The 144,179-nt window shown below is 39.6% G+C and overlaps 3 protein-coding genes across 5 annotated transcripts; all 3 read right to left on the bottom strand.

Moving 5' to 3' along the window:
- Nucleotides 1-48,304: 48,304 nt before the first annotated feature.
- Nucleotides 48,305-119,503, bottom strand: Best2 (bestrophin family protein). Of its 2 annotated transcripts, XM_076766483.1 has the most exons (10): nucleotides 119,085-119,503; nucleotides 89,668-89,778; nucleotides 86,182-86,353; nucleotides 78,528-78,657; nucleotides 63,147-63,385; nucleotides 58,632-58,763; nucleotides 58,449-58,556; nucleotides 57,220-57,480; nucleotides 56,012-56,270; nucleotides 48,305-53,737 (listed from the first exon to the last, which is right to left on the bottom strand). In XM_076766483.1, the coding sequence occupies exons 1-10, from the start codon at nucleotides 119,153-119,155 to the stop codon at nucleotides 52,659-52,661; spliced, it is 2,562 nt and encodes an 853-aa protein (XP_076622598.1). In that variant the 5' UTR covers nucleotides 119,156-119,503; the 3' UTR covers nucleotides 48,305-52,658. The 2 variants fall into 2 exon arrangements, with proteins under 2 accessions (XP_076622598.1, XP_076622599.1); XM_076766484.1 differs by lacking the exons at nucleotides 89,668-89,778; nucleotides 119,085-119,503 and adding an exon at nucleotides 86,432-86,571.
- A 2,310-nt stretch (nucleotides 119,504-121,813) lies between these two features.
- LOC143342831 (L-lactate dehydrogenase C chain) lies at nucleotides 121,814-125,114 on the bottom strand. The gene is made up of 7 exons (XM_076767096.1): nucleotides 124,947-125,114; nucleotides 124,493-124,610; nucleotides 123,473-123,646; nucleotides 123,183-123,356; nucleotides 122,694-122,811; nucleotides 122,416-122,539; nucleotides 121,814-122,111 (listed from the first exon to the last, which is right to left on the bottom strand). Exons 1-7 carry the CDS (start codon nucleotides 125,112-125,114, stop codon nucleotides 121,947-121,949), a joined length of 1,041 nt encoding a protein of 346 aa, XP_076623211.1. The 3' UTR covers nucleotides 121,814-121,946.
- A 1,769-nt stretch (nucleotides 125,115-126,883) lies between these two features.
- Nucleotides 126,884-132,961, bottom strand: LOC143343090 (L-lactate dehydrogenase). 2 transcript variants are annotated; one of them, XM_076767638.1, is made up of 5 exons: nucleotides 132,724-132,961; nucleotides 129,599-129,728; nucleotides 128,587-129,052; nucleotides 127,891-128,132; nucleotides 126,884-127,764 (listed from the first exon to the last, which is right to left on the bottom strand). In XM_076767638.1, exons 1-5 carry the CDS (start codon nucleotides 132,813-132,815, stop codon nucleotides 127,600-127,602), a joined length of 1,095 nt encoding a protein of 364 aa, XP_076623753.1. In that variant the 5' UTR covers nucleotides 132,816-132,961; the 3' UTR covers nucleotides 126,884-127,599. The 2 variants fall into 2 exon arrangements, with proteins under 2 accessions (XP_076623753.1, XP_076623754.1); XM_076767639.1 differs by lacking the exon at nucleotides 132,724-132,961 and adding an exon at nucleotides 130,527-130,657.
- Between the last annotated feature and the right edge of the window lie 11,218 nt (nucleotides 132,962-144,179).

Here is a 144,179-nt window from a genome sequence, read left to right as displayed (position 1 = left end):
CTTAAACCAGACAAAGCCAGATTTGTCTTTGTCTACTTTGTTTAAATGTTCATCCACATATAATCTATGTAAATTTCTACTCTTTTCCATTGTCACACAACGTTATACCTTGTAAACTCACAGTAGAGATCTGTAATTCTGTCCACGCGTTCCTAAAAAGCTGTAAATTATCTGTCTAAAACATTGCAACTTTTTGATGTCTTGTACATACGGTGTAATGCAAAATAATTTCAAGAGAGATTAAAATGGTTTAAAAGAAACGAAGAAAAAAGTAGTCGGAGTTAGTTTCTATTAGAGTTCTAGACTCATAAGTGGTATATTTTATCTCTGGTCTCGTTTTAATCATTCTCCCTTATGTGTCTATGTTTATATATAACCAACAGGTTATTACTTTCGTTCGTTCGATGGTTCTCACGACGGTGTTTTATCAAAGGAAAGTTCCATTAAACGGTTCGATGGGTCAGTTATTACAGGCATTGCGGGTCACCGTTTGACTCACGAACCATAAGCTGCCCCCTCATCTACGCCCATGGGGTATCGTAAGAATTTGAAGGAAATGAAGTTATCTCATCGCTGGTGCCCTTAGGCCCCGAGTACCGTAAACCTCCGTGCCCAGGACGTCAATACCCCGCATCTTCGATACTTCGACACACTTTACCACCATTCGTAACACGCTAATTGCGATAAACGCTTGCGGAATAAATTCCGCGAACTTGCTGTCGAACACTCGCATGCGAAAACGTAATAACGAATCACGACTTTTGCGTTCGCGCGAGGCTAAAACGAGGAAATGGAATTCGATGATTGAACACCGGCTGATCATTCGACGCGTAATACATCGTGTAAACAGCACGCGATCATCGGCGAACGTTCGTTCTCGAAAACGATATACGGCCAACGAAAAAGGGAGGAGCGCGGAACGATAGGGCGAGGGCGATCCACGATCGCGAGGCAGCGATTCGTTTAGGTAGAATTACGCGGCGACCTCGAGGCAGAGGTCGAACCGGAAACGCGCTGGTATAGTTTCCGTGCTCGCCCTCGACGCCATTGCACGCCGCGGCGAAGACTAATAACGCTTCTTCGTGCCAAGCCCAGCGAATAACTATATAAACAGCACCCACAACGTGCCCATTTACCAGGAATACGAAGACCCCAACCGTGCCAACGTAGGTACTTATTTTTATTTTACTTAACGACTTTATTCAACACGTTTGAAACGGAAACGAAACGTAATTTATTTAGCAGTTGTTTATTTTGTATTTTAAATAAAAATTTTGCCGATCCTCGACTTCGTACAACCTCTAGGGTAAAAAATGACCAAACTTCAAGGCCTCGAGATGGATCTGAAACGTAACACTGATGTTTTCGAAGACGGGGCGCGTCATTCGGTACCGGGCATGCTAAAACACCTGCGATCGTTCGGGTAAAAGCGATTTATTAGTGAACGAAACTCACCTAAGGTACGCCCATCGACGCAGGCCGGCCGAACGATCGATAATCGGCGCCCGAACGAGCTCGTAGAACTCGTCGAATCGCTTAATTACGACAAGAAACGCCGGTACACGCGGTTATACCGGCGATTTCTCCGTAATCCCTCGTAAATTGCTGTAACGGCGGTAAAACGACGCTGTATCACGTTCACCGGGGTCCGCTCGTCGAATAATTGCGGCCAGGTTATTTTTAATTGAATTACACGGACGTTAACCGGCGCTTCCCGTTGGATAACAGTGCCACAAAAGGCGTTCCGTGATGCAAGCCGCATCGCGTTGCTTAAGTTCAGCACCGGCATCGACCTCGCTGGAATATAATCGAGCGGCGTGCTCCATTTCCCGCGAGATCGCGCCGATGGGACCGCGCCGGCGACCGAAGAAGGAACAGCGAATGGAGGTGGCGAACTAGCTGGCACGGTTGGAGGTGGGATCCTTTTACACGAGTCGGCTTGCACGAGTTCACGGTGTAGGTATGGGTGGAGCAGGGTTCACGAGGTCGGGTCAAACAAACGTCTCTAATGCAGCGATTATCAGACGCGGTTCTGGAAGATCGGAGCAAGAAGAATGGCAAGGAATCGTTACAAGAAGGACCTTTCCTCGTGGCATCCGACACATTTTGGAACAACGTTTCGAATTTTGCTTAAATTGAGATGTATTGTAACCTTGGTGATGATCCAACGTATTCGGAAGAATTAAAAAGAATTTTTAATATTTTGTTTCTAGCCACAGACTCTATGCAATTGTATTTTAGGCCATTCTGTTAAATTGTATTATATAATTGGGTTTGATCTCTGAAGCGAATGTTTCTGGATGGAGTCCATATTTTCTTCTTTGTGCAATAAATCTTTGGCATTCATGCAGTAGATGGTGTGTTGATATTAGTTGGTTACAAAGGTTGCAGATCGGTGGGTCTGACTTTTGTAGCGAATATTCGTGGGTAATCCTTGAGTGTACGGTTCTCAGTCTTGGTTGAATTATTCTACCTTCCCTGGCGAACTAAACTATTCGAGCATTAACAGCTAATATTCTAAGATTTATTGTATCCCCTACATTTTGCCATAAGTTTGTTCAAAACGCGATTGTTTCTCGATCATACGGTTCCTTGTTAAAATATAAAAGTACTTCTCCCCTGTTCTTGAATACACACCGTTTACAAGCGTGTCACGCCCAAGAACACAAATATACCAATCATGTACAAGTATATGTACTAGCACCGTGCAAAGATCACCAGTCAAAAAATCTGAATGTTATCGGGCGAACATAGTAAGACACTCAACAGAATACATAGTCAGTCAAGCAAGAACATACACAGCAATCAGATACGAGCAACGCTGATACGCGCAAACATACTGTAGTCGTTGCATACCGTGTTGTTGTGAAAAAATACATAGTTTGTCAGCGTCTCACGCCTACAACAACAATGTCCCCTGCTTGTCGGTATCCGACAATCAAATCTAACTACGTCGATCGTTGAAATTTGTAATTTATAAAAATCCCAGCAAAGATGGGCAAAATTCTCATCTATGTAGATAAAAATTTCGAATAACGAATAAAAAATAAACAACTTTTGGCGCGTTTCTTATTGAATAAAATTAATAACTTATAAAATGCAATTATACGTTATGGAAGCCTTTGTCGAATGTCCGTGATGCGAATACGACAGAAAGTGATCGTAATCGTGTAGCACACGCACCACCAACCGTACACACGAAACGCACAAAAGCTTCGAGACTCGTCCGTCAAAGCAGTAACGCAAGAAAAATCCTATTAACCATTGTAATGGAGTTCCCGTTAAGCCGATTGAAGCACTGATTAGACGCCGGTGTAAAATGACATGCTGAAGTAATTAGGACTGGTGTAAAGTGACGTATCTCGAATCACGAATCTCCCCTTCAAACGTCTCAAGTTCTTGGTTATTCAATTATAGATACAGTTTCATCTATAAAAACGACGTAATGCGGGACGTATAATATGACAGTTATAATGTCATATTCGCAGCACTGTAATGTGTGAAATACGCTTCTGGTCATAAAATTTACTCGACATACTATCGACGCACACTACCGTAATATAATTGCACGTATTAAATGAAAACGAAAACTAACTTTAATTAAACTCTCTTTTAATAGTGTCCAAACAAAATTCCACCACAATAACATTCGATTCTTAATCAGCAGATAGTTACTGGTGTTGCTCCTAATATCTCACATACATTTCAATGTTATATTTTCTAGCTTACATAATATACTGATAAGAAAATTGTTTCGTTCAATTCTTGGTAAAACCTATTTCTATCTGCATTCGTTCGTTTCCTGAATAATTAATTCTACGAATTGTGAAGTAGTGTCAACAGACCCGCTTCTAGGCTGCTACCGGAATCAACGCGAAGCATCTCATGCGCAGGAAGAATGATGGCTTAAATATGGTATTTACGTGGGCGGGCGTTAGAAAGTTTGCGATCGTGTCCGCAATTTGTTTCTCGCGTAATAACTCGTACGAACGCGTTCCGACTTATCCACGTTCGACAATTCGCCGATTGCCTTTTACGTAAGCAATCCAACCACATCTGCCATAGAAATTAATAAGTCTTCGCGCCTTTTCGTTTATGTTTTGCACGGTAATATCAGTTACGTCACAATTAGAAATGCACGCGATTTCATCCGCGCGGGAAGAAACAATTTTTATCGAGAAAATTATAACACACATATCGGCGTACGATTTAATTACCAATAATTTTTCAAATGCATACTACTTAATTTTGTGACGAGTCTCGACGGCTTGATTAATAAGGAACAAGCTTTTTTCATTAGTGAATCGCCATTAGAATGTACGAAGTGGGAGTAACTGTATTTTAATAACCATAATGGCTACCATCTGTGCATAAATAAATTAACAAGCATCAGGAGTGTTCGAGACATCCTTAGCGCGTGTAAACAATTCACCCGCCATTATCTTGGGGAAACGAGAGGAAGGATCGGACGATCGCGAAACTCGAGGGTAATTTGAAGTTAGTCGACCGTCGGTTGTGAAATTAATAGAACGGTAAACAAGCTAGATAACCTCGGAGCTAGTCCCTTCTGAAATTGGCGCTGCATCGGCAACGAGAGCTCGGCCTGGTCGGGCGATTTATAACTTCCACTTAGCTTTTCCAAGAGCGGGAGATCAAGACGAATCGCGGCCCCGACTGTTCCTCGATGAACCTCCTCGAACCGTGGCGCCATGCTGGACCCCGCGCTTAATAGTTTCCACTTCGAGGGAGCCTTTGACCCGAGGCTAGGCAATAAATCGCATCACGGGACTTATCAGAGTGGAATATTCGTTCGGAGTTGCGAGTCCCCGTTGGCGAGGGGAAAAGGCAGCCCGCGCGCGCGCGCGTTCACTGGCGGAAAGGAAGAAAAAGGAAGAGGGAAAGGGAGGAAGAGGCAAACGATCGAGAATTCAGAGCCGGGTTTGCCGACCGGAGCGCTCACTGACCCCTGACGGCTCCAACCAAAGCGGACGTCACGAGAAACCTTTACCTTCGTTACCTTGCTAGTATTTAAGGATCTTCCTTGGCGTGCCGTACATACGGCTATGCAGGCATTTAGATCTTTATCCGATCCTCCCCGTCAGGAGTGAGTACTCCAGTGAACCTGAAACCTCCACGAGAACCATTATCGGTTCCCGAGATACCCGCTGCCCGCTGAATTGCCTGTGAAATTGTGCCTCTTGTCCGGTAAGTGTGCCGTAATAGCAAAGAAACGGGGCTGAACGCTGTGCTAGGGTATTCGTCGAGGACCAAATTTCTCTTGAGAAGTTCAAATCCAAAGCAAACGTGCCGACATCTCTTGCATAACATATATTGTTCGAGGAGTCATCCCAATCAACTTGTGGAATTGCAACGAGACAAACATTGCAAGCTTAGTCATTAAATGTCTATACATAGGACTAAAACGAAACTTTCTCGAAAACGAAATGCTCCTTAATTTCCTTTTCGCTCCTTGATGCAACATCAATAATTTATTCGTACGTATCTGTACGTTTCTAGAGAGATATTAATTTGTATTTCGATAAGTATCTCGTTATAATGCTAGAAACATTGACTGTATATGCAAGAAGTGAACGACCTTAGGAGGAATCTGTGAAGCGTTATGCGACCTTCCAATGCCAAAAGGTTCTCCATCTCTGCTCTAGCTAAATCTCCTCGACGCTATTGGCTCCCTGTTACCTCATCTTTACCACACTATTCGTTTCTACTCGCGTAATGATCGGAAAGGAATTGCTAATATATTTTTCATCTCCACTATAGCCATTCGATCATATATTCGGAATTATTGAATAAAATATTACTATCGTCTAGATTTCCAAATATGCGAGTACTAGTAAGTTCTTTTTAATATTTTTTAAATTGATTTTAGCGTACATTTGAAACACAGGATATATTTACTATAATCCGTTTTTCAGACGTTGCTGTTAATACAATATAATATCGTTGAAGTAACAGAAACAGTGAGTCATTCTTAGTAGAAAAGACTCTTTCAATATTTTCGAAGCGTCGAGTTATTTTTACAAATGGATCATTTATCATCCGACGTGCACGAAAATACAGAAGAAAATTTGGTTGTGTGACTTTGTAATAATTTAGGAATTAAAGGGTAACGATTTCCTCGTTCGTGCATCCGGTACGAGAAGTACACTGTAATTATTCGAATTCGCGTGTAATTTTGCCTCGACGACTGCCGGTACGCGGCGAACATGCTCCTGGGTCGTTGAGTTTGCGCCTTTAATCGAGGCCTCGGTGGTTCCGAGCCAGTTTGTCCGTTATCTCGACTCATCACTTTCCTTTGAAGACCACCGAAACGACGCACGTGGAGGGAGAAGGGACGCTTCCCGATGTTATTTATCAAGGCCCGCTCTTCCCCGACGTTTCTCGCGATCGGATCGCAGTTGATAACGGTACATCACCGTAGCCTCGCGTACAAGCACACACGCACGTTGTTCAACGCGTATCCCTGGTTCGGTTTCATCGCGACGAATGGTGGGGCAATTCCGCGAATGCGGGCGTATGATAATTGCGCCGGTACACGGTGGACCATAAACATGGAAACGTGATCAGATTTATAACGCGAACAAAGGAAACGTAGTTCCAGGTTTTAAGAAAAAATTAAAAAATACATTTTTCCAACCATGTAGGGTAATAAAGGAGAAGTCACGGCCTAGTCCCGAGATTTGATACGGCTATGCATTAAGGAGCAAAGGAAACATACTAGTTCTAGAAAAAAATCTCAAGTGTCCGACACTGGGTGCTTTTACTTCGTAGTTCTGGTACTAACGTTGCATATCGCAAGGAATAATGACGGAAAATTGCCGCAACGATAGTATAATGTTTCAGCTAAATGTCAAGGATACTATGAATTTGTTCCTGTATCGTTTCGTGCCACGATATCGGATGAATGAGTCCCTTCAAGACTCTCGCGAAAGTAACGATTGCGACAGGATCTTTCATCACTGAACGATTATAAAATTGGAACCTTTGGTTGGTCGTTTCTGCATCGTTCAGGGAATGATGTTAGGCGATTGCAACGTTCGATAAAGTAAATAAAATTGCTCTGATTACTCGTGATGCTGGATAGTTGTTAACCCAGTTGTTGTCAGACGATTTTTCAATAACGATTGCTTTAGCTTTCTCGGTTCTGAATTTTTTCTTTTCTGAAAAATTCAGTATCGTTATAAAAAATTTGTAACCCTTTCCTCCATTTCGTCGCCATCAAAATGGTGTTACCCCTTAAACTTTGCTTTAGATCGAGAATGATTCCTTCATTGATTCTCGCGGTAACTTCAGAGTAATAGATGTTAGAACACGCATAGAACGTTGAGAATAGCCATATAACGTTATGCATCATTTATTCAGGGTAGAAGAGCCTGATGACGTACATGCTTCCCTCGAGGCTCAGCCGGCAGAATGACATCGGCTGTGGGACGTTCTCTCATGGGACCACGATAGAGTCGTGTCAAGGGCAGAAACCCGAGAATTGCGTGCCATTTATCACGGCTAGTACCGACGTATTCTTAAGTGGAGACCATTGTTGAGATACTTCGCCGTAGATACCAGTCGCAACGCATCGATTTCCACGATGTAAAAACGCACTACCGCCGACACAACGAACTATCGTTCCGAACTTCTTGAGAAAGGAAACGGAAAACCTGATACGAATCGTACACACGATGCAGTCGAAACTTCGAGGCAAGGCGCGGACCAGACGCGGTCGTAAATTCCTCTGTTATTGACACGTTAAACGCAGAGCTAATTTAGGCAGCGCGTGAAATAGCTAAAATGTGTATAGAGAAGTTGTAACTTCTTGTATTATTTATAAAGGAAAATCTTATTTTTGTTTGCATTATAACACATTGCATGTGTTTCATACTCCCCCACAAAGTCTGGACATTAATCTCATTGAACATTTACGATATACATAGTTTCAAGGCCTTTTCAAATAACTTTTATATTGAGTATTTGTCCATATTTCCATGTTCTGATTGTTTAAAGCTTTAGTAGGAAACGTTGGTTTCGCGCACCACTGTACGTAGACGCGAACGATAGAAATCGACGTCCGCGCGACACTTCCGGCCGGACGGCGAGCGCTCGATCAACGTCAGAATCGGATTCGTGCAGATCTGTAACTCGATTGCATAAACTAATGATAGACAGGGCTAGTAACATTTATGGATTATTTTGAACTGGCCTCGTCGGAAGATCCGCGAGCCGGATAGCGAGGTGCCAAGTTTCATAAGCACGTCCTTGCTTATCGGTTATCCGTATCGGCCTGTAACCGCGCGCGTCCGTGGTACGGGGCCGGTCTGCACACAATGAACCAAGGAACGGCACGCTGGAAACCGTCTAAACGGCTTATCAGGCTTCATCGGATAATATCGGTGCCTGAACCTGAACGTAATGGTTATGAGTAATAGCTCAGAGATCGTGGCGTTGGGGTCGGGATCGGTGAACCATACATGGAATACGAGATTCAGATATACAGGTACCGAACTTGCCAGCAACCCGTTACGCATTATCCGACCCAGCTCCGTTTCCCTGCCACCGATTTGTCTATTGCGTACCCGATCGCGACATGGACGCGTGCTCCTTTCGAATTTGTTCCGGACGAAACGCGAAATCGCGGAACAATACCTTGCCAGTAACTGGTTACCGGTTATGTAAGAATCGCTGGACCACTTGGCAGGCGATACAGGTTTGGCTCGAGGCACGTCGTCGTTGGAAGAGGGAGAGAGTTTCGAGTACACTGTGATCAGCGATGGGCGCTGGACGCGTCGAATCGCTTCAAACGTATGATGTAATCGCTCGAAACCAGAAGTCCTCGGAAGCCTCGAAGGATCTTGGACTTCTTGGTCTCCCAGAGTCTCGAAACTCTTCAAAATTATTCTTCGGAAGCATTCGTACGATTGTGGTGCTTGTCGTGGACGCGTTCATTAATTAAAATTAAGAGCCGAATCTACGCTAGTTTTAAAATTCATTGATATTAGCATGTAAAACAGAACGTCTATAAGTACAGACGTCGCCTAAGAACAGAATCGATCGCACTATTTTCGCCCATCGATACGGAAATTGTGTAGTAACCACGACGATTTCGATTACTTTCTTTACGCACCTTCGATCGAACGTAGAACCTTAACTGCACGTGTTACGATCGCCAATTTGAAGATCAACGTAAACGGAAGTTTCGCGAAACGAATCTAACGGTCAGTCGGTCTTACTTTTCTCTAATCGTGGGACATCACAGTCGATCTCGACCGGCGGCCTCACCTCCGCGTTCGATTTCTCACGTTCCCGGCGATAAGGCCGCGATAAAGTATGTGCGCAGAGTGGTTTGCTCCTGGAACAAGTGTATTCGCCGGTTCGATGATTCAACGTGACCCCGAGTCCAATAAATAAAATCCCCGCACAGTGCGTGAGAAGCCATGCGAAAGAAAGGGACGGGAGAAAATTGATCGACGTGGATACGAAGACTGACGAGCGTAAAAACGCGTTTATCGCGAGTACGCGCGCGGCCAGTCTCAAACGCCCCTGAGCGCCTAAACGCGGTTTAAATCTTGCAACTTAACCTTTGGACCGTCAGCATTTTTTCATTTAAAACACGATATCTTTTAGGAATAATTTAAAGAACATATAGGAAATTGTCCCTTATATAAGATTTCAATTAAAAATACGTGATTTACAATGAGATAAGTCAGGAAAGATGAAACACGTTTGTAAGGAAAGGGATAATTAACGCCCGGAGCAAGAATTTTTTAATTCTCTGCTTACTCTTCTCCAACTTCGATAACTGGATATGTTTTATATGCTTATCATATAAAAATGTAAATACCTATTTTAGTGTGTGCTCCTGGAGAGGGTCATAAATTGACAGAAACGTTAATGTAATTCTTTACAACTCCAACAAAATATTCCTACCTTCTGCGATTCTCTAACGTTCTTATTAATCGTTATGCGATACGCAAATTCAGTAGCGATAAAAATCTACAAATCTCTGGCGAACGACGAGAAGGAGCTCGTCCACGGCAGCGAACGGTCGGAATAAATGCCGCAGTGGAGGCTCGGGTGCATTCGAAGACAGCATTGTCGAAAACCGCTCGGAGGATGCAGATAAGGTCAGACTTTATCGCAGGCATCGATACGGCCAATAAATATGCGCGTATGAGCTTGATTGGAGAAGCGCGGCGATCGGCCGACGCGATGGCCAGACGATCGAGCAGAGGAGAAAAGAGGCCGCAAGGAGGGTGGAAGGGCTTCGAGGGAGAAGGCGATTCATTAGTCGTACAACACGGAAGTGTTCGAACCGCACGGTTTCTCGACGTGTGTCGGGTCTCGTGCGATTGTGTGTGCGGCCGCGCGCGGGTGTTCTGTGCGTCGTGTCACGCGCGCGTGTGTGTGTACGTGTACGTGCACCGGGGGAATCTGCAGGGCCAAAGTCGGCTGTTCCTGGCCCTCCACGAGGGCCTTATTATGCGCGACGGGGGCCCCAGAACGAGCGAACTCGACGTTTTGGTCGATCCAGGCTCAACATTAAAACGCAGAATATATTGCGGTAATTCTTTCTGTTCGATCTCCGGCGGTCGAGTTCCCCTCCATATGCTCGCGTTCTTCCTCTTTCCTTAAGCGGAGCGTGTACGCACAGAGGGGACTCGCACGATGTCCTTTGCAGGTGAGACGAATACGAGTTCTCTAGCGTGAACCGAGGACTCTCGAATAGGGCTGGGACTTTGTGTCGAATTATTTGTTTCTTGATTATCCGAACATTTCAACTATTCGTCGAATAAAGAATATTCCTTAGATATTTAACTATTCGAATATTATTATTACTCATATGTTTTTTGTAAATTGACAATTATGTATTACACCATTTAAAACTGTGCTCTATTTATACGAGCGTACGTTCAAATTGATAATACCATTTTTCATTATTTAATTTAGAGAATTCTGAAAATATTAACGACTGATCAACGAAACACAATACTCAATGTTTATAAATAAGTTGAAAATGTGGAATATAACTTTTCAACTGTTAGTTCACTTTCGAGACTGAATTTGAAAATTTGTCGAATACGCGTACGATTTGCCTAGCATGTCTGCTCATTACTCCTTATTTCTACTTGTGTTCAGGTTCGTAACCATCGACCGTGGTATAGTATTATCTCCTTTCCGTTGGACTTGTCGTTTTGTAACTTGTTAGAACTTATTGAAACAAATAATAATAGCGTGCCAACGCGTACGGCTATAAACATTCAATAGAAGTAGAAGTAGCAAGTAATAAACGGACATATTAGGCAAGTCACACTCCATCGTGCGCGTACTCGATGAACTTTCAACGTCAATTATCTCAAAAACGAGGACTTGTGTGAAAAAACTTTACTCGATATTTTTTATTACGACAATAATAACTTTTTCAATCTTAAATTTATTGCGAGATATAATATTTGAGACAGTATAATAAATGCGTTGGCAGACGCGACCTAAATGAAAAATCGCGTAAAAAAGGTGTGACACGGTACGTGTTAAAATTGTCCCAAGCCTCGTTGCCCCCCGCGGTCAACGATAGAATTTATGTCATCTATAATTTACGAAGACGCGTTTTATTACGGCTCAGAATTTCGTTCGACGGCACTATCTCGCGACTACGCGCCGGCCGGATCGGTGGCCGGGATTAATAAGAACATTAGAGAATCCTCACCCAGCTCCAGAGCTGAATTTATTCCGAACACGGCTGTTATTAATTCCCCTCGTTCCTTGGAAGAAACGTTCGTTGTTCTTCGACGCAGCTTGTTACCGCGTTGTACCGATCCATGGTGTCCCATCGTCTGTGTTCGCCGTGGTGAATCGTTCCTCGGAGGTCCCGGATGGTGGAATAGTTCGTGTCGTGGTAAATCACGAGCCTACGCGCGCTGAATTTTTAATTCGACCAGCACACGTATAAAAAGAGTCCGCTCTAAATCATTTTGTGGCCTTATACTACGCATAAGTAGCGTATGATAATGGGCAAGCAACGTCCCGACGGAATCGAGATTCGAAAACGATAAAGGAAATCTACGTGTGCGGGTTATTACCATTTTGTTCGCCAAATTATAACTTATTGTTATGTTTGAAGTTTTATTTATTTGAAAAATAAAACAGAAAAATTAAACAGTCTCAGACTGAAAAGATGGTTAAATAATTGTCTAACGGTTGTGGTACAAACCCTATCAATTATTTGACTCGTTTACCACAGATTTCAATCGAATTATTAAATCAGATCAGACATATATCTTTTTGTTTAAGTCACCTTTCTAACGAAATCAATATCATATTTGTAATAGATTTATAGTAATTTAAACATCAATATTTTTTATACATTGTCTTAGAACTTAATATTTTAAGAATGTCGCCCTAAAATATTAAGGTGAAATTCGAAATATTAATGACGATACACGTTTACCACGAAGCATATCTCAACGCTTCGGCCAGTCCCCTTTCAACGTTAAACGCGTTTTTCTTGAAACCGGATTTTTCAAACTGGTGGGTAACTTTTCTCAGAAACTACTTATCCGATTTACTTGAAATTTGAACCGTATAATCACACTAACATTACCTATCGTTGCACGTGCAAGTTTTTTTCTCCGCTACTCGTTGAGAAAACTTAAAGCACAATCAATTTTTTCTGCAAATTTTACATAGTTATGTATAGAATTGTGTTGGAATCCGGTGAGTTTTATATCCGAGGAGTGGTTTATCAGAAAGTCATAAAATTTGGTATGTTGAGTTTCATGCATGGAAAAATAATCTCAAGTTCTGCGAAAGCATTGTGAGCTTTCAATAGCGGATTTAAAGCAGTTCAAAGGAAAGGAGAATTTAAATAAACATCGAACAAAATTTAAAATTTCGAGGATTTGAGAATCCCACCCCAAGAAATTATAAACAGAAATATAAAAATTAAAGTTTCAATGAAAGAAATCGTTAGAGGCAATTAAAAGTGTTTGGTTCCTAAGATGGATGCTGTGAGTTTAACTACTTTTAGACATTATAAATAGAAATATAATGATATTTGCGAATGAACGAGTAAACCGTTGGAAGCAATTAAAATTCAGATAATGGATTGTTTTGTTCCGTACGGCTGTTAAGCCTCCGTAGTCACCCTCGTATTCCATGATTTTTTAATAATTTGAAATGGTTAAGTCGCTACGTTTCTAACGGCCGGAAGACCTTGATGGTTTTTGCAGGAACATCAGGGATTCTGCGCCGCCTACGCAAGCACAATCGAGAGAAGATGCGGCGGTCGTTGCCGCTAATATCGCGCAACCGTTTCTCAAATTACAAATGATAATTACTTTTCCGCCGCGAAGAGATCGTCGCTACTGTGCTCGGTACCGCGAAGCTCGCCTCGTTCGTACGTAAGACAACCGACTGTCTCGGATTCCACGGTCGACTATTAGTAATCCCGGACCTTCTCACGCACCGCAAGGACCGCGAATTCTGCAGATTGTTTCTGCTTCCTGGTTCGTTGCGGCTCATTCTCTAGCTGCCGATCAACCGGTATCCCGTTGCTATAATCCGAAGAATACCCTGACCCGTCGGACACGCGGCTAACAGATTAGGCGATGACGTCGGCTAATGGTCACTCAGGATTCCCAGCGACGACAAAGGGCATCCCGATCGGCGACGTTCCTTGATATACAGTCGGGAGCAGTGAAACGGTTCGCGAGACTCAATCGATCGCAAACCTAGACATTGACCCGGCACCGTTGCTTTTGAGCCTCTCGTTCGCTCGTTCCTGATTGGAGTTTCAGTTTGTGGATTGAGATAGTGTCGTTTAATCGTCCGCCTAATGCAGGCAGGTACAAATTAACATATTGACTGCTACATTAAAACTGTACAATTTTCTGCAAGACTAAAACTTTGATTTAAAATTTGACATTATGTTTGTAACCCCAGGAAAATTTACGAACCTTACTCAGATTTATATCTTTTAACAACTCGACTAGAGAACTAATTTTTTAAATTTTCATAGTGAATAGTCCTAACACCCATATATGAGCAACGTGGAAGTCAAAATGTTGTTTTCGACATCCTTTTTACCAGTATTAAATAAATCAAATTTATGTATTTTAATAAGAAAGACTTATTAAAATATTAATCGTAAAAACAGAGGCTTTATTACTACCTTCGTTTATTAACTATAAATAAATGTGGCCCAGCATTCACTTCCTGACATGGCCACTGGCCCCTCTCCGAAACAAGGTTATCGACCCTTGCTTTACGCCATTACTTTACCTCCCAAAATTTATATTCTAAAATAAATTTTCAATTTATTCAACTACTTCGTTATACACAGTGCTCAGCACATACGAATTAAACGGATCTATTTTCTATAATCTATTATATAACAAAGACCGCCGCTAAGTTAGAGATTGTAAATATCGCATAGAACGTGATACACAAAATCTAATTTGTGAAAATGATAGATCAATCCAATATATTTTGTCGACCTCGGGAGAAGCAGTGCAGGTAAACGTGCTTTGTTTCTCTTGTACTACATGATGTATACTATGTTAATCAGTATATCGTTTGATAGTTTAGTAGAGCAGAAAAAGAAAAACAAAATTATCTTTGTTATTTAGGAACAGTTATCGGGTATCTGTGTAGGAGCATCGAACCCAGGAACAAACACTTGCGAAATGATGATATAGCGTGAAACATCTTTGTTCTACATTTTAAGTGGACGCCGTACATTTCTCGCAAACGCTTCACTTCCATACCTGTTGCACTGCCTCTTGAGTTCCTGCCGGATACTGCTGCGCGTGCGGATGAACCTCAATGCTCCGCTGCCCAAAGAATTCGCTCTCTTTTCCCCTTTCTCGAACACTGGGAGCCACTGCTCAGGCTGTAGGCCGTTCTGTACGTTGTCATCCATATCTGTCTGACCGTGGTTCGTCAATCTGGAAATCGTCCTTATTTCACGTTCCTGCGGGATTCGTCTCACCGTGCCCTCGTCGCGCGCGATCGAGCACAGAAAGGAACCACGATGTCCATGGATCGCGGTCTCATGGCAGTGTGTAGCAACCTTTAACCTCTAACGGATCGGTCAAGCTTCTCACGACGATCTTCTGCGACGATCAAGCGCGCATCGAGCTGAAGAAAGCGATACTCCGATCGTCGCTGATCGATAGTATTATCTTCGTAGCGACTTCTCTGCGTGTACTGTCGGCCACGTGGTTGCAACGGAGCACGCAATAATTCCATGTACCGTTCCTCCGCCAGGAATTAATTCCACTCTTCGGCGTAAAATATTATTCAGCCGTTCCACTTGATACGGGAGCTTCCGGTGTCATCGCGACGAAATTACAGCGCGCGTGGAACAAAAATACCCCGCGCGGCCGTCAAACCGCTCTCGATCGCGATTTTCAGATTACTTATGCGCGTGGCGTAGGCCGAAGCGGGATTACATAACGGCCGTCCCCGTGCGCACGCACTCGCACGCGTATGCACGCACGAGCCGGTTCGGTGTGGCCGCCGCGACCGGTCTTCTTGTCCTACCGGTCGACTTTGTCCAAACGATCGGCCGATGCCACCCTGCTGCACCTTACCTCCAGCAGTGCAGCTTCTTCGCTCTTCGTGTCTCTCCCTGTTTCCTTGGGCTCTCCTGAACGATGCTCCCCGACGAAATTAAGCGTCCGCGGTTAACGGTCTCGACGCTCTCCTTCCCGGGCACGCAACTCGTAAACTTTAATCACCGCGTTTCCACGCCGATGGGTTTTCGATTTTCGAACGACCACGTCCCCGCCGGTCGCTCCACCCGTTCGACGAAACTGTTACTGCGACCTCCGCGAATACGCCGAGAAACACGATCCACCGAGATATCCAAGCTCGTAGCCCACGGTAACTCGCGATCTCGTATTTCGTAGGCCGACCCGGAAGTTTTTGCGCGGACAGTCACGAACGGACGCCATCACGATGCCCGAACGACTCTGGATTTTTGTGGCAACGTGCCGCGGACACGTTGATCGCGATCCCACGGTTCGTCGGGACGCTCGACGACGCCGCGCACTCCACCGAACAACTGCCAGTTTACGCGACCACCGACCAGCTGTCTTCCGACGCTTATCCTTCAAGAGGAACTGAGTCCTTTTTCGCGCGACTGGCCGCGCACCCGCGAGGCTACTGTCCGATTGTCCGTTGCCTTACTGGCAGGATCCTCCGGAGCAACGCTGAACGCACGACCGAAGTGGAATACCGGCGTCGGTGGATCGGTTCACCGTTCGCGTTCACGGTACCAGCAGCAAATGTGGCCCCGAGTGGTAGCGCTCTGAAGCGACACCTGTGAGGAGACGCTACCCTCTTCCTCTTCTTCTCGGGCCTTCTTCCACGCCGCTGTTGCGGCCTCCCGTCTCCCTTCTATTCCTCCTCCTTATTCCTCTTGTTTATCTCGATAACTACGGGACCGTGAACACCCTCGCCGCGGCTTCTACATCGTTAAAGGGCATCGTCTATCGTCATTGAAACCAGTCTCTTACGATTCAGATTGTAACTCTTTGTTAAATAAGACTACAGTTTTAAACGAAGCTAGCTTTTAAACGATTTATTATATTATTTCAAAATTGTTATCTCCTACATTGACTTCATATATTATTTACTGCATTGGAAAGGGTAAGCATGGTAAAAGTGCCTCCAAACCAAATTCCATTTTGGACGATAAACAAAATTTTTTCTGACGACTATTAAGCCACCACCCCTACTATTAACTCTTTGTTAAATAAGAAAAATATGTTGTACGAAGTAGGCATATAAACGATTTATTATATCACTTCCAAATTATTATCTCCTACAGTGATTTTATATATTATTTACTGTATCGTAAAGGATATAGCGGAATAAGCACAAAGAATGATAAAGAAATGATTGCGTTATTAATCCCCCTTTAAACCCTCTTTCTTTGGATCGTTTATTATCCAACCCAAATTTTACTTTTCTAATGAAAATGCCAATGCCCTCTATAAATATTACACTTAAAAAACTTGAAGCTTTATTAATGTTTATTGACCACCTAGATAGATCCAGTTCCTTGAACAAAGAATACAACTTCCAATAACAACGAGATTCAGTTTGCTAGTTCCTGGAATTGCAGTCCCACGTATTAGAAACAAGAATTACAACGTTACGTTGCTAGGATCCGCGACCTCTTTTTCTCGATTGTATGTGAATAACATACAAGTAAAATAGAATAAGTTCTGCCTCATTGCAGAAACACTTCTCGCGTCAGGACATTACATAAGTAACTACATTTGTCAATCACCTGGCTAGGTCTAGTTTCTTTAACAAGGAATGCAGCTTCCATTAACAAAATCACCCGGTTTGGTAGGCCCTGGAACTAGCATCCAACGTATAGGAAACAAGAATTAGAATGTACGGCTGTCAAGGTCTGTTCCTTCTTCTATTGCGTCCGCGTAAAAACGTTCAAACGATGCAGATTACCAGTCTTTTTCGTTGCAAAGACACTGGCCACGGCGGAACATTAAAGAAGTAACATTTGTCACTTATCTGAGTAAACCTTGCAACTTCTAAAAACAAAGAGATTCAATTTACCACTTCCTGGAAGTGACGTTCTAGGTATTAAAGAAATGAAAATTATAATCCTACTTTATTAGCATCTACACCCTCTGCCGGTAAATTTTACTGATGCAACGAAATGCAAACCAACTAGAATCTTTGTCATTATTATAGGCAGTTATTACAACAGCACACTAAAGGAGTAGTAACGTTTATTGATCGTGAGCACGGTCCTCTTTTAATGCACCCATTATACCTCCCGATAAAATCACTTTACGCTTTTTCGAGACACTTGTCAATTAACGTCGCAAGAATTTCCGTTCGCGAGTCGTTTCGTCTCTATTAGACACGAGAGGATCTTAACGATTATTACAGAGAATAAAACTACATGGCGTCAATCGGACCGATCGAGCCACATCCTTTCAATAAAAGCACGTAGCTGCAATGCGGTGCACCAACAGCAACTGTCCAGTATTCCCTTTTCTCTCCTAACCCTTCGCGATCGAGTTCGAGTTCCTTCGCGTTGGCTTTCTTGCGCTCCTTGATCCTCCTGCCCGTCGTCGAGCTCGTCGGATACCCGGTGTGCGCGGCTGTGTACGTGTACACCGTGTGGCCACACTGCCCCGACAACAACAAGAACGACGGTAACGAGCTGAGATCGCCGGCGATGCTCGCCAATGAGCGTCGAACTTAATTGCTCTTCGATCGACTCGCAGCTTTACTCGCGATTCGTTCAAGTTTTCACGATTTTCACGAGAGATGTTAGTCAACGAGAAATTGAAATTTAGAGCATGTTATACGAAAGTGTAAAGAGATTCTTCATTGAAATAAAAAATTTAGATTTATGTGTAGACTAATTTCCGTCATCGTTAGTAAATTAGAATTTGTTAACAGATCATTTGAAACCAACTTACGAGTAAATAAAGTCGCGAATGGAAACTGGTTTAGGGACAAGTTGAAGAGTTTTGTTCGTCGTTTGGAAATAAAGTTTGCCCAACTCCGCAGAAAATTGAGACGCTAGGGCGACCACGTAGTCTACGGTAGACAAAATTTATCGTGAGAACGCGCGGTAAACGATCGGTGGCCATTTTTGGCGAGACTACGTGAATTTATGGGTAACTGGTGGCTGCTAGTGTGGCAACGTGGAACCAACGTGCCATTATTATGTCGCCGCTGTAAGCAGACATTACTTGATACTACGCTTAAGGAACGAAGAAACGGAGGAGGCACGGCTGCATTATAACCGAGTTGCGTCACGATAATATCAACTGAGAAAGCGGAAACAATAATTCGTCGGGCGGATAAGCTGCTACAGTTCATTCCACTCCCGCAAGCGTTTTCTTTCCGCGATGATCTGCTAGCGATGCACCTGCGGAATAGATGGGTACGTAATTGCGAATTATATCATAATAATCTTGGTATTGCGGAGGCTTGCACAGCCAGGTGCGAAATGTCAAGGCGAATGCGGGTTATTTTATTTAAAAAAAAAAAGAAAAAGGGACAAAACGCATTAGTTTCTAATTTACAACTTTCCTAGTCCCACGCGTCGTTCGTGTCAGCGTATTCCGAAAGTTGGCATACCACTAATTTTTAGACACATTGGTTCTCACGTTTCTTGTTAATGTTTCTATGTTTTTAGTTTAACAGGATTCCTAGTGTAGTATTTCATTTTGTCCTATTTTAACAATATAAGTAGTTATGCCAGAGCAACCAACCTAACCGGTCCCACAACGTGTCCGAAGATCAACCACATTTAACAACATTAATTCAGTGTAAAGCTTGATAAATCTATACAAAATTTTACGTATTATATAATTAATTTTATAATTACTTCGTTCGTGCTGCTAACATTGCTGGATCATCCCGCCTGTTGCGAGAGTAATAGAGTAACGTTTCAAGAAATTGAAATTGAATTGAATTTTATTTACTTTTCTTTCGGATGTATTGATATTGTTGTTTTCGTTTCACTACTTATTTAAAGGATAATATTTATTCAACGGAATGATAATATAGTTTGAAAAATATAGGTAATGGTATATATAAAGAGAGATACAGTACCGAAATTCCGTAGATTTCTTTCGTTCAGGTTAATGCAGAAAGTGGAACGCTATTCATTCTTTTCACGCCATCCACTTCCACGCACAGAGTAATTAATCGCATAACAAATTCATAGTTCCGTTTAAAGAGGAATGCAACTGTAAATTCCACTTGCATCACTGAATATAAGAACGGAATTCGTGTTACAGAAGGATAGTTCATTAAACTATTCGAGTTAGAAGAAAAACTATGGTTAATGTTAGTTTTTAGAGTCTAACTGCACAGAACATGTTTCATACCCAAGTTTTCCAATAAAATCATACGATATACGATCTGACTGTACCTGGCTCGTTATGCTCTTTCCATTTGCGTTAATTTCATTTCAAGAAATATCGGTGACTTCGACAATTTCAAGGAAAAAGATACTCGCGCGTAGCAACCATGTATTCTTCGCAGCATCGACCAAAGGAAAGTATTAAAATAGCCAGTTCCTGCTAGCCCACCCTGCGCAATAACAACAATAATAACACCTCTTTATTGCGCCGAAGAAAGTACACGACCGTGCAAAAATAAACCAAAGAAACAGAATAAAGGAATAAACGCAGCGAGCGCGATGCAAAGGCGAGATGCAGGCCACGAACAGCCATAAACTTACTCTAGCATTCAAAAGTTAGGAATCACTACGTAAATTAATCGATACAGGATCATCTTAATAACAAATGAACGTCTTTAAAGTAATCGTGGAAGTTTTATTCGCTAAAAACTAATAAGAAACACACTTTACATTCTCAACTAGTTTTAGTAACAAGACAGACATTTGTTTACCCTGGCAATGAGTTTTTCAAATATTTCTAATTTTATATTCTATATGGTAGTTGCAATTGCGTCCTTCGATGGTGGACAGCGCAACCGAATATGCCGATCGAGTTTTTCGCACAAAAGTTCAATTGGGTTCAAGTTCTGGTGACTGTGCTGGCCATGACATATTCCCTAGAACCCTATCCGTTTCTTTTTTCAACAAAAACCCCTTACATAATTTAGACGAGCGCTTCAAGTTGTTATCTTGATGCATAATAAAATGTCTGCCTATTAACCGGTGGTCTGATGGCATGTTCCTTGATTATCTGTTCAAAGTCTTTCCTTTTTAATGTATTCTCTATTTTTATTGAATCTCCTACTTCGACTATTGAGAAATGTCCCCATGACATAACATAATTGATATTGGATGGTTGTAAAGGTTGCAAATCGGTGGGTCTGATTTTTGTAGCAATGTAGTGTCCCATTCCCAAACTTGGTAAATTATTCAACAGCCCCGTATTATATTAAATTTATTCATAAACGAAAATAATCGAGCGTCGATGTCTAAAATTCTTACGTTTCAATGGAATCGCGGACGAATCGTTAAAAATTTAGCGAGGACGTAGTATCGTTAAGCCGCAGGGTTAGCCTTTTTTGACCCACTGTGTATCGATATCGCGTAATTGTCCGCTGCGCGAGAGAAGCTGGCTTTCGAAAGCGGATGCTGGGTATTTTTTCCAACCGGGGGACGGTTACGAGCAGTCCACGAGCGCGCGTCGCGCTAAGCTATTGAGCGGCGCGGGAAAAGCGAGGAGCAAGAAGCAACCGAAGGCAGAGCAAGCGCGTTCGACGGTGAAAACAGGTGAATAACGGCCGACAGCCCCCGGAGACCGCGAGCACGTTGGAAGTCGATCTCATGGCCGTCGAGTGTGGCGAACCACGGAGCGCGCAGGATGGTTCTGTTCGTACGAGGAGAGGGTCACGGTCACGAGCAAGGTCGCAGCAACGATTGTGCCGCGCGGTGCTTAATGCATAGCGCCCGTGAAAGAGGATAATGGGCCCCACGAATTTCGCGATGCGGCTGTGGCACGCCGCGGCCGCGATGCGCGCACACGAACAGGCCTGGCAATTACGGCGCGCCGCGAGTTCGTGCCTATCGACGCGGATAAATTGAAAGAAAACATCGTTATCCGGCGTTATTTTCAGCTCCCCGTTCCCGACGCCCGCTGGATACCGCGATGGAAAAATCCCGATCCTCACCGCGCTCGTGTAAACGCTGCTGAAAGACGGTGGAAGAATCGCTGTTCCGTGAAACGGATCGCTGATAATGAATTACCCTCGTTTCTACTACGTTGCTAAAAGTTAACTTGAGATTTTGTGGAGTCTGATGAAAAAATGGGAGGAAGGTATGTCAGATCCACCAACTAGACATTTAGGTTTTATATTTGAGATCTACTAACAAGTACTAGCGCGAGTCTTAATGAAGCAAACTCTACTAAAACAATCATTGTATTATTTATACTCTGTTTCCTAACGTACTACCATTTGAAACTTATTTTTCAATCAAGAATATGAAAAGAGAGGGAGGTATGTACTAGGTTTCTTCTCTTCACTTCTTAGGTTTTTTGTTATTATTAGGTAAATTAATCACGAACCAAGCTAAAAACCTAAACAGTGAAGGGGATTAGATAGAGTGTACCGATGATTCTCTTTGCCCCTCGCGTCGTTTAGCTTGTGGGTAGTGTGTCAACATCCCGTCTCCCAATAGTGCACAGCAGAGTACAACAAAGGGTTAACCCCTTAATAGCGAGGCGTGAAGTGGCTGGGACATTAGCGGGCTCGTACCCTTCGGCGATCGAAAGCACCGTGACACGGTCAAGACGGGAATCTACCCCTTGCTACACGCGAACGAAGATCATAATTACCGCGTGATTCGCTGTCGACGTTCATACGGTCTTACAATACTCTGGCCACCTCCATTTTCTTTATTCTCGTTGGCAGCGGACGACAAGTGTGCCGGGAGAGACCGCGGGCCGCTTTCTCAGGAACGCGCGGGTTAAAAAGGGTCGGCCGACGCTTTTATCCGCGCGGAGTGAATCGTCCGTCCGTGCGTGTAGGAACTAGCTACGGCTCCATTGAATCGCAGGGTGTAATTATACGGAGTCGAAGGGAACGAGCGTCGATCTATTCGAGAGGCATCGCTGACAATGGACCCGGTTGGCGGTTCGTTAACCGTTCGATTAAAATAGAATGGACGTTGTCCACGTATCCGTCAGACGGACGAGAGCAGTCGTCATCGAGTGCTCGAGCTTCTTGCCAGAGGACCGAGGCACTTGCGTCCCATTAACAAAGAACCATTATCTCGCTGTTGTTGGTTTTACGCTTGTGCTATCGAACGCACGAAAAAAGTTGTTCGAATGAAATCGAGAGGATGGTCCTCGTTATGGATGCCAGTATGGCGAGATACGACTGTCACAGATCTGTTAGGAAAGTCTCTATGTATCTGTTTGTCATCGTTTCACTCTGGAATAGTAACCAGGTCCACCTTAGAAATTTATAAAATTGTGCACATAATTTGAACGGATATAATTTGATTGTAGTATTATATTCTGTTATTTATTAAAAATAATATTTGAATTGCTTCTTGAAATATGACGGACGAGCGCAGAGTCTCGTTAAACGCAGGGCTTGGCTACACCAACTGCAGCTACCTCAGACCGACCCTGTTTGTAGTACTTGAAACAATTTTGCCTTGTCCTCTTCATCGGTCGAGGTGATTCAGAGCGTCAGTTAAATTAAAGTAGCAACAGACGTCGAGAAAATAATTTAAATTCAGATCTTGTTCCTTCGCGCGTATACGTAAGTATGAAAGATAAAATGTGAAGTGTGATGTTGAACTAAACGAGCAACAATAAGTATACAGAGTGAATCACCTAACTTTTCCACCTTAAATAATTTTTAATTCACTACTGTATATCACGAGATCAAAGCTTTGACTCTAGACAATTGTAAACTAAGTAACATAAAAGTTGTCTTAGTATTTATTTTCTTCGTCCAAAGGATTAAGCGGGGTTCTAGCAAACTTAATACAGGGTCTTCAATGGATAACGTCTTTGGAACAGTGAAAGTGACCCTGGAGCTAAATACTTGACTGCAAGTGTGGGAAGCGTCGATCATTAGGTCATGGTCGATTACTGGTTCATTTATCTTACTGATATTAAAACGCGGGGATCCTCGTATTTAATTCGCAACGCAACGGTAGCCTTTCATCGAGCCGATCGCCGTTCGTGGGAGCAGAAACGCGAAAGTGTTCACGAAGAGAAAAGAAGCATGGAAGGTGAACGAGGATGACGCCGAAGGAGCTACCGTGTTTACGCTACGCTTCGACGCACACCGGTCGGTAGCTTCCTCGGGGAGTTTTCTCGATGTCCGGTTTTGTCCGTTTAGGATACGCGCTCGATATCCGCATCTGGGTTAGGAGGTCTCCGTCGGACGACACTCCACGAACGGGCAATTTGTATCCATTAAAATTTGCGACGTGGGTGTAACGTAATTTTCTACGTATCCCGGTAATTTGTACGCGGTTGTTGTTCGGTTGGAAAAATCGTATCGGGTACCGGTCCAACATATGCAGCAATAAATTAACGATAATAGAGCCAGTGACGTTGAATTAAGCGTTCCTGTGACACACTAAGCGGCCTCGGCCTCCTCTACCGGCTGAGAGATTATATTTGCAAACCCGTTCAGTTACTCTATTTGCATCCGCGGGGACAGGGCGTACGAACCGCGCGGGATACGCGAAAGAACCGGGAACCTGATATCAAGAACGATAGAAGCTGTGTTCCTTATTGTAGTGAGGCTTCAGAAGTTTTCACGAGCGCTTTCCGAGCATTACAAGCGTCGCAGGACGTCGTGTCGCTGTAACTGCCGCAATTACACGCGATTTTAACAGTAATCCTCGCGCCGTGAAGATCCATCGTGGATTTGACCCTCCGATAAATCACGGGAACGCAGTGCGCTTATAAATAGAGCAAGAAACTTGAAGGATATGGAATTCTTCCTTGTTTATTTGTAAACGCACATTTATGTGTCTATAAAATTTTTGTTATTTCGTACTTGTTGAGAAAAGAATTGACAAAATTTATGTACCAAAGGATGAGGAGTTCAATTCAAAAAATACTAGAAGTACTAAACAAATAAGTTACATTATTTTGTATCTTCGTTCGGAAAAGAGTTAGAACTTGTATTTTACACCATGAATTTACGATTTGCTGAAAGCCGCTTTCAAACAAAATAACCACACGGCGAAATTAGACCAGAAATAATGGCTAAAATCTAGGTCCGAAAGGATTAACGACTCGCAGAAGAAAGTAGCATTCGCGCGGACTAGGCTGAGAGGAAAAGCCAGTTCGCCAATAAAATTTTCCCTACTTTGACAACCATGAAAAATAATTAACGGCTGCTGCGAGGAACAGTCTCTCTCCCGTATGCTAATCTACGTGAAAGTCATTACGGCGAGGTCTTAATTAGTTCCCATCACAATGACGCGGGACACCAGGGCACTTTCACCGTGGGGACCGATCGGGCGTAAGTGGGCGGCCGACTTCCTATCCGAGTCCTCGTCGGATCCTTATCGAAGATCGATCGACGATCGATTTTCCGTCGCCGGTTTCGCAGACCACGCGATGTACCGTCCGGCGGGACGTGGGACGAGAATGTTGTCCACCTCCACGTACGAGCTTCTTCTCCCCATGGACGTCGTTCGTAAAGAGAGGAGACAGCTTACAGCAGACGACTCAATGTACTCCGTGCTGCTTTATTTTTAATTACGTGTGCCGCCCTCGTTCCTCCTCCCTGTCGCCCGGACAGATTTATCGTCGCGACTGAATTATGGCTAGCCCGTATTTTTAGAAAGTTCCTGGAGCTTCTTTTTCGTGTGACGATAGATCATTGTACGGGGCGCGGCGGCGACGGTGGTGCCGGCGGATAAAGACCGACTCCTTGCGCAAACGTCTGACGAAATTGTTGAATATATTGTCCTTCCGCGTGAATATATTGCCCTGTCTTGTTCTTCCATTTTTTTACACAGGGTGAGACACGTCAACTGTGACAGCCGAATATTTTCAATACTAACACTGACACGAAGAACGGTATTTGGTAATGTTGAAGAGAATTTTTGCCCTTTATAACAGTGACTAAATATTTTGATGATGTAAAGATTTAGAACATGCCAAAAAGTCTCCCCTCTCAAACAAGACCTCCATGTGTACATCGAGAATCACATCGATTGCATCCTTGATAAACCGAGATCTTGCCACGATATCGAAGGTATCCCGAGCCATCATATTACTAAGCACATAATTTGATCTGCTACAGTTACCCGTGACGGTCAGATAACCGTAAAATTCTTTTCGACCCTCGGCTCGACAGAATCCAAACACGAGACTTCCTTCTGCGGCAAACGTCGGTCGGTGATTTATCTCGCATCCGAATAATCTTGAGAATCGGAGCAAACGTGACTGAACGATTCGAATAGCTTCTATCTCGGCAGCGTGTAGGAAGGAGGTCTCTGTACGTGGACTGGAAGCCATTCGGAATCGTGGAATCGCGGAGTAGATTCCGAAGGCGTTCCGATACGCGGACAGAAACGTCTTGCCTCTTCAAACGGAGAGCGCTAACGCGATACACAGAGTTCCGATCGTCGAAGCTAGGTAAAAGAGATATTACAGTCGTTTCAGCGTTTCAGTTTCCGAGGCGAGGTGTCGGAAGACCTGTGCACGCGAGCATAAGCTACGAGCCTAGATAGTCATTAAGTCCTAAGACTAAGGGCCAGCTCGCACGACGTCCTCGAGAGATCCTTGTCTACCAAGTCGACTCCCTCAATGGACCCTCGTAGTCCTTCGAATAATGTTTCATCCCTTTCGTAATAACTTATCGACGAGTTTACTCCGTCGGAATTTACAAGGGATCAACATAATATGTTAGGCACCGATTTTAATGAGGCCTCGTAGGTAGATAGAGAAATTAAAGATGTTTGACCCTAACCCAGCCGTTTGCTCAGATACTCAATACCTTACGAGATATTAAAGATAATAAATCACCTGCTCGAACTAGTATTTAAAACTATTCTAACGACTAAGAGAGTGAATTAATGACTTTAGCTGAAGTCCCATTGTGGCAAACTTTTGTTTTTGAAATAATTTCTGTGAATAATTCTCAGACAGTCGATCTTGGTCACTTACGATCTATGCTACTATGTATTTCAGAAATAGTTTCTCTATCAAAGTTATAAGTTAGTAATCACTACCAAACTTTTAACAAAAGTAACACTAAAAAAGATTACGTGTTATTATCCCATATCGAGTATCTGAAATGATCAAGTAGATGTCAAATGCTGTTCGATACGCTATCTATCTACGCGATCTCATTAAAATCGGTGGATAACATATCGTGCTGTAGTCGCCTTGTTGGGAGAACAACAAATTTAACAAAGAAAATTAATCGCATTGAACGCCAAATCGACCACGAGTGGTTTCTGTTAAATTAATCTAACGCGTCAGTGCCAGAAGTTGAGTGCCTTGTCCGCTACAGGCCCGACGATATAATTACGTTCGAAAGGGATCTCGTTGTCAGTTCCCGTGACGTTGGCGGGCTGTGATGCACGGTCTCGAGGATGACAGGAAAGTGACAATTGACGGGGCTTAGTTTCGAAAGCGACGTTAACAAAGACCTGTCATTGACGGAATAGTAACCAGACGATGTCTTCGGGCCGTTCCTGGTTCTACTTTCCGACGTCCTCTCTCTCCATTTCTTGGAATATATCAGGCGTTTCATAACATGTGGTAAATACTTCAGTCATGCATAGGGAATATCATAACAATCAGTTTATATAAGCATGTATCAACATTGTTTTCCGAGAACTTGAAACGTTTTGCACAAAAAGTTTTAGAGTATAATGTTTAAAAAATCCATACATCATGAGCTACTTTCTGCTATACTGTGCGAGAAGGTGGCTAACGAAAGGCTATAATTCAGGAACAGAGTCATACTGGACCTGAAACTTCCTTGATTATTTTTGTATTGTTTATCGATTAAATAAGTACCATATGTTATGGATCATCCTGTACATGCATTTTGTCTTTCATCTCGCTCTCCAGGGCTCGCTTCTTCTCTACGGCGCACGATCCTCTCGCGAGCAACGTGATGGATGATACGATGGCACGCACAACCACCGACATTATGCTAATTAAACGTCTAATCAATCCCTCGTTTATTCGTGCTTCTAACCAGCGGGCCACGCGGCACGAACGTAATTGTTTCGTACGCCGGTAGCAAAATTGAAATGGAATCGTAACCGCGGTTTGTGGAAAAGGGGGAAAGAACAGAGAGACAGGGGGGATAATTTCTTAACAAGATCGGTACGATAGCCGATGCAGTTGCTAGCAAACTGCCGGCAGTTCGCGAGCTTCGCTTCACTGGTCACCGCCTGTAATAATATTCGTGATCCGTTTTACGCTCGTTTAGTCGTTTGTACGCTTTTAAATTATTCGCGAGCAAATCTAATCATGGACGCTGTCACGGATCGTTCCCCCGGACAACGTGAATCATCGCGAATCGAATTGGAGCACGTAACAAACCACGGAGATACTGTGTCGTTAGGGACACTAGAACGTGTAGGTTCTCCGGCGCTCATTTTCTCTCAACTACCAGGCAATCGAAGGAGCAGTCGGTATTTCTTTGGTTATCTATGTTTTCAACGAACGACGTGTGACCGCTAAAGCCTTTTGCTCGGAACACGTTCCTGATAAAATTCTCACGTGGGTAAAAATTACTAATAACGAATAAAATATAAACAACTGCTTATCCATTACTAGTTGGAACTTCGATTTTAAAGTGAAATACTTCGCAACGAAGAAATACAAATTTAACTCATCGAATAAGTCCTTACACGTTGGTTGTATTGTTTATCTACTATTGAAATAAAATTTTAAAATAAACAATTTGAGAATTATTTGGTCAAGCGAGTACGTAAAATATGAAGATAATCCGGTAAAACTACAACTCAATAAAAACTCTTGAAATCCGAATTTATATCCGATCAAGCTCTATGTTTTTGAGAAAATCAGCATTATTCCCCGAAAAGTGTAAACTATTCAAATTTATCATCTCGTTTCTTTACTTAGTAGGTATGTATAATACCATGTATTGCAGATGCAATGATCTACCTCGAATGCATCTCTTAACACGTCTACGTCTGCTTGCGTTTATCTCGTGTTTCTTTACGGTTTAGGTGGTGTATCGTATATTCAACAAACGCAATTACGTATATATTTCCTTGTAATAATATTCCCAGAGTATCCGTATGCCTTACTTTCATCTGCGAAAGTCAGTTTCAGAACCAGTTTTTAGTTTACTGATAAGTTTCATACAAGTTCAACACTACTTTCAATTCATACGAATTCGCAATTCTAAAATATTCTATTGCGGAAATGACTAGGGATAACGAGGAGATACATGCTGATTCCCTATCCAGTATTAACAGCGATGCGGAGCTATTAGATACAAGATACGAAGTAACTGTTAAGGACGATATAGTAAGACATCTCAAAATAAAGTTAAATAAATATCGCTGGTAAAATGTGTACCGATAATATTTCAATATTTACAAAATATTTAGAAGTTGGTATTCCGAAATTATTCTTGAAATGATTATTTAAAATTTGCTTAAAAAACAGCAACTTCATAATACAGTGCTTCAGTACCAACCAGTTAATGAAAAATAAATATTTCATATCTCGTCATTTTCAAATATATTAGCCCATAACGTTTTTAACGATTCACTCTGTACATAATTCATAACAATAATATTTGCCTTTCATGAAAGGTTTCAGAATCTGAATAGGCAACTCGAAATAATTAACTAAGGACCTCGATGAGTCTCAGCTTCACCACTGAGTAACAGCATAAACAAGAATCAAGCGAATGTATCCGTGGCATTAACCTTAATCCTGTCGAGATGTGATTAGGCCACATACCGAGTTTGAGTAATTGTTGGATTTGTAAGTAAATTTATACAGTAATGATATTTTATGATAGTTGCACATGAGTAAAAAAAAATTGTAATACGACCCTTACTAATCTTATAGCCAGATTTCTCACTATAAGCAATCAAACTCTTTTGTGGTAATCGAGATATAAACCTGTTTCATCAGCATCGTACACGTTTCATAATAAATAGCTTTCCTCGATCAAAAATATATTAAAGCTAAATTATTTGCTTGATCTGATGCTAGAATACCATAACATAATTTAAATATTATTTACCAGCCACTACTTTCTTTAAAATTTAGATCTCTGTTTAATTCCTGATTAAATTCCAAAGCTGTTTCGCATAGAATAGGCGCAGATATTAGCATTCTAATTTGTAGAAATCATTAATATACAGAAGACTCCAGATCTCTACTTTCCGACTCTTTTTAAATTTCCCGATACTTGTAGAAGCACTTGAATAATTTTCGATTGCATGTTTCTGTTTGTTAATACCATTAATACCAACGTTATTACATTCTTGAAATTTTTGTCCCACTTTCACCATTTTCTAGTTTCTAGAGTATCTCCTGCATTTATAGTTACTCAAACTTGATACGCGTTCCAAAATCGTATCCTGGTAGGATTAGGGTTAAATTCAGAATCGGATCTTTTCTCTGGGCAATGGGATTTTGCAAAAGTTTCGTCGCAGGACTCGTCGTTCGCAAAATGGCGTTCATTAAAATGGTGAACGAAGGTCCTCTGGCGCAACAGGTCTCCGCTTTGTTCGCGTACGCAAAAGCTGTCGTTTACGACGCAAGGTATAGGTACGTGTAATCGCAAAAGGTTCCATGCAGGTTCGCCCTCGCGTGTGCACGGGACGTTCGTGTATGTGCAGCGCCGGTAAGGTTAGGTTAATACACGTAACGCGACGCCAACAGAGTGCAACGTTGCCGATGCAGCCACCCCCAACGTTGCTCTGAGCTGCAACGGCGGGGGTGGAAGGGCAGGAGAGAAATATACACGGTGTACCGAGAACATTTTCATCGAAAGGCTTCAAGGTCGTGGTTCGATGCCATATTCAAATTTTTGTTTCGTCAACGCGGGTCATTAGACACTTAGAGAACAATTTCTTTTGCTTTTTTCCAACGTGCAGAAGTCAACTATCTGGAAAAATTTTATTATTATTTTAATGGCTTCTGAAATACCTTAATTCGAACTTGAAGTAACATTTCTCGACGCAAGTTAATTACTTCAAATTTGTTTGTATTGTTTGAAAATAAATATTCTGTTGGTAGAATTGCAAGTAACTATTTACTCAAAATTAGTTTCAGTATGTGGAAATAGTTGGCAAAAATGTTTCAAGATGATTGGAATAAAACTTTGATTGATTAGAATAAAACTCGTTTATGAAAATAAGCAACTTGTTACCAAGACACACTGTGCATGTTTAAGGTCTCTCATTCCTGAACGCTTATGTGTTCTTCGTGCTCATGTAGTTTTGTGAAAGCGAATTCGTAAGGCTACATGATAAGAACAGAAACGAAGAGAGCTGTGAAAATAGGACATAGGCTACTGGAATGCTCGATGCGAATTCTTTCCACAGGAAAGAGTATTATAGTTTATGAATATTATTTTAACGGAACGATAAATATACTGCTTTTAAATACTTCACAATCAACGTGAACTAATGTAACACGTGTTTGTTATCAGGATCAGTCTGTTTTTTATTATCATGACCTGTCCACAAAGGAAGAATCCTTTTGAAACGTAGGTTCTATTACAAGGTGTCGTTGACTGATCCTGTAACGAATAAAAATTAGACTACGTTACACAATGATGATAAATTTAATGCAGTGACGCTGATAGTTTCTTTCTCTGAATTTATAAGCCAACCATACGCAATGCACACAGTCCATAAATCTCAAATTACTACCTGAACTTTTATTTCAACGTAAATTTCTAAGGATTCAAAGCAAGGTACTTCTATAATCTCCCTTCAGGGTATAATTTGTAGGCGACTTCACAGAGATTTTGTAGACGCACAAGAACAAGCGAACGTATTAAGGACTATAGCATGGGCAACGCAATAGCGGCATCTTAATCCTATTAGTTCCCGTGGGATGAACTTGAGAGAAAACTTAGAGGCTTCAGCCCGAAGATCAAGGAAGAGTAGAGGCAGTTTGCGCAAACATGGTAACAACTGTCACTCGCGAAACGGTGTAATCTTCTTGGAGAATTCATGAAGGGATGAAACGGAAAAGATTCCTTCGATGCAAAGCCCAACTTCGTCGATAGGAATAATTCTTCGCGTATTATTTTCTAGGAGCTATTTTCATGAAATTACGAAAAGAGGAATGACCTAACAACTACTTTGGAAATACCGGAAATTCACGCACAAAAGCGCAACGTGAACTGTGCGAGGGGACTTTAAAGGCTCTTTTTGCTCGCGGCATAGTACTCGAAGATGTAGGAGGACTTTAATCGGTGCATCGCGCTAGCACAATTAATTCCAGCTGCGGTGGAAGAAGGCGAGAAGACCGTAACGTAGATCGTCGATCTCGCTCGGTCGCGGTGGCTGCACCCGGATAATAATATTCGCGGTGTGGCCCTTTCGTAGCCGCAGGTGGCAGAAGGTACGAAAGGGCTGACCCTGTCGGTGCGGCTGCTCGCCTTCCTGCCTGGCCGCCTTTTCTGAACACCTTGAAAAGAAAAGCTTGCCGCGCCTCGATTGCATAATGCAAAGCGGGTCCGTGGCTCCGTCAACCAGTTTATCGGTCTGTCAAGTATATGTACACGGTTGACAGATGTTGCCACGGGGACCAAGGAGGTTCTGGTACGCCCGACGTACGTTCCTGGTCTCTTCCTGTTCCTTCTTCTTTCTCTCTGTACCCACCCATATGCCACAATTTGAAAAGAATCTCTCGCGGATGTAGATTTTGCTTACGCATTGTTGGGTAATTAATACGTCGAGCAATTGTATTCGCGACTTTTTTCTTTTTGCTTTCTTCTTTCGTTTATAATTCAAACTTTTAACCCTTTGCACTCGTATTCATGTTTGAGAAGGCTACCAGTCAACTCAAAATTTAGAAAATTATAAAAATACACATATTGAATTTGCATCTCATCCCCTCTTGAATGCAAAAGATTAATTTTTAGACATGATTATCCATAAAGCAGAAAATGCATCGCAATTTATTCCTATCCCAATGCTAGCAGAACTCCTATCTCTTTTCTTTCTCCGGCCTTCGCGTTCGGTGTGTCGTCGCGACGAAAGGAAATGCGAGGATTCCCGTGCGCGCAAAGTGTATGATTATTGTAGTTCCGTGAATGGAGGCAAGATAAGACGCGTAGTTCGTTGCCAGATAGCCGGGGCTCGCGCCGATATCGGCTGTTGTTCAGCGCCGACGAAACGATTTCCGGAGTACAGTTTGCGTTGCATGTAACCCGCGCTCGACTCGGCAATCGGACGATTCCGTCGATGAATATCTGGTCCTCGAAGGGAGCTATAAATTGGAACTATTATCTGCCTGGTAATACAGATTGCGCGATTAACCGCCAGAGAAATGTATTTTAAATACAAAGTGACGTGGTACATACGTCATTTCGCTATTGTTCCTGGGAAAAGCAGTTACCACCGCAGACCGTTTACGATCGGAGCTTTTGCATAAGAGGAGTAGTATTATAAGAGGCGTAGATGCGAGAGTACTGATACAGCTCGTCGGTTGTCGTCGGCAAGAAGCTGGGTGTGCATACGCAAGCGTAGACCGCCGAGAGGTGTAAATGCGCCAATCTTCGCCCGGTTTGCCCATAACAATTTCAAATTATCACATTATACACTTTTCTATCGCGCGCGGGAATTGCGTGAAAATTACAGCCTACGCGAGGCACCGTAATTTTTTCGTGACCTGCCATTTGACACAGTTTGCACGCACGACCCTAGGCGATTAGAAGCTTTTAGAATGCGTGAAAAGTTTTACCAGGAACCAAATATGGTCGATCGTTTTCACCCGTATGGTGAACGTTGACGCGGAGGTTCGCGACGGTATCCGACGAGGGATTCTTAAAACGCCGAACAATTCCGGAACGCTGGCGGAAAACCGGCGCGGGGAAGCCTTTAATGCTCGAACAGTCGCTTTGTTGTCAGTGATTTATGGGGTCTTATAGGAGGCACGGAGATGCCGACTGTCTGGTGTCATGGCATTTCGTATCGTAGTCACTTTGCTTCCGGGGTGTCGTGAATCAAGCGAACACGTCGCGACTAGCGCGATTATACGACCTCGCACGCAGGACACGTAGGGCCGTAGGTACTATCCCGAGCTTTATAGTAGGTATACATCTGTAAAAGATCGGTACGTTCGTCCAGTCCATTTATTGCCGGTGCCCAGCAGTTTCTTCGCTCGCGCTGAGAACGGCCGAAGATTTACGGAGCGTACCAACAGATCAAATATCTACCAGAAGGTTATTCTCTTTTCGCGGTGGCTCCTCTGTTCGCGCGGCACGATAGAAACACTGCTTCGGTAAGGGATTTCTTTGTTGGCGGAAAGTTGTTGTTTGAATCGCTTTTAGGCGGCGTGCCGCGCGCTCGATTGTTCGCCGGGGTCACCGTTTTAATGCTACCGCGTTCCTTCTTCGCGGAACCCACCGTTTTGTTGAAAAATCGTCGACAGAAAAGGGCGGAAAGAAAGTGAAAGGCTTCCGATAATACGAGAACCATTAAACGGAAGGCGAAGCGAACTTACTTTTCTATTCGTGGTAACAATTCTGGTAATTATTCGGAACGGGACAATTTCAATCACCTCTAAAGATTTGGGATAAGTTTAAGTTAAGTTTAGTATATGTTTATGTATTAAGCAGTAGCTATGCTTGTATTTTTTGCTAAATAAGAATCAGAAGAAATTGCAAAATTTCATATTAATAATATCGATCAATTTTGCAAAAGTTGTGCTAACGATCGATGATTGGAGTAAAAAGAATGCGTGCCTACGAAGTTCACGTATAGGACAGTGCGAAGGTGTGGCCGAGTAAGGAGATATCATGGGAAAGATTATGATTGCTAAATTCCTAATAGGAAACGCAAGCTATATTATCGTTTAATCAAATGAAAGGAAGAAGGCTTAGTTCATTGTCGTGCAATGAATCTAAAATACAGACAATATTTTAAACGTATACGATTAACGTTCACGGCCGCGAAGTAAACAAAAAGCGCAGACTACGGTGCCGCTCTGGTCATAACTATGGCAATAAGTTTTCGAGGAAATGTCTTTCGTTGGCAGACTGAGTTCGTGACTTCGCGAAGATATATGTCTCTCAGAAGAATCGGAGAGACGAAGCATACGAAACGTCTCAGTCTGGGCATCCGGATATTTTATGGGCCGGCATAATGCGCGTTAAACGCCCAAACGCGTTTATTGTTCATGGCTGCGGAATGAATTTACTCCGGTTGCACACCTGCCAGACGCACGTTGATTTTCAGCGAATTCATGTTCCATAAAATGGGATAAAATATTCACGAAGTCGTTATTAAATTATTCCTGGTTGAACGAAACATTAAATTAAAAATTAGAAGAAATTCAAGAACTTTGAGAGTACAGATAGTCCAATACGTAGAACGATTCAAAAATTGAATACTTATACGAGTTGATTGATTATTTAATTCAGGAATTAAACGCTTCTACAAATGTACTAGTTAATTCGTATGGTTTAGCGTCAACGATGAACGATCGGTCGGGAGGCAAGAACTGCGAATATACTCTGACTGGTCTAGTGTCTGAACGGTGTAGGCGTCAATCGTAGGCCAACCGATCCCTTGGATTAAACTACAGAACGATGGAGAGGGGAACAAAAATTCAACACGTGAAACAATCGATGCAATCCCCTAGAAGAATCTTATTCTTCGGTTCTTGCATTTCTGAGATAGACTTTTATGGTTGGCGGTATTCGTACACGCGGCTCCAATTCCACGAGACGCAGCAAGTACCGTAAGAATAGGCGCGCATCGAACTAAATTTTGTAAATGAAATAAACGTAATTTCAGTGCCGGATCGAATCATAAGAGAAAATAGTTTCGCCGTCCACTTATTTTTTTAAATTCGTAAGGTAGAAGTAAATTGGAATACCTCTATTCCAAATTACCTGCACCGTAACAAAATCGTTACTTCTGCCGAGAGTTTATTCGTTCCCATTCTCTACCATAAGTTTTTATTACATGCTGCATTTCCTCCGATGTAAGCTAGTTACTCGAAGAAAATTTTGCTCGTCTCTGATGTAAAGGAGCGCGGAAAAACGGATGATCAGTGTTCGCCAATATCAGTGCATAACGATTGCCGCGACGTGGGCGTCGATCGTGCCGGGAGCGATCGACCCGCCGTCCCCTGGATCACGGTTTGATCGTATATACGACGAATCGTCTCTCGTCAAATGGAATCGAACGTAGAATACGTCGAAGCGTGCACTCGCTGTTTCTACGATTCCCACGCCCACCGTAAGCGGCCACGAGACCGCAGAAGAGCAACTCCGGGGCTCTAACCACTGACATTACGTCTGAAAAAGCCGACCATGAGCCTATTCCATCGTCATCGTGGTCGAGGGGATCGTTCTGCTAGGAATGGACCCCTTGATTTTGCAGACTATGCTCTTAAACGATCTTGAAAGATGGTACTCCGATCGTACACAGTTCCTCCGCTCACTTGCGTGCAAACAGCCAGATTCCATGCACATAATGTCTGTTACGCAACAACCTAGCGGGATCTGCAGAGAAATGGCAATTGGTTGCGGAGTGGGTGGAGGTGATACATCGAAGAACATTTTGAACATGCAGTATCACCGCATAATTGGTAGAAGATCCAATCACCTGATCAGGAAATGACAAGCCGTTGTGGGTGGACGCCAAGACCAGCGTTGGCAGTGTCGAGCACAAGCTTCGCGATCTATGGAACACGGTACATATTGCACCAACTATGGTAGACAGAATTTAACGTATTATAATACTCTCCCTTATCGTCGACCGTATCGCTTTTAATAATTAGATGGAAGGACCCTGAAAACGTACAGAAACGTAACGACAGATTTCTGTTGAAATACGAGTTTAGGAAGAATTTGGGGAAGAAAGATTGACCGTAAAGGTCCATAGATGTTCCAAGAAACTCGATTATAAAAACAGGAGCGTCTATTGACTGAAAATCTCACATTTACGATGAAGATCGCATTATAAGCACGCCTCTTGGTTTAAAGTTGCCTCAAAGATTTTTATCAGCCATGCACAGGACGTATACGTCCCTCAAACAAGTATACAGGGTGTCCGGCCACCCCTGGGAAAAATTTTAATGGGAGATTCTAGAGGCCAAAATAAGACGAAAATCAAGAATATAATTTTTCAATTTCGATTTACCAGCGAAATTCCATAAAATTGTATTTTATTTGACTTCATTCACTTTTCGCGTCATCGCCGTACTTCGGAAGAAATTATGTAAAATGTATTGCACGTGCGTCGGGATTTAACCGGCAGTGCGTAAACGTCACCCGTAGAAGCGACGATTTTATCTTTATCGTCTAGTAGCCTCGTCGATCGGGCCGTTTCGTCGTTCGCAAAATTCGCCTGGTTTACGAGACGGTTCCGAGGGTGGTTAAACTCGCGTTAGTCCGCTTTCTACGTTCCACCCACTCGCGGCTGCATCGCGACATCCGTGAAATCCTCGCGGCATCGTGCTCGTTCTCCTCGAGTTCGTACCTCGTCGCTGGAAATCGTTAAGTCGCGAGACCAACGGCTGCAATCGTCGACCCACGCACGCAGAATGTGGCGACACACGACTGTGCCACAATGTTTTGAAGTTGGACAACAGGCCTGATTGCAATCTTATACTGACGCGTTTGGCTTTTAAAATATCAACGATATACGAGGCGATGTCGAATTGACAACATAATCAGAAAAGTGGCGAATCTGCATGGTGAAATAAATAAAAAATTCTTTAAACAGGACGTTTTCTATTTTTTCTCCAATCAGAAGAATGCAATTTATACTCGAAACCCGAAGAACGTCACTATATTGCATCCCCCATAAAATCAAACAACTTTAACCTGAAATATTTCTTTCCTTATTTAAAAATAATCGAGCTATCGAAGTGACCTGTCTTAAATGCCCCACCCTGTATAATTAAAAATAATAACAAATGGAGGTCCTTAGGCGGGTAAAGTTACAATGTATTTCCAACCGATAACAACGACATACGTCGCGAAATGCCGAGCAGCGTTTTATAAAACCTTCGCTTATCTCGAAACGTTCGGCGATAAATGTACCTTTATATCTACCCAATTTGTTTCCGTTATCTCCGATTCGCGTTGCTTTTAATCAGACTTTATTGCGTAGATTTTTACCGCGCGGTTTACGTCCACTTAAGATCGCAACAACGTCGTTCGGATCCTCTTCGTCGCTGCGTGGAAGCGTTTCGACCGGAATCGCAACGTTTGTCGTTCGCGTATCGAAAGAAACTCGCGGTTCGACGACATTATCGGCGTCCTCGTTATCGTCATCTGGGCCGTCGATCTTCATTAACGTTCACAATATCGCGGAATGCGGCGAACCACCGACGTTAGCAAACCGGATTTCGCGTTTACGTCGCGCGTCGCGTCATGAAATTTGCGCGGACGTTTCCCATGGAGAAAATGCGGGCTGACGTTCGCGTGATTGGCCATCACGGTAGCCGGACCCCATAGAGAAACGAGGATCGAGAGCGAAGGTACAGGAAGAGAGACGCGAGAAACCGAGGAGGGGGAGGAACGTACATGAAAGCGCCGAGGAGCAGCAAAGGTGGTGGTTCCATAAAAGAAAAGGGCTCCCCGCCATAGCTGAGTGCAAACACATGCTGCTGCTGATAACGAGCCGTCTGCCACCCATCACGTAAGCGGCCGCGGCCAATCTGATAATCCGTGAGACGCATAATGATTTATTATTACTACGCGAGGCGACGAGAACCGCGGAGATATCCGCGCCGCGAACTACCGATCCTCCGAGTTTCCAAAGTAATTTGGCGAGATAAATAGGCATGGTAGCAAATATGTGCGAATCTCTTCGTCGAGCGAGATTAACCCTCCATCAATGTTGAGCAAAAGTTATTTCAAATAATGAATAAAATGATAACGAATATAATTTTATTCGTTGTTTGTGTTTTATTAACTACCCAGATGTACCCACATCATCCCTAATATTTGGACAGTTCAGGTAGAGAACAGTGCTCATAGAAAAACAATATATAATATTGAAGTACGCACAGAACAAAATGGAATTAATATTGAAATTTGAATAACAAAAAATTCAAACCTTGTATATTCATTAGCTATCGTGTAAATCCTGTTAATCGAGTCAGCAGACAGATGTCGAGGGAGTATGAAGGTCAAAAAGGAAGAGATTTCTCAAATTTCTGGAAGAGGCGTGTAGATTTATACAGGATAATACTTGCGGGCTGGGTACAAGAGCATTTATAATTCTGAAAGGAAACAGAAGGTCAGCCGCAAGTCTCCTAAATTCAAGAGATTTCAGACTTAGAATACATTGGACAGGCTCATAATCATGGTCGTATAGCAGACCAGCTTACAGGATGCGAATCTTAGGAATGTATATTTCACCTGTTTAATGTGGTATTTATGTCCCACTTGGACAAGGGACCAGATCGTAACGATGATATCGACGATGATTTTAAGAAACAGCAAAGAGTATGACAATACCTTCAAATAGCTCTTATACTTTCTAAGAACATTCTGTATTGCGTGAACTTAGGAATTGTATTGCAGGGAGAGTGAAGTAACAGTCATTAAGTAGAATATAGTGTGCAACGAGTAAGTAGAACAGAGTTTCCAAACTTTTTAATAGGCGTCCCTCCAAAAAGGAAAAGGACATTTCTATGCCTGAAGCGAGTGGTAGATTCAAGATTATAAAAGAAAAATACACACCAACGATTGGTAAACGTTGATAACTAATATTTTGATTACTTCAAAATCTAGGTTTAAACCGGCAAGAATACGACCTGGAATGCTCTCGTTGCTCGAGTTGATATCGTGATACCGAACGATCCGAGTTGACTGGCGGGAGAATGATAGATGGTCGCCATTACGGGTGCACCTAATAAATATTTAGCATCTCATACATATTCGAGAGTTTGGTGTGGATAACGGCGAACGAGCTGCAGCTATTTGTTCGAGAGGACAAACTATGCGCATCATGCCGCGTTGAATAGCAATTCCTCGTGGAACATTATTTTCTTGCTGGAAGCGGTTCGAGAAATTGCCTGACGACGAATATCTTTCGCGGAGACGAATAACCTGGGCGTGGTCTTCGAAGTGGCGAATGTAATTTCACTAGCCACCTCAATCTACGCTTAGTATGGTTTGCACAAGTAAATCGCGTTGCTTCGGGGATATATCGCGAAGGGTCTGCTTCTCTCCCTGTTTACGATCTTCAATTAAATGTTTCATGCTACAGATTGCCCCTAATCGATATTAAGTTTCTAATAATGGGAGCTGAGGAGAGAAGCTATTCCTTCGTTATATTCAGTCTTAAATGGATCAATTTCGTAGATACAAATAGGGTGTTAGGTTGCTAATGACAGTATGTAATTCTTTTAGGGAGAGATTTTACAGGTCGGTTCATTGTAGTACAGATTTAGTGTCACTTATTAAGTGCTGAAGATGTATCAACAAATTGAGATTTCTTATATCATGTTTCTCATTATAGAAAATAAAGACAAAATTTACTTGATTTTCGTACGTGAAATTTAATTCTCTTTAAGATTAATATATTTTTTATGTCTAATCAGATCACGAGATGAAAATATAAAACTCATATATGAAGTTTTGACGCAATTGTGTTGAGAGATATAGACGCATACATATGCGTATTCAACAAATATTGTTCCGTGTAAAATAAGCCCCTAAAAGGACTATTATTGGTAGTTGAACGTTGTATCTCAAAGTTGATTAGATAACAAAGTATAGAATGAATAAGATCTGGTTAAATTACTATTTACTTCGATCAAGATGGTGTAACTCATTTTATTTCATTCTGTTTTACTTAATTTACTACAAGGATTCCATAGACGAAACGGTGTGACCTAAACCCAACGAAGAAGAAATAGAAAATTGGATAAGAATAAAATTAACGTAGAAATTTTAAAGAAATATCGGTATAGATATATAAATGTAAGTGTAAAGTATTGTAGTATAGACTGGTTAATCTGTGTACAAGGAGTACAAATAGCTATAAAAGTCGAGAAGAAAGGAAAAACAAAACGATCCAACCGGGCCGACTGACGAAGCGAAAGTGACGAGACGAGTTCAAATACAGAAGTGGTAAGCGCGTTTCATGGTACGGTACCCCACCATTGGCGCAACACTATGCTATGAAAGGGGCCACGACTAGATCCAGCGACCAGGTGTAGGATAGACTGAAAGTTCAATGGGAGTTTGTGCCTCATGAACTGAAGTACTGACCCCGTGTAAAATCAGTGGTTATGTAGCGCACTTTGCGTTTTATAATAGTAACTGTAGGAATAATACTAAATACAACAACCGAAATTGATAAATATAGTGAATACAAAAGATATATCTCTGTATTATAAACGAGGTATACAACTAGATCTTACATCTTACGGACTTTCCTGGTCTAAGCTGACTATTACACCGACTTAAAAATTGAACGGTGATTTTAGTGTCCTCCTTTCATGGATGACGGTCAGTTAAAAAACTATTCACTGAATTAGATGGATATGCAAATCGTCATCATCTTGGCAAGAAACATGAAGAAGAACCTACGCATCGCTCGTTCGAATTATGAATCCAAACACTAATATGTATACTTCATTTGTGGTACAGAATAGGTGAAAAAACAATGATCCAGTCTAGCCATTTTAAGCTATAGAAAATCACACATGATGCAACTAATTCCACAGCTCCGTGATTCCTGGACCCGATATTTGCAACGCGATTAGTATTCATATTTCGCAACGCTATTGCAAACCACGATTAGTGTTTAATGGGTATGGAAAATACCCGCGGTCACTATATTTGTCAACTACGTACACAATCTCAGTCACCGGTGTCGATTCGGACCTTTCGTCCTTCGATAGGATCGGGGACCGAAGTAACAAAACATTTCTAGCAACTCACCAATCGTTGAGTGTGATGAAATAATACCGGCATCGATCATCTTGTCCAATCGACTGTTGTCCAATGTGTACCATCGGCGAGGTCGTCTGTATAGTTCTGCTGGATTTCTATACGGCATAATGAAATCTAGAAAACCTGTGAAAAAGTAGAAAAAATTAAAGATACATTAAGAGAAACAGTAAAATAAGAAGAGAAAAAGAAAATAGGAAAGCATACAAGTGCTTACTCAATTGCTTATTAATAATGTAATATATTATTTTCAAAGTCAACATTTACTTTCATTAAAACATAGTATTTTCTATGAGAAACAGAAAAGTAGGAAAAAAGGAATACTATATTAATAAGAAACAGTTAAATAAGCACTAGTGTGCTTTCCCCTTTTCTTCTTTTCTTTTTACTTTACTATTTATCATAGGAAATACTATGTTTTAATCAAAGTAGCTGTTCAATTTCAAAATATCATATTATATTAATAAGGAACAATTAAGTAAGCACTAGTATGCTTTCCTCCTTCCTACTTTTCTGTATCCAATTGGAAATGCTGTGTTTTAATGAAAGTTACTGTTCAATTTATTATAATTTAGTAATATAAAATTTCCTTAAAACACAGTATTTCCTATGAGAAACAGAAAAGTAAGAAGAAAACAAGAAAGTAAAAAAGCATACTAGTGCTTATTTAATTGTTTGTTATTCAGATAATATAATATTCAAATACAACAGTTATTTTTATTAAAACACTGTATATTCTATGAGAAACAAAAAAAAAGAATAATAAAATGTAAGAAAGCACACCAGTGCTTACTTACCTGTTTCTTGTTCATATAATATTATATTTTCACATTCAATAGTTATTTTTATTAAGACACAGTACTTCTTATGAGAAACAGTAAAGTAACAAAGAAAAAAGAAAGTAGGAAGGCACACTAGTGCTTATTTGATTGTTTCTTATTAATACAGTATAATATTTTTGATTTCAGCAATTACTTTTACTAAAACACTCTATGCCCCATGAGAAACAAAAAAATAAGAAGAAAAAAAGAAAGTTGGAAACACACTAGTGCTTACTTAATTGTTTCCTATTCATATAACATAATAACTTTAAATTCAACAATTACTTTATTAAAATAAAGTATTTCCTATAAGAAACAGAAAAGTGGGAAGAGAACAAGAAAATAGAAAATACAGTAGTGATTACTTAATTATTTCTTATTCATATATAATATTTTCAAATTGAACAGTTAGTTAAAACTTGAAACTATAAATTTCTTTCTGAAAGATTTGTACATACAATAAAATATAAGGTTACTTACATTTTCTGCTCGTGGAGCACCGCCCGAAATTCCTGGTCCACTTCAATGATGCACTGACTCTAATATAATAATAAGGGATAGGTTCTTCGACATAAAGTATAAACGTCTTGAAAAAATAATTAACATTGTTGTTTTAAATTTTTCGTTGGTTTCTTCTTTAAATAAATAATATTTGACAAAGTTATGGTTAGAATTAGTATATCTCAATTGATCTAGCTACTTATGTAACCAATAACAGACAAGATTTGATGTTCCAGCAGAGCCAATGACAGCTTCGCATTGTGACGTCACAGAAATACAGAGGTAATAAATCATTAAGTAATTAATTGTTTGTCTAATTATTTTATTTATTTTTAATTATTTGAGATATAAGATTTAAATTTTCCCTCGGAAACCGAGAATCAAGACGTTGGACTACGTGACTACCTCACCCTACCCCCCACCAACTAATCTGCGCGGTAAGCGTGTCCGGACCTGCTCCTCATTCCTCGTCTGGAAATTGGTGTGATGAGGTTTGGTGACAGGCTTCACATCTAATTAGGTACATATTCCTTTCAAACGTTTTAAATCGCTATTATTGCGTTACAGGTACATTTATTTTAATGTGTTTTATCGAAAATTGTGTTTTACTTTTGTTACAGCCCGTGAGTATAATTGGAGCACGAGGAACGCTACCGGCACGCAATCGTCGCCATGTCGCTTCGAAATATTTGTTAATTGACTGACGTGAGTATATGTACATATATATAAATTTTTTATGTTTTTTTATCGAATTTTATCATATTCGTTGTAAGTCTGTTGTAAGTGTACTTAGCTAGTAGCTTCTTTCTTTTTCAGACATTTAATGACCACGCGCAATGTGGTTCGTAGAATCTGTGTTTCTTTCGTTTAATAGTTCTCCATTTGTCGAAGCACAGTCGTTTCATTTAAAATATCGTTTAGAGTTTAGGGAAACGCGAAAGTCGAGCCAGTGTTGTGCGTTTGCAAATTTTTTCCAGAGCATCGGGGCTCTCTTTGCTTTACAAATCGCGACAATATAGTCACTTGTTCGCCGATTTCAATTTTCGGTCGCGTTAGTGTACATTCGCTTTAATTTTTTTTCGATTATTGAAAATTAGAATTGTTCGAAACGGATATTAGAGTCAGTGCATCACTGAAGTGGAACAGGAATTTCGGGCGATGCTTCACGAGCAGAAAATGTAAGTAACCTTATATTTTATTGTATGTACCAATCTTTCAGAAAGAAATTTATATTTTCAAGTTTTAACTAACTGTTCAATTTGAAAATATTATATATGAATAAGAAATAATTAAGTAATCACTACTGTATTTTCTATTTTCTTGTTCTCTTCCCACTTTTCTGTTTCTTATAGGAAATACTTTATTTTAATAAAAGTAATTGTTGAATTTGAAGACATTATATAATATGAATAAGAAGCAATTAAGTAAGCACTAGTATGCTTTTCTATTTTCATGTTTTCTTCATACTTTTCCTCTCTTCATAAGAAATACTTTGTTTTAATAAAAGTAATTGTTGAATTTAAAGATATTATGTTATATGAATAGGAAACAATTAAGTAAGCACTAGTGTGTTTCCAACTTTCTTTTTTTCTTCTTATTTTTTTGTTTCTCATGGGGCATAGAGTGTTTTAGTAAAAGTAATTGCTGAAATCAAAAATATTATACTGTATTAATAAGAAACAATCAAATAAGCACTAATGTGCCTTCCTACCTTCTTTTTTCTTTGTTACTTTACTGTTTCTCATAAGAAGTACTGTGTTTTAATAAAAATAACTATTGAATGTGAAAATATAATATTATATGAACAAGAATCAGGTAAGTAAGCACTGGTGTGCTTTCTTACATTTTGTTATTCTTTTTTTTTGTTTCTCATAGAATATACAGTGTTTTAATAAAAATAACTGTTGTATTGGAATATTATATTATCTGAATAACAAACAATTAAGTAAGCACTAGTGTGCTTTTTTACTTTCTTGTTTTCTTCTTACTTTTCTGTTTCTCATAGGAAATACTGTGTTTTAAGGAAATCTTATATTACTAAATTATAATATATTGAACTGTAACTTTCATGAAAACACAGCATTTCCAATTGGATACAGAAAAGTAGGAAGGAGAAAAGAAAGGAGGAAAGCATACTAGTGCTTACTTAATTGTTCCTTATTAATATAATATGATATTGAACAGTTACTTTGATTAAAACATAGTACTTCCCATGATAAATAGTAAAGTAAAAAGAAAAGAAGAAAAGGGGAAAGCACACTAGTGCTTATTTAACTGTTTCTTATGAATATAGTATTCCTTTTTTTACTACTTTTCTGTTTCTCATATAAAATAGTGTGTTTTAATGACAGTAAATGTTGACTTTGAAAATAGTATATTACATTACTAATAAGCAATTGAGTAAGCACTTGTGTGCTTTCCTATTTTCTTTTTCTCTTCTTATTTTACTGTTTCTCTTAATGTATCTTTAATTTTTCCTACTTTTTTACAGTTTCTCTAGATTTCATTATGCCGTATAGAAATCCAGCAGGACTATGCAGACGACCACGCCGATGGTACACACTGGACAAGATGATCGATGCCGGTATTATTTCATTGCACTCAACGATTGGTGAGTTGCATGAAATGTTTTGTTACTTCGGGCCCCGATCCTGTCGAAGGACGAAAGGTCCGAATCGACACCGGTGACTGAGATTGTGTACGTAGTTGACGAATATAGTGACTGCGGGTATTTTCCATACTTGCAAGTTGTAACTTTTATTATTTCATTATTTAGTTCAGGCTAGGGTCTTTTTGTATTCCGCGTATATTAATATGATAAATGCTTCATATGAAATGAAGTAATATTAACACTTAGCCAACCACGCGCACCACAGCTAACTATGCTTTCCACCGCACATTTTTTGCAAGTTACGCAGGACTAAGTGTTAAAAATGATATTACACAATAATGTTTATAGTATGGATCTAATTGAAAATATTTTTACTTTTAATTACATTTATTTCACAATAAGTTTACTGTTGACACTATTATGCATATATTAAATATTTATTATTATTTATACTTTTTTCATTTTACGTTAAAATATAATTTGATGATAGTCGTTTAATATACAAAAAGACATTCCGCGATGGGTAGATTTCTGAATCAAAGTAATGTCTATTGTATACTGTTCTTATGTTTTAAAAAATGTACTTTGACGACGAAATCGTACCAAGGGTAGTTGAATCTTTTAATTAATAAGTTAATAAATTTAAATTTGCTTGATTAAATTTTTTTAGACTTTTTAATTAAATTATTTTATTGTCAAATCTTAATTAAACTTTTTTTTCAAAATAATCAAATTTTAAAAACAATAATTTCTTTTCATAATTATATTTCATTAGACGTTATTTATTTACTGTAATCAATCTTTTTAGTTCAGGATTTTCAGGATACTTTTCCATGTTCGTTGCCTATACTCATTCACGTGCCCAGGTGCTACTTGCATGAGTAATGGCAATGGACACGATGACTTAGTTTATAACAATTTATAATAATATATTTCATTAGCGGCTAACATTGCGTTAGTGTACTGTGCACGACGTACTTTCCACATGTATGTGTGGTTAGGATATGGAAGTGCGTCGTTTAGAAATTTATTATACTTTAAAAATGAAATTGTATTTCGTAATATTATATTTTTATGAAATCAAATAAGATTATCAAACTTTTATTTCTTAGTTTTCGAATAATTATTAAATGATTAATAATATTAGCTTGAGAATTTTATAATGAATTGGCAACGTTTTCTCGAGATGGGTACAAGAAATTGTAGACTCCTTAAATTATGTGCCGACGACGATCCGTAAGGAATGTCTGTCAAAGAGCACACGGACGCGTACGACATAATGAAAGCATAAAAGTACATATAAAATATCTTTTATCAGACTATGCAAAATTAAAACGCAATAGTCATTAGCGTTTGTCAGCCGATTTCAGGAAATTGGTACGTACCTTAGAGTGTGAATGTTTGCAATGTTCGGGTGTCGGAGGAACCCCGGGGCTTCCTCTCTAGATTAGGCTCTTGCGCCCGGGCATTATGTGTGAGAATCGTGGAGTGTATGTTTGCGAGAATGGGTTTTGCTATTTTTTAAATATAGGATTAGGTAGGTAGGTAACTTACTTTCTGGTGTGTGTGTTTAGACCTAAGTAGGTAGGGTCAGGATGATAGGGCTGTCACAGATTTTATTTCCGTGGCAGACCTATTCCTGTAGTTCGATTTGGAGAATCAAAATGTTAGCTGATCCAAACGGATTCTATCGTTTGCTTTGGTTTTACTTTCGATTCTTGGAATCGCGCGACTTTGAAGTCGCTCTTCGCGGTCGCGTTCTTTATCGCGGTAGGTTCCCCGAAACGCTCGTCCCGCTCGAGTTTCTCTACACTTGTGTATTGTACGGAATCTCGAGCGTAGTATTAAGTTTCAGGCTTTGGCAGGACCGCCGAAGAAAGAAAAGACTCAATGAGTCGAAGAGGCCCTGACAAACTGTCTCAAGAGTGGGCTGCAACAAATGGCTCTTCATCTTCATCTTCGGATGAGGATGGAGAGTCATTCTACGTTACTACTTTGTCACTATATTCGTCTGTAGTTTCAGTAGAAGTAGTAGTAGTTTTTCAGATGGCACTTGTACCACAACGACCAATTTTCTGGAGTAAATCGCGGTTTGCATTAATGTTGCGAAAAAAAAATATTAATCGCGTTGCTTGTTTAGTTTTTTTTGTCGCTAATTAGTTTCATAGTTAACATTAGAGTTGCGAACGATGAGAATTTTTCGCGTTTGTTTTTCCAGAGTAGAGTTGCGTATAAACACTAATCGTGGTTTGCAGTAGCGTTGCGAAACATGAATACTAATCGCGTTGCAAATATAATAATATGAATTTGATTGCGATTATTTTTAGTGTTGCGATTATTTTTTCGCGTTCGCTTTTCAGGGTAGGGTCCAGGAATCACGAAGCTGTATATACCTCGTCTTTGTCTGTACCTCGTTTTTGTTTCTTTCGAGTTGGTCAATCTCAAAATACATTCTAACTATGAGTTCCACCCATTTATTTTAAGAGAAACGGATGAACAGTTCTTTATTCACTATTTCTATATAGATAAAAATTTTGCCTATTTCTGATCGAAAATCACTTGTATTGGTTCCAACAGTTTCAACGTTTATATCCACAGCATTTGACATCGTCCGTGTATTATTGTGAGTTGAAAATCACGATTATAATTACGAGCATGGGTCTTTTCTGAATTAATTGCAGTCATTAATATGTCATGAGGAAACGGTGTTCATCAGTAAGAGGAATTAGTAATGATTTCATTAGTTTCAAGAACTCTATAAATATCTTGGAAAGAATAATCATAATCCCGGACACTTTTCAAAACGTTTATTTTTAATATAGATTATAGATAATAAGAGCGTATTACTATCCTTAAAAGTGATATTTTTTTTCGCGTCACGTTGACACAATTCGTGCACCGAAACAATTGTTTACCGATATATTATAAACAGAGTCTCAGAACGAAGATATTATTTCCGAGATGTTATCTATTTACAAATACTGTGAGTTAAATATCTACAAATTCGGTTGCCTCCCACCTTTGTTCGAAGTCGACAGTCATACGCAGCACTCGACTAATATAATAAGTGTTCTTCAACAGAGCTAATAAGCTCTAAATAATTTATTCGTGGCATAAGACGCATTCCTGGTCGCATAGAACATTCAATGGAATATTATGTTACCCAGAAGTATGCTTAAGGGCACATCCTCTCTACTGACGATAGTAATTTCTGTTCTTAGTACAACGGAGCTTGATCGTATTATCATGGTTTACGTAACTAAACAAAATTACGGACAATCTTAGTTAATTACTGATCGCGTCGATTCGAATTTCAACGAGACCAGATTGCATTCTCCTTCGTTGTCGCTATTCGCGTATCCGATGTTAAATTAACGGTTTTTTTACAGGAAAAATAGCTCCGCTTAAGTTACAACATCGCCAGAATGAATGAAACAACAAGTAAATTAAAAATACTTTCGTATTTACATATTTCGCGCTTCGAGCTATCATTCTTACTAACTAATGGTCAAACTAAAGTGATGCCAACTTATCGTTGAGAGATGATCCCTCATCGACGACGAAGTATCGAATCACGACACAACAAATTCGCCGCGTATCGTACGCTACTTGTCGTCCGTCTCCATTGAGCATCTTCGTAATCTCATACACCAAACAATCTTAACTTAATTGATCTACTATGTACATATACACGTTCGTCCGTTCGTCCACCATACTTGATCCTCCTAGTACACCGATCTTCGTTATTTATAACTAAGTGGTCTATGAAAACCGAGTTGGTAGAAAAATTCTTGAGCTGTTGTGCGATTGAATATGGACAACTGAATAGCAAATGCGCACGCTCGTAAAGAGAAGAAAGTCCATTCGTCGGTACAGTTCGCCAAGTCAAGTGGATTTTGTTCAAATATCGATGATCACGCACGTTCATTACGCATATCGATTCACCAGCTTTTCGAACAGATATTAAATTCATTGTCAAGTCAACTCTTTCTTCAACTATACAGGGAGTTCGGCCACCCCTGGGAAAAATTTTAATAGAGGATTCTAGAGGTCAAAATAAGACGAAAATGAAGAATATTAATTTGTTGATGAAGGCTTCGTTAAAAAGTTATTAACAATTAAATTCAAAAATTTCAAATCGTTTTGAAAAAATTATTTTTGGTTGCGGAGGTCAATTACAATCATTTTCGGTGAATACACATATTTCCGAAATCCTACCTACTTTCGAGAAAAAAATTCGAGTAAATGCTGAAAGTTTTGGGTGGAAAAAAAGACTTTCGAATCGTCTTGGAAAAATTATTTTTAGTTGCAGGGGTCAATTGCAAGCACTTTGGTCAACAGACATACCCCCGAAATCTTACTCAGTTTCGAGAAAAAAATTCCTTACCGAAAATATAATTTCTGGCCATAAACGTCTGCCCGAATTTTCATGCGAATCTTTAAAACGTCATAACTTCTGAACGGATTGGACGATTTTAATGTTTAAAAAAGCAATCGACGCGTATTTTAGTGTAGAATATGTACAAATCGCAAAAATAATCGAAAAGTTGGTCCTTGACCCCGCAAAATGAGAAAAACCCCATAAAAATGGTTCAATTTTCAAACAACCATAACTCCTACAATTGTGAATATATTTCAATGAAACTTTTTTCTGAAGTAGAGCTCATGGGTACCTACAAAAAAGTATTAGACAACTTTTCTGTAAGGTGTCAAACAAAATTACTAAAACTGAAAAATGAATTTTTAAGAAAAATCGACAGGGGGGGTAGGTGCCTAAATTTTTCGACGAAAAAAAAAAATTTTAATTGATTCTGAAAAAATTATTTTCGGTTGCGGGAGTCGATTACAATCATTTTTGGTGAATAGACATACCCCCGAAATCTTGCGCATTTTCGAGAAAAAAATTCAGTACAGTCGGAACTTTAAACGTTAATAACTGTTTAACGAAGCCTTCATCAACAAATTGGTATTCTTTATTTTCGTCTTATTTTGGCCTCTAGAATTCTCCATTAAAATTTTTCCCAGGGGTAGCCGAACACCATGTATAAGTACTATTTTTACTAAATATCGCGATTGTGGTATATAATTCAGCAGTATAGTGCGAAAATAGGCAAAATTCTTAACTAGATCAAAAATTTCGAGCAGAGAATAAAAGGTAAATAACTATCATTGAAATAAAGAAGGTAAAAAAGGACAGTCTTTTTCGAAGGGGAAGTATTCTTGATCGGATACTTGACTCGACAATGACTCTAGCAAGTTGATAGTTCGCTGACCCGCGTGTGGATCAGAATAATTTTGACCTCGAAGCTTTTTCAGTACAGGATAAACATCATCTGTACCAATAATTTAGAAGATTTTTTAAAACTAAACAATATTGTAACATCATGAGAGACGCATAGTTACTAGAAAAGATAGTAGAACGTTAAAATGAAAATCTCGTCTCTTTGGACGTTTGAGTCGCATTCGCGACTCCAGGTACGAATAGTCAACGTATCAACCCTAATCCTATGGAGTCACATATTAAGTTTGAGTAATGTTTGCAAGTAAATTTATATATTAACGATGTTCGATGTATTATTAAGTTATTACTAGATAAATTTACTCAGACCCTACAGTTATTCAAACTTGGTACATGATCCAAATTTATATTGAGGTAGGACCAGGGTCAACAACAGAATTAGACAAATTTAATTCAAGAATAATGAATAAAGATTTGAGATTCATTTGCAAACGAATTTCTATTTACGTTTCATTCGTAGATTAGAACTCGTTAATGGATTTTTTTTTCTAAAATTTATATTCGTTATTCGCGAATAAAACTTACATAACTCTGGTTACACAATCATAAAATAATATGCTGAGTCGACGACATCGTCTCGAGACACGAGACAGAGCGTTACCGTTTCAATTACCCGCAATTTCACACGAAGTGTCTCCGAGTATAGCAAATATGGCAAACGTTGCGCGTGCAATCGTCATTTCCTGACGCGAAATCGACGCGTTTCGCAGCGCTCTCGAGCGCGCCGAATACGTCGTGTCTCCGTATTTCATCGAATAAATATGGACCTCAAGACCTGCGAAAGCGATGAGTCACGTATCGTCTTGCGACGAACGGCTATTTACAAAAAACAAATTCACTTCTTCCGAGTACAGTTTCGAATCCTCGTATACTTGTGAAAACTTTCAAATCCACCTCTGTGTATATCACAGATGGAACAGATTTAGCGATCTACTTAAATTAATTTCAAAAATTCAGTGAAGAATATGTCGACTGCTAGAACAAATCTGTAAAATTTTCTACGAGACTAAAATTTTGTTTTATTCGTAGAAATGTACGAGACCTGTTCAAAATTTTCTTCAATATCTAACTTTGAAAATTAATATCATATCGGCACATATTTCTTATATATTTTAAATATTTTAAATGAATTTTAAAAACGCAGTTTTGATCAAAATCGATACTCTACAAGCACATACACGAGATCCCTATATCTGTTCCACCGACTGTACTCAAAGTAAACCGTGGACAACAGAAGCCTAATACTATGTGTATCAAAAACGTACTCGTTTTAAATTAGTCGCATTTTCGGGTCTTTTAATAAAGAATGTCTAGCCTAAGAGCGTTAGAGCGGCGCGTGTCGTAATCTCGACCGGCACGTTCTCTCGCTACTACGTTATTGCACATACGGTGAAAAAAAAGTATTGTCCCGAGATTCCCGCGAAGGAATCGCGAAACTGCGTCCGTTCGTTATTATTGCACACAAATACGAGTCACAGAATCGATTAGCAGGTATAATACGACGTGTTTCGGGTGACTTTACATCAACCGCGATGTCGAACTTTCGTTCGCGTTTGGGATGCTTCGGGATTTACGATCGTATTTACAGTGGCTCGAAGCTTTCCCCGACATTGTCCAGTGATTCGTGCGTAGTCAACGATAACGAGCACGATCGATTCGACGGAGAACCCCATTATCCTTCGTCGCGGAAAGATTACTTCCTGCTCTCACCGCGCGAAGTCATCGCGAATGACGGACGGAGTCGGATTTTTCAGGCAAGCGATCGTTCGATATTGTCGCGCTACGATCGACTCGAACGGGACAGAAAATAATCTACGACGTTGCTTCCGAGTGTCTCGGGTCAGACGTACACCTCCCCCCTCTTGCTGCCTGTGCCTGGTGTGCTGGCGGGTCCCATGTTGGTCCCCGTGTTTGCCGGCGTACCGAGCCCGCTCGAGAGAGATGCGTTGGTGCAGGACACGTTGCTGATCTTCCTCGAAGTGTCCTGGACGCGCTGCGTGGACCTGCAAAGATCGTGGTCGATGCTGCTGGTCCTGGGGCGCGTGTCCTGCGTGCAATGTACCAAAAGCCTGTCGATGCTGGGAGGGTCGGGGCCGTGCGACACGGAAGCCGCACGATTCTCTCTCGGATGCAATCCTGGCGAGTGTGGCAGAGACATGCTCCTGTCTTCTCTAGGTTGCAATACCGGAGGGCCAGGTAACGATGTCGATCGTCTGCCTCGCGGGTCCGATCCCGCTTTGCCGTTTTGGTTGGTAGTCGGCACCGTGGCGACTACGTAGCCCAATTTTTCGGGACTCATCAGAATGGGAGATCGGTCGGTGTAGCTGTCGAACGTCGGCGAGCTACCGTTGCTGCCCAACCGGCTGTTCGTGTCCCCGATCAAAGGGGTGATCAATGGCGTTGATCGCTCTTCTTGCCCTGTAATGCTACCGCTCCTACTGCTACCACTGCCAGAGCCTTCCTCTTCGCTGCTGTTCACTTCAGTCAGAGTTGCCTGAATACCATTCGGATGATTGTTAGGTTTGAGCATCGACGCGGTGGTGGTCGTCATCAGGCCCAAATGCGTCAGTTGATTCATTGTGACCGGTGTCAAGGTGACCGGAGCCACCAATCCGGCGCTGGTTAAGGTTGGAGACAGCACGGCCTGCGCCAAAGCTGCTGCTCCGGATTTTCCCGTTACCGGAGTACCCTCTGCTTCCTGAATGGGTGAGAGCACCACCTGCACCACCGATAGGTCCGTCGGGTAGTGGCCGTTCGTTGGTATTACTCCGACGACGCCCGCGCCGATGTTCGCAGCGTTCGTCGCTGACAGGGCTAATCTCTGTTCACGGTCTACCACCTCTTTCGTCACGTCTGGCGTCGGTATACGTGGTCTGTTCTTCAGGGATATTGGCATCGAGTTCGGCTTCGTCATCGTAGCTGTGAACAGAAACGAATTCGATCAGCGCGCGTACGCATTGGTACCAGACACGGGACGATCGAGGTTGCGTTCTGTTTAACACATATCGCTCTTTCGACCTAAATAGTAAGCGCTTGTTTCGTGTTCCCTTCGTTCTTGAGATAGGTCTAATTCTATTAGCACTTTGATTTACATTGTGATTAAGGTACCTTTTCTTCCATGTGTTTATTTTACTATGGAAACATGTAAAAAGTAGTCTCAGTTGTCCTAGAGTCAGATATATTATAACGGTAGCATTTTTTTGCCTATAGAACTGTGTCTTAAACATGTACTGTAGTAGAGTGAAAGATTTTTTGAAGTAGCATTAGAAGGACAATGGTATATTAGGTTACCCACAAATATATTTTGGTTTTCTTATAATGACATTCTCAAGTTTTAGGTGAAGAGCTTTGTTAACTATTGAAACAATCTGCTACAACTGTCTTACAGAAGATAGTACAGTAATGTTTCTTAAAATGAAGCTAGATGTGATTCGTAGATGTCATTCACTCTCACTAACTAGCCTTTTCTTCGATTGTCGGCAAAAGATAAAGGCAACTCCGGCCACAACGATATCACTGTCTCTAAATATCTGCTGGTGTCGAATTTTGCTTTCAGAGTAAACAGAAAACACTGAAACTTCAATCGTGTTTACCGGTTACGATTACATTTTTAGCCCAGCACCAAAATATCATTAGTAACCCGTTTAGTATTACAGTAAATTACTCGAAAAAATTTAGGTAGTGACTTCATAAGTATCCTAATCAACAAGAAAAATTTTAGTTTAATTCATTTCGTACTTTGCTTGGAAAAAAATTCCAAATATTGGTCATTTTTCGAAAAACAGGGAACGTCTCCTAGGCGACGATCAAATCGTTGTTGGTGCTGGGAAAAATCGCCAACCGAGGCTGTCGATGATCGTTGATTTCTTTCTCCGTTATTTTTACCGCTGGAGAACGGTCGTCGATTGGAACGAGGAAACGATTCACAGTGTTTCGTCCTACTAGAACGAGGGCCGGAGGGCAGCGCGAACGAGACGCGTACTCTTCGATGATATAATTGCGCGCCACTTTTCCCGCCGTGGATTTTTTTCTTATCTACCGCGAAGCGAGAGGAACGGGCGAAGAAAGAAGCACAAGGCCTTAGGAATGTTTTTTTTTCGAGAACTGCGATTCGCGATTGCGGAAATCGTTTAGGTGGCTCAATGTCACGCGTTGCGTAATCCCTTGCACGCGTCGACGAGGAGAGGAAAGCGTCGAGGTACATTCGCGAGACTTTCATTGAAAGTTTTTCTCGCTTCGCGATGGAACGCGACGGTCGCGCAAGAAGATCGTGTCGCGGTAAAAAATGCAAGCAAACGAGAGAATCGCAGCTGTTATTCAGACGTTCGACAAACTGTTCACCAAAGGGTTCGAGCGTATCTCCACTTTATGTTTTTATTCGGTAAATTCTTTTCGACTGTTAAATATTACGAATGTTCCCTCATTGTATCGGTGTCCGTTCAACACTGACTCTAATTTTCGTAATTACATTCGGTCACATCATCACAGCGAAAATAGAAAAATGTTTTCTGTAATATTGTTTTCTTATTAATAGAAACTTTTAACCCAAGATATTAAGAAAAGCTCATTATCAGTGATGGAAGTTTTGTCAAATATATGTTCCTTTTGAATTGTGTGAATCGAAATAACGTTGACGTTCGATTATTCGATGGATGTTTCTTTCAATTCGTACCTATTTAATAACCGTCACCCGACGGCAAATATTTGATATTCGGCGAATAACGAACATTTGCCTACGTCACTAGTTCCACACCATATACTTGTTCGCCAAACGAACGCCCGCTTTTGTTTTATCGTTATTCAACGTGACTTCGTATGCTTGCTATGAAAATATTGCTTTGTAATTGAATGACTACGCAAGAAACGAACATATTTCGATTTAAGCTTCTGATTAACGCGACTAATTTATGCAAGGTGGAATACATTGTTGAGATGCGCGGGAACATTATATAAGATTGCTTCATTATCGTTTAAGTGGCTTGGAAATTAACGTCATTACAGAAGGTGTACCGGTGTGTTAACACAGCCGGTAATTAAGATTCGCACGTCCACGGAACGAACTTCCAAACTTTATTTGCATCGAGTTTGCCGAATACACTGGTGTAACGTCGCTGTAGAACAGGACAATTTGAAAGCTTCGAAAGGTTCTCGTCGTCTCTGAATATGTTCGTTTGCACGAAATATAATACTTGCCTTGTCGACCCAATCGTTGACTGCGAATACTCTTTCGACCCACCAGACGATCGTAAAGCGACATCTTCAGGTTCGGGTTATTTGTCTGCGGCATCCCTCCAGTTTCAGGGCTGCTGTAGACACTGTTGTGGCGATTTCGAGAAAAGAAACCACCGCCGCTGCTGTAAGTGGTCGAGGAACTACGTACAGAACCCATTCGCGTGATTTGTCGTTGCAACCAATTCTTCCTTCGCTCCACTATCGGAGTATCGACGCTCTCCTGCGAAACGTACAACGTTACAAATAAAAAAGAAAAGAAAATTAATCGACATCGAACGTATTACACAATTTAAGTAAAATAAATTCATGCTTATATCCAGAAAGTTTGTTATCCTTCGGAAGGCCGAAAAAGCCACCACGGCTTCAGGTTTCAATTTTTATGAGAAACAATATCTGTATTTAAACCTTTTCAAAATTTCAACAATTTTTAGCAAAAACATTTGAAATTTTTAAAATCTAATTGCAAATTTGTCATTACCAGTTCTAAGATCCTTAAGTACAAAATTTTAACGAATAATATTAAGAAAATTGTTTTTCCCAATTATAAAAGAATAAATTTTGTTGAAAAGCTTGCCAAATTGAGAACATATTGAGAACATACAATTATATATGTTTCTATCTATAAGAGGATATTATAAATTAACGATGGCTAAATATATTGCAAAAAGAAAGAAAGGTCAGTCACGGATTAAGGGGAATGTGGTACTACGAGTAAGTAGAATGTGGACAACGTCGATTAACTTTGCCTTGTGAAGGTTGACTATAACGTCTGACCTAATATTTCTCGCATGGAAGTTCTTTTTTATTCTGCAGTGTAATAGCATGTGTCACTAATGGGTCTTGTACGAGAAAAAAATGTTTAAAACTAATGAATAACAAAACTATTTTCTTGGCTAAGAACAACCACCACATGTATTGCCATTGAGATGTGAATGTTTCATTATTTGTTAGTTTTGTATATTGTTATCTATTTTCTACCTGGCGCACGTTATTTAATTCAACTAGAAAACTGTCTCAAAAATTACTTATGGGTTATGAGCATGAGTTTGTTTTACCTTCGGACGATTACTTTGTTGCCAAATATTAATTATGATTCAGTAAGGACACTATATTGCAGGTGGTCGTTTGAATATCGATGGATTCAAGTTTGTTTCGTGACGTGCACTTACGTAATCGGCATACATGTCATCCTGGTGGGGCTTGCGATGCTGAACGTGATTGTGGATTTGCGTACCCAGCATAACGTTTGCATAAAGAGCGTCGCTCTCTTTGACCTTATAGTGTTCAGCTGATCCCTTCGGTTCTTCTCGTCGATATTGCTCGCTGGCCACCGTGTACGGTAGATCCTTCGGCACGACTTCGTCCCAATACTGATCCTTCAATAGCTCTGGATGTTCCTCGTGCATTTCGTCCACGATCATGTATCCTGCCTGTTAAGTGTATTAACAATGATATCGATGATTCAAAACAAACTCAGTTAGGACGGTGGTGCACAGTCTTTTTCGTTATCGAGTCAGATTATTTCTATTTAACCCCTTCCCGTACTTTAACGAGCCTGACTTGTGATGAAGATTTTGGCCCAAACATGAATATCATGAGCCATTGGGCCCGGATTTCGTCGAGTTAAATGCCATAGGAAGGTGTTAACATGACATCAAATATATTTAAAAGTAAGATAAAAGTAAATGTTAGTTAATTATTATATTTTAGTTTTAGGGCGTGCATTTTTTTACAAAAATTTGCATACTTGCACGTGGGTAGAATCGACAGGTAGATTTCAAGGCCATCAAGTTTTTTTTTTAAGACACGTATTTTTATTTCTTTGTATGTTCAAAAGAATACTTCTTCTATGGTCTTAGGAAACAGGTTAAAGCATGCAAGGCTATTATTTTCTATTCGAGAAAAATCGGAAAGTGAGAGTGAACGGAATTCATTTGAAGCGTTTCATTGCTCTATTAGTTTAAACAGTGCAACACAGGCAAAGATGTAACAGGTGTATATTAAATGTATTTTAATATTAAGAAAATGCAAACGATTCTTGTTATTTTATTTAACGAGTACAAATTTTAATATTCCGAAGGTTCATTTGCAATCGTTAATGAATAAACATTGGTTTGTAGAAGTTCTTTGGAGAAGGGATCCAAGAAGTGTGAGTTAGAACATTGTTGTAAACAGTGATTCGTATCTTTAAATCTTGATATTAATTTTAAAAACGACATCACTTGTAGGATGACCTGACCAGCGAAGAATTTATTTGCATATTGGATGACGTTAACATTGTTAAAAGTATTATGCACAAAGGTGGACAAAATTTTATTCGATGTTAGATATAATTTCCTGGAAATTTTTATCTGGTAAAAAAGTTTACTTTGATTGTACATACGAATAATAACTATACCTTAATATGTCGATCTATGAGCCAGTTTAGTTCAATGTCGTCGTCGTCTTCGCCAAAGGGATTAATGAGCACCTCGGCGACTTTCAACCATCCCACGTAGAAACAAAACTGAAACGAGATAATCGAGTTGATTGATACGCAACAACGGATTAACGGTTGTTAGAAGTCATGTATCTTTCTCACCTGCAGAGCCGTGAAAAATGGGAAATACATGTCGGGTTCCTCGTATTTCCCACCACCTTTGTCGGTACGCTCGATAAATTGTCTGCCGAGCAAGGCGGAAAAGAAGTACGCGTACAGCGATAGCGTGACTACCTGGAAAACGTAAATAAATAATTTTCAAGCTCGTTCGAGCTGTGAAATACGCACGTTGATTTTTATGCGACGCAAGTCCGTAAATAAAACATAATTTACGACGTCAATTCGAATCGGCAGTTAATTTCACGAGGCGCGATAAAAGAAATCAAGCACCGCTATTTCGTCGTGTTCGTCGATCAAACGTTTTCCATGAAAGCACGGCGGGGGCAGCGAATGAATAACCAACAAAAGTTTATAGATGAGCATATATGCTTTGATTGCATCATTTTATTCGATTCTCGGAACGATCGTTATACACTTTCTGCGCGTGAGCCAAGTGTCATCAAAAGTGATCGACGATAAGGAATAAGTGGCATCACTATAAATAGCTCCTCTCGGACGTTACTTTCTCCATATTTTGTTCAGGGATACATTTTTATAAAATCCATATTTTAAACGAGGGGTGTCGAGACAATTTGGGGCGCGGAGAAAAACCAGCGACGCGACGAAACAGTAAACGAGCCACTAGGAAGGTAGAATGTTCCCTTTTTAAAGGGTATGGAATTTCAAACGAGGTCAGTAGCTTGGTAGATGTCTTTTTAACAGTATCGTCATTTTTTCACGGTGCGCGGACGAACAGGTTTGTATGAAATAATATCAAGGTCGTCGAGAGCACTGCCTTTCTCGTCGAAGGCCACCAGGAAACGATAGTTTATGCAAAAGCTGGTTACGAGTAATAGAAGAAATAATCGATGATTTACCTTTGAATTTCCACGATCGTGTCCGTTGATAATCAAAATACAAGTTTCGAGACAGGATGTGAAATTATTTTGGCGGCATTGACGCCACTTTTTAAAAACCACTGGTCAACTCATTTGCAGACCTTGACCATGCGATGTACATTAACCTCGAAGTTTATGTGTTGTCGTCGATACATCCATTTACATTGGAAAGTTCTTCAAAAATATACATTTATCAACGTGACTCTCAGGCACCATTTAAGTAGCCCACAAGTTCTGTAGCAATAGATTTCTAATATTTCACAAAACAGTTTTATCTCGAGAAATTTTTCTAAAGAAATCCTGAATATTAGATTCGTAATGTAGCTGGCTTTCGTTAAATAAATTCGATATGATATTCATCCGCACGTTAAGCGAGTGGCTTCAATGCGTGGTCGAATTCAAAGTAGTAAAACAACACTTCAACTCTCGTGTAATATATTTCTAAATATTTATCTACATATTTCGTTCGTATATGAGAAGATTGAACACAAGGAAGGTCGCGAATAGCAGCTAGTAAATAAATAGTCTTGAAAGAATTTTTGCTAAAAGTTCAATTTCGTGCTCGTGCAAGGAAATAAAAGGTCCCTGACGGAACAATGAGAATCCAGTGCGGCGGTTTCGCTAGGTAATTAAAGCGCATTGTCGCATCGAGGTGAATTACTCTCTCTGGCGAAACTTATGAAACGCGGGTAAGCAAAGACACTTGCTGTGGAAACGTTCAGGTTAACCGTGGGACACGCAAAACGTACAAGTTGAAGCGTTCTGTAAACGTATCATTAAGTAGCACGCACAACCGTGGCCGTTTACGCGTAACCTTGCAATTTTATGCTATCTTTCTGCCAGAGATGGGGCATGTTACGATTTATACGCTGAAAGAACGTCGGTGGGATTCGTCTCGGCACCGTTTCATTACGAAAACATTACTAGTGAATAATTACGCGTTGGTTGGGTTACTCTTCTTGAATACCTTCTACGTACTCTCTTAATTATCAGGAATTAACATAATTTCGGTCCTTTCGTTTGTTAATTCAATGAAGCAATTTGGCGAAACGTTTATCCTCAAATGTTTCGCGACAGAAATTCGCCGCTCAAAAGGTTACATCACGTCATGGCGTATATATGGAACAGAATTTGTTCTTAGTTTGAACTCTTAAAAAACAGTGTAAAGCAGGTTCCATATTTTATATTCATTTAAACTCTGCTTTTACCTATCTTCATGCTACGTATGAGATCACCACCATTTTGTTCGCTCGCGTCTAACGTAAACAGAAAAAATTTCATTTCGTAGAATACTATATACCTTATTCATAATAAAAAATTCATTTTTATCGAGATTATTGCTACAAAAATTCGTAATGTACCATCTGTACCCACTGTCAAGATGGCGTCACTTTAAAAGATTGCGTTCACTTCCAATCGAATCTATTCCATTTTTTAAAGGAGAATTTGAAATACTTTTGCGTCGATCGATAAGCAAATGTGAATCACCGTTGGAATTCTTCTATTACCGCTTTAATTTATGTGCACTGCAACAGCAACAGGAATAAAAATGAACCGCTGACTAACGTGTCGATTTGCCCCGATGTCTGCGCTCGATCTAAATATACCTATAATGCGATTCCCGATATTTGCCTCCGAGAAAAAAGCCGGTCGGTCGTTTCACCTCCAGGCGATCGACGTCTTCCTTCGAATTTCGCGATCCGCGATCGTCATTCGTAACCGATGACGCGATCGTTCAATGAATGAATGTTTTCTCGCCGTTCAGTCGCGAACTCGGCAGTGATTGATATGTTTCGCGACGTTCAAATCATTGTCGGTAAATACTTTTACTGTCTTTAACATTTAAATCGCTGGATAAAAATAGTATGTATCTCAGCCAAGCCAAAAATAGTTTTAATTATAAATTCAACTTTGACGGACTACACAAGGCAAAATATTTACAGTACTTAGATCGTATTTTTGTTCAAAACGTTAAATGCGCGAATAACTTGTCGAGGCTTTTAACGAAGCAGAGGTCCCTCAAACAAAGGATTAAAAGCAGAATACAGAGGAGGGTTCGGAAAATGAAGTTTGTTCAAAGGCCACTCGACAAACGAACACGTACAGCGCTCGAGATTACGGTGCCGCGAGCTCTTTTAACTTTGCGAAAACGATGGCGTCTGCACTCGGTAATTAGGGACGTTAGCTGATGAGCAATTAGCGTTGCACAATGCATACGTGTCGGCTAATTGCGAGTACGAAACATTGTTCCGAGAACGGATCCGTTTTACTGTTGCGCCGTGATGAATCGAGTCCTTCGAACTGGATAATACGCGCGAACCGGCAGGTTAGATCATGGTTGACGCGGATCCTGGCTGTGGCGTACAACGTCGTACCACAGGATTAAACGGACGATTTCTGCGCGCAACAGCCTCCACAATTACGCACAGAGCCTTTTATCTGCGGTATCGTGTTGCAACGGGGTGACGTACTTTCTAATGATCCTAACTGCTCCAGACCTCGTTAACTCCTTGCCGCTGAAACGGATTTAACCGAGCAAATAGAAACAAGCTGTTAGTACGCGTTACTTTAACGTCGGAAGTGCCGCCTCCGTGGCCACCACTGTCGCGAATTTTGAGATAAAGTAAGCGTGAAAATAGTGAAAGACGTTGAAATATTAGATATTTTCTTTGTTAGTTCGTTGCACTTTGTCTCACGTCAGCAAGTCAGGAATATACGTTGAAATTAAGATATCAAGGATTGAGAACATGTTGGTAAATCGAAAATGAAGTATTCGTAAACATTTATTTGAGGCTTTTCGAAGAGCGAGGTCCTAGAGTTGTACATCCTTCAAATTAGCTATGAACATAAAGTTAAAGAGACATGTGTAAATAAAGCTTAGTAAACCTATCTTTTTGTCGCAGACTGCATAATGAATCCTTTGTCTGGGAAAACATTGGGAGACACAGCATAAATGTACAAATTGTAAGGTGTGAGATAAGCGACACGGGAGGAATTACAAATTACACAATGTAACAGACTATCGACGTTATCGAATCGACGAGGTGACGGTAATGAGAATTGGCTCAAGATGAAGATGTTCGTTCAAAGCGCTTGGCATTTTACAATGACAGTAGACGCCACCGCAATTATGCGACCTCTTAGCGACTTGTCAGCGCGATGAAAAAGAACGGTACGTAGCGCCATTAATCGATCGAGTCTGTTGACTCTTAAAACGTTCGACAAAGTAAACAGATCGAAATTTAAATATAGTTAACCTTCCTCCCACGATGTCTGGGTCTTTTCGAACCCATTCGTATAGCAACTGGCCTTGTATACTAATAAGACGATTGGAAACAATGTATCTTTTATCAGAATTCAGTGTGACCTCAGTAAGAAATGTGCAGTAATTCTCAAACTTTTTTCAATCATCACGAATTACTTCTGCGAATAATGGTTCGGGGATCGGCCGTTTGCAGAGTTCACTGTCGCGAACTATGTTCCTGACCACAGTCAATGTATATTTCGAACGATCCCGTATTTGACAATATTCACGTGCGCAAATACTCGGTTTATTGAACAGGAGGATATTAACAGCAACGCACGTTTGACATGGTTTACTCGAAATCAGGATACTCACCTGAGTGTAAACGAGAGGAACGCAAACAGTGTCGTAACCAATGAGCGCGCCAAGCCTCTTCCGGATGTCGCTGAGCTCGACAAGGAGGGTCTGCACTACTTGGTCACTGGTTATTAGAGACTCCCTTCTGGCCCTGTTGATGATGTTGGTTGCCCATACCAGTGGCATCCAATATTTCGACATGCCCGCTTTTTTGTTCATCATCTCGAAGATCTTCTTCTCGGACTCCATCATTAGACCTGCAAGAAACGGAACGGATCGTTCGTTATTTTCTCTTCCACAAAGACTGTCGACCGAGGGGACGTTACGGTACCGTAGAAATGGCGCGGATCTCGTGCCAACTTTCACCAAATCTACGCTTACCAAATTATTACTAAAAATAAGCTCAGCATCGAGATAATACCAAGTAAAACTGTTCTCTTTACTTAAATTCATCCGAGCAGTTCGTTAATCGACGAACACGTATGCATACGTGCCACGTTATCGAACGATCGGTACCTCGTAGCGACTTTCGCGCGTGCATCCGCTACTACGCAGTCATTTGCTCGTTACGTGAATGTAAATGCAGACATTGAACGAAACGTTTTCGATCTGTTCTCCCACGATACGCACAGTTGCGCTTCGTTATTGCATCGAACATCCTCGGTGACTTTCATCGAAGCGTTGAAAATGGTCCTTGCCTCGGTCACGCGAAGAGTTCAAAACAGAGATTGGCAAACTTGTTATCTGCATAGAAGCCTCAAACAACGAATAAAATAATATCCAAACTATCTATTACCGTCAATTACAGATTGAAATATTATAAGTGACATAAATAAATCCCTATACGTGGATCTTTTTACACATCTTACGTTCGAATAAAATTTTGTCCATCTTTGATTCAGTGCATTCTGTGAAGAAGCAGATCTTCCGTGCGAGTCATACTGGGTCAGAAATTATAGTTAACCTTCGCAAGGCAAAATTACTCAACGTTGTTTGCGTTCTATTTATTCTTAGTAGTCCTCTCAATTCAGGAATGTTCTTTTTTTGTCCCGCAGTATCGATGATCTTGAATGAATCTTATGGCAGAAAAACTCTTGAGAATTGTAGAATAGGCTTCATTTGTAGTTAATAAATTCGAACGACGGGAGTACGTAGAAAGACGTCTGTCGAGAATTATAGGAAGAAAGGACGTTCGTTTATTAGATGGCGAGCCGATGATTATGTAATTGCTTGCGGCCACTCACGTGACCGGGTCGTAAACATGAAACACGTGGAGAGCGTTGCACATTACACGTCGCGAACAATGCAACCGAGAATACGCTATTAGTCAGTCGATGTCCGTCCTCTTGGTATCACCGCGTGGAATATCCAGGAGGCTATAACGGCGTCCAATATGGATACATGATTTTCGAATGAAAACTAAACATTCGTTCGAAGAATGTTAAGTTGCCTGTTTCCGCTCACGATTTGCGTTACGTATCTATTATGTAAGTTTCAGTCGAGGTTCTCAAGCAAAAGATAATGTTGCACCAGTAATTAGCAATATTCCAGGAGCCTCGATGGGTTTTAGCGAGACTTTGTTACTTTGGAAGCAATTTTTCCTAAAATTACGTGTTCCGAATATTTCTTTCCCATAATACAACTTTTTTTATCCGTTCATATAACGCGGCAGGCTTAGCAGAAATATCTTTCTTCCTCGATCTATTAATATTGCAAAATTATACTTTTACCAGCGAACTATTACGTACCGAAGTATTAGAAAAAGTAGTGCTGTATTTCGTAAAGTAGAAATACATGGCGATGGAGTGCAATATTTTAGAATTATAGGTGTAAACTTAACTTTCTAATACTGCATATAAAAAGAAATGAAAGTAGTCTTAATGAGTACATGCTCGGGAATAATTCGTTTTAAAAATAGATTCTACCTCTTAATTTTTAATATAATATTGAAAACGAACATCGTTTCCTCAAGATTTAATTGTATTTACATTCTGAATTTATTCTGCTTGGAAATCAAGGCATTATGCCAGAGAGATTTCAACGCTTGGATAAAAAGTCTTCTATAAACCTCTTTTTGTTCCTCTGTGTTAGCTTTGTTAATCACCTATTCATTTATTACACATCACGCGAACCATAATATTGCGTTATGATATATTGATTATCGAAGAATTATGCCATTTCTTATTCCATGGGTACAACATAAACGTTCCGGGCTTTAGTGGAGGACACTTTAACGATGGTTGTCGGGGTAAGAAACGATCTTAAAAGTCACGACGAGCGCATAGAGCATCGTAACTACGCTCGAGTGGTATCCGATCGAATAACGGGAATGCGGTAATTTCTCTTCGGGGGGAATGTTTTTATTATTAGAGCAGAAATGGACACGTTCGCACAAACGTATCCGTAATGAAGGTAGAGTATGGACCGAAAAAACGAGACGCCTTCCTCGGAACGGTTATCGAAATAACTCGTGGCGTCATTCCGACAAGTAGCCGGCTCGAAGAAACAGTCTGCGCGATCAAAGAAATGCAAGTGCCGACGTGTAGTTATTAATGGTGGCACACATGTTACTCTTGTACCATAGTCGCGCGTGAGCAGGTTCAGGTAATGACCTTAATAGCAAAAACCAACGCGCGTAAACTGCCGTTGAAACCAATATGGCTCGCGGTATGTGCTCGCTCTGCGGCGTCCGGTGACCATCTCTCGCGTTCGTTGTTCGTCTAATCCGCTGACTCTTAGTATGCGTTTCTTCGATAGTCGCAAATTTCGATAAGAGGAAATATTCGCAAAATTGAAACGTACATGAAACTCATCTTCTTCCATGCCAATTTGTTACAATTTCTGTACGCATGAAAGTGTTTAAGAAAGAGGAATTTACTAGTAGTTCTAAAATATTCAATTTGAGACGATGTTAAAATCATGGTCCATCTTTCCCGGAATTAGCTAACACTAAAACTATTCGAACGCTCTCGAAGTAAATTGACTCAACCGTAGACGTCGGGCAATCGTTTTGCATCAAGAAAAGTGTCTGCCTCTTCCTTCCCTCGCCTCGCTACCGATTGAATCGATATGCAATCGGCTCTTTATTCGGTGTGCATGTCCTTGATGCAATCGCACGGTCACATGGTTTCAATACAATGAGTTCGAGAATTTGCAACCGAGAGTCACGAGCGATAACTCATCGAATGACTCACACCGAAGTCACGAACGCGTTAGTGCAACATATCCATAATATGGTGAGATAATTAATATTCTTTTTAAAATTAAAGTCGTATTAAATCAATCATTTTTAGCTGAATAAATGCTTCATCTTGCAGAGTCAAGTCGTGATATAAAAGCGTACAAAAATTGCATTCGATAAGAATTTTTAACTGACATTGGCCTTGCGTCTCTTGCGAGGCCTGGCTGATCGATACCGGATTAATTATGCAGCCACGATCCAATTATGCGGTACCGTTCCAACCAATTATCGATAAGAACAATAAAACAGAAGTTACGTTTGTCGTCTTGCATCACAAATCCACGACTTCTTTATTGCACTTAGATTAAGACATCCAGTCTTGAGTGAAACGAATGCATGGAAATAGAAATATATACCCGTTCGGCACAAAGGCGAAGTGCAACTATATATTCTTACTAACTTAATCTTAAAAATAATGCAGAGAAGTGTAGAATATAGAGGAGAGAACGGAAGAAGGAGGAAAAGTTTAGAGAGAAATCAATATTAGACTCTACACATTGTATTCATACGTATACAAGTATTCCCGCGCTAGTTGACTGAACATTTTCCTCGCTGTAAGACACGGAGTAATTTGCGAATTTTGTTCTGTAGAAAATATTTTCGTTCTTGATTAGTGAAACACTAATTCGTATATATGCATCAGAAACAAAATTCTCGAAAGTGGAAATAATTTATACCCGCTTTCACAGGATTTTACGGCTTCCGCCGATACATGAGACGATGGTTCTGCTCGATTTGGAGACGCTCCTAGATCATCGACGCGATCTCCGGGCGAAGGAGTCGTCGACACGGTCACATTCCGGATTTCGAAAGACACGCCTGTTACTTAACGTCGTTAATGCCCACTAATGAATCCAAATCAGCGTTAATTATGAAAGCACGCGTATGCACGGTCAGATCGGTCCTTGACGCGAGTCATTTGCACCTTAGGTATGTCAGTCGGTACAGCGAACCTTGCGTAGTCGTTGCGAATCGAATGTAAACCATTGCAGTTTATATGGGCGATGTTAACGACACGATTGGCAACAGGAGCAGTAATATATTACGACAACGACAAACGCGGTGTTCCATCATCGATTTAATTGGTTAACATGCACGAAGCGGATAATAGTGCCAGTACGCAGAAGCGAAACAGGAAACCATTCGATTTTCAGAAACGATTATACGGGTACAAAGGAAGACTGGTAGCGAACTGCGGCAAGGTGGAACCGGCTGAAACAACTTGGACAAATGAGAAGAGACTGTACTCGTTTCTGGAGGATGTTTACCTCTCGAAAGCATCAGCTGAAGACGAAGATAACAGAGAAAGGGGAAGGGGGAGGCGCGAGTACTCGAATGCACAACGGGCTTAAAGCGGAGAACGCTTGCCGGGGTCAATAAACGCGAGGATCCTTGCTCGGCTGGCAAGGTCGCCACGAAGGTAAAAAATCAACCGTGATCCTCGTCTCTCCTTCTTCTCATCCTTGCCTGCTCGCCTCGCCACGCTGAAAAGCATCCTTCGGAGAAAACCAGTTCGCGAGTTCTTAAGTGCTATCCACAGGCTGTAGACGCGACGCGTCATCGTATCGTATTTTTCGCACGGCGAAATGTTGATCCGCCACGTGAAACGAGCAATTGAGCAAGCATCGTGCGAACGAATGGCGCTCTTCGTACGAGAGTCGTTTCATGTTAAATCGATTATTTACCCCACTCGATGGGGAGGGGATATTGAAGAAATCGAAATATAATATAGTCCATGTAAAACTGGAAATAGTTTAAGTGATCGCTTTGCTAGTTTTGCCAGTTTTGAAATATCGATTTATAATTTGTAATAATTGTATAATGGTATATGCATAAAATATGTATAAAATATTTTACAATTAATCTACTCTGATGAATGGAGGATTTTGGTGAATTTAGAACGAGATGTAGACAGCATAAAATTAAGAGGAATTTAAAACATTTTGCTGGTTTTGAGTTTGTCTAAAAAATACAGGATGTTGGATTTGTGATGTTTGCTTATTCAGGCAAGTATTAAGCGAAAGCGAAATTTTAGTTCTGAAACTTTCAACTGTAAATGAGTTAACGAGTTTATTCCCCAAATAAAAATTGGAAAGCTAAATGTATAAATGAAGTATACCAAGCATGATGGAAGGGCATGGTTTAACAAGTATACCTGTTTTACAACATAACCCAAGTTATTATCATGTATTTTATAAGTCGCATATGTGGCTACAGAAGGTTTTATGTCTCTTTCACTCCTCCACAAACCCATAAAGTCCATTTTATGTACTGCATCATGTTTTCCATTGTTTTATAATAGCAGGGAAAGCAATATCAGTCCCCTTTATCGTTGAGTAAAGTATAAGTTTATAAATCGTACTGGTATGATTCAGAAAACCTCGTAGTGGTTCTATTTCGCTGCCTACTTCTACTTAATTTCGTGAATGATGCATACAGTTTAATATTACAGGGTTACGCGATTTAAACACTGCTGGTTTGTTTTTTTCTTTCTTTTTGCAACGAAGCACACGTAAAAGGTATGGTTCTGCGTATAAAACGTGCATTATAGGTCCATAAAAGTTGCGAAGGAGTGGGGAAAAAGACATAAAATCTGTTATTGTCCTATGCACGACTTATAACATGGACAAAAATACTGATAATAACGGGACTCGAAAACAACTTTATTCGTTCAACCTCGCCTCTGATTCTGCTGGACAAAATTCTTTTCGTTGTCAAATAAAAGTGAATATACTTTGAAAAGTTAATCCTTTTCGATAAACACGGAAGATACACTATCTCGATACTTTTCATGATTTTAGAGATAAAAATTCATTTTTGTTCGAATAAATAAAAATCACAAAACTAAACGTTTTATATTTTTCACATAAATTCGACACCAACAAAACGATGACTCAAACGACCCCTAATTTTCCACGAAATGTATCATATTTAAATTTCAACGATATCCGCGACACGGAGCACAAAATGTAATCGATTTGGCGCGAACTCGCGCCGCGAGCCTTTGGCGCGCGCGATCGGACAGTCAGCCAAGCAAGCTGTCTCTCGGACGAACGACTGGCGCCGGGTGAAACTGCACTGATTAGGAAATATTCCCGCGTAATTAAAAGGGGCAAGTTTAAATCATGGCGGTCACACGCGGCCACGGATGCGCCCTGGGTGTCAATAGACCGACCGCCGAGGAGAAAACCGAACTGTCCACGCCCGCGTCGAGGCGTGTACGGCCCCACGCATGTGTATCGATGATAGGCGCGATACCGTACGTCATTAACGATTTCACTATCAACCGAGAACAAAAGGTTTGACCGGAGAAATTCGTTGGAATCCGTTACGGAGCCGCTGCGTCTGAGAATCGCAACGAATGCTCAACAATTATGGGAATCGTCTGCAAGCGCGTGCCGAGGTCTCCTTCAAGGAACTTCGTGTCCTATAAAGATCCATTTTCAGATTGTTTGTAGCTTTCGAGGAGCCGAGGTCGATTCTTGCGTGTCCTGTTTTACTCTCTCCCCGCAAGATCCTTGGATTGAATGTTGTTCTTGGCGGTTTCCCGCGTCACTTTTCAGATACAAAACAGTCGCGAACCGAGCAGCGATAAATATTTGCGTTACATTTGGAGACGAGGCAGGCGTAGTGACGTAGTACAGCTGTAATAAATTATTCCCGCTCGTTTGAGCATGAAAAATATCTCGGACGTTATTATGAACCCGTCTGATTCATGCGACAATTTAGACCAGGGAACAACACGCGAACGATAAGGAGAACAGACGATTCGGTTTGAACAGATGCGAAGTGTTTGTGTTAGCCGTATTCTGCAAATCCATCGATAACGTTTCGATCGTGCTTTCGCGCGTGTATTCGATGCTTTAATACGAAATTCAAATCTCTAAAACGTCGTCATAATCATTCGAATGAAGTATTCACGAATTTGAAAATCTAGACGACAGTACCCCTTCATTCAATCATTCCAAACATATCCGTATGGCTTCGAAAGGATTAAAAGGAACGTTACGCAAACATGACAAAACACAATGAGTGTTCAACGTCCGCGAAGAACTTATTCCGGGTGACCAGAACGGCTTCTCCGGTTCCCTCGAGTGCGTACCGACGTGGTGCGACCTTCCTCAAGGCCGACCACGATCAAGGACACGTCATAGCAGACACATTTTCCAACGTTTCAGGACTCCCATCCGGGGACCACGATCGCGTATATTATAACTGTTTCGCGTTAAGGTCAAGGAAACCGAACCGGTGGTCCGTGGTATGTTCCGTTAATTTTCGAACATCTATTTCTGGTCGTTTTCTTGTTTCTGGATTAACGATTTGACAGATTCGGACGTCATTCCAGCCGTGATCGTGCGTTAAATTACCCCAGGAGCGGCGAATTGATGCGTTACCGCCTCACAATGCCAGGGATTTCCGTTTTCATCGGTTCGACGCGAACTCAGCGGGACTCTGGCGATGGTATTGTGCTCGTCGATTTTCCACGCGCGTCGACACCTCTTGAATCCCGCGATCGCAATCTGGCCGCGGGTCTGTCGCGCGCCGCTTCGGGGACGAGCGTGTCCGGACGTAATTATCTTCTTGCTCGACGAACGGGCCCGATCCTTCGACATAATGGTGGAGAAACTCTTCTCCGGAGAATAATCCGTGCTAAATATAGGTAGCGCGTGCGCGAGGAACGTCGGCGTATTACGGTCGTCCGAGACAAATGGTCGCATCGTGTTCGCATGTACAGCGACGAACACCTTCCACGAACGGTCTACAAACGTGCCCATATATGCACCTCAAAATCGTAACTAATTACGAGGTATATTTATAAGAGAACACAAACGTTGAAATTTTCTAAGTAAGCGATTATAACTATAATTAGCTTCGTACAAAGTAGAACTACAGTCTGACACACATGACCGAAACTGGGAGTATCTTCAGGAAAGTTAATCCATCGCGTGCAAAGCTATATATACAGATCGAAAGTATATTTAAAAAGCTATTACGCACTCGCTTATAAATGGGTCCAGTCATTTCCATTAGCGATTATGGCTCGTTTATATCTAGGTATGCTTTCTACCAACTTTTTGTGTACGAGACGGGTAATGACCTCCATAGCTTGCAAATGTAATGCATTAGTGCTTCTGACGATAAAATACGTCTTCCTCCAAGCTGTTGCTATACACGATCGACCATACATTTTCTACAGAATTAGTATCAGGGAACTGACAATGAGATGTCACTTTTCGCTTTTCATTCAGTGCTATTCTCGTACCCGGCATCATTATTTTTCTGAAGTATTCACGTGTTCCTGCTTTGATCAAACTGATGTTTAATGATGTCAGAAATCTCTTTTGTTGCGCTTAAAATAGCTTCAATTGTATACTTTCGCTACGTGTTTGATATTTTTTTTGAAATAGGGAATTACCATACAATTTCAAACGTTAATGCAGAAAAAAAACCCATTGGTGACAACTATGTTGTTCCCTTCCATTGAGCTCTTAGCACGATTTTCTGGTTAAGGGAGAAACAATCCCATCCTTGTGTGAAAATGAGCTGGCGCCACGACGCCGGGTACAATTTTTCCTTGAGTATGATTCTCAGTCTTGATCACTTATCGTTAGAACATTAATGATGTCACTCAACGATCATACTTAAGCTTTACTACTTGTTTCGTAATGTCATTTGTTTCAATTTGTTTAAAACATTTTCCTACTCATATATTTAGAATTCACAAGATTTAAGGAAAAAAATTACTATCGAAGCTCTTATTACTAGAGTAAAGTTTGACAATCCAACAGTATGCAATTAGTTTCGACTAGCCAGCAAGTTTAAAATTGCCTTGGATACGCTGTGTCCTAGTTTGGACTCGTATAAGAACATTACACGGACTTCGCTTTGACTCATAGTTCGAGTGTACAAACAAATAAATAATACTTGGCCAAGAGTAACATGAATCATCTGTCAACACAATTATTCTATGACGATATAATAACTGCCCGAGAAAATTTCGAGTGCAACGCCTAATAGAAGTAAAAGAAAAGGAAACGGGTTTTCGAGTTTCTTGCTCTGGCCGTGGTGGCCATTGAGGACGACAACGTCGTTGACGTCAGTGATCTTGAGGATAATGATGATGATGGCTCCCTCAAGCTGCACCACGGGCACTCGCGAGGCGAAACCGTGTCTATCGCCTGATACCCACTAGTCTAGCCAATTACCACCTGTAGCTAGAGATAGATTATGGTTCTCATTACATGTGGCTATATTTAACGTCGGCTGTATTCGTGTCCTGCAGCCTGGCCGCGACCAGTAGTCATCGGCTATATCTAGATCTTGACTCGCCATAGGATCATTTGCTCTTGAGGAACTAATCAAGTCTCAAAATGTTTAAAAAGACATTTTTAAGATTTTAAGGATTCGTCCATATCTACTTACACTACTGTTATAATTATATTGATCATTACTTATATACACTATAGTTGCAATGTGGCAATGCTATCAAGAGTTAATATTATCACACTCGAGTGTTATTTATTGAATTATTCGGAACGTTGTAGAGCACGTGTATACGCATTGTAAAGTACGTGGCAAAGGCAATGACGCCACCGGTTATGATAATGTAATAATAAAACGTAGGCATTCTTTTTTATAACTTGTAATCGATACATGGACAGTATTCAAATTTACATAATTGAATATAACTCTCTCTTCTTCTAATTGTTAATTATTGAAATTATATTTCAATAAAATTTTAAACCATGGACAAGAAACTACAATTTTTATTCACGTGACAAACAGAGGGTGAAAAAATGGTCGACGTTTAAAATTCTAGAGCGTCGACCACCCCCTTAAGATCTCGATCTCTCCTTCCTCGGGCAAGAGGATCGATAGCGACGTTATTAGATCAAACAAGCTGGTCAAAACATTGTTTATAATTTCACATAATTACGCGTTACGCAGTCGTCAATGGTGTATCTCCGACAAAACAACGATTAGAGCATAGAAGGCGGAACGATTGTGCGAAAGGCAAGGCTATTAAGCGGTGAAATTAATACGATATAACATATTTAGCCAGTCAATGTCTGGAACAAATAGCGCACGAAGGATAAACCGTGGAATGTTTGTGGAGAAACGTTCTCTTTTGGCGGAGGCGGCGTAAGGACTGGGAAGAAGAAAAACTGGCGGCGCCGCGGTAACGGTGAAAATCAATGGCAACGACTCGAGATCGCGATGTGGGATGAAATCGGCGGCGAAAACACAGTCGGGGCTCGGCGAGGAAGCCGAAGACAGTCCGTGATTATCTTATCAAATGGCACAGTATCGGTACTCTCGATAGACTATAATTAACCACGGGTTATTTCTATACGCGGCACGAAGAGGAAGGAGAGAGATCGGCTCGCGGAGGAAAGAAAAATCGACGAGTACACCGACGAGGAGGAGCAGGTAGCCAGAAGAAGCCTGTTGTAAACGTCCACTCGCTTCGGGCTCCGGGAATAGATGGTAAACTACATGGCGCTGGTCCGGTCGGCGCGTACACCGAGAAAAACGAGGACCACGCCGCTGAAGGAAAAGGAAAAGGATGAGGAACTGGCGCCGGCGCTCCGCGTTTCTATGCGATCTCGACTACGCTCCTTGAAAATTACACGGACGCACGTGAAAATTGCCTGGCGGCGCGAGTCGAGGAGTTCGATTTACGCCGACGATCCAGCTCTCGAGATTCTTTTTCAGCGCATTGTAATTTCCAGATAACGGAATTACTATGCCCTGGATAATTTATTTATTTCGAAACTAATTGTAGTTTCGATTGTATATATCGTCCGATCCTTTGCTGGATCTCGACCCTGGGCAAGTTGTTTAATGAAAGATAGACTCGATCGAGAATTGAAAAAGACCCAAAGGAAAACATCCTTACGATCAATTTATACTTGGAGTCAAGGTGGCATTATTTAATGTCGCTGATCGAATTAATAAGATCACTGTAGACATGTTTAGTTCTATATATGGACCGAAGGAAAGGGCGGATCCCACCAATCTAGGCGCATTCATGGGTAATACTTCTGAGCAATTCAGGTCAGATGTTCTCGCCGCTCAGTAATTTAAATAAGAAGATCAGATGTGAAATTTTTCTTCGATGTTCAAATGCTTTGATTTCAAGTAGCGCCATGCGCGGTCCTTAATTATGGAGTAATGCGTCGGTTGTCCTGTTTTGAAAGCAGCATACTGTTCCACACATCTCCAGTGAATCAGACTGTTTTCGATCTTGCGATATCCGGACTATGGACGCATATTCGTAATGGGACATGACCAATAATATGTATAAAGTCCTGAAGATTTGTAGATTTTCTCCAACATTTTGAGAACCTTTTTCTAAACGAGTAGTCGTAAATAACTCTCAAATTTGGGATTAAGCATACGGTAGATAATATTATCTCTTTCAATTTTTAATCCTTCTACTTTATGTTGAGTGTTGATTGAAGAATGTACCATTTTGAAAATTTTCTCCCGTGGCTGTTGATGCAGTAAACACGGATAGTGCGCGTTTCCCCTTCTTCAAATGAATTCCAATGTCGTGTTTTAATGTTCTTTTACGCCTACTTCGACAAGGAATACGTTTTCATTTATCGTCGATCGTCGATATCCTAATATTCTAAAATTAAATCCCTCGATTAACATACAAGATGTGAAAATAATTTTATTTCTGCCATCTAAAGAATCTGTCAATCGACAATTTTACTGTTTCGCAAACCTATTAAACGTGTTCGATCTAAAATTGCTACGTCGCGGATTTTTGTATCGTGACTAACGCTATGGCTCATACAGCCATTCTGGTGGGGTCTTTAACTTCAAATCAATGATAATTTCATTCAACAAAAAAATTATGCGTTTTCAATCGTGAAGTCTGGCAGGAATTCTGTCGAAGACAATTTTATTCGAAATAAGACTTTATTGAATCATTCTCGATACTTGACCGTCACACCTCGTAATTTCACGCTTCTCGACAACAGTCGCGATCAAGTCGATCGAGACATAGTCCGATAGTCACAATGCATGATTCTTCGGAAGCAATTTTTAGCGGATGATGCAAGATTTCGTGTCGACTGTGATTTGCATTCGCGTCTTCCGCAAGGTTCCGCGTAAGTCAACGACCATAACGGTTACATTGCGATGCAACGTAAATAGAATCGTTTGCAATTTAAGCGCTCTAAGATTTGCTGTGTACAGTTTTCGTACTGTTATCCGTGGAATGTTCACTGCAGTATCCGGCGACTGACTGCAGTCAACTTCGGCAAACATCTTCGTACGCTATAAATAGAATCCCATAACGTTTTGCTGTTTTACGCATAGACTATCCACGCCGCCTTGAACCATAAGTATTGAAAGAAACTCGTCTGGTATTCCACCTATCTGTAAAAGTATTTTTTGCTTTCCTTGAAACGACCCAAAGATACAAATCTTTTCGAAAACATGCTATTTGTGTCGCAGGATTCAACGAGGAACGATTCTCCGCCACGTCACAACAGAATTAACATATTATTAAGGAAATCAAAAAATAGAAAAAAACAGACGAACGAAGGATCTTACTTGTAGGATTTCTAAATTCTCATATCCTTCTTTTTCATAATTATAATAAGATACCAAGGTTTATTATCTCGATCAACAAGTATAATTAGACAAAGTCATTATTTCATTACAATTTCTTTCTATGAAGCTTTCGAACTTGTGAATTATAATTCTTAACTAGTAAAATAGCAATGTAAATGATTCTTCAAATTCAAAATCTGATCAGTTTCGTGTGAAATGATCCGACAGCGAAATTCTTAGCCGCGCCTGAGTATTATCCACTGTCACATTCGACGTCGTGCATTTAACAGCGGCTTCCTGTGGCATCAAGAATACTGTCTCCGCGTATTCTTTTCTTTTTTTTATATACTCAGGAATGCATTCTCGTTACATGAATTATTGATGGGATCTCGCGCGATGATCCGAGCTTCTATCGACGAGACAGACTCGTTTCCAGAGTGGTTGCAGAACGGATTTGGATCGTCTTCGCGGCTTTCTTTCGACGCTCGGTGGTCGACCGCGTTTCTTTCGCGTTGGCCGCGCGCGATGCTACCGAGTTCACGTGTTCTCCGAGATAATTCCACGGAAGGATCGTTTCTTGCCGCGGCTCTCGTCACTTATTTCTCTGCCAAGGGGTCCGATGGAACTCAAGCTCATGTTCATGGAAGATTCACGGAACACGGGGCGGAAAAATGCTTGCTATTTCTAGTCGACAGGCGCATCCTCGTCGCCGCCACTTCACAAAAAACTAAAGATTCGTATCGTTCTTTTGTATCTCGGGAAACGGCTTCTTTCGCTCGGCTACGTATACCGTAAGACTGATTGCGAAAATTTTTACGACCAGCCTTTCGTGAAGCGCATTAAATTCTTTCCGGAAATCTTTAACCAGCGTCAACTTTAAACAAAATAAGACGAATACAGAAGTCTTTTTGCATTGTTGGATTTATCGTGATTTTAATCAAATTTACAGTACATGCATTACATTTGCGACAATGGATGACAAAAATCGCGGTAATCTCGTAATAGCGCAGACGTTATCTCGGCGCACGGGAAATGTTTGCAGTGTGATTGAACTTTGCATTGTGTGTTCACGAAGGTCTCGACGGACGGTCGGTTTCTCGAACTTACTGAGGACGAAGTTCTGTTGAAAATTACGGATACGGCCAAATGTAACGTAAATTATGACATTTATAGAAAGACTGCATGAACACGAAGGTTTCGATAAATTTTTTCAGACGCTTTCCAAAGTTCTTATGTCATTGCATGTTACGAGCGTGCACTTCGTCGGTGACAAGGACGCAACGAAAACAATTGCAAACACTTTAAAAGTTCAGTGTTTGTGTTCACGATTTATTTCATGTTTAGAAAACGAAGGTAGAGTAAAAATTGAGAAGTTTTCGATCGTCTCCAAAATAAAATTGGAAGTTTTGAAAATATTATTGTAGACGCATTAAATATGAAATAAGAATATAGTTATCTATTTGAGAACATAAATATAAAGCTTATGTGCGGTATTTGTCACAGTGTCGATTAAATAACGGTTTTCCTGTACAAATAACACCCTGTTTATCATACAATGGCTTCATACGAATTGCTCATTAAAGGGTAATTGTGATTCCGAGGAGGACACCGAAAATCTTCCCATGTATCTTAATTTGGAAAGAATTCGCGTACATCTGTCGTTACAACGTCCTTGTTACCATAAGAGGAGGTTAATTGTGTAGGAATTGGTGTGTGTGTTGATTGGGTATATGTCCTTGAAGTAGTAATAATCGGCAAGGAAGCGCGACAAACATATTTAGCATTAAAAGCTAATGAAATAGCTTTAATATAATATTTATTTTTTTTTTTTTTTAATAAAAAACTCTTCTCTGAACCTGCAATTTTTTGTTTTACTTTCAAACAAGAAAGTATAAGCATAAGAACGCAATTTTAGAGGCACTCGATCAATCATCGCATCGAGGAGGATACTAATAGGAGGATAAATATATTTTCACAGCGACGTTTGCGTTTTATAAAATGTTTTAGAAAAGGAAAGGGCCCGTTCAAAGTAATTGGTTTCAAGCCTCGATAAGCTGAAATCCATCACCGCTTAACTAGGTTATTGTGAACGCTCGATAAACTCGAGATTGGTATTCATTGGTCTTGATCAACTTAATCGCACATAGATCTACCTGTTGGTCGACGCGGATAATGCAAACGCAGTCAATCCATTTAATGATGAATAACGGATTCGATCATCGACGTAGAAAGTGAAATAGCGAGGAGGCACAAAATAGTTCGGTAATGCTGTTATGCAATGCTGTAATTCAAACGAAGCAACGATACCTTAAATATTGAACAATTGATTCCCCGGACGTGGAGAATAGAAAAAGAAAATATTTGCTGTTTCGTAGAAATAGAAAATATTTTCTATTTAATACCGATTGTTCGCGCGTCGCGAGTAAAACAGTTACACTTTCTTGCAGTGTGTTGTATCCGCGTCCGTAAATAGCTCGAATAAAATGGTAAACCGGGAGTGTGCAGTAGCGGCACTATTTTTTGCACGATTATAAAGGAGAAACGGCTGAACAAGAGAGTAATGTGCTTGATAAAGTGAATGTACTGACCAACGTCTACGATGTGCTGAAGCGTTGGAAATCGCCTTTTAACGCGCAACGAAATCCTTTGCAGCGTAATGACATACGCGAGGACGGCGTACCTCACGATGTTTCTCCTCATCAGTCTCCCTCTCTCGTCCTGCAATGTGAAAACATTTCAAAATTATAACTCCGATAATTGTACTTTGCAGTCGTAGAACGCAACGCGCTCGGGACGCTTACAACAATTAAGAATATGCATTCACGAGCGTGCGTGCCGTCACGATTTATTAGCCGATGGTCACAGGATAATAATTTAACGCGCGATTCCATAAATCACGCTAATGGCTCTTATTGAAACTTGAATCGCCTCGCATATCCTTTGACACGGAGAATGCGCCAGTAGATAGTTTATCAACATATTGATTGCCACGTTACCGTATGGGTGACAAGATTTTTTTACTAACAAACTAAGGAAAATTAATTCTCAAGTTGAGACGTTAAAGAATAAAGCTAAATAGGATTCGTGACACGAGCTTTTTGGGGTATGCAGTTTACAAACGTCTAAAAACAAAATTTTGGATTGGTCGAATTAAAATTGTGGGTATAGTATAGACAAGTTTATTTCGCAATTTTTCAGAATCCCAAATGTCGTATATTTAAAAATATTACATGTGCAATTTTTTTACCCTTATCTCACTAGTCCTATCGAATCATTGATTCTTTTAAATGGGTAACCCCTTAACGTCGAATGTCCTGAGTGTAAGGCAATGATTAATGGTCCGGGTAGTCTCACTAATAGGTATAAATATATTTAAGTCGAAATTTATACTCTTTATCCTCCTTTTTATCATAACAATTTTCAAAATAATCTATGACACGAAGATATTCAAATTTCAGAATAGGTTTTCAGGGAGCATAAGGTTGTCGGGCTCATTTATTTTTTTAATTGAAATCCTTTGTATGATTTTGCAAAGACTGCTTAAAAATCGCTAGTTTAACTAAGCTCCCGATGCTTCCAACGAAAGTTGAAACTAGACATAGAGATTAAAACGCTTCCAGACGCTAAATTATGCGATTAAACCTCGGTAGTCTTACCTCATGAAATTCGAACGTGCTTAACACACGTTGACAGCCATGTTACCCGGATATGCGTGACACGTAAAATCCACAGGAGATCTCGTCACCCGAATACTGGTGACGCTTATATTTTACTATGTTACGAATTATATTAGTCCGTATTTTGGTTAGATTGTCTCGATGCACATGGTCTTACAAAATCAATATACAACATATGCAAATGTGTATGTGTATGTGTATTTACCAGAAATGATTGTAATTGACTCCCTCCATCGAAAATAATTTTTCGTGAATAATTTGAAATTTTTTAATTTAATTTTTTAATAACTTTTTAACGAAGCCTCAATCAACAAATTGATATTCTTGATTTTCGTCTTATTTTGGCCTCTAGAATCTCCCATTAAAATTTTTCCCAGGGGTGGCCGAACATCCTGTATAGTATAAAAATATTTTTAAGTCGGAAAATTCTGTATATTTCCAGAAATATCCAAAGTTCAAATTCAATGTTTTTTGACCAGATTGACAATATACCTCGATTCTATAATATCGTGGGACCTGCAGATTTTGTCTGATTATGATGTACAATGTTATAACACATCGACAATAACAATGGTTACGAAAACAACTTACATCTTCAAACCAATTATGTATTATTCTACGAAAAAAATACGTAGAAATGATAGTGCTAAGTTATATACTTCTAAATATTATACGTTGCAATAGTTTTTATTTTATAAAATTCAAGGATGACCTAGTTTTTTAGTCAGACTACAACACTCCCTTAAGCTTCTTAAACACGAATTAGCAGGCGTTCCCAATTTTGTATTCGTGAAAGTTACGACTTATCATTACGAAACATAATCTTGCTGGCGAGACGAGTGTCTGGCTCAATTTCTGTCTACGTTTCTCAGGGTCACTAGGTGCCTCCGACGTTACCATCACGATATTCTTTCTTAATTCTTTTCCTTCAGACACGACCTATCTTTTCCCATTTATTGTACATCCAAATACCATAGCTCTGTCTGCCACAGTCCTATTTATTACTATAACTCATCTACCTTCACGATTCGCTCCCAATCAACCATTAATTTATTAAAGTGCATTTAACTTCCTTGAGTGCACTGTTATCACTTCCATGAAATAACTCTTTGCTATTCTTCTGCCGATACTATTTCCATTTTGTAACTTTCGTCTTCAAATTTCATTTCTTATTCCATATTTTGTATTACTTTCATTCTTCTTATTCACGAGACTAGGCTAATAACGGCATGTAATTGTACTTTACCTTTGTACCTAACGTATACTTACTTTTAACCTTTTGCGAACGGCATTTGCATATAATAGATAATATACCTTTCCAAGGTATTAAAAATAAGATGTATATATTGAGTAAAGTAATTTTCAGATATCTGTTATTTTTCTGCATTCTCCTGACAGTTCGTGTTCCAAAATGTCCGTCCGGAAAGGGTTAATTCTATACATTAGTTGCTACTTTTTCTTTCTACTCGGTCCTAATTTTTTGACACATTCAAAGTTGATACAATATTATTATTATTATATTCGTAAGGGTGTGCTAAGCAAATAAATTCAGAACGAACGGAAATAGATATCAACGATCCGCGCTCACTTCAAAATTCGTTTCCTAGGCTGCACGAATGCCGGACACGTTTCCCGTATGGCTTGTACACACTTTCCCCTCGTTCCTTTGGCCCGTGGTCGCGAATCGTCGGCCAGTTTCGAACCGTTCCAGTATTAATCGGAGGAAAAGCCCCCCGGTGGCGCCTGCCGTCTATTTTTCCTTTCGTTTCTGGCCAACGACGCGCTCATTTTGTAACCGATCGGCCGTTTTGTAATCACCGATCGCGCAGTGAACGATCGTGCTCACCGAACGGAATGTAAAATTGATCAGACATCGTGGGCGAACGATTCCTGGATCGAAATTTTCCACGAGATCACAGATAAGTCGCGTAATCCGAGGGTTTTCCTTATATAACTTTCTTCGAGTATCCGCGACGATTCTTTCTGCCGCCCGAACGATCATCGGTAGTCTAATTGAACGTCGATTCAAGGCGATTCGTTACGTATGTAGACCACGATGAATTCGGATGAAGCATTTTGTGGATCGAGGCACGTCTCGTACGTCCGATATAATGCATGCAACAGCTGAAGAAAGTTTGTCGAAACTAAAATTTTCGAGCAGCTAATAACACGTGGACGGTGAACGTTACGCGAGCCACGTGCCGATTTAGAACGATTTGCCGCCATCTGTCGAAGAAAGTTGCGCGATTCGAGCAGCGATATCATTGAAAGTGATAGAAACGATTGGACATAGGGTAAACGTACGAGTAATCGACACGTCGTGGGGTATGTAATGGTATGTCGTGCTTAGAAATTTTTTAATTTGGATAAAATTAAGATTATTAGATTATTAGAAATTAGGAAATAGTATTTATCTAAAGGAAAAGTTGAAAAACATGGCCTGGTGATCGATTCTTCATAATAACGATTCGTCCTAGTTATTACTGTGGAATCGAACCAATGTTTAGCAGTAACACAAAATATTGCCACTTTCTCGTTTCTTATTGCTTTAATATATTACAGTGGTCCATAAATTTTCGTTCCTTTTAGTATTATTTTTTTATGACTCTTCGAACTGACTTTTATTTTATTTACATAGATGATATATCATCTGAATATTTTAAGAGAAAGGGGTGTTTCTATGTGAAGATATCAGTCGAAAGTGTAAAATAAAACTTTTTCTTACGATACTTCGTTTTCGAGATAATTGAATTTGCCTGGCGTGTCTGTCCAGTACTCACGCTTTCTACTTGCTCGATTGAATTTTCGAAGTCTATTTTCTCGAAAACAAAGCCTCGTATGAAAAAGTTTTACATAACATTTTCGACTAATTTTCTTACGTAGAATCATCCTCTCTCATTAATAATATTTTACGTACTATCACATTATAAAATATATCAAATGATATTAAAAATAAAAGTGTAAGAGACGATGATCGCTGGTTTGTTGGCTATTATTTATACGTTTATCTTAATTATAATTGATTAATTGTTGACACGAGCGTTTCAAGACTCTGACGTTGTTTTGTACTCTGATGCATGAATTGTTCTTCGCGTGAATGATGAAACATGAATGACTAGTACAAGTTACGGGCATGTCAACTATCTACATTGTTTCGATTAATAAATACACTTTTCACGTTATCCTCGTTCTCATCGTCTTCTCTCTGTTTATTCAGAGACGCGAAAAAAATGGGGTTAGCTACATTCCACAAAGAGGTTTTCTTTTAATGTGTCACAATTAGAGGCTAATTAGTTTCGCCTTCGGAGAGGTTCTTCGCATTCTTCGCCCGAGGCGACGCTACGCTATCAATCTCTTCAGACGTGTAAAGCTCATCTGAGAATTTGCTTCAAAGGTTGCTCTGTTTGTAGGACTTCTAAATGCTCGTGGTTCTTTTACTTTATTCGGCAAGAATAATTGGGAACCGACGTTGTTATGGTCGTGATTATGCAAATGTTATGCAGAAACTTGAATTTCGCCTGTATTTTTTTAGACGTAATTCCTAAAGGTAAAATAAGGAATTCATTTATTCTGAGCAGAACATGGGAATATAAATGATCCAAATTTACTTTTAAAATTCGATAATTCAATAAACTGGTCGTTCACTTTCCCAAGTGTTTTTGTTCATACTACTGATTTTACTGAATTTAAGTGGTATTATGATCTAATTTTGAATAATATGAATAATAACGAATTCCATGACTTTTCTGGATTCTGCCCCATGGTTGGTCGAGGCGTTAGTTTCCGTAATGGACGATCGAGTGCTTTTTGCCCTGTTCGGTTCCCGTCCGTTCGAAAGACAAACGTCCCTTCTTACACGGAATGCCGCGACTTAACGTCGCGCGTGTAAAAATGCACGGCTTGGCAGCTTGAAAAGGATCCTCTTCGAAGGCAGGAGGTGGAGAGAAGGCGAGGAGTCGAGCCATCCTTCTCACTTCGGGGCCTGAATTCCAATTAGATTTCAATGAAAGGCACCAGCTCAGAAGCTCGTGCTGCCCACTCGACGCTGCTCATTCACAAATCCGATACTTTGCGTTACGTGACTACATGACTGAGCACGGTTCTCTGTACGTATAAAACTACAGTCCCGTTCCGTGGCTGGAGACCTTGCCCGTTGGCTGGCCGCGTGCAGAAATTCCGTTGCAACTCCTGCGGATGGCGGCGACGCTGGGTATCGTTCGCAATTCGAACAGCACGAGCGTCGACTTTCTCGCGTGATGCGAAAATCGGAAGCCTCGAAATGCATGTTACGTCGTCCAGTTAACGAAGAATTGCTCGCGCGTGTAATTATTTCACCGTTCGCCCGGCTCGTGGCGGTTACTAACAAGTTGTAAGTTGGATCAACAGCGAGAATGGACGACGGCCAGAGAACGCCTGTGAACGGGAACGTCGCACGAGGAAGCGATCCGCTACGAAGGACTCGATCGATCGCTTCTTGTTCTATTAATACAAAACACCGGTAGAACTGGCGGCTGGTTTTACACCATGACACTTTGATTCGTCGATTTCTAGCAGGGATGGGCAATATTTTATACGAATAACAGATAACGAAGAAAAATTGGCGTATAGTAGTATATCCGTGACGTTTATTGGATCGAACTGTAAAATATTTCCTTCTGTAGTTCCAATTTTAATTTTCAACGAGTAACGGACGAACAGTCGTTTACCTGATTTATTTTTTAATTTTGTGGGAGCGTAGTTAGTGACAGAATAGAACAGTAATTTGCTAGGAAATACGGCGAACATAAGAATTGAGTCGTTGATCCCTGAATTAATTAAAATAATGATGGATAATAAAATTATACCAACACTGGTGCATTCCATACGGAATTTTTCAAAATGTGCACGCCGATGCACCATCGGAGCAACGAGGTGTGCACAACGCGTAGGTTCATCCTTCTTTCTCGTTACGATATACGTTGCACTTTCACTTCGACATTGTGTCATTGACCACGCGTCTCGGGGATCGTTCTTCGACGAATTCGTAGTTTCCGGCCAAAGTGAGTTTGACTTTGGGGAACCCCTGCCTTTCCTTCCTCAAAAGGGCGCCTCATTGTCGTAACATCTCACGGCGGGACAAAATTCAAGACAGTTGGGAATAAAGTCATATTTTTTCAATAATTAATAGTGTTACCTAAATATTGCAAAATGTGGGGTTAGATATCAGTGGTCTGACAAAAACGCGCGTGGAAATGCTGAATTTATTTATTATTCTTTTAAAAAAATTATTTTTAAGAATACTAAAACCTAACTGATGAGTCCATCAGCGAAATCTATACGAAACGCCGATCAATTTATGTAAGAATTTTATTTTGATATTCCACACCCGGAACTCGTTATTAAAATTTATCTGAGCCCATGATTGTGCTTCCGGAGTGAAAATTCTAGATACGTAGTTTTCAGTAAAATATTCTTCTTCCTGAGTAGTGAAACATCAGATTGGTCAAACATTTCGATTATATATTTAAATCGTTGATAATAATACACAAAATTTTTAATACAGTCAATCTATTTATTTCTTAAACAGCGTAAAATTTAATCGTTTTCAATTAGTTACGCTTGGAGTAAATAGCTCATGCTAGTTAGTAGATACATTGTCTATATCGAAAAATAGTAAAGCAATCACTTCTTCAGACGCATACAAAATGCAAACTCCGTACGAGATGCAGGGATCAGCATCCGAGGGTTAATTAATGCGGAGTTCACAAATTACATTCGAAACGATACGGCTGCATCGTTCGTGTAGAAGTGAACTTTCGTTATCGGTTCGTTCGACGCGATCAGAGAAAGTAACGATAATGGACGCCAATTTCTCGCTGGTCGTGCACCGTACAGCGCGAGCACGTGTAGAAGAGGTTCGAATCGCGTGCCAAGGGTCGCGCGAACATCGTGGCGCGCAGGGGACCCCGTCGTTCCCGATTGTCCGTTAACCCCGCGCAAGAAGACCAAGAAGATTCGCTCGGTTGCCAATTATGGGATGATCGTTCCACGCATTTTTTTTCGCTCCTGGGCGTGGCGTGACTCCGCGCTGGCACCTACTTGGGTTAACGACACCGAAACGTGTCACGGCAATTCATTAGCGTAATGAGACGAACGCGACAACGACGACCACGACTATTCGAGCAAGGCTGCATATATCGGCGATTCGCGCGTCTTCGTATACCGAGAATTTCGTCTTAGACACTGAAGACAAATATCCTGGAAAACTGGCCAGAACTAGCTAATAGAGACTAAGTGTTCTTCCACCAAGAAATTTCATAAAGTATTAAAAAATAAAATGTTCTCATCCATCCTTCATATTCATCTGGCATTGTAACTTTGATTCTTTGGAGATCTGCAAAATGCATCTTTGAAAATTTTATGCTAAAGAAGTTGGACAGTTGTAGAGGAATGGGATTATCAAGTTTCCTACGAGATGGCAAAGTAGATCAAAAAGTCTTCTATACATTTAAACAGAATGACTTGCTTCTTACTGAAGATCACGACAATACTGCTTTGCTTAGCGCGTCTTTTTCTTCGTACTTACGTTTCCAGGAATCGCGGCGCTGATGAAGAGAGCTAAGTTGTCGGGCCAGGGTAATAATTTGTACTGCTCCCACCATCGTTTCACGACCAGACTCACATAAAATCCCAGGACGAACGACATCGGTATCGACTCACTGGAGTTCCCGAAGTAGTATCTGATCTTTTCGAAGATTCTGCAACAAACAGTTATCGACGATTCTTATTGGGCTCTCGTGTTTGCGCGATGAGAAACTAACGTTCATCCCACCTACTTTCTCTCTTTCTTCGAGAATAGCGTTCGAACCTCTTCCATTCCCTCGAAAGAACAATTAACGCCGCAATACGGCCGTTGAAGCGAATCGATAGTTTATACAAATCGTTACGGTTAAATATTTGTATAGTTGCTCGCGTATCGCGTGTGGTAGAGTTCTTGCACCGCCTCGCCTACAAGTGGAGCAAGGTTGAGGTGATACCGTCACCAACATGACCACTACCGGTCGTACATACCGGTAATTATTAGCAAATGGGAATTTCCACTAAGATTTTACAACGACCGACGAAAATTCTATTAACAGTTTTATTTTCTACTTTTGGCGTTTGGAGAACCGATGTAAACATAAGGGACAGTTGCCGGAATCGTACCCCATTGATTATCATTGATAAATATAGAAGGCTTCTGACATTATAAATATGAAATACAAAAATGAGAAGTAATCACATACATTACATGTAACTTTTGACCAATTTATTTTAAACAATTACAACCTAACAATATAGTGTTAGTCAATTTCTTTTAATTTGTCTGGAATAGGGATTAATAGAAGTTATATTATGGATGTGTCGTAAATTCGATTAAGAAAGTGAAATTTATCGGTCGAAATTTTTAAAATGCACGATGGAAAGGGTCTTTGTATCGTTCCCTTTTTGCAGATCCCTCATGTCATTGTTCGGCCTTGCGGGGCCCTAAGCCAACCCGAAACCGGCCCTACGGATCTAAATTTAGAACAGGCGAATCGAAGCGAGAGAGATCTTTTTGCATCCACGGACCCCGGCTCGTGCTTCTTTATCTCTTTTTTATCTCGGTATAAATAACAGGTTACGTTTTTATGCGTTTTTTAATGCTGACTGCGGACGAGTCTGCAGGCCGTTTCAGGCTGTAACGTTTCGCGCAACTTGCACGGGGGAGAGGAACAATTTCATTTACGATATCCGTGATTTAGGTTCGCGCAATGTATCCGGAGTACGTCCATAAAATACTTTTCCTCTAATATTTTTTACGACTGCCATTATATAATTAAAATGCACGCGCAATAATTTATGTTGTATAAGTTTCTTTAAAGGGGTTTCCTTACGTCTCGGATGAAAAAAATCTTTTTCATTTTCTCTTTCGACGTTTCTTTTTTAAAGCTTATGATTTGAAACACATTCCTAGTCCAATTCGATACGAGAAAATGTTTGAAATCTGTGCTGTACTCTTTCGAATTGCGTTTGTTAGATGTCAAAACATGTTTAGAGTCGTTACGTGGAAACATTCAAATTTCGTCTGAAGTAGTATTATCTGAATAATTTTTCTTCAAATAGAAGCCACACTTATACAAGGTGTTCGGCCACTCCTGGGAAAAATTTTAGTGGGGAATTCTAGAGACCAAAATAAGACGAAAATCAAGAATACCAATTTGTTGACGAAGGCTTTGTTAAACAGTTATTAACGTTTAAAGTTCCGACCGTACTGAATTTTTTTCTAGAAAGTGAGTAGGATTTCGGGGGTATGTCTATTCACCAAAAATGATTGTAATCGACCCCCGCAACCGAAAATAATTTTTTCAGAATCAATTAAAATTTTTTTTTTTCGTCGAAAAATTTAGGCACCTGTCGATTTTTCTTAAAAATTCATTTTTCAGTTTTAGTAATTTTGTTTGACGCCCTACAGAAAAGTTGTCTAATACTTTTGTGTAGGTACCCATGAGCTCTACTTCAGAAAAAAGTTTCATTGAAATATATTCACAATTGTAGGAGTTATGGTTGTTTGAAAATTGAACCATTTTTATGGGGTTTTTCTCATTTTGCGGGGTCAAGGACCAACTTTTCGATTATTTTTGCGATTTGTACATATTCTACACTAAAATACGCGTCGATTGCTTTTTTAAACATTAAAATCGTCCAATCCGTTCAGAAGTTATGACGTTTTAAAGATTCGCATGAAAATTCGGGCAGACGTTTATGGCCAGAAATTATATTTTCGGTAAGGAATTTTTTTCTCGAAACTGAGTAAGATTTCGGGGGTATGTCTGTTGGCCAAAAATGCTTGCAATTGACCCCTGCAACTAAAAATAATTTTTCCAGAACGATTTGAAATTTTTGAATTTAATTGTTAATAACTTTTTAACGAAGCCTCCATCAACAAATTGGTATTCTTGATGTTCGTCTTATTTTGGTCTCTAGAATCCTCTATTAAAATTTTTCCCAGGGGTGGCCGAACACCCTGTATAGAATTAAATCTGTTTATATTTATTGTTTCCAGTTACTGGATGAGGCCCAATTGTGTTCATCGATTATAGAGACGTTTTTGTTAAGGTTTTATACAGCCATTATTTTACTATAACTTTGGCATTTTGTCAATTTTTTGAATGGAATCTTTTTGTACAATTCCTGTACCATTTTTTCTTGCCATCAAAATAGTATAACTCGTAATTACTTGAATTGACATTTAGTTTTGCCATTAACAGTTGTTCCGCTTCGTGAATCGACGTTCCCCGTTTATCTGTGCGCCGTAAAAAGGCCGTGGTAAGGAAACGACAAATGAAACGCAACCGTAAAAATGGAAGAGTTAACCAGCTGTGCAGGGGAAACAGAGAACCAACGGTATTAATGCTAATAAAACAAGGCCACCATACATTTGTCGACGTTAACTGATGAAATGTAATCGCAATCGGAACATTGGAGACTAAGGCTTTGTCGTTCGACCAAGGTCGATGCTGCGTGGGTTTATCGGCCGGCATAAAATTCACGATTATGGCAGTTCATACCCACGCGTCATCGAATTTATTTCCAATTGGAATCAGATAGAATCGATACATTGTTTCCGTCGAGTTCCCGAGAAACTATTTGCTTCCCATTGGTTGAAAGATATTATCGTATGATGGTATTGTTCGAGTAACGTACGAACTGATTGTAGGAACTATAGTGGCCTACACTTTCAAGTGAAAATGGTAAGAAATTGTACTACCGCGGGATAAGAATTGTTGCAGATAAATATTGGTGCAAATAATTGTGTCTCAGTTTTTCAAATCAGCCGGGAATTTAATTTAATGAAACTTAAGAAAAACTGCACCAAAGGTTTTATAGGAAATCGTGAAAAGGAGTATTTTCATTCACCAATATGTCTGAGTACCAATGCAGCGACCTACATTTTTGTTCGACATTGATACTGATTGTTTAAGGTTTTAACCTTTTTACGTCTTCAATTTGTCGCAGGAAGATATTCAAATGAACGTGTACATGTACTCACACCCGCTGGTGCTCGCTGAGCGCATATCGATATGTGAGATTGATGACGTAGTAGACGAACAGGTAGGCCAGCAGTTCTCGCCAAATTAGTTTGTACACGGAGCCCCGCCATCTGCAAAAATAAATACAAAGAAACGTGATGAGTATACAAATATTATTCATGTCGTTAGAATTTTCAAATACTATCGCGTTATAGCGATCACGATGAGCAAAATCTTATTTATAAAGAATACGTGGTCAGTGGAAATAAGAATTAACTAGATTGAACATTTAAACGCTTCTTTTTACAGATAAATATATCCGGTAGTAATTACAGAGAACACGGTTTTTATAACATGAATATTAATAACAAAATCAGATAAAAATCTGAATACTATTATACAGTTTCCTACAACTCCATCGAGGCCAAATGTTAAACAGTTTGTTCTTAAGATCCATAGTCAGTCTTTGCATAGTTCAGATCATAGATCACCTTTGAGTACGTATATTTTGTTAACTAGATTTTATATTATGTTATAGCATGCAATATAGTATTTCATTCCCATTTCTTTCCGAATTATTTTGTATTATTTGGTCCACTAGCGAAGAAGATTACGCATCACAATTCTAGACTATTTACCACCCAGTTTTTTATTTCATACGAAAATTAAGAATGGCGAATTTGTATTTAAGGTTTCATATCCGAGTTATTAATTGCTGAAAACACGCGAAGAAATGATCGATCGTAGAAGATTTTTCATAGAATTCAAAGCATTATAGATCAATGTTTTTGTTATATTATAGAATTCATATTAGAATATCCCCTTAATAATTTCTTCTCTTGTACCTGCGAGCAGTTTCCATTTCGCGGATTCGTCACTTTGCATTTCGGTGGTCAGCGATCGTGATGAAACGCGAAACGGTCGGCGGCTTTCGACAAACAGGCATTCGTCCGTTTAGAAATTAGATTGCAGAAAGTGCGTCGCCAAACGATCATGTTTCGACGATAACGACGGTACGGATTAAAAGCAGCCGTGGTATATTTGGGATCTGTTGAGACCCAACCGAATGTGTGTCAGGGTTAGATCGATTTTACGAGCTTCGGGTCCACTGAATTCGCAATAATTTCGTGTCGAAACACTTCACGAATGTATCCACTGTCGTTTCTTTATATCGCAAGTGCATGCGTCTAGTTTCGTCGTCGTTCGCCCATTTTATAGTTATTTTAACCCCGGCTGTCTAAGGTTGAAATCAATGAAGGCCGACAGTGTCAAAGGATTTTTCGTCAATACCAATCACGAGGCGATGATGACTTTAAATTCAAATCTCGCAGACTGTAGGTACACCACGACGAAACGTAGTTGCAAACGAGGCCAAAGTGAAGAGTCGTGTATTATCGAGGACCGTGCACTCTTGCTATATCTACATTGTTTGGCTATACGCACATACACGCGTGTAAATGCGTCGACAACAGTCGTTTGCCGATGAAGCATTTATTTTTTCCGTTAAGCACGTTCCTTTTACTGCACACACAATTTTAACAATCAGACGCTCACGTTGTTGCAAGGAAATTCATGGAGAATATTAGGTTAAGCGGAAAGTTCTGTGTATATTGATCGATGCAAGGTAGAAATTTAAGAAAATGACATCTGGTGTAAAATAATTTCTTTCTGCATATAATTTTACATAACAAAATCAAATTTTCAACCCTGACGAGCATAGAGATCCCTTATGACAGTGTTTCTTAAAGTAACAATAAACTTAGGAGAACGTGTGGGCTCATTAGGTGGGTGTTAACAATGTAAATCAAATGCAATACCTGAAGAGCTCAGGTTTAATTTCATCAAGTACATAAATCATTCATTTTTAAACATTAATGTGCCCTGTAGGAATGTACTTTAAAATAGGTTTCTTTAAAACGATAATTTTTCAAAAACAATCCCATTCGATTTGTTAGAAAAATGATTCAAACGGCGTAAGTTGCTTTTAACTGTGCCAGATCAGAGAAACGCGCTTCGATGGCATTGAAAACCTCATAGAGAAAAAAAGCTATGAGAACTGCGTCGGATATCCGGTGCATTCAGAGCACTTTACCCTAATGTGTTCGCAAGACCGTAACAACCTGGTGTTTGATCGCCGTTTTATAATTACTCGTCTGCGTATCACGATGGAAACATTGTATTTTATAGACATTCGGATATTCTCGAAACGCCTAGTCATCGATCGTGTCAAATGATAATTTAAACAGCGCGTGAAACTCGTCTCTAGATTTCGGAAATGAGTTCCTTGAAGATGTTTCTATCAGTGACGAAATCTTCTTAGAAGGAACGTTATTAATCGGATTATAAATAGGGTCCAGGAAAAAAGAATCCGTTGGGAACGTGTGAAAGTATAGCGGTACATTTGTGATATCTTTCGGAGTATGAATACATCGAATTCCAACGTTCCTCGAACATATTTCGAAATTTCATGAACGACACTAACGCACGAACCCTTGCGCGTAAACCCATCGAACGTCAACGTTTCGACTCGGTTTCTCAATCATTTTTTGGACGAATTCGCAATACGCGACGAATCTTACGCAAGTTTCGCCTTTTAGACGAAAAAAAGGGCGCGCGCTAGGAAAATACACGAATATCGTGTTGTTTCATTCTTTATGTGTCAGTGGGTCATGGTAGTAAGCATTGTCCCACACGATTCATACGTCGCGGTACGCGACCACACACCTGTGAAACCACCACGTGTGTGAATGCGTGTTACACGCCCAACGTCACATTTGTATCAAAGTTGAGTACATAGTAGACAATCGCATCGTTATTACTTTTGTAGTTGATTACTGAACGTAATCGTGACAACCATAATCATTGATTGTCGCTAGAATTAAACAATAATTATAAACTATCTTTGTAATCTATAGTCGTTAATCACTGACTTGCAAAAACAAAATAAACGAAATTGTAGTTAGATAAGTGTTTTTCTCACCACGTTTCTACGGTGAATAAAATAGATGCATCTTTGCAATTAAAGTTCTTATCTAGAACTATTCATTACGTTACTCGTGTAACAAGAATTAAAATCTAAAAATAATTCTCAGTTCTTTCTTTTTATATCTTCCACGGTTCACGCATGATAATAAAACGTCTGCGTTAAAATCTTGTATCCCATTAATACAATCGTCTTCCTCTTCGTAATTTTTTTCCACCCTTGTATCTTCTGAAGTAAATTTATAACAAAACTTCATAACAAACACATAATTTAGTAATGATTTTATATACATTATGAATGTACAGGGATTTCGATTTAATCATTTTGTAATTATGGTCGTAAATCATTAATCGAATTACACGTTTCGATCAAGACTGGTTTGTACACATAAGAGCGTACGCTGGTACGCGATCGAAGCAGTCGTCGCTCGTACTTTGACCTTCGTTAAATTTACGATTTTTGTCAGGAACGTGGAATACTCGAGTTTAATATATGGACACTTATACACACGGTCAGCAACGTTTGAACGTCGCAAACACGTTCATTAAACGATCCTCCGATTGATTCATTTGACAAAGAACGTTAATATAACGATGGACTCAGCGCGTTTACCGCATCATCATTCTTCAATCTGTGGTCTTTGGAATATCTAAAAGTGATTGATTTGCTTCGATAATAGATCTAAACATTATTTATTCTCGTACTGTAATATATCGCCAAAGAAATTAGTTCTTCGTTCGTAATAAAATTTACCCGACTCTGGAGGACGGAAATGAACTCTACAAATAGAAATATGTCGGAGGATGTCGCACCACGTGGTATATTACGTAGTACGTATTGATCATAGACTACGCGGTAGTTTAAAATTGCGCAGTATAGTAAATATACGTATATCCTTTTTTTATTTTTTTTATGAAGATTTACAATTTAAAAATAATTTAATTAAAGGAGTTTAGAGTTTTAACGTTTCAAGTCATATTATGTCAAAATCGTGATTGTCGTCGCATCCTGAAACATTGATCGTAACTTCCATTTGCAAGTACACAGTTTATGAAAATAAGTGGCAGTGAACGACTCACCGCGTAGCTAGGAAAACTTGTTTTTATTCTTCGTGATCGTTCGTATACGGTTGACCTGTCGACCGTTTCCGCCCTCGCCGATGTCAAGCGATGGCGCATCTCGCGAAGATTTGCGCGAATCGCTAAGATTCCTCGGTTGAACGGTTGATTTATGAAGTAATGCATAATGATGTACAAGGATGAGCGTAATTAAGCAGACGACCCGATGGCGCTGCATACTTTATAAGCACCGCTAACGATGATGTTTTGAGTGTTACGTCATTATCTAGCTGCGATTCTCGTGAATTTGTATATTCAGTCGCGAAGGTGTCGTCGTCCATTCGCTGGTACGATCCGAGTGGACATCGAGACGCGTTCCGATTCGCACAATACCGATAATTTTCCGTAAATTCAGTAAATCTCAAACAGTAGCAAACTTGTAAGGCATAAACAGATAGGAGTTGTATTTAACGTGTTACGCAATGGAGGAAATGATCTCGAACTGTCAATTGAGTTTCGTGCAATTGTAGTTTCTATTCTCGTATAAGATTGCGTATTTGGTCTTTGTCAGATGTTCATGTTTGATGGAATGTTTCTGTTTAAGTAATGAAGAATCGTAGAAAACATTGAATTATGATGCATATTTTATAGATGATGAATGGTCGAAAAGTAATAGATTCAAGCAACATAATTAATAGAATAGTAACTAACAATCATTAATGATATTTCTGTATAATCTAATAGTTTTAACCGCATTCTTACTTGCACTCGTAAGCCATTCAAAATTATATCCCATCCACGCTATCCCCTCTATACTATTCATATCTCGTCCTGACGAGAGAACTGACCCACCATCTTCTTGTGGTTTCCATTGAGCAATGACATTCTTACTTCACAATCAAACAAGAAGCAAACTAATTTTACATATCTGAGATTACGAGGAAAGTGCCTTTATTATCATATTTTGCAATGGATAATTTTTAACATTAAAATTTGCATGATTGTAAAAACCAATAGGAATGAATATTTTCATTAAAATATCGAAACGATATTTTGAGAAATATATTATATATTTTTCTTGAAAGCTTGTATATATGTATATAGATGGAAATGGCTGTAGAAATAATTTTCTATTTAATTTTGACTATCGGCCACGATAACAACTAACACCGAAACACGTAAGATTAGAACGACAATTTTGCACATAGTAATTTACTAGTAATTATACACTGTTATATATTCATGAAAAAAGAAAATAAAAAATATGTAGAATAAAGGAGAAACGTTCGTTTTCATAGTTGTATTTGTCAAGTTTCTAGATGCGCAATTGTTACGTTACTTTCGTAAAGAACAACTCGTATAATCTCCACTTTACAATTCGTCGTACCTTTCTCACCTTTTACAGCAAATATATTTCGTTTTTATCCGCGATTTGGAGCAAATCGCTCCATTAAAACAGATCGAATTATTTCGTAGTTGATGTAAACCGTGCCGCGTAAATTTCGCTGGCAATAAATTCATATCTCCTTTCGGGGAGCTTGGTTATTTTTTATCGCTGCTTAGAGATTTCCTCGCGAGGACGAAGCTAAAAGAGACGTTGACGCGGCTCGTAAAGATTGACGTACAAGCGATCAGCTAATGACGTATGCGAACGAACGTGATCCTTGTCCCCGAGTGAATGGTTGAGCTGTATGTGGCTGCACAGAGGCTGAACAGATGTCGAGCATTTATGCAAGATCGTTATAACATAATATCCACTATACCGGCAATTTAGCTTGGTACAGAAGTGTTTTCCTTTTTAGTCCTTTCTCTCTGTTTGCTTCGCGGTTTCCACGCGAAATCAGCCATACCGTGACACATAACTCCGAATAAATACGATGTCGTTTGCTATCATGGACGAAACGCGTTTGAATCGTTGCCATAATCGCTGCATACCGTCGCCAATTAACACGATAATTTCGTTGAAGTTTAAGCGATTGCATGCGAAATGCATTAACTTACGTAACATTACGATGTTACAAGTGAAATTGGGCACGTAGAATACTTATTGTCTGATTTAAGTTATGTGACTCTATTTTTATCGCGATACCCAGACCGTTTATTATTAGGCTTATGCACGTTCACGTAATTCCTAAAACAGGAAGCAGTTGCACAATCGATTTTTTCGAGACGATCTTATTCGTAAATTGCTAATTTAACGATGACAGTCCACTTTTAAAGAATACTGGTGTCTTGGATGTCAACAACGAGTAATGCTAAAATCTTTCGCGGATTTCAAATGGCTTCTGCTGCGTTATGGCCGAGTTCAAACTCGTAAAGCATAATTATTCGTAAACTTCTACAAACAGTATAAAATAGAGAAGGTGTTCAATTCTGCGAAGACTAAAATTTCCCGCTACATAAAAACAAGTAATGGAATGCAACAACCGGTGCCATAGCAACGTGGTAAATGTTTCATTTGCTCGTTTTTAGCTTTTAAAGTCTCAATAGGAATATTTTATTTAAAAAATTTTAAAGATTGCAATACTATAGGTTTTAAATTATTTTTTACAGGGTTAATATTAATTCTATCGAAAGAGAATTTGCAGCAATCAATGATAAGGTGGTTCGCAGTAATTTTGGTACTTTATTTTTCACATATCTGAGCATCGTTTTCTTTCATTAGGTATAAGCATGTAAATCTTAATTTATTTCCCATCAATCTAGTATAACTGGGCTGTAATTTTCGAGAGTGTTTAGCATTATACCAGTTCGAGACGGCCAAAGACGCGTAGGAAGTGACTGGTGCGCTATAACTGCTTTCGTATCACGGTGGAATGTTAAATATTGCTGAAACGTGAGTCACCGTTGTGTTGCTCCGCTAACTAGCCAACAATGCTCTCTACCTTCGCTTGGTTGATTATTTATTATCGCGTCTACAGGCTTCGCCTGGACAATGTTTCGTGAAATGATCTGGATCGCGATCTATGCTCCTAGTTCGACGATTTTCCAATGCGTCAGTGGTATAGGCAATAAACTTTCGTTAATTTACATGCCTCATTACGCGTTTCGTGCGCAGCAGCGTTACCATCTGCTGTGTAAATGTCGAAATGCAATTGCAATGAATACAAATAGTGTTTATATTCTTACCTATTGCGAATGTACAGGGTTGTTCAAATGTTCAGGACGAAAATTTGGAATACGAACGTTAAGAAAATGCAGAAACCTATATTTAAAAATTATTTTATGCAGTGTATAAATTTTGTTTCGATTCAACGAATTGTTACGCGTATTTTAAGAAAATCAGTTTTTGTTCATTCATGGTGATGGGTTCTTAAAACATTTCTTAATGTATGTCAAACACATGATGTGCTGAGTCAGTCTACCGTGCGAAACGCCAATGTTTAATTTTGTAATCATTCTCTTGGGTTTCGAGGTATGGAACTTATTGAATATACAAGTAGGCATTTCGGAAGCATAGTCATATTCCAAATATAAAATGTTTCTAGAGCCATTACTTCTTTAATTTTAATTAAGTGTAGTACGAATATGTTTGAGGTGTCAGATTGGGCTGAGATAAACAATACATGTCACCTAATATTCTGCTAAATATTTTTAAACATTTTGTATATTCGGAGTGAATACTTTTGGGACTCGCTGTACGTAGCGTGGCTATAATGTATACATTCTGTCGGGTTACAAAATAATTATCCACGAACTGAGTATCGTCTTCGAATAAAAATGCAACCAGGAAAAAAACGTGTCTGCGAACAATTTTGCGGGCAATTTCGCAACGTCGATCCGCTGATACCTTAATTGTAGACTGCAAGAAGTACTTACTTATTGTTTCAATGTACGATGCATGAACGGTGCGCAGATGTTTACAGCGTATTCGAAAATATTTGAAAGCGTTCGGTTCAATAAGAAACATTTCGTAGTGATTCTGAATCCGGCTCCAAAAATGTTATTTTTGACAATAATTTTTATAGATTTTAACTTCAAAATCCTCGAAAATTTGAACCAACTCATGCTAAAGAAACATTTACACGCTGAATCGTTGGCATTTCATTTCCAGCTCGACATTCAAGCCTTGTATCTCTATCTGTTCCATTCTCAGTCAACATTCAAGCATTGTATCCTTACCAATTCATTTCCAGTTCGACGTTCAATCACTGTATCGTTAGTTCACTCTCAATCGACATTCGATCACTGTACCGTTCCCAGTTCCTTTCAACGTCGACCATTAAATCTTCGTTAATTCGTTTGAGTATCAATATACTCTAATTGTTCCTGTATCGAATCGCTGTCAGTACATTTTCATACAGTCTCTGTATTCCGTGACATTCTGTACGTAAGAAAATGAAGATCTCATCTTTAATGTATTCGCTATCATTCAGTTGAACAACCATTTATCTTAGATCACGTTGTATTTATAGTTGTTTTATTAAATCTAATGCATGTTTTTAATTATGAAATATTTGAAATAGACTCAATGAATATTCTGAACAGTATATCACACGAAGAGTGAAGCAAATTTAAATTTTAGATTCGTTCGTTAGCTAATATTTATTTATTCTAATTTATTATGTAAGAAAAATCAGAAACGTGGATAAAATCATGTGAAAGTAATAATAAAAATACATTTTTTAAGTATTATATTATTTAGATGGAGAAAACTGTTATTGGTATAGTTAACTAATATTATTTGTGTGTCTCTTAAAAAATTCTATTAAACTTCCGGCATTAAGCGACCTATTTTCTTTTGGTGAACTGAAGTTCGATATCATTCTATTCCCGTAAAAGTACCTCCTTCGTTTCAGTTTGACTCGATACCTACTGCTTTCTAATTAGTTTCTCCAGTTCATTCCAAGCATAATTTATTGGACTCATGACCAGACTTTACGTTAAAGCCTTTAAAGTATGCACAATATAATAAGAATAATTTAATTATTCTGTTAAAATTAAAAATCTTTTATTACTATTATTAAGAAAAAATTAGATAAATACATTTGTCTATATTTTTTTTAACAAAGTTTTGCAAAATCTCGGACAGTATTGTGACGTATTCGTATCTGTTAATTTTTAATTGCATCCCCTTTGCTAAACTGGGCGTGTCACTGGCGACGTCGATCTCTCGCGAGAATCGATACATCGTAGATACGCGACTCACGATAACGAACGTGTTGAAATATCCACACTGTGTTAAGTTCTGTGGGATACCATTTACCCCATTGTACGACGTTTTTACAACCGCAATGTTCGTTTGTAGTGGCGTTCGCGAATAGAGCGTTAGATTTATGAGGAGAGCCGAGACAATAAAAGGGAGCACAGCTGCAACGAAGCTGCCCCGGTAAGAGGGAAACAGGGAGACTTGATCCACGCTGGATGGCGTAAAGTAACGGTCCACCGGTCAAGGCTCGCCAAGGCCTTTTATCGCTCTTGTCGACCAGACGACCACGTTACACTTCGCCATGTTACACAATTTCGTTTCTTCGATTCCTACCTCTCCCATTCGTCTCCATTTGCCCCTCGTTTGACCTAATCTTCGCGTATGCGTTTGATATCCACATCATATGAAAGATGCTGCTGTCGATAATATCGAAGCGCCATCAATACATTTATATATCGATTAATGTCTAAACGTTATCGATTATAACGTCGAGATATCAGTAAGTTTAGTGACGAATAGAAGAAAGACTTATTCAGTCACAAATGTTGACAATCATCAAAACTTCAATATTTCTATTTCTATTTAAAAAATAAATTAAACACATATGTATTATAAATTATACAACGATAATAAATAAATGAAAAATCATTTTCTGACACAAGCACGAGATCAAACTTAAAGTACGCTAACATGCTTACCGTAATTAATTTGAATAAGGATACATAAATCCGAGTGACGAATTTATTACGCGTTGCATGCTAACGCAATTACTTTCATTCACCTTATCAATATCTCAACGATATTAGATAACTTACCGATAATCGTCAGCAGCATCTCTGTTTCTTGCGTATGTACATACGAGTGTGTCGCGTTTTAAACGCGTTACGTCATGCTAATTTGCCCGGTGATGGTTTTTACGTGCCACACGAAAGCGGAAGTGAAATTATAAGCACGACACGGATGTTGAACCAACTCGGATCTGATCTTTCATCCGTTGTTCCTCGATGCCGTTACTTTACGACCGAACAACGGACGCCAATGGAATATCGACGAAAGGTCGACATTAAATTTAATTTATCTCCTAAAATCAATCACCACGGTTACCGTTAAGTTTCCCTGCTTTGCGTGTGACATAATCGATGCGCCTCTACCACTGGTCTCGCGAGGTGTGAACAAAAAAATTCGGTGCAGCTGACATTTAAGAACAATGTGATGGCTCGAGTGAAAGGCAAACGCGAAAAAAAACGCTTTCGAAAAATCTCACGGTATTGAGTGCGCGATGCGAAACGAAACATGAAGCGAACGCGAGGATATTTTACTTCCTATAAAATGAACGTTACTTCTAAAAATACAATATACTCCAAAATTTGATTCGTACGTAAACATTCCGTTTCACTTTCCCCGCTGTTATTCATAGAGTTATTCATATTACTGTTACCGGTCAGAAATTGATCCAAAAAGCTAGCAAATTTAATACCAGGAAAGTACTTCAACAATCTTGTCAAATTTTGGGGATTTTTTTCTGTCTTTCGAATCCACGTGTGTTCACACAAATTTTTTATTCGATTTTGTTATGTATTTCCGAATTGGCTGTTCAAATCGTCTTTGAAAACCTACAGTTATTGCGTAATAAGTCGAGTCATCACTGAGATATACCTGTTTCCTCTCGCGGTCTCCACGGTCACGGTCATTGCGTCTAGATATGTTCTTGGTGCCCTCAAAATATCTTAATACAAACTTTATCTGATCTAGACAGATGCCATCGCATTTATAATAAAGGTTAACACTGTACTGCTCTTGTGTCTCGTTCAAAATACGTATAATAGTTTTATTTCCTTGTTTATAACAGTTTTTTTCTATTATCCAGACTTCTTCCAAGAATTGTTAATACAATTGGCTTATTATTGATTTATAAGTATTATTTTTCCGTCTATAAAATTAACTAAACACACAGTAAATGAGTTCGATCTAAGCTTTTTCTTCGTTAATTGAGGATAATGTTTTTTTTTCTAAATTGACAGTAAATTAAATAATTGTATCTGTTGCTACCGTCGCATGTTTGCCGCGGGTAAAACATATATTTCACGCACAAACATCTCCTATCGAAGAACCATTTACTTCGTATTTTTCTACCTAAAATAAGGCTCGTCCGGAAGTAGTAGGCGCATTTACCCTGAGAATAACATCGTAGTGCTTATAATTCGTTGGATTTCATTTAAGACGATACCTAGTTGAAATCTGCGCAGATTCCATGGAAGAATTCGTCATCGAAGCGTTGCATAATTATTTCTTTCGTCGCTTAATCCGCGGAACAAAGAACACGTTTCCTCCTGTCTTTGCGGCGAGCGATCGACGAGTCAAGGTCCCGTCGAGTTAGATCCGATCGAATTGTATTTACGACAGTTCCTTGCACCGTCGCGGATACCTGACAGTGAAGGATAGCTCCCGGTTGAATTATACTAACGTCCGTGCCGCTAAAACGATCGCTGAAAGACGATCTTCTTTTCCTATCCACCAAAGTACTTAGGCGCTCCTATAAACGCTTCGTTCGCAAGAAGCTCCGGAGCTTCTGGTCGTGCAAGAAAGGAGCGAAGAGGAAACGAGCATCGCGGGATGTATAAGACGAGCCATCTACGGTTCCGCGAGGAGGAATGCGATAACTAGTTGTCCTCCTTGCGACTTGTCGACTCTGTCTTTTTCATTTATTCTTCTATCGGAGACAATAGGGAGGGGCAGTGGACTTCGATGAGTAGCGATTCGATAACATAGTCTGGACCCGAGAAAGAGTATTCGATGAAAACACCTCCTTCGAGGGGATTCTCGTTATTTATGAATCGTTCAGATCGAAGTTCAATGCTGTGTGATTTAGGAAATCCCCAGTCTAATACGCGTTGCGGTAAAATATGAATTTTCCCCAGCCAATCTTTAAGCTTACCAGGAAATTTAGCAAACGCTAGAAGAAAATTAAACTGCCACGATAGTATTTTCCTCTTTCCGTGTCACGTTGACTGGATGTCTCAATTTTATCTGAGAACTCGTGTTTGACAATCTTATCTGGAATAAAAGTACGATTTCTTGGTCGTAAAATAATATTTTGCCGTTCATCGATCAGTGCACAGGCGATGTTATCTTAAACACGATGTGAAATCGAAACTGCAAGATTGACTTCGGGCGCTTTGTCGCTTTGATGTAGCGTTCTTGAACCAGGAAGAGAACTCATCCGCCTACGACGTACGGGCGGGTTCGTAACGAGAACGAATCTCGATAAGCATTGTTACGAAAGCGAACTCGGAACAGGTGTTCGAAAGGCTGGTACTGACGCGAAACCACAATAGTTTCCAGCGTAGGCGGTGTCTGGCATTTTTAAACGAGTCTATTCCGTTCTTTTTCTTCGAACGTCTTAAGTTTGACGTTAAATCGATGCGTACGGAAATACAGTTACGAGCGATGTCACGTGTGTTTGTCGATCGATCACGTGTGCTTTTCGAAAGGATAACACGCGTAATTTTTAAATGTGTTTATCAGTATGTGTACACGGGTACATTTGTTTCAGTGTACACAGTTGGCTGAAGAAATTTTAACGCTTTGAGCGATGATGCTACGTTCCGTAACACAAGAAAATAACATTAAATGTAACATTTACAATTTAGTAGCAACGCGTAATATCATTTTTAATATTTATAATGTTTAATAAATATAACAAATTATTTTAGTATATTCGTCACTAGAATAAAAGATATCGTTTTAAAATTTCTTGTCTAAAAATTGATGTCAAGAAATTGAACAATTTCTTGTTCAAGTATATTTAAGAAATTACATAGTATGCTACTTTTTATTGAGGAGCGCAGGCATTGCCACGCATTGAAGTCACCCAAGCTGCACGGCGCTGTCACTGTATATCAACTTCTACTCTCACTATTTCGTTAATAATTCATTGTCTTAATCGAATGAATGCTTGAATTTTACATAATCCTCTCTTTCATATTTTTTAAGCCATTACCGTGATTAAATGTTACTAAAATGTCATGAATTGATTGAATTTAAGTAGTTTATTTTGCGCTATAACCAACATTGCCAAGGGAATTAAATGTCTTCAATCATAAAAAAATCTTGTTTTCAACGCGTATACTAATGAAAAGTACAAATAATTTTGTATAATAGTTTTAAATAGCAGATATATGTTTTTCTTCGTCTCGTAAGAGGCAATTATGTATTTAACAGATAATATTAGTCTCTGCTGTTTTCAGAAGAGAAAAAAAAATGTTTGATCAGTCTGACGAATTATTTCCCATTGCGCAGTTGCTACATAAACGATTCTGTGCAGGCGATACGCGCGATAATCTGGAAATCATCTTCGTCGATATTACCGCTGTAGATAAGCGAATTCCGAAGGAAAAATAATTACTGATTCGTCGTAATTTCCTTTGCATCGTTAAGAGGCACTGTTAGTCCCGTAAAAAATGCTAAACGCGTTTCGCGATTGCGGAAGTACAATGTGTGGGATGTTTACATGAATATAGCGGATGATTAACATCGAATGTTTCGTTGCCATCTGATTAATCACATTGCGGAGAGGATCGCCGATTTGAATGTTGAAAAGTGCACTTGCTTGGTCAAAGCCTTACGTTGCCTGAGGATTGCACGGGAAACACAGATCGCCTGACTCTTTTGATCGTGGATGAATTTATGCCACGTAATGATTCTTAAATTGTATTTGTTATTTCATCACTTGCGTCGAAACAGACTATTTAATTTTACTGTTCTCATTAGTTATGATAATTCTATAAGTTTCTCGGAACCAATGTCTATAAAACGAAAATTTTTTACATTGTAATCACGATAAGCTGATGACATCTGTCTGTCATAGGATAAGTGTCATCAATATTAACTAGCATGTAAAATTTTAAAACATCGTAGAGAATAATTGACTTGGAGGTTATTACAATCTACTCCTCAGAGTACAATTTCCTTGCTGATTTGAATATTACTTTGGAAGCAACCGATCGATGTTCGAACATCTTGAATATCTCATCAAACATTCGTATCTGCTATTAAACTTTTGCAAACAGTCGTTGATCGGTTAACGAGTTTCACATTGAATATTTCTTTCGTAATAGCTTCCTGGACTATCGACAAATCAAGGAATCAATTACAGATTCTCCCATTGATTTTTTTCTTATTTTCGTTCACACAGAGCGACGCATTCCTTTCCACACCTTAGACCATGAAAATAATTAAGCCGCCTGGCATATCGACTAGTGTTTAGATAAGCGTTATACATACCGATGAGTTTGATTGACAGTGACACAGTTACGGACAACCTTGTATCTCTAACCGAGGTGCGAGAAGTGCGTCGATTATGCGTGGAAGGTACTCCCAGCTATTGCGTGTGTCACCTTAGTAGCCGGATTCGTGCCAAAGATCCGACTTCACCACATTTCTTGCTATTAATCAAATAGGCGGAACGATATTTCTACATAGACAGTGTATCGCGAAAATATTCAAGCGCCATCGCAATTTTAATTGGTACGTTGTATATCTTAATTAAACATAGAGTGAACAAGCAAAGTAATTACATACATTAGAATACCGTATAGCTAACGGGCAGAAATTCAATTAATTTGCTGAGAGTTAAATATTTCCATAGTCTAAGTTTGAAAACACTGATTGACTTCAACATATAGGAACTTAGGATTCTTCTCGCCATAAGCGAACCTAAGCGATTTTTATACATATTTTGGACTGTTACTTTTCACGATCTATTGTGCATTATCAGTGGATATTCCGCTAATACTAGAAGCCATTATTTTTATCGCTACAACGTGAAATATTCGACAATGATTTATAACTATTGCTGGTCGAACGCGATTGGAATTACGAACGCTAACGATATATTTCGCCAATCGCTACAAAGATAGCTTCGCACGTACTCGTGTTTCGCCATTCACAAGTATCTTCCTGTTTATTTTACGACTGAATGTCCGAATAAATGCCGAACGCAAGGTCGCTTCTCGGGTCGATCGACTGGTTCGTCGATATTCATAGGCTGACTCACGAACTTGTCGCTACATTCGACTTTCTGATTCCGCCGAGGCTCGTCTATATGCAAAGAAATCGCTGGAGTTCTTGAATTATTAACACGGACATGGTACAATATAAACGAAACCCGATACGTTACTTTTCAACCCATAAGGAAGCGAAATATTGCAATCAAAACAAATTTTCAAAACACTTTTTACGAAAAAACGTGTTAAGATCTCCTGATCTTGATCCTGTTCTGACTGTTAAAAAATATGTTGCATATCTGTTAACGCGATTTATCGAGTGGATTTCAAGGAAACTTTAGATTTCTTACAATGATTTGGTTGAACAACAAAATATATTTTTAATATTTCTACATTATTGCTTCAAGATCTGATTAGATTTTTAACAGAATCAGTCACTGAATAATAGTGGTCATACATTAATTTTTAAATAAACATTTTCTCTGTCTTCTCTGACAAAGAAAGAGCTAATGAAATTTTATTCCATAGATAGTTAAAATAGTATTAAAGTATCGTGGTTTGTGTGTGTTGCTTTTAGGGAGCAATGAATCGTAAAAAAAAAGTTCACGTAAATACGAGCGATTTATGATTCACTGTTATGTGTTATATCATGCCCCGGAGCTATTTCGCGAGGCTTATTTTGCAGTCGTTTTAGCAAGTTTGAAATTCCTGTGGCAGCCTCCTTTTTCTTTGCCAGGGCATACTTTTCCTGTGACCTCGTTTTATATCTGTCGATCAAATGAAAATCGCTCGGCTCTTTTCGAGAACCTTTCCAGCATATTGATTCGCGCACGCTCGGCCAAGGGTCTCCTTCACCTTTCGACAAGATATCATCATCAAGGCAACAAATTGTAATTGATTCCTCGCTCTAAGCAAGATAATACCAATGCGGGCAACAAGGACACGAGGCAACAAAACGTTGCATAACTAACGCCGGTCACGCTTCGCGGAGTGATGCTCCGCGTTCGTCCTCTGTTTGGCGAACTTCTCGGTCGCTTCCTTGGTACCGTCGCTTCCGTAGACGAAAAATTGGCAGCTCGTCAAAGGCATTTCAATTTTCGCGCCAGGATCCCTCGTTTGGCTTGTGCTCGTCTTTCGCGGAAACGAATGACAAACGTAACGACTATGGATCGTTTCACGCGAACGATCATCTTTATATCAGAACAGATTCAGGACGAAATACTATCTCTTCGTCGTTAAATAATTTATGGCTTACAGAAACAAATAATTATATAGTTGTTACACGTTTCAAAGATTTACCGTGTGATTATAATCGTATCGTGGCAAATACAATCAGATTACATTTTGTCTAAATTTGTTTGGGTCGCGTGTTTGACGCGTTTGATTTATGCGAGTCACCAAGATCTTCGTCGAATTATTTCGTACCCTTTTCCTAGAATTCCCCAGCGATCGTCTGAAAGACCCTGCAGGGTCTAGGCCCGCGATGCATTTGCATCTCAATAGGCATAAGAAAATAGCGTTTTGGGGCGGGCCTGACGCGAAACGAGCTACGACCGAGGAACCCGTTTTCCCTTCCGCGAAGGCGCGCTTTAAAAAAAGTTTCCATTGGTCCTTGATCGAGGCGCAGAAGAGCATGCGTACGCGGGTTAAACGACACGGCACAGGGACAAGTAGTGGCGAAATAATCGCTTTACTGCCAGACGTGTGACGGGCATTCGAGCTCCGCTGGTTTACTAATTAAAATGTGGTGCCATTCCCGTGTGCATAGCGTGACCGGGGTCCCCTGTCATTTTTCTGTTTCTTGGCATTGAAAGCCGCCAGCATCCGCCCTGGGATCTTTATGCGTGCGACTGTTTTACGAATACAATCGAACACGCCGTAGAAATAAAACGTGTCGACGTGCGTGGGAACAAATCGTGCACAAATTTGTTGTCGATGCATTATTCGTCAACCGTGTTATCTATCTCAGATATCATAGTTTAACACGATTATATGTGATTTCTAAAGAGATTTAACAATTGTATAGGACGAAACGCGAAATTGAATTTCATTCTGTTTTAATTATTTGACAAATTAGGGGGAAAAATTCTGGAAAGTCTAGTACCTATACTTTTCCAAACAACCAAATGACGTTGAATAAAATAAATAAATGAAAAAGCAAAGCGAGCACAAGTTATTTGTTTTTTGAAAAAGTTGATAATAGTTACATATAGTTGGATAATGTTCTGCGCGATAAATGTAGATTGTACGTATTAGTATTTTAACGTTTACCACACTTTCCGTACACGCGTGTATATTTTTCGCGAATATATGCATGCTTTATGTCCATAAATCATATACGTTCTTTGCATATCTCACGTGCATTAACATCTGCAGTCCAACGAATAAATATAAATTACCGTCTATGCTCGTTTCGAACCGTTTCTTAATCGCGAATTACTTCATCAAATAATCTCGAAGTAAGAAACTGAGCCGGAAATACGTATTTAAATTAGCGTCGCGAAGATCTTTTCAAACATTTTGCGCAAGTGGTACCACCGAGTACTTTAAAACAGCTAGTCTATATTGTTTCATTATCGCTACAACTAATATACGAGTCTCTCTAATATCTGACAGAAGCATGTACTGCGTATAGAGTCATCATTAGAGAGTGCAAACGAACATGTGCGAACAATAGAGTGTCAAAACAATTAAGTCGTGTTTTCGCCGATAAAACTCGTGAATTTTTCTCGTTGATTTTGCACGCTTCCGTGGAAGGCCGTTAACTGATAAAGCGAAACAAAAACACGCAACTCTAGGAAAAAGAATCGTTTCGTTGGAAGTTTGGGCACATTACGTAATCGACAGACGTGTCGTGAAATATTAATTACCACGGGTAGTCATATTCTTCGTCTGTGACTCGTAAACATTGTGACAACAAAATTTCAAATTATAAGCGTGGCTCCTCAAATATTTATGTATTTCTAAATTGAAATTAAAATTAGATACTGCTAACTTGTTTCTCGTGTTTACTTATCTTTCAAACATGCAAAATTATTGTAGGGTAGAATAATTTCTTCGTTATTATCAGAATTTGTTCTATTATTAACGCGTGGGATTCGGGCATAAGTAAACAGCTGTTTAGAGGGTTAACAATTGTTTCAACGACGAAGATTGGGTCACTTGGAGTTTCTAGGCGATTCGATGGCGTTTCGCTGGTGTGTAATTTCGCGTCTCGCGACCGAGCGTTTGTGCAGACGCGCGTGTGTAGCCGCGTTTACGTGCGTTGAGTTGGAGCGCGCGCGACCGCGCTTAGTACTCGCAACAGTCCGCGGAAGACAAGAGAGGTGAACGAAATGTGTGTCATACGCTCGTGGTGTGCAGTGTGGCGAGCGCTCATTGTCATTCGTCGTGGTGTCAATGCAACTACGTTCGTGCAGCCGTGCATGCAGGCTTCTAGAATAAACGAAGACGGCGGGACAACGTTAAGCCCACGATAGGCGCATTCGTCGGTCGCGACACACGAGTTACGAACGTGACCAATCGGTAGCGTCGTTTCGGCGCGACTCAGACCACCGATACGCGCCGATGCAATACGGACGAACCGTTCCCGGTGCTTTTTGCATTCTCGTGAGACGCTCCTGATCGACCAATTTGAGAGACAATGGCCTAGTTACCGCGCGACGGTCGCGGCTCCTCACGGTCACTGATTGAGGAAAGTTGCCGCTTTTGGCTGCTCGATTTTTACTTTTGGCTTTTACTGTTCGAGCACCTGCATTCACTGAATTTTTGCGCCTTCACAATTTTTCGATAGGATGAAAATTAGCTCTGTCATAGGGTAGACCGGGTCTTGCACTTACAGAGGCCTCAAACTTGATCCTAAATATAGGATACTTTCGAGCGCATCTAGGTGTACATTTTAGGTTTTAAGACACGACCCAAATCTGGATGAGCGATAAAATTTCTCCATTGCATCAGGTTTTTGAGAAACAAAGAGTTGAATTTAAGGAAAATTTATTTTAGAGCAATACTGTATCAGGAGAAACTCCTTGCTTAGACGAAACTATTAAATTTCGATGCACATTTGGATAAGTAAACAAGTAATGTGTTTGAATAATTAAAATTTGAATACATGAATTGTATACAAATTCTAAATCGTGCAAAAGAAGGCTCAAACATATACTTTTGCATATTTCGTCCCCCTCTCCAAACAAGCTTTCTGGATCCACCTTTATGTGTTACGAGACAGGCGGGATATGAAAGACATTGGCACGGTTAAACTAGCCGCGTTACGCTATATCAATATGCAAAAGGAAATAGATCATGCGGAATTTTAAAAATGTAAGTAGCCTTGAAATAACTTTCACACTTCCACCCAGCCACCTTTCTCCTCACGTATTTATAAAGTATCGGCTTTAAAGTTCTTTCACCTGTCTAAGGTAATTGTTTTTAAATGTTTTGAATAACAAATGACAGGTACGCGACTGTTCATCCGTTAGTCATTGAATAAATATAAAAATTTCTATTGTGGAATGCAATATATCATAATACATTATAAATAAATACATTTATTTGAATAAAATTCTGTACGCTTCTGTTTTTTATGAATTCAACGTAGCTTTCAAATCATACATGGGAGTTTATAAATAAAAATGGAGCTTCCTGTGTACAAGCATACGTTCTGTATCCCTACAGACAAGCAAACTCGTATGGCGTAAAATTAGAAGTCGCGTTTGACGTGTTTCGCAATGGGGAAAGTGGCCTTGAACGACCAGTTGATTTTGTTCCGACAATAGGAACTTCCGTGTTCTATTTACAAGTCGACGGTACAGGGGTTATTTATACGTCCTATCTAATAAGTATCGTGATTACCTTTAATTGAAGGATATACAGAACGTCCATATAAGGATGAATACAACTGAAAGGTAGGTGATTCCACATGAAAAAACAAAGAGAAAATTAAAGGTAACATTTTTTTATTCGAGGCTTCATTTTTGAGATAATCAAATTTAAAAATATATCGAACACGTGTCCGATCGAAGAGTTACTCTGGTATGTCTGCCCATTACCCACTGTTTCTACTTGTGCTAAAGTTCGTCATACTCTATTGCCCGCACATACAACAAATATTTAAATTCAATTTTCTGGAAAATGGATGCTCGAATGAAACAATTTCATTCTTTATTTTTTATTTGTTTTTTTATTGTAGAATCACCCTCTTCTCGGTTATACCATCAATACTGAAAAAATGGGATATTTCATCCCATGACTTTTACACTGGAACAATGTGACTCGTTAGGCTTGAGAATTGTATTGCAATCATATACATAAATCAACACGGAATAATATTTATTCGTGTTTTAGATTATAGATAATATGCAGGAACATACTATTATGTAATTAGAAATAATATAATGTGAAACAGTTGACGCGCAGGGTGATGCCATATGTTTTGCAGACAGTTTGTGTGCGCTTTTTAATTTTATTTTGTGTACCTCTAATATCATTGTGTAATCAATTTTTTCAATAACGAACAGTAAACATTCACATTGAACCTAAACGTTAAACCTGAATTGCTATTTATGTAAGCAAATAACATCCATCTTTTCTTGTTTCATTATAAATAATAAAAATTGTCTCAAGCGTTTAATATCGTAATGGGTCTTTAAAAAAAAACACAATAAAATACTTCGGAAATGTGAAATTTATTGGACATCCTTGAAGAATTGCTGACCACACTCCATGCATTGGATCACAATTCGATTAATTGTCGGATATGAGTCATTGTTTCTAAGAAGCTTTCTGCATTTATGTTTTATCGCGAAATTAAGCATATTAACTGTCGCGAGTGTAAAATATTTTGCAAACAGTCTATATTTGCCCATTATGTGCGATCATGAGCGGAATTACTGATTTACATTGTATTATTCAGAATCTAGCTTAAGTAATGTTTAAGTTATTCATATCTTTCTAAACTAGAAATTTTCTTTCGTGTCTCCACCTTGAACTGTCAAATACCCCCCAAAGTCACATTCTGGAAAACTTAAGGTTAAATCTAAAGTTTACGTTTAAAATCCTGAACGACAGTAGTTGAGGGTTAATTGAAGAATTGTAACGAACCAAAAAGTAAAACAAAGTATTCAACGAGGAATTCGAAATCGTCGATCGTTCTTGGATTTCACTGTTTCGCGAACTTTCGGCCGAATATCATTCGAATGCTTTATCTTGGTCAGTCTTCCGTGCACCGTGAAACCGTTCTTGCTTTCACGCGTGCGATTCGCTAGCGCGGCGCTTCCGTTCACGCGCCGGGTCTATTTAGCGCGCGTGATCGGTGCAACAGTTACGCGTGCCTGTTGTACAGGTGCGCTTTTCATCGATGTTCGATCTGCGAGTAGCAAAACATCTTGAAATAAAAGATCTAAAACCCGTAATCTATGGTTGCTATCGCGGTGGTCCGTGCATTCCTTCGAGATTTACGCACGAACGCGCCAACCTAACCATCAATCAGAAATCGACTTAATGATTAGGCTGGCAGCCTCGTAACAGATCGGTGGCTTGCTGGATTCCATACGGTCGATTATTATTATTAGTTGTGGGTAAAACCAGGCGGGATTTTCTATTCCTGGATTTGTATTTATAGAACGTTCTGGACTCTCTCGTGTATTTATAGATCGTCGCTCGTGTTGTCCTCTTTGGACATCGAGTCCGGTAGGCGGATAGGAAAGCTGGTATGAACAGCTCCGGAAGACCCGTATGAGAAAAAGAACCATCTTGCATGCTGACCGTATCTCGACCAGCGAAATGCTTCTACAACGAGACGCGTAAAACCAAACTGGAAGATCCTCCTCCATCTCTGTAACTAGTACACTCGCTTGCGTCAGGGACGTTCCTAGGGTATTTACCGCCCCGTTGCTTTCTTAAACTTGCCACCCTTCTATCCTTAAAAATTATTTCGTTAAGAGACACTTGATGCCTACAAGTCACCCTCTCCAATTTCATTATTAAAAATATTTGTTTATCCACGTTCATTGTCAGTATCGAAGTACCTCAAGGCTGGTAACAAATCCGATAAAACCGCCTGGTATGCTCAAACGCTTGAGAAACTCTATGACAGGACGCCTGCAGGCTTGTATTTGACCCATAGGTGGCCATTTCTAGCACTCTCTGCAGAAGTAAGCAGCTGCATGTTATTAGAATATAAAAGTGACTAATCAAAACAAGATCAAATAGTACACAATTTGTTTTATCTCTTCTCAATCGGCCATTGTACCTTTTTCCAAAGTACTCAAATGATTTCTAAAGTTTGTTATTTGGTTTTTACCACCTCGACATCCCCAGAAACCGTCGTCCTCGGCGTCTTCTCCTCTCATCCCTGCGTGGCTTTTTCTTCCAATCGCGTACAAGGTGGGCAGATGCGTACGATCGGTGAACATGTCTAATACGCATATGGAGAGACAAAAAGTAAAATGGCACAGCCTTGAGATACACGACAGAAGTCAGCCTGCAGGTCTTAGTTACGCTCGCTTCGTGAATGTACGAACGGCAACGTGATGTATTGCAAAAATCATTTCGTTGCTATACGTCAACAATACGCGCGATGAGACGTGGTCAACGTTCGCCAAGCCTTTAAACCAATCAGACTTGCATTCCTTTCGCCTGCCAACTTTTCGCGGACGCACAGTACTTAAGGGAGTATTCTAGTGAGCTTATTAAAACTTTCTTTCTTTCTAAAATGCACTTCACACTAGAATACCCTCTTAAATCGGAAGTCTCTGACAGTGTAGACAGCATCGGTTCGATCGAACTTGATACTCCATGACGTTCTTTTTATCTACAAATGATACGTTGAGTCGCACGGAACAATTGGTTCTGGCGATTAGTTTCGAAGGAACGCGCACGGCGACAGTCGGTGCTTTCGTAAATTGTACCCAATCACGAGCATTTTGAGGATACACCGAGGTAAACGGAGCTGCTTCCTTCGCAAATTGCAGTCAACCGCACGGCAATTTTTCCCCTGAATCGAGCGTGTAATTCACAAAGACCGTGGGTGGCTCGGCGATATCGCGACGCGTGCTATCACGAAAGATTTTCTATTCCTGGACGTTCCACGGGTATTTATAGATCGACGTCGGGCGTCTTTCCGTTGGACAGCAGCTAAACACGCGGCGGCGTAACGAGCATAGGAAAGCGAGATCTTACGTGAAAGCCGTTAAGGCCGTTTTCAAGCTGGCGCCCGCAGACCGGAGAGAAACCGAGACCGGCGAGGATCCACCGACGCGCCTGGCAAAGGTCGTGGAAATGTCAACAAACGAGCATCGGCAAGGACGTTGCAAATCGTATACCCCGAGCATGCGCGATTTATGTGTTTTCACGAACAATTGCGATGCTCGCGCGGCACGCTGGGCCAGAATTCATTCTCGCCGCGTCAGGAATTGCTCGTTTCGGTGACACCCGTGGGAAACCATTTTTAATTTTAATATTATCATACGATATGCAATTGTGTTCATATTTCATAATCGACACTTCAAACTTACAATATTTCTTTGAGAAGACAGTAATATTTCCAAGCATTTTATTAAAGTCATTGTTATTAACAATTCTGTAAAATAATGCAACTATTGAATACTTCTATTTTTCAAGTTATAATTCGAAGAATTGTCGGAGACTTCTTTAGATATGGGAGACGGGCAAATGACAGTCAACTTGTTAACCTTTTCAAGCTCATGGCACAGATGGAAAGAATATTATTAATTTTTCTAGACTCGCCGCATGATTTAAAAAATACGTTATAAATCATATGCCTCGAGCCTAGTGTCACGGTGGAATTCCACGTGATCATAATATTATAGTTAAAAATTCCACAGCCCAAGGTACCATAACATGTCGCAACGATAAAATATGAAGAGTTTTAGTTTAATAAAAAATCGAGGATTGGGTAAGGTTAAAGTAGGGGCTTCGTTCACGTTTTTAATTTGTAACCCATACGCACAGAGATGTCTGTCTGTGATATTACATCGTGTTGATGATTTCGCATCCGATATCGATATGCTGGAATACTTGCGTGACTTGGCACTCGATATTGTTACTTGAGAATTGTAGAGCACTTTTGTAATTTTGCAGGAAGATAATTGCTGAATCATTGCATGCATTACAGTATTACGATGTGTTATTGTATCGATGTGGTATTTTTTTGCTACGGTACTTTGTCGTTGTGGTGGTTTTGTACGTGTTATTTGGACGTCGTGGAATTCTAACATGGACCCGCGAATTTGCACGACACATAGTGAGTCAGAATTCGTTCTTACTAATGATAATTAATTGTTTGAAAAGTTTTAATCCTTTACTTACTTAAGCCAGTGGTTCTTACGCGTTGACTGCCACGATGGTTGCTAATGACCAGAATATCAAAGTTACAACGTCTCTTCAAAACTTTTATAATGCAAAAACTTTAAAAATTCCATGTATTTTTAATAACTCGACTGTCATTAGGAATGCTATAAAACAACAAGTATGCCGTTTAACACGTTGCGCCGCAAGGAATGAAGAGGTAAAGCTCGAAACGAAAGAAATTGGAGCGTTCAGGCTGCCTCGATGCGTCACCACATATTTCACATTACTAAGCAACTTGAAAATAAACAGTAAAAAAGAGTGGACTTTGTTTCTATCCGAGAGATCATCAAAACATTAACCGAGTAACGACGTAACAGCACCGACAATTATATAATTTGTGTTCGCATTAAAGTGACTTGGTTAATTCCATTGAGAGTAATTTATTTACTGAAACATCTCAAAGATGAATGTGCACATGTGGCATTAAATTATTGCAAAAGTAGAGGCATATTCCAAGAACGCAATCAACGTCGTTAAACCGTCGTTCTGCAACATATCTCATTAAATATTTCTATTTTTCAACCTATAATTTGAAGAAATGTCGAGGTCATTTCTACTCTGAAGTGACGAGTAGAAATAGTCTGAAGTGATGGTCGATGGGTTAAATAAAAGCTTTTAAACCTTTTAAGCTTACAGTAGAGATTAAAAGAAGGTTTTCATACGACACAATTAATAATGCGTTTTCACACAAAATTACAGCGTACAGTGATCTAGAATTTATTTATAGCATGACAGAAATCACTTCGCTGATTTCAGCAAAAATATTTGATAATTCATTTCTTGAAAATTTGTCTATAGTGTAAAAATGTTTTCTTCTGTTAAAACGTTTATATTAAACAAATTTTAATAATTCAAAGCTTTTAAATAACATCAATGATATTGGGAAAACTGTACAATATCAGCTGCAATATTTAAGTATTGAGTACTTCTATTTTTCTAGCTATAATTTTAAACAAATGTCAAGGACGCCTCTAAATATAGGAAACCTGCGTGGCAGTCAACGTGTTAACCTTTTTGAGTTGATAGCGCAGAGTAAAAGATTCTTAGTCTTTCTGTGCTCGCGGCACAATTTAAGTGAGAAAAACCTGAAACATTTCTCAATCCTGAATCATTGTAATAATAATAATTCAATAATGAATTGCTTCTAAAATATATATTTAATTATGGGAAATATTTGCTTCGAACCAAGCATCAGTTTAAATGCAAGGTGATTTTATTGCAAAAACTGGGTCAAACCGTAGTTCTGTTTTAAGCGAAAATAGAAAAATGTATAGAGAAAAATTCTGTATGGTTTAATGACCTATATTATCCCGTGATACGACTTTTTTCCAAGAATTATATTTACAAAATGTAATTGCACTTATAAAAAAATGGAATTATTTAATTTGTAATTAATTAGTGTAAACGCTCCGTCGACGTTCTTCGCTTCGTAAGATATTTATTAATTCCTACGATTATTGATATCATTCGGAGAAAATCACACTTCTCTGTTGTCGAGTGCACATACCCGCGAACGTGAGTTATCTGAGTTTTTCTGGGCTTCATCAGTGAATTTCCATTGAATGAAGTTAACATTAAAATATTTGGAATAGTTCGACGTAGCTATATACTAAACATCAATATTTAAAAAATGTAAATTATTAGTAAAAGGGTTAAGTAACTTTAATTTTGTTAAATCTTAAAGTTTCAAGAATTCTCCACCGATGCTAGTTTACTCAGAAAAATTAAAATCCAACTATTCGAAGAATGCATGGTGAATATATTTCAATTGCAAGAAAATGCCTCTAATTTAATTTAAAGAAATTTAATGCTGAACACGAACAAATAGAGGTGAAAAAAGAAGGAAATATAAATAGTGAGAGAATATGTATAGTAAGAGTGAGTTTGCAAAAAAATGGCGACATAACGGTGTATGTAAGACAACGGGTAAAACATACAAATGTGGTGTTAAGAGAGATTTTGAGATTAGGTGAATGGTTGTTTAAAGATTATTCTGCAAAAATTATATTCCTATTTGACTGTTCAGAAAGATGAAGAAATATTTGGATGTAGAAGCGGTACAGATAAATAGAAACAAGAAGAAAAATAATAAGAGTAAGAGCAGAAAAAGTAGTTTAAAATTTTGGAAAGTGGATAAGACGAAGTTGCGAAAGACATAACGAGATCACGTAATGCACACGAAACATTAGAATGTTTTAATAGAATAAATACTATAAAGAAAGAATGCAGCAGTTGCAGAATGAAAATAGAGATGTTTTTGTTCCGTTATTAATGTAATATAATAAGATAGGAAGGCCGAAATATAGAAATTGGCATAGATACATTAAGTGTGGTTTAATACCAGTGTGTCTTGCAAACAGGGAAAGTATAATAGCCAGAAATTAATAGCCAGAACTGGATATGGAAATGTGGAAGAAAATAATAGGTATTAGATTGTAAACGATACAAAGAAATATATTCGGTGCGAGAGAAATTATGAAACGGTAAAGTATTCGTACGAAGAATGTGATGAAACAGAATAAATAGACTGTTGTTGTGCAGCGAAAATTGTAGACAAAAATAAAAGACAAGAGAAGGTAAAGGTGACAAATTTATAGTTAAAAGAAGAAGTCAGACTCCAACAAATATCTTGAGAAGCTAAACAAGAGCGTGAATTAATGTAAACTAAATCCATTTCTTGATCCAGAAACTGAAATTAATTAATAATGCATCCTCGTTTAAAAGTAGTGTTATGCATTAATCAATTTTAAATTCTTAATAGCGAAATTGCTTATGGGATTACTCGGTATTTCCCTTCATCTTTAACTGTAATCCAGATTCTACGGTTCTTTGTCCCATAAAATCTTTAACATTCTCGAGTACTAACGTCAGTTTTTCTCTTCGAAAATATTTCCGTACGGTCTCGAGGCGCGATTGAAATTCTAGGGGTTAGTTTGCTCTTCTTGCGACACCAGAAACGCACGGATGCGTTCTTGGAAACAGAGGAACATGCACGCACATTATTCATTCGTGTCATCGTAACTCCGTGCACCGTGCCTTCCTTTTATTCGCTCTGTTGACAACTGTCGGTTTGCGTTTCGCGCGCTTGCGAGCATCGACGCGTCGATACCGTTGAACGTATACTATTTAATCAAGTGATTCTGGCCGTCTGTTGTCCCGTTCTTGGAACTTCTGGCCGATCTTTCGACTCCGTTGCCTAGACAAACTCCTCTTTGGCTATGCGGATACTTCGCGGGCGTGAATCGATGATTTACATAAGAATTATTGTATAACATTTAGTTTAGCGCGTTACCTTCTGCGCAGGCATTGATGTCACGTGTTTCCGAGGAAAGTTGTGCAATAAATCGACGGGCTTTCCGAAAGTAGTTTAATTTATTCGTCGAAACAATACAGGTAGATAAGCTCGACTTTCCTATTTATAATTTTATATAATTTAAAAAGAAAAGTGTGATACACGATTCCTACAATTTCGCCACGATGTTTCGAAATTGCATGCGAGGCTTGCTGCAAACGTACACTCAAGGTATATATTATACCGAAATGAAGTATGCAATAAAATACGAGCAATTTATGCCTATACTTATATCCTTAACTTAGAATAGAATTCGCGGACTGTTACCATGAATCTTTATCCAACTAAAATACCGTTTATCGCGCTTCGCGCTGCCAAAGCAGAATTTACGCGATCGGACGATTCGATCCAATTGCTTCGCTGAAATCAAATTCTTCGCGGGTGGCGAAATTGTAAACACCGGTCGAGCATGTGTACAGCTACCGTATATATTCCGGTGTCAAGCTATTATTCAATGACTCAAAGTTTACATTACCGTGGTTAGTCAAAGTACACTACATAATAATGTAACTGCACAATACGCGTACGCAGCACACGTACACGATGGTAATTCGCTCGCATTGAAATACTATCGTACCGTTTCGACGTAAGCGACAACTGGAACGAAAATCCCGTGGCGTTGTTCCACGTAACGTGGTGCGTCGTTACGGCTAAAATCGATGTATCGACGACCTTATTTCCTTAAAACGTACAGGCAAGCATTGACCGAGCACCATTTCTGTGCTAGCGGGTTTTACGTGCTCCGCTACTGTGATTCACGTAACCGTACGCTACGAGGAGGAAAAAAAAAAATCAGGACAATTTCTGCCACGGCGTGTACGTCGATCCATTTCATTAGAATCTAAACGATCGTTAAAAAAAATTACGAGGCATCGAGATCGGTCAGAAAAACCCGAACGATATCGTTTTTCCCCCCACACAGTTTTGGCGCGCGCGTTTGCAGAATCCTCGCGGCAAGGACTTTGCTCCTCCCTCGGATGCAGCCGATCTCTAAATCGAGAACACGGCACATGGAGTCGAAAGTTGAACGTTGCATAACGATCCACCGGTCGCAATATCGCAATATATCTTCGTCTTACATGGCACGTCGACTATGTAAACTGTCTAGAAGCGTGCTCCAGTATCTTGGAACGCGCCGCTCGAACGCACGCGTGTCGAAAGTTTTGGTACACCGCGCTCCTCGACATCCAAATCACGAACCGCGGCGCGAAATTTCCAAGTTTCTTCGCGGCTCGCGTGAATTTTCGACCGAGTCCCGAAGACGTTCGAGGTTCTTGGTCATTGTGAAATTGACCCGTGGAAAGCGAGAGCCTTCTCGATCGTGAACAATCGTTCTGGACAGGAGCAAAGCGCAGAGAGCGAGAGCAAAGCTAAAAGCTTGCCAAAGACGGCGTCAGCTGAACTTGTTGCTAAGGCTCGTCGATGCCTGACGAATCTGTCCAACCTGTCACAACATGGCATCGCCGAATAATCGACGGACACCGCGCTGGGAACGGATAGAGGAAAATATCGTGAACTCACTTGACCAGGATCCTCCAGAAGCAGCCAAAGCTGGAGCCGTTTGGCACTTCGCTCGCGTACGATATAGTCATTTCCTGCCTGACCAGGTGTACACCGTCGTTCCTCGCCCGTTTCTATCTGCCTTCTCGTTTTCGGTTTCCACCGTCGTCTCTTCCTATCGTTCGGTTTACTTGGTACCTCGCACCGTGCAGTTGGTGTTTCCGGTGGAGAAGCTGCACACTCGCGCACATGCGGCGCGCGGGCCGCTGATTTTCGTCTCCGATCCTTGATGATCGAGGCTCGATTACCCGTGCGGCTCTATATCGGGTGGATCACGCTCGGCTTACCATCAGGAAGCTATCGAACACCGATTAGACGGAACCAGCTGACCGGACCGACCGACTGTCTACTGACTGAGCTCCACTGACAGACGACAGGACCAACAGAGAACGGGGCCCGGCTGCCACCTCCACCTGGGCCTCAGTGCCGTTCCCACCTGCGCGGTAACCCTGCTCTGCCCACAGCTCTGTCCACGGGAGCCAGGAGGTCACCATTCTTGTGCGTTTACTTTCTTTTCGGTTGCTTCTTTTTTATTCTAATCGAGTATACGGTTCGATCCTCTATTGCCACCGTTCGCAACAATGTGAAACTTGCGTTGAATCGGTATTCACGGCTTCGAAACTAGTTTTTAACCGATACTTCGGAACTGTGTGTCGACCTAACTGGTGCTTCGTTATAGAATACGATGGAATAATTCGTAAAGTATTAATTGATCGCAACGACCCCGGGGGCGGGCCAAAGTTCCAAGACGCGCGTCCACTATCAATTATATCGTCCACGAGATATTCGCGCGTCGTGACACGGCTCGCGAATTCTTTAAAAATTAATGACACGCCTCGCCTTTCAAATGGGATCTGCTTTCGAACCGAGTAAAAGGAGAGCGTTTCTGGCGTCGTGTTTGCGTCTTCGCCGACGTACGAAGCCACCAGCAACGATTTCCACACACGTCGTTGCTCGTTACGGCTTCTAATCAGCACCTTCGTCGGTTAATCGCTCTTTCATTATACTTCCACCTGTTCGACGGTTAGCGATTTTTATAGTCGTTGCTGTAACCGTTCAGACTTCTCGTTAGATATCCTCGAGGCTGCGCGAAGATTTTGCAACGGAGCATTTTATTCCGAGAACCGAAACGCCTCTGGAGGACCGTTTCTCGGAACACGGGGGCCATTCTTACGGCACTGTTGGCGTTCGAATGCTGTAACACCGCGGCTATCGCCTTACCTGACGATTCTAAAAACGACATCTCCTGGCCTGTCTCCGAACTGTTCGCTCACCTTGCCGCGGCCTAGCCTCCGGCGGAATTGCGACCTTCTAGTACCATCCACCGGTCACCTTTCGCCATTTTTAAGCGCGGGAGAAGACGCACCCATCGACGTAACTTTCTGACGCACTCGCAACATCATGACAATAAAATTGTCAAATACAAAGTCCTCGAATTCGACTTACTCAATTTTGGCTTTCGCGGAAAATTGAAGTTTCAATTTAACTAAACGATTTCCTCTTTGACGGGTTTCAAGTCGTAAAAATTGGAGACAATTTATCTTAATACATTAAAATACAATAGTATCCAGTACTTTTCGAGACTTGATACTAGTGTTATTTTTATAATTTCTATCGATGACCTTGTTGATCTACTCAGTGTTAAACGACTACTTTACACGAACGATCTTAGACTATTTCTTAGAGTTAATAATATCGTGCAAGCTTGTAAGTTGACATCAATTTTCTTAAAATATGGCGTGGGAGAATTTTTTTTTTTAAACGTTTTTCCATGACCTGTTTAAAAAATTGTGATAGCTAAGTATTTAATTCAGTAGTATTTTCTCCAGTTCTCCAATACACAGTACTCCAGTTTCACAGTCTCGAGTTACACAGAGTCGTAGATACCTATTCGGTTATGCTCCTACTTACATACGTCCTTATACATATTTTACATATATGTATGCATCTAGATATTAAATATTCATTTTCTCTAGTAATTCTTTTCGCGAAAGAGTGCATTTGGTAACTTTAATTAATATTCGAAAGAAAGATTACGTAACAAATGTATCCACATAAATAAAATCACGTGAACGTCTGTTTTGGTTAGCTTTCCAGAGATTGTTGTTGCAAATTTATTAAAATTAATTCTTGAACAGTCGTGAAGTTTCGCTCCCGCAGAGATCGGGTCGTCTCACGCCAGGAGCGCGTCAAACAAAAGTAAAGCATAAAGACGATAATCCAGATCTACGTCGATCCAACGGTGTAGAATCCCACAGTGATATAATGAAAGTAATGTATACGGTATCCGAAAGTTACTTTATTCGTTTCGCTTTCGTCGACCATTACTTGCGCATCGAGGTGATTAATTTTCGTTGATTTGTGACGACAGATACGAAAGAGCGCGCCCTGAGGTTGGTAGAAGTATGTCGTGGGGAATGTCCTGACACGCATTCACGGAAAAAGGTCGTTTAAAATTCTTCCAGAGATCACGAGATAGGTCATTGACGTCATCGACTCATCGAAACCCAGCATCTGTATGATTCACAGGTGAAAAGAAAAAGAGTCTACCAGTCGCGCGGGCTTCGTCATCGCACGTGTTTGCCTCGTGTATCGAAGCGGGCTTCGAAACGATCGTAACCATTACAAGGAAGTTGCAGCAATGTTTCTTCGTTAGGACAATCGAGCAAGGCGTAACAAGAAAAGACAAAGCGTAGCTAAAAGAACTGGTACGCGCGTTTATGTATCGTACAACATGATATATTTAAAGGCACTTTCTACAAGGGCAACATGAAATACACGATCGAACGATACGCTTTTGGGATCGATGATTACGGAGACCGATCACGTTTTCACGTCCTTTTGCACGTTGAACACAGTATTCGCCGATGCCTGGAACAATTTCTTCTCGAACTCTGTGACGCGCATCCGCACGATGTTGGTGACACCGTTCTCCCCAATGGTACAAGGCAGAGACAAAAACGTCTCGTGGCAGACTTCGTGGTGACCCTGGGAACAACATTCGTTCATATTTTATGCTCCAGGTGACAAACATCGCGAAACTGCCACTGGGAACTATATTTCTTTTACACTGGAATTTTTCAGTAATTTACTGAGCACGATTTTCTTTGGTGAAATAATTTAAGGGGAGTTGTCTAATCTAGCACTTTGGAAAAATTTTATTATCTGCATTTTCTTTAAATTCAGCTCCTCGACCCATTGTAAAATTCTTATGCAGCTAGGACTAATCACAAACAATAATATCTACCACCGACTAGCAAAAGCTTTAAAAAATGGTACTGATGTTTCATACTTGAATCAAGGTTGAAACCGGTATAACCCTTTGTGTGTTCTTGAGTATAGCATCCACAATGTCAGCAACCGAAAGACCGACGGCAGTGTTGGAATAGCCTTTTAAACACCTCACTGTTGGTCCTCTAAAAAACAAGAGAAAAGCGATAAGTTTATAAACATAAATATATAGTATAAATACTATCTTGATTTAATTTTTGGCTATTGCTCGAGTGAAAGTTGTATACAAACGTGACGATGTGGAAAAAGTCAGACGACAAAGTAGCAAACAGGACTTACAGTCTGACGACTTCTTTGGAGATTTCGTACCATCTTTCTTCGTCGGTTTCCAGCCCAATATTCGGTAGGATATCGCGAAATTGTACACCCGCGACGTTCACTCCGGACCAGAGTGGAACTACGAAACGTTCAACGTTTATACAGCCCTGATACGTAACGTTGGCTTTCTCCTCCGTTAAATTTAATGTATTTATTATTTATTTAACGACGTTTTTATCAAATAAAAACAAAACATTAATATGTACAAAAGATTTGTACCAAGCTGGGCGAAAGGGTGAATTTCTGTAAATAACATTGTTCATAAATAAATGACGGTTTTACAAATTGTCAATTGTCCTCCACTATTACGTCATAATGAAATATGCACTTCTGTTAAAAAACAATATTGGTGAACCACTCGAAATTTACGATTAATTGTAATTTACAATTTACTGTGGGTCCATGCAGAAAATTAAGAACTTTTTTAAAAGTAGGTAATTACGAACTCACCCTGACTGTCCCCGTGCTCGCCGATAATGTAACCGTGAACCGAACTCGGCGCTATTCCTAGACGATCCGCGATCAGGTAACGAAACCTCCCTGAATCGAGGTGAGTTCCACTTCCGATAACTTGACTGACCGGTAATCCGCTCACTTTCCACGTTACCCACGACAAAATGTCAACTGAAAGTAAAAGTTCCTTTTCTACTCTCAGCTCAGAATTGTTCGGAAACGACAATTCCTTCGTCCGTTGATCCTTTCTATTCCCGTTAAACGCGTCTTTGAACGCGGAACGCAACCTGGGTTACTGACGATCAGGAACACCGCGTTCGGACTGTAGCCAACCAGAATAGGTATTATGTTCTTCAGTATCTCCGAATTTCGTTGCACCAGGTCCAGCCGAGTTTCACCCTTTATTTGCCGCACGCCAGCCGCTATGATGATCACCCTCGAATTGCTCGAGATACAGAAGTCTGAAACATCGATCACGGTTGATAGTCATTCACCTTTGAAATTCCTTTCGAATCTATGTACAGTGGGTAAAAAACGATCTTTGTACGTTTAGTTTGTTTGCAATAATTTTATACAAACAAACAAACAGATCAACAAAACTGTACAGGATGTTTCCCTATTGCTGGTAAATATTTTAAATAGTGATTTCATAGACATAAATAAAACAAAAATTAAAAGTAACAAAGTTGCGTTTGAGGCTTTGTATTCGAGTTTGCTAATAATTGATAGCACACAAAAAAAAAAATTTATCTTGATTACATTTTCTTTATCGGTTCTAAAATGAAAAAGTCTCAAATGTAACTTCACCATTTTTGATTCTCGTTTTATTTTGGCCTCCAAAATTGTCTTAAAATATTTACCAGCAGTAGGTAAGCACCTTATACAGGGTATTCGGCCACCCCTGGGAAAAATTATAATGGGAGATTCTAGAGGCCAAAATAAGACGAAAATCAAGGATACTAATTTGTTGATTGAGGCTTCATTAAAAAGATATAGAAACATTTCCAGCCATACAGTAGATTTTCGGTAAAGAATTTTTTTCTCGAAAGTGGGTAAGATTTCGGGGGTATGCGTATTCACCAAAAATGGTTGTAATTGACCCCCGCAAACGACAATAATTTTTCTGTGAATGATTTGAAATTTTTTAATTTAATTTTTTAATAACTTTTTAACGAAGCCACAATCAACAAATTGATATTCTTGATTTTCGTCTTATTTTGGCCTTTAGAATTTCCCATTAAAATTTTTCCTAGGGGTGGCCGAACACCCTGTATAACGATCGATTCTTTTGGAATAAATGTCGTTACCTGTGTCGTAATCGATACGTGGATCTCCTATGAACACTGACCCGTGGCTATAATCCATTCCCTCTCCCTCCAACTTCTTCGGGAATGCATCAACCATCGCGAGGTGGGGGGTGATTTTCTAGGATAAAATTTTCTAAACACGTGTTTTATCGCCCACAAAAACGTTCCTACTTTCGAACGAATTTGCGAAGTAGGGGAGGGGGTTGGTTGACAAAAATTTTCACCGATAGCAACTAAGATCCACCTTAACGCGCGTATGTAAATCGTGCACGTGGACATTTTGCCGATCTGGTCACATATTCCCGCGACTATTCGTATTGCACACATATTCGCGCAGTTTGGCTTTCCACGTGCCACACGTATGAACTTTCACTCGAGTTTGGAACACAAGTATGTGCTATTCGTACATCCGACGGTCTTTGCTATTCAAAAACTAGGAGAAGCGTTGTCGTACCTGAAATAGAATAGCGTTCGCGCAAGCTACGCCGACCATACCGGCCCCTACGATCGTCACTTTGTGACAACAGTCCCTAACTGGCTCCGAAAATTTGCACAGTAACTCTTCCTTCAAGCATGCCGGTCTGAAGCATAAAGATTCAACGTTACTTACACTTTGAATCATGTTCCTTCCGCTACTGTGTCCATAAGCGAATCCATTCGGTTGCAACGTATGAAATGTCAGTTAGTTATAATATCCGCTGTTTGAATTGACGCGTGTAAAAATTACGAGGCTTTGGGGTATGTATAGAGTCGCGGAATTCTAAGTCTAATTCATTTTCTAATGTTATTCCTTCTTTAGAAAATTGTTTAAGCGACGGGAAACGTCGGTGAAAGGTATGATGGATGAGACACTGGAACATTACATTAGAGATCATTGACTTTACACTACCAACACGGAACACGTGCGTGGGTATTTCAATAGAGAAGAGCTGGACCTTTGCCACTAACCGGTACAGGTTGTTTCTTTCATAACTTTTGGTGAGAAATTATAGTTCTTAGGACTCTGTAATTCTCGAGTGATTAATTTACCTTTCTGTGCCAAGAGAGAACGAATATCAGCTATTAACCATTTGATAAATTATCGTAACCTTTCCAAAATGTGAGCTCAATATTTTCAATCAAGACTAGGTTCATAACAGTATATACTTGTGTCTCATCAGGTCCCTGACAATGATCTGAATTTACTTCAATTAGGGTCGAAAGATCTGTGTTGTTCACATTCTGTAGAGAAACTTCGTTCCTTCATTTTCAAGACTGAAATTGCTACAAGATTTCTTGTACGGAGTACAAATTTCTTGAAACACATGAATTTCAGGAAAGAGTAACAGTTTACTTCTTACGTCGCGCGAAGAACTTTCATCCGTGCATGCAAACATTAAGAAAGCATCTTTGTTGGGACATTTCATACGCGACAACCTAATATTTTATCGTTGCTGAAAAATTGAGCGGTTAGTAGACTGCGTGTCGCGTTTCACCATGAGTACACAAAACAGAGCGCTTACACGAAACTGACCGCTCTCTGTAAATCGGATCCAGCTGTGGCGTCTTTGCCAAAGTCAGCTGACCCGATTTTCTTTGTCCTGATGCCACCGAAGACCTCCGATAAAATTGTTGGCGGCAAAGCACGACAAGGGTGGCTCGTGTATAAACTCCTTCTCAACGTCACGTCTATTGTACATCTGAGACATTTCAGCAATGACGGATTCGATAACGCGCGCGAAAATAAAACCATTGCTTATGTCACTCGATGATTTTGCGGTTCGCGATCGTTCTCATGGGAAATGTCACATCACATACAATCGATCGACGGTTGACAGAAAAGAAGGCGCTGGCGATCATAACCCGTCTTAGTGAATCGCCATTGCGTCGGTTTGCCAATTGTTAAACAATCCATGGTTACAGGGATTGAATCGTATATAATGTCAAGTACAACATTTTTTGAGATGAAACCAAAATGAGAACAGGCTTCTTTTTAGTAGCAAGCGCAAGATAGTTTTCCTTCCCTAGAAAAAGAACAATTTTAATATTGTGGAAATTTCTAATTCTTATTTTCCATTTACAAATAACATTTCCATTGTAACATGGAAGAATTTGTTCTCGAAACATAAAACGACATTTCGAAAGTGAAAACATGTGACTGATGTCGTTTTGCCTTATAATGTATTATTCATGGCACAAGTACATACTGACCGTAAAATAATATGCACGTGTATGTTACCGAGTCCAGAACGACTAACTCAACAAGCAATATTTTATTGGTGAATTTAACTAATAACTACTACTCGTAATCTACACAATTAAGTAACTATAAAGCTGCTAATTGCATTCCATTTTAATGGTCACATTTTTTTTTACCATTGTATTTTAGGAATTAGTGAAGTAAGGCTGAAAGAATTGTAGTGTTAATTTATTAAAATATTTTTATAAATATACATTTTTATAATATGCAACATATATTCGGTAACAGGAAACCTTAGGACGTTGCGGTTTATGCATCAAGATTGTACAAGAACAACATAAATCAGTCACTCTAAACACTGGGAGATATAGTACGAAAACATTTTTTAAATTCGTAGACATACATACATAGTACAGTACAATATCAAACTGGAGAATAACTTAACGAAGTACTAACATCTGACTGACTTACAATTGCCCAGGTACATTGTCTTTTGTACTTCGATTTAAGAGTTAAGTATCTTGTTTCGTAATTAAATAAGAGTTGTTTACATTAATCTTATTAAAATACTGTCACGTAAAAATCACTGGGAAGCAGTACATATTCTCACAAATGTAAAGCTTTAACAATAATATACATAGTTAATACTTCATAGTAACACGCACACAGACACGTCGCCAAAGTGCAGATCGAAAGCCATGCAGCGCTCGGGACACGTTTGGCGGTTTAAATATCTTTTAAATATGTTTTAAGTATTTGCAATGTAAAAAATAAGTAACAAAAAGTAAGTAGAAATGAGAAATATACTTTTTAAAAACAAATACTTCTTGTCCGCACCATCGAAAATTGAACTACGCGGCACGAACGAAAACTTTAACGTATCGTGTCAAAAAATATTAATCTAACATGCAAAATGAGGATGAAAAGTCTAAAATTTCAAGTCTTTCTGAACTTCGTGCATCGTTTTGGCCGATTTAGTCAAAAGTGCGAGTTCATCTTCCGTAAGCTTCTGTTGGACAATACATGTCACGCCTCCATCGCCTAAAGTGCAAGGCAGGGATAGAAACACTTCCTCGTTGATTCCGTGATAACCCTGGAAATAATATTGCTACCTATTGACTTCTGATCAAAAAATCCTAATAAGACTCAAAATAAAAAAAAATAGAAATGCTCTTAAAGCATTTAGAAATAGAAGCAAAAATAGAAATTATCGACTCACGGTAACCAAAGTAGACACCGCGTGAACTTGATTCGAATTTCGCAATATCGCTGAGGCAAGATGCGAAACGCTCAAACCGATAGCCCAGGACGTGTATCCTTTCAATCTGATCACCTCGTACGCGCTATCGACCACTTGTTTGTGCAAACAACCCCATTGTTCTTTGTCCTTATCGGTACCGACGTGCTCGTCCAAGTCGCGCAATCTGACGCCAGCGACGTTCACTCCCGACCATATCGGTACTGAAAATAATTCAATATTCGCAAATTATTAAAAAATATTTATCAAAGCGTATAATTCTCCCACCTAAACGTTAATTCTTTGCAGCAAAATAATTTCAATAGTCTTTAATCCTCTCATATGTGCAGTGATATACAAGTAACTATTTTTAAGAAAAAAAAAATGATTGACAAGGGTAGCATGAAAATATACTCTCCCAAAGTTTCACCAACTGAACTTGAAAATATTTGACAGTATTGCAAACACGTAGGATAAATTGTTAAAGCACCTCGCCACAAATGCCAGCCATTAGCTGGTCACCGTGCTGCAAAGAGTTAAGTGCTATAACGATTTAATTTTTATCTCAAGATAACGCGTGCTCGCAATTTGACACTTCGACTTTGTGGCTGATAAGAACGAGCTATCAAACAGTTGTGCAGTTAGGAATTATCTTTAGAAAGCATCGTTTTAACGTACCGCTCGTATCGCCGTGTTCCCCGATAATCCATCCATGACAGGATGTGGGTGCAACGTTGAGTTTCTGCGACAACAAAAACCGAAATCGAGCAGAGTCCAAATTGGTGCCACTTCCGATCACACGGTTCTTAGGTAAACGAGAAATTTTCCACGCTACATAGGTCAGAATGTCTACCGGGTTCGAGACAATCATGAGGATCGTGTTCGGGCTATATTTGACTAGCTGCGGAATGATGCCTTTGAAAATATCTGTGTTTCGTTGAACGAGGTCCAACCTCGTCTCGCCTTCCCTTTGACGAGCACCTGCCGTCACTATACAAAGACTCGAATTCGCTGTGGCAGCGTAATCCGAGCTCGCGTTAATTTTTGCGTTTCTCAGGAAGGTGCTACCGTGTTGCAAATCCATCATTTCCCCTTTTAACTTGTCCGCCATTACGTCCACTAACACTACGTCGCTAGAAACGTTCTGTAAACGAGTCAGAAATGTTTAAATATCGACAAACGAATATATTCGGTTGATTTTCTTGCAATCTGTGACATGAGTTGGGAAAATTTTATTCATGAACTAATATTTGCCATTTGCATTTATTTAATCTATTTGCATATAGAAATTCGGCGGAAGGTTTCTCTCACAGTACATGTTTTCATTGTTTGGGAACTTTGCAATTTTCACCTGGTCGTACCTGGTCCTTCACCTGGCGTCCCGTTACGGCCTCTAAAAAGTTGTCGAGGATGCAAGTTTCACCGCTATAAGTTTTTACTTATGACTTGAATTATTTTTCTACGACGATACTTGCTACGTATTTGCGTCTCGACATGAATTGAAATTGTTTAAAAATATTACAATGACAGTAATTTAGATTTTGCTTTTTTTTAAATGTATTAATAGATTCTAATTTATGAATTAAATGTAAACGAAGGTTAGTCTGAGAATGAATTTTTAATTTTTGTATCTTTTTTTTTTAAATAAAATTTGTCCAACTCTTTTCGTAGATAAATGCATTGTTCTTACATTTGTCAAGATACTGAAGGCACAGGCCATTCCAACCTGTCCGACACCGACTATGGAGATCTTGTTCCTGTCGATGGAAATCGGCTCGATCACCGTACTTAAAAGTTTGTCCTTCAAGGAAGTCATTTTTCTGAAAGCAGATATTATTTTGTAAATAGATTTTGCTTAACTTACCAACTTTAAAGCTTTTTTCAAATTCGTATTTAAACATTCTTCCCTTTAAACGTTACAAATATTGTCAGTGTCTCTCTACCGTAAAGTCGTTCAAGGTCAAAAAGGTTACAGAGGTCGTTCGTTGTCCTACGCGAGGACATGCGCGTATGTAAACACTCTCCCACACCGATCAGAACTTTCTCCTCCATTTTTAACTCAAATCACAAATCTACGATACTAAAGATTGTATTAATAATCGCATAGTAAAATATCAAATATCAAATATTAGTTTAATGCCTAATAGTAAACAGGAAGGCAAAAATTTCTCAGATTCCCGGGTCTTATCAACTTGTTTACAATTTCTCGCGATTATGAATGCAGAATTGCAGATAACAGAATGTAAATACTACGCGACTCACGAGATGCCACTACCTGTACGAGAAACACGTGCACCGTTAAAGCCGGTGTTCGAAGCTGAATTTAGAAATGTAGGTTAAATTCAAGCGAACATCGACGGATAATACAATTCACAGGGAAACAACTTTGTAGTTATGGTCATTCGTAATTTACTGACGACTCAGGATAAACAAGACCAATTACATAGCACCAATTGACGACGAACTTTATTGCGTTTGACCCTGTTTTGATGGGAGGGAGTAAACGACGAGACAATTGCACACCATATACCGTCCAAACTATCGTTTCAGTAAACGTGCAGTATGTGCCACTCGATTCACTTATTCTATAATGAACGAAAAAAGATACTTTTCCTAACCTCTCGTGTCTCTGCATTGGATACAAAGCAACACTAAACACGTATAGCACCAAATGAATGCAGATTACTGCAAAACGTGGACACGTCCGACTCGTCTGACAACTCAGAGACTTCTGTCTGCTGGGGTGACCTTGTCCCCACTTTTTATACTCCCCATGGGCTAGCAGCAGACGCGCTGACGAAACTGGGAACGCAGGCGTGTTCCGTGATAAATCTAAATTCTCGTCCGGCTTTCCCACGAATTTTCACGTCCACTGCGCGTCACGTAGCGCCAATTTTTTGCGTCGTCGATATCGTTATGTCGATCACGGTGGTAACAAAAGCCGAGTGCACGTAAGTGCACGGCGGGATGTTGCAATTTTTCGAAATGAAAGTGACGTTGCGCACGCGTAAAGTGACGCAACCATTTCCCTCCCGAGGTTCATCGATCCCGTCGGCACTTTCTTTTGGATCCCCACCGGCTATCCAATAAAAATCACCGTACAGGATATGTTTCGTTTAACGGGGACTAAAAATACGCCTGTCGAGGGACTCGTGGAATGCTACTCTACGGTGGATATTTTATTTCGATCAGATGCGAGGTTAAATTTGGAACAGCGTTTTCAATGGGAACTCCGGTTCCGTTCGGTTTTTAATAAACTGAAATTACGCGTCGGGTTAGAACTCCGTCGCCAGTGGTTTTTAAACTAAATAGAAGTTTACTCGAATGGGGGATCAATTCAGTGTACTTTATTTTGCAGAAACGAAGCTTTTCAAATTTTGTGATATGTTTTGGAAATTGTGCAAAATTTCGCAAAGGATGCGAACAATATTTTGCTAACTAGACTTCAGCGGAAAGGGTAAAGCTATACTGTACTTTCTATGATAAACATGAGCGGGGATTCATTGCTTGAAAGTTGGATTAAAGTATAAATCAAGTAGTAATGCCTCATTTTTATACATTGCCTCTTCAAACTTTCTCTACACCTTGGATCGGGAAAGCACATAACACATGTATTAATATATGAAGACAAATAAGGTCTCGGGTAACTCTGTACGATCTATAAGATCGAAAGTATAAGTGGATTAGACAGAAATGTCATTATTTTAAATTCGTTTCTGAAAAATAGAATGCATTAAATTGCCATCTAAATGCATTTGATTAATTTAAAGTCTTCTCTAAAGGAGATAAGATTTTCTAACTTTCAACACATCCAAGATAGTGTGACTACTGCAGAGGTTACTTAAAAACAACTTTTTTCAAAATATCCGACGTCTGTACTAGCAATATAAAAAATGCATTATGTCTGATGGGGATTACTTTGATCGACAATAAATTATCAATATAGATGTTATTTTTCAGACCGTTCAATGAACTTTATCAACAGACCATGTCTGATCATGAACTTTATTCACTTAGCAATACGTTGATATCATTCGTGAAAAATGGGTCTTGTTTTGAAGCTATATCCTTGGGCTACAAACAGATTTTTTCTGATCTTTGACAATAATATATACAATTTAACATCTCATAAATCCACTTCTAGACAGTTTAGAACAATGAAGTTTGATATACCTTTATCTACAAAATTATTTTTATTTAATAAATAACTTTATCGATATTGTTGAAACACAATGAAACAGACTCATATTCTCATTAAACGATTAACAAAGAGATAAAGAGAAAATCAATCTTTCTTTAACAGAAAGTCTAAGAAACATACGATATACGATTGACAACAACAAGCCTGCTTTTAAAAATAGGCGCGAAAAATGAAGATATAAATTATGAATTAAATTAGAAATATTCTAGTTACAGATAAAATACATTTGAATGAAAGAGGGAACAAATATTTTGTTAACTGCGTCAATGATCCGTTACTTAATGATGTTATTATAGAGTCATGACACGTACATAATCAATGAATAGGTTATAAAAATTATCATAATCCAACTGCTTCGTGCGAGCTTTGAACCGAAATCTTTACAACTGCTGATAATAATTCCAATGTTTACCGAATTTTTCATCGAGTGAACGTTCAATGTCTAATTAATTTAACTTTATCAAATTTCCGTTTATTAAATCTACATACTCCAACGATTTCTCATGGACACGATTAACTCTAAAAAATACGATATAATTTTTGCAACGCAACGGTATACGTTAAACGAATAAATACATATGTTATCGCACGATGTTAGATATGACTTAACTTACCTCAAATAATTTCTCCGACGAAGTAGTTCATTCGAAATTATTGGTTGGCCTTGCGATTTGCAAATCATTCGAAAACTTACTAAGAAATACATTGTTTCTCGTGACGTGGTTCCCACGTTACTCAAGACCCACCGGTAAAAGAATGAGTTTCTGACACCTCCCACTCCGTTAAAACAAATTTTCCTCCTCTTTCTAACTTATTAAATTTAGTATTCAATGCCTCTACCTCTAGTCGACTGTCTCGGTTTGCGATTCTTAGTCTACAAAAGGAAAGTTTTATCAAGTACTTCTTGCGTGACGGAGTATGTTTTTATCTAACATTATCGTCGACGGTGTTACACTGACACATCATTGAAGCGTGCATTTCTCGCGGACGATAGTCTGTTATCCGGAAAAGAGGATTGCTCCACGTTGCCACGGTATTCCGTGAAGTTGAATCATGCTTAGAAATACATACCTTGGTCCGTGCAGTCGCGAATGACGCAACCAGACCTCACGTGTTTGTAATTTGATGTAGCTCTACGTGAGCATGGTCATGAACTTCTTTGACGCCTACGATTGGAAAGTTGATCTTTCATGGTCGCTTATCCATCCTCGTGCCTTTTTCCCGCAACACTAATGACAGAAGGCCCCGAGCTGTCCTAATTTTTCGTTGAATTTTTTTTTAGGTATTCGTGAAACAACCGTTAATAAACCTACGCAGCAGCTCGACTTGGATTGTCCATATTTTTAAATGAAAGAACGTAATGTCGTAAGCAGACAAATGATGAGATCCTCGCGGTGGATCGACGTGAGAGAAGACACGTCCGTCGTAACCACGAGTTTAATTCAGGAAGGAGTCGTAAAGGCGATTCCGTTTATTACTTCTAACACCATTGCTGCCAAAAGCATGAGATATGCCAGTGGGGTTTCAAAGCGGTTAGGTCGTTTTCGAGCCTGCTCGTGCGGAGCTTGTTTCGATCTAAATTGACTTTCGTCTTGAACCTTCGACTCCATATCCATTTGGACGCTTGAGTTTAGCGATTGGAATGCAGATGATGAGGCGAGAACTTAGGCTAGTGGCATATTTACGTTCTGCGATCACTCTTGAGGGAACACGCGCGTGGAACTTGTATTTGGTCCGAACCTGTAATTTAGTTTCGTGGCTGGTCTACTTCGTACGAAAGGCAGAAGCACACAATCTTCGTGTCGTCACGCTTTCTCAGACATAACGGTAACCTTGTTTCATTATCAAATTTTCAACAATGATATATATATATGATCAAGCGATGATCGATCGCTTCCGGATCAAAATGAATTTATTAATTCTGACGTTTTAGTTGATTTATGACCCTTTTTAAAAAGAAAATATATACAGGGTGTTCGGCCACCCTTGGGAAAAATTTTAATAGGCAATTCTACAGGCCAAAATAAGACGAAAATCAAGTGTATCAATTTGTTGATGGAGGCTTCGTTAAAAAGTTATTAACAATTAAATTCAAAAATTTCAAATCATTCTGAAAAAATTATTTTCGGTTGCGGAGGTCAATTACAATCATTTTTGGTGAGTAGACATACTCTCGAAATCCTGCGCATTTTTGAGAAAAAAATTCAGTACTGGCGAAACTTTAAAAGTTAATAACTTTTTAACGAAGCCACCATCAAGAAATTAGTATTCTTGATTTTCGTCTTATTTTGACCTCTAGAATCTTCCATTAAAATTTTTCGCAGGGGTGGCCGAACACCCTGTATATAGTAAAAGAAATTATACATATGTATACAGGACGCATCCTGTAATTTTGACCACCATTTTAAATACATCAAAATTTAAGTATAGAATTTATATTAAATAAGCTTACTCATTACAAATTCGCACTATTTGGCCTTCTAAAAATTTTAAAAGAGCAAATGCAAGTATTGTATAAGCGAACACTTATTATTGTACTTTTAAGGAACTGAAATTTCTTTATCACAGTTTTCACTATAAATTCACAGAGTTGTTTAGAATATTACATATGTATATTAGTATTTAATTTTAGTGCCACTATCGTCGTCTAAGCGTTCAAGGGTGAAATTATTGCTTCGTAAATAGCAGAACTTGTTATTACGTACATTCTATAATAATAAATATTATTATAATTATCGTTGATGGTACATTCCTTCATGAAATTGGCGAGAAAATTAAAGAAAATTTTAAAGGGCAAATTAAGTACCGATTCGTTGTGCGCACGGCACTTCTGTACGTATACGGCTTAAAAGTTAAATTGGCCAACGTCGCATAACTGCCATGTCGTCGAACGACTCATGCTCGCTTGCGATTCCCATATGAAGATGGCAAGTATAATTGCAAAGCCGACGAGTCGACGTCTTGAATTAGCATAACCGTATAAATGCAATCGAGAATAACCGGACGTGTCTTCCCGATGCTCGAACGCACGTGGCTCTTTACGCTCGATTTGCAATCGATAACCCGTTACGTTCGCTGCTTCTACGAAGTATATATGTATATCTAGAGCTTTCACGCCACGAACAACTTTTAACTAACAATGTAACCAGTTCACTTCTTTTTTATTGATTTCAAAATACATACATTTTGTATACCCATATTTAAATTTTACAGTATGTTAATTTTTTATTGCAATTATGTTTCGTCGAGTATTTTTGTTCTTTGGTGGATTTAATCCACTTATAAATTTATTTAAATGAAAGTGTTGAAAATTTTAATTTCTTATTTGCGACAAATATAATTTTTTATGGATAAGCTGTTACGCATGTACTACGTTGTCCCTAGCTATCAAACATTTTTATTGGTATCTACGAAGTATGACAATTTCAGAGACATTAAATCGTTCTGATATTTCCAAGTATACTTTACATTTTGTGATGCAATTACGCGCGCTTAATACGAAGTTTCGCATCTCCAGTAGGAATACGTGTTGCATCAGCTTGCAACACTCCGGCGAATTAGTAATGTCCACAAACATTTTATGATTCCTAAAGGTCGAGAATTATCCGTGAAGTTTATTCACGAAATCTTCTGAAATTTCCTGCAAGAAGTACCAGTAAATTGAATTTTTAACTTGCGTTATTTGACCTAGACTTGAAAGGCTCAGTCATCGAAGTCAGGTTTCTAAGAAACGATCACGTGAATCTTCTCTACGTGACTTCGTCAACGCATATGATACTCGTACTATCCTTCTATTCTGTAATTGTTGCAACTTTTACTTGCTTTTGTTCGTAACGAAAATAAACACCGAATTGATGCAGATAATATGTAAATATGGATGAAGAAAAACTGTTTTACTATAAAGTAACAATATAAATAGCGTCTTATAGATACATTTATAAAGGCAATAAATAAGGAATTGTAATTTACATAATAAAATAAGAATGTTTAATATGCATCCAAACCCGTTAATTAGGAGTATAAGTTTAAACTCAAAATCACCATGGTCTGTATATGTAAGAGAAACAAGAACGCAAATAAATGAACTCTCGTTCTACAAAACAAATATTAAAGAGACATAATTATTCTCGTGCAATCGCCTTCTGTAATACCTTCGAACGTGATCTTTAAATTATTGATCTTTAAAAGAGCACATTCACGATACAAAGTTTACACACGTCTTGCATTCGCTAGAAACCAACCGGTTTTACATTATAATATGCAAACTTTTCTTATTTCCTTTGGAACGTTTCATGCCCGTCTTATTGCTAATATAAAACACGAAATGTTCTTTTATCGATGTTATCGTAAACACGGAAACCATCGAATTTCCCATCGCTTCTCGAAAATAATCCTAAATTCGTTATTTTGATCTCTTCGTTGAGCATAGCAAATTTTTTACTAGTTTCTTATAAAATCAGTTTCTTTTTAACATTTAACGAAGGATTTAATTTTTAAAAATTATTTTTTTTTTATTTCTGCTAATCTACGGGACGAGTAATGCACTTAATAGTTGAATCAGCGATTGCTCGATATGGCAAAAGAGACTAGCACAACCTTCAGAAATAAAATCAGTAGGCAGGACGACAATGTTGAATAAGAGAAAGGTGCTAATGCACTCTTGTGATCTCAATTCCATGGTACACTTAATTAAAAATAAGTATCGTAGAAATATAATATAAGGTTACTTCGCGTGAAGGAACGGAGAAAAACAATGGTTGCACATCATAAAAGTAATTGAAGTGGTGGTATCCGGTTACACTGACGTGATATAAGTCGGATTGCTGATAATCATACATTAGATATCGTTTCCGGATTAATTCTATCGCATTAGAGCGCTACGTTCATAGAAATAGATACCAGTTCGAGCATCTATGATAATTGTTTTACTTTTTTATTCTACACTGAATGTCTTTGTATTGTAGATAATTGATATCGTTTAAACATCTACTATTGTACTAGGTATAAATAGGTATAGCATGCCATTTAAAAATAAATAGCACTTTTGATTTTATCGATAGGAAATCAAATAAACGACTTAAATGAATCAGATAATTAATTTAAAACTGATTTTATATATAAAGGAAACGTGTAATTAAAAAATTCAATCTGATAACATATATTCTACAATATATTTCTGTATTTTTAAGTGAAATTTTTAAGTTTAGTAAAGGAAACCTCGACCAAACCTGTTCAATATATTATGTGGTCTTTTATGTTACTAAGTAACTACCTACAATTATGGTTGCATCAAATATATAAGATAAAAATATAATGCCAACATTATGTATTGAAGTTAATTATCACTGAATGGGTAAACCTGTTTCACTCATGAATACTAAAAGTAGGCACACAATAAGTAGATGGTTATATAGGAACAAGTTGCTCGGAATGTTGACCTTGACAACATATTTCCAGGCTATCGAAATCTCTGAAGTGGATCCTTTTCTGTGTAATTTCCCCGTATAGGTAAAATTCAATGTAATTTCTTTTTATTATTTCTCTTTTACAACTACAACAGGCTTAGAGGGAACCTTCCAGTAATTTTGATAAATGAGGTAACTCCTTTCTTTCTCTGTTGATTTTCTTATTAGATCATTTGGTTTGGTTTCCCTAAATATTCTTGTATCATCATTATTGTTGAGTAGTTCGTTTGACAATTCATTGGGGTGAGATTGCAGTCTATTTTCGTGTGTGATTTGGCACACTCTTTGATGTAATCCCGTACATAATTTATGTATAGATCTGTTTGTGAAACTAAGGTCGACCTATCGTACGTTATTCGAAATATTGCCCCTTGTAACATATTTCAAGTCCACCGAAAGAAATTTTAAGGCCGTACCTGGATGTTATTGGTACCCAGAAATATACTTATCTTCTGTACCGAGCAATGCTCTGCGGAAATTTCCATAAACAATGCCCACCTTGCCCACAGGCTTTGTTCAAAGTGGATGAGCATCCTTCTTCGGAGAAAGCGTCGGTGAAAGTACGGCGAAAGAAGGTTTCGTAATAGAGCAATTTAATAAATTGTCGAGCCGGGCAATTAGGACAGTGTTAGGGATCACCGACGATACCTTGATATGGTAATTGTATCCGGATAATGCATGTGCATTCGTTAACCGGTGCTTTGGACGCGCATGCATACGTCTCCGATCCGTGGAACGTCGAACGGAAATTCGGTCTTCTTCTCGCGTCGTGATTGTAAATTATGGCTGGGGCTGGATCGCGAGGACCTTAATTCGGTGCATCGGAATCGCTCGCGGGCTCGCGTTCTGCGCCCGCCGCAAGAACGATTCGTTAAATCGTCCGTGTGCGTGCCCTTCGCGGGCAATTTTTGTGCTCGGGCATCGGGAGACGGTGCAACGAAGTTGAATAAAGACGTTTAAATGCTTAAAAGTCGCCAGCTGCGCCTTTACATACGTATCGGTTAAGTCGGTGCACTTTATAACAGCTCGTAAACGTTCGTGTTACGGAAGTAATCGCGTTACATTGTCCATCATGAAATTCGATACACGTCCGAACTTCGCTCCATTCAATTTTTCGCGCGGTTAATTATGACGCGTTACATTTTATTGCAACATTTTACGATCCCGCGGGACCGACGATTATGCCCGACGAGTTTACGGCCAATTAGCAACGGGCCTGGCTTAGCGTGCTCAGCATCGATCTTTCGTGCAAATTGCGCTATGATAAATTAATCGATTATATAATGCGCGAACCAATCATCCAATTAGCCTGAGATTAAGCATCGGAATTTTTACAACTCGATCGAATATTAAAACGCCGCGACGCGTTGCAAAAGGGGACCTTGGCGCGCGAATTCTATAAAATTTCTGGTCGCTAATTGCATTCGATAACGAATATATCGAAAATTCTAATTACGTATCTTTGCGGCGAGGAGCGTATTAAAATGGTATCGTGCATTTTGTTGCGTGGCCCGGACGATGTTACCTTCGTGCAACCATTCATTTCACCCGATCGCTGAGACGAACAGCGAGAGCCGAGGGTTTACAAAGTGGGTTGGCGAGGCAAGTATTTCGATTCTAAAAGGACGAATACAAATTGCCAGCGTATGTAATTTCGCAGAACAACATGGGTGGAGATCGCACAATGTTGTATTTATTTCAATGTGCAGAATCGCAACCACAGCTGCTTCTCCGTACCAGTGCTTCGTGCATGGTGCACTCTCGCCAAATCGATCGCCTTCGTACCTCGAGAATAAGAATTTTTACTACGTTCGAAATATGTTGCAGTCCATATGCTTCTTTTCCAAATCCAGATGCATAGTTGTTCTGAGTGATATGGGTATTTATGTTTTTTGTTTGTTTGTTGTGCGTTAATAAATGCATTTCTATTTTGTCATTACTATAACGTATTTCAGGAACGGTTCCGATTGTTAGTGTTATTTTATACGCAGATAAATTTGGAAAATGTTCTATTGGATTGCGTTACGACTAAACAGTGTCATTTATTAGCCCACGGCTTAGATACGTGCTAGAATAATATCGTATTTTATGGTCTCAGAGACTTCAATATCTCCTTAAAGCCCATTCGAAAGGACAAGGAACGATTCCACGTAACTATAAATAAGTGCCAATGCGTCCTCGGACATGGTCGTAAATCTGAAATCGGGGCATAATCGGCAAACTATCTAGAATCTGGCGCTGATCGAGCCGTAGCTGCGGTGAATCGCCATACATTGATCACAGGTATACGAGTAGACCACACACGTATGTCCTTATGGACATTCGTGGCCCAAACTGAAATTTTAAAGGAACTAATTCAGATGCCAAAGATAAAGAAATGCCTAGTACTTCAAGCAAACTTGTAAATTGTGAGTTTATAATTAGCGAGTGCACATCATTTGATATACGAGATTGTACATATATAACTTCTCCGACAATAGCTACTAAGGTACGAGTTCATGTTACTGATAAGCGAACATACCGAAGCATCAATCGCCAAATTTCATTAAATTAACGATCGATATTTCGGTATGTTCCCTTGTTAGAATAATTTATTAATTTCGTTAAAGCTTTCAAGGCCTGTACACTCTTAGACCTTACAAAACATTAGGCAGTATAATTTCCTCTTATATTTTAAGAAACAATTCTAAATTTGCAGCCATTAGCTCGGTGTCACCCACGAAGAAGAACTTTTCCATCGTGGGTGACACCGATTACCAGGTCTCACCACGAGGAGGTTGCTGCGAGTGGAGACCCGAAGGGAGATAGATGGAATCAAAGTTCCATCGATCTCCCTTTTACATTCTTACAAGCTAGATTACTAAATTAGAGAGATAGAAGGAAGCAATGTTCCTTCGATCTTCTAGCTTAGTTGTACCAAGTAATTATTTCATTTAAAAAGGGATGAAGCTAAATTATGGGAGACGCGACGCGACGCGATGCTGAACCGTACAGCAGATCTTCGGATCGAATCGATACTACCCTTGGTAGATTGATTTCTATTTCTAGAAATCGATCTATCATTGGCAGGCGACTGGATCTTTCGGAAAACTGGACGGCCGATCACATGTTTCGTTCGACGAAACAGCGGTGACCGAAGCAAGAAACGAGAGAACGAGTCGAGGGAAGCTACTTGTTAAATAATTACTTGGTAATATTGGGAGACGCATATAATAGGGACTTAAAATTAACGTCGAAGCTCAAGTCTAGTCAAGTTGAAGCTAAAATTCGGACGATAGAAGGAAACAAAGTTCCTTGATTATAGTTGTACCAAGCAATTATGTGGTTAAAAAAAAGGGATGAAGCTAAATCGTGGGATACGCGACACGACGCGACGCTGAACCGTGCAGCGGATCCGAGGATCGAACCTACTGCCCTTGCTAACTCGATCTCAACAAGAAAACAGAGAACTGCAACCCCGAATCGAGATCTCCATTTCTCCAACGCAACCCGCCGGGAGCCCGAAGGACCCGACTTAGGCTGTCTGACAAAGAGAGAGTACCTGAGACAGAGTCGACTTCCGCTGGAAGGTATGCGTTTCCGCAGAATACGGAAACTCCACACCTTCCAGCGAAGTGCCGTTTTCCCTCAATCAAGCTTACCAAGGGAAGGCGATTAGATCTTTCGGACCAGATACACGGCCGATCACATGTTTCAATCGATGAAACAGCGGTGACCGAAGCTAGGAACGAGGGAACGAGAGAAGAAGCTACTTGTTTAATAATTGCTTGGTAAGACGCGAAAATATGTAGAATAAAGAAATCTTCGACGTTAATTTTAAGATTCGCGACGAAGCTTAAATCTAATCGACTTAGAATTAAATGTCCCTCGGCGGTTGTGGTGTTTTCCATCGATGTCCCTACGAATAATCTGAAACTAAAATTGATACCCATATTAGTGACATACGAAAGGGAATTTAATAAACACCATGCAAACTAGATAAAGTGATGGAATAATTTGTCGTGCTGATGTATCGAAGAGTGAGAATCTATAAGATTCTCGATGTTAAACCTACCTAAGGAAATGTACAAAATTTACACATGATATAAACAAAGTATTCTACCTAACTTTCGTAACGAGAGATAAATAGAAGGAGAGATAATGTCGAAGTAAAATAGCAAACGATTACGAAAATTATCTGAAGAACCATACAAACGAAGACGAACAGAAACAAAGATTGAGCAGAATTGGAAATCCAACGATGAAATCGAAGAGTGAACATATCCAAGAATTAAACAAAATATCTCAGCGAAATAGAACAAAAATAAAAATCTTATTCTAATTATTGATATCAAAATTCGTGAAATAGTATGCAAACAAAAATGGTATATGATTCCAATACCATGCCAATTCAAAAAATAAGGCAGAAGTAGAAATAGAGGAGGGATACATAATAATCAGATAAAATCGGACAGTCAAACAACACTGAATTATGATCAAACAAGTAAAATAAACTGGTCAATTTTGGAATAATAATATAAGTAAGTAAAGTGGGCTTACTACTTGTTGACCATTAGTTACCATTACCAAGGAAGCACCAAAGGTCCAGCTGTAACATAAGAAACGATTTGTAATTTAGTAAAAGCGATGAACAGTTCCATAACGTTGAATTGGTATCAAACAACAAAATAGAAGTGGGGAGAGCAATTTTAAATAGTTCTTACCAGTGGTCATCGCGGTCCGGCACTGGTCAGTAGTGGTCAGTTGTGGTCAGTAGTCGGATCTGTACTGGTCAGCACTGGTCAGTAGTGGTCAGTTCTGGTCAGTTCTGGTCAGTCCTGGTCAGTCCTGGTCACTCCTGATCCCCAGTGGTCAGCGCTCCTCGAATTGCCTGACTTAGGCCCGCGAGACCCGATCCCCCTGGATGCTCCAGGGGTACTGAAGAATTTGTCCAGCGGTAGTCTTCGAGTGGGGAAGTCGAAGAGAGGGGAGACAGTGTCAACGTGAAGAGTTAAGAACCGCTTGGTCTAGAGAACAACCCTATTTCGATTGGTCCCACCTCTTTACTATTTCTAGATCTTCACTGGACCGTTGACCTCGATGTCAACCTCAGTATTGACCACCAGTGACCAACAGTTAGTCATTGTTGATCATCGGCCCATTAAAACTATTATGAAGATTAAAGCCTTCTTACGAGGATCCCCTTATAATTTGATCCACGATCTTTTTAACATTTTGTTCCACTTTGGAAGAGTGTATCTCATGTTATAAGACACTCGTGGTACAGCGATAGCATTCATCCCACTAACGATAGGTCTATTCTTTACCTCGTTTATTTGTAATAGGTATACATAGGTTGGAAAATAAACATGTCTGAGCAGTTGAGACTCGAAATCGTATGCAGGTTGACACAAATCGGATTTCAGCTGTTTCGAAATCAAGAAAGACTCACATTCAAAAATGGGCTAAATAAATACATTGGGTGAAAGGTCTACTCATATACCTCGTCTGTGCCTTCATCATGCTTTTCCTGGTTTACCGTCGGCGGTAAAACGAGACCTAAATGGTCGTGGATCGATAATCCAGAATCCTGCCGCAAATCAGTCATAACCTCGAATAGTCTCCATAGTCTCGAAACCCCATTACCATTTTCGTGTTACGCACAACATTACCAACAAATTTAGAAATGAATTTCAATCCCTCCCATAGTCAATTCACATGTATTTACGTACGCACTACAGCTGTCTACTATCCACCAATACTAATTTAGTGAATAGTTTCTCAACTCACCACCATCCATGAGAAGAGGACGTTAAAATTACCCCCGAATTTTCAGGTCGGTATTGCAGTCAGATTGGGCCACGGAAGTCCATAAGGTGAAAGGTCTACTTGTATACCTCGTCTGTGCTCGTATCACAGACGAGATATACCTCGAACAGTACCGTATTAAGGGATGCAACAGCGATCATCTTATACTTACGATGAATCATCGGTGAAGTAATTACCTCCGTGAACGTGTATCTATAGGGATTCGATTAGGTTACGATTTTTTTAAATACTTCGGGAAATATGCAATTGTAGAAGCCAATCGAAGCAATCCTTCTTGATTAACTTCACCATCGCATGATTGCTAATCTCTGAAATAACAGTAACTAGTTTACGCAATTTTTATCATCTAGATGAAGTCGTGAAATTATCTCCCTTTCTTTTTGCCTTTGTACGACGAGCTTTTGAAATGCTAAAGAGGTTATAGGATTTTGTTTATTTCGAAACGTCCAAAAATATTAATAATTTGAAAATATTCCAGACTAGATAAATTTTATTTTATTAATCAAAATTTGAGAATACTACAGATTAGAAAAATCAAGTAAATAAATTTTAATATTAAGTAGAAGAATACTCTTCTAAACGTCATTTAAATTGGAGACGCTAATACTTAATGGGTAAAGCACGCCGTTGGCAACGGTTTACGATAATAATTCTTCAGAGTCAGCGCATTAGAAACGGCAGGTGTGAACTATTTAACGATTCGATACGATACGGGTTGCTTCTAATAAATTTTAATTAATTTGCGATAGAGTCACCGGTCGGAGATTAAAAATATTGCCCCGCGAACCAGTTGCGAA

This window comes from Colletes latitarsis, chromosome 6 (assembly GCF_051014445.1).
Source record: "Colletes latitarsis isolate SP2378_abdomen chromosome 6, iyColLati1, whole genome shotgun sequence".
Classification (NCBI taxonomy): Eukaryota; Metazoa; Arthropoda; class Insecta; order Hymenoptera; family Colletidae; genus Colletes; species Colletes latitarsis.
The sequence above is the reverse complement of the archived record's forward strand: the minus strand, read 5'-3'. Positions and strand labels throughout refer to the sequence as shown.

Bases quoted from the DNA above. Each gene is read 5' to 3' on its own strand.
- LOC143342831 (XM_076767096.1), bottom strand. From the start codon at position 125,114: ATGATTCAAAGTGTAAGTAACGTTGAATCTTTATGCTTCAGACCGGCA. The intron at 122,812-123,182 runs GTGAGTTCGTAA...AACGTTTCGTAG, and splicing joins CGAGCACGGGGACAGTCAGG to TTCCACTCTGGTCCGGAGTG. The intron at 122,540-122,693 runs GTAAGTCCTGTT...CTTGTTTTTTAG, and splicing joins TCCAAAGAAGTCGTCAGACT to AGGACCAACAGTGAGGTGTT.
- LOC143343090 (XM_076767638.1), bottom strand. From the start codon at position 132,815: ATGTATTTCTTAGTAAGTTTTCGAATGATTTGCAAATCGCAAGGCCAA. The intron at 129,729-132,723 runs GTAAGTTAAGTC...ATCTGCTTTCAG, and splicing joins CGTCGGAGAAATTATTTGAG to AAAAATGACTTCCTTGAAGG. The intron at 128,133-128,586 runs GTACGTTAAAAC...AATTATTTTCAG, and splicing joins GGAACACGGCGATACGAGCG to TACCGATATGGTCGGGAGTG.
- Best2 (XM_076766483.1), bottom strand. From the start codon at position 119,155: ATGACTATATCGTACGCGAGCGAAGTGCCAAACGGCTCCAGCTTTGGC. The intron at 86,354-89,667 runs GTGAGTACATGT...TGTTTGTTGCAG, and splicing joins CTCAGCGAGCACCAGCGGGT to AATCTTCGAAAAGATCAGAT. The intron at 63,386-78,527 runs GTCAGTACATTC...CGTTTCTTGCAG, and splicing joins TCAGCACATCGTAGACGTTG to GTCTAATGATGGAGTCCGAG.